This window comes from Lytechinus pictus, chromosome 10 (genome assembly GCF_037042905.1).
Source record: "Lytechinus pictus isolate F3 Inbred chromosome 10, Lp3.0, whole genome shotgun sequence".
In the NCBI taxonomy this organism is placed as follows: Eukaryota; Metazoa; Echinodermata; class Echinoidea; order Temnopleuroida; family Toxopneustidae; genus Lytechinus; species Lytechinus pictus.
The window spans coordinates 5,027,646-5,157,380 of NC_087254.1; the positions used below are offsets into that span (position 1 = coordinate 5,027,646).

At 36.7% G+C, this 129,735-nt stretch overlaps 5 protein-coding genes and 1 long non-coding RNA gene across 8 annotated transcripts; 3 read left to right on the forward strand and 3 right to left on the reverse strand.

Moving 5' to 3' along the window:
• Nucleotides 1-2,131: 2,131 nt before the first annotated feature.
• On the reverse strand, nt 2,132-29,430 carry LOC135155614 (transmembrane protein 178A-like). The gene is made up of 3 exons (XM_064105169.1): nt 29,352-29,430; nt 28,166-28,303; nt 2,132-5,451 (listed from the first exon to the last, which is right to left on the reverse strand). Exons 2-3 carry the CDS (start codon nt 28,266-28,268, stop codon nt 5,159-5,161), a joined length of 396 nt encoding a protein of 131 aa, XP_063961239.1. The 5' UTR covers nt 28,269-28,303; nt 29,352-29,430; the 3' UTR covers nt 2,132-5,158.
• LOC129269763 (thiosulfate sulfurtransferase-like) lies at nt 22,737-28,620 on the forward strand. Of its 2 annotated transcripts, none has more exons than XM_054907260.2 (3): nt 22,737-22,957; nt 24,837-25,435; nt 25,678-28,620. In XM_054907260.2, exons 2-3 carry the CDS (start codon nt 24,853-24,855, stop codon nt 25,974-25,976), a joined length of 882 nt encoding a protein of 293 aa, XP_054763235.2. In that variant the 5' UTR covers nt 22,737-22,957; nt 24,837-24,852; the 3' UTR covers nt 25,977-28,620. The 2 variants fall into 2 exon arrangements, with proteins under 2 accessions (XP_054763235.2, XP_063961238.1); XM_064105168.1 differs by having other exon boundaries at nt 22,845-23,239; nt 25,678-28,608.
• A 10,335-nt stretch (nt 29,431-39,765) lies between the features above and the next one.
• LOC135155615 (uncharacterized) lies at nt 39,766-55,194 on the forward strand. Its single transcript, XM_064105170.1, has 8 exons — nt 39,766-41,044; nt 41,238-41,407; nt 43,004-43,575; nt 43,965-44,052; nt 45,972-46,075; nt 46,685-47,905; nt 53,042-53,251; nt 55,036-55,194. Exons 2-6 carry the CDS (start codon nt 41,291-41,293, stop codon nt 46,845-46,847), a joined length of 1,044 nt encoding a protein of 347 aa, XP_063961240.1. The 5' UTR covers nt 39,766-41,044; nt 41,238-41,290; the 3' UTR covers nt 46,848-47,905; nt 53,042-53,251; nt 55,036-55,194.
• Nucleotides 55,195-60,566: 5,372 nt separating this feature from the next.
• LOC129284186 (uncharacterized) lies at nt 60,567-72,537 on the reverse strand. Its single transcript, XR_010294965.1, has 4 exons — nt 72,408-72,537; nt 66,606-66,811; nt 64,633-64,838; nt 60,567-60,940 (listed from the first exon to the last, which is right to left on the reverse strand). It is a non-coding gene; the product is annotated as an uncharacterized LOC129284186 (long non-coding RNA).
• Nucleotides 72,538-73,640: 1,103 nt separating this feature from the next.
• LOC129268989 (DNA excision repair protein ERCC-1-like) lies at nt 73,641-80,726 on the forward strand. The gene is made up of 6 exons (XM_064105874.1): nt 73,641-73,766; nt 74,880-74,956; nt 75,974-76,073; nt 76,408-76,479; nt 77,784-77,852; nt 78,453-80,726. Exons 1-6 carry the CDS (start codon nt 73,641-73,643, stop codon nt 78,543-78,545), a joined length of 537 nt encoding a protein of 178 aa, XP_063961944.1. The 3' UTR covers nt 78,546-80,726.
• Nucleotides 80,727-81,773: 1,047 nt separating this feature from the next.
• Nucleotides 81,774-91,258, reverse strand: LOC129268990 (18S rRNA aminocarboxypropyltransferase-like). 2 transcript variants are annotated; one of them, XR_010294746.1, is made up of 6 exons: nt 91,070-91,258; nt 88,677-88,905; nt 87,481-87,674; nt 86,793-86,972; nt 83,908-85,186; nt 81,774-82,805 (listed from the first exon to the last, which is right to left on the reverse strand). XR_010294746.1 is itself a non-coding variant. In XM_054906440.2 (5 exons), exons 1-5 carry the CDS (start codon nt 91,176-91,178, stop codon nt 84,702-84,704), a joined length of 1,197 nt encoding a protein of 398 aa, XP_054762415.2. In that variant the 5' UTR covers nt 91,179-91,258; the 3' UTR covers nt 81,774-84,701. The 2 variants fall into 2 exon arrangements, 1 of the variants encoding a protein (XP_054762415.2); XM_054906440.2 differs by having other exon boundaries at nt 81,774-85,186.
• Between the last annotated feature and the right edge of the window lie 38,477 nt (nt 91,259-129,735).

The following is a 129,735-nucleotide window of genomic DNA, read 5'->3' on the forward strand; positions in this document are numbered from 1 at the left end:
TTCTGAAATGTTTCTAGTAATGGTAAATAGTATATGTGATAAATATCCTAGTTGCTAAATGCTTTAGCAGAAAACATCGTACACAATATTGGTTGCAATAATGCAATTTATATTTATAATACCTCCAAATAAGCTTTAGTTGAAAAGAATGATATATTCATGTATACATGCAAACCCTTCCATAAAACACATCAAAATTAAACATTATTAGTATACTTGTCACATCATTTAGACATATTACACACACACACAAAAACAAATATATCATAAATATTTCTATAATAAATATAAGTGCATGTTGTCACACTTTTCCACAATGGAATGACTACCATCATTTATCCCATATATCAACAAAAACAAATATTTCAAAAACAATGACAATATTTCAAAAAACAAAGGTATTAGAAAAAGCTTCATACTAAACACCCTGAAAAGAAACCCAAACAACTGCACATCGAGCAAATCATCACCCACATGCAAAATTTTAGGAAAAAATATTTGAATTTTTATATGATCATAAGGTACAGGCATTCCTATAAATTATGTTTAGTTAATCCCTGTCTGCTTCCCAGTACATTTTTAGCAATCATTGTTCCCGCTATGAATCGGTTAATGACTATATAAGAACATTTATTATTTCTGCTGTAAATTGTCACTAGTGGCCTAATTGTCACCAAAGTAATGTATACATCCATACCTGGTGGGTGTTTCATAAAGCTGTTCGTAAGATAAGAGCAACTTTAAGAATGACTGGTGATCCTTTCTTTTGGTAAATGGTATAGAAGTCTACACAATTGGCGATGGTTTAGCACGTAGGAAAGGTTCACCAGTCGTTCTTAAAGTCGCTCTTAACTTACGAACAGCTTTATGAAACGGCCCCCTGGTAGAAAGGAATTTAGATATTGGTACGTTTCCACAAGTCACCACCAAAACACAAAATTCCCAAATTAAACGTTTGTTCAGTTTACAATCCTTCCACCAAAGAAGTTGCCCCTTTAAAGGACAAGTCAACCCCAATAAAAAGTTGATTTGAATAAAAGAGGAAAAATCCAACAAGCATATCAATGAAAGTTTCATCAAATTAGGATGTAAAATAAGAAAGTTTTGACATTTCAAAGTGTGCTTAATTTCACAAAACGGTTATATGCACATCCTGGTTGGTATGCAAATGAGCAGACTAATGATGTCATCCACTCACTATTTCTTTTGTACTTTATTACATGTATATGAAATGTGAAAATTCAAAGTTTTTCCTCATCGGCATGTGAAACAAATGTTATTCCTCCCTGAACATGTGGAAAGACCATTATTTCAACAGTTTATGATTAAGTCAAGTTGGTCCTTGTTGTCAAATCTGTAGAAATTTAAATATTGCACACTTCAAACAATAAAAAACAAAAGAATTAGTGAGTGAGGGACATCATCGACTCTCTCGTTTGCATATCACTGAGTTGTGCATATAAATAAGAGAAACTTAAAAATGTCATAACTTTCTTATTTAACATCCAATTTTTACAAAATTTTCAGCATTATCCTTGTTTGATTTTTCTTTATCATTTCCATTCATCAATTTTCTGGGATGGACTTGACCTTTAATGTTACATACCCCTTTGTATTAATCCAGAGAGATTGGCCAAAAACAGTGCTCAAGACTTTTCATCCATAACCATAGGCGGTGCTGCACCATCCCAAGTTTGCTCAATCTCGAGATTTTAGCCCGATCGGCCCTCTTCACGATTAATCTCGAGATTCAAGAAACCCTGTCTCCACCATCGCAAGAAGAGCGATTCCTGCTCAAGCGAGGCATCGATGCATTATGGTCTGACGCCGTGAATAAAAAATCCTGAGTGCGTCTGCACCTGCGAATTAGCGCGATAATTCGTAAAATAGCGCGCTATTTTGCGAATAATCCCAAGTTGACTTGGGATTGCAATCTCGAGATTAATCATACGAACTAGCGCGATAATTGCGTCTCCATTGCAAATAATCTCGAGATTGTTCAGATCGGGATAATTTGTCGGATCAGAAATAGCGCACTAATTTGAAAACTTGGGATGGTGCAGACGGCCCTTATGTTTCTCTCTCATTCTATATGAGATTAAAAACCTCAGTTAAACATCAGATTTCTGTGGGGGGATCAGATTGTAAGTTCAACTGATTAATCCTCCTTCTTTCCTGCACTTGCAATCTATCATTTGGTAAATATATATTTTTTTCAATCTGCAATAGCAAAGGTGTGCACACTATATGGGAAAAAGTTGTCAACCAATACCAGAATAATAGGCCTCTCATGATATTGAATGTGGGTTCTGAATGAATATACTGTGAAATGCACAGATTCTTTTACTTTACCCAAGTGTTGGATGTTTTAAGTAATTAACAAACATTAATTCACAAAGTTGCCTTCTTTCACACATCAATTACACATTATTATTATCATTATCGTTATTATCGTTAAAATAAAGATACCCCTCCCAGAACCTTTGCATTATCTTACATGTCAAGCATTATCAACATTAGTCGAGAGTCGATACAGTAGTATAGTATCAATGTGCTTACAATGAAGCATTTTTTGTCAAGTCGTCAAACAGGCATCATTTATTAACTCTCTTAGAAAAAAAAAGAATCTGCACTAAATGACATTTTGTCTTTTAAAATCGTTTAAACAGCTGCAAAATCTTATTTAGTATTAACCTCTTTCGCACGATACACGAGTCATCAGGATATTAACCTAATGTGTAAAATGTACATCATTGAACACCATTCCATAGAAAAACATGTCTATATTGCCTTCACTACTTCAGCCTGCTATGGTATTGCTGTTAAGTACCCCTAACTACATGTAGGTCAAAACAAGTTTATACAACACAAAATAGCAATCACACAACTTTCAATATGACAACATTGGTTACAATCTTGTCAAAAATTCAGCGTAAGAGAAAGACATTGGTTATGTGGAATATCTAATACTAACATCTGATTGACGTTTGAATACTTGGTCAATATGACATTGTTCAAAGCTTAATGCAATGACTAACGGGGCTGGTTTCACAAACAAACTCACGATTGTTGTAACTACGCCAGAATGGTTATCAAACTACCATGGTAACAGGGCCTTGCAGCCACTCAAACTTTGGGTTTCTGTTTGTAGCTACGATTTTGGTAGAGTTACCATAATTGTCATGAAACCGACCCTTGGGGACTGTTTCATAAAGAGTTATGTAACTTTGCAATTACAGCAACTACCATGGTAACAGGGCTCAACAGCCAATCACAATCAAGGTTTCCATTGTGGTTATAATTTGGGTAAAGTTGACATAATTGCCATGAAACATCTCCTTCATCTGGCTGGTTCCCATTGAATTAACACACGAATCATCCAGTAAAAACAGTCAATGCATTGAGGCCACCGAACACCTTACGACTGGTCTACGATCCCATTTTGGAACAAATCGCATTTTGCTCATTTTCTGAAAATGTGATTAAGAATATCTGTTTATTTGAGGTTCAAATTAACTAAAAGAATACTAATATAACAATTTTGGTTAATTGCAAGCCTTTGATTTGGAGTAAAGGCCGAATTAGTTTCAATCTTAGCCAATCGTATGACTGTTATGATGTCATCACGACTAGATATTGAATTCGATTTGATTCTAATAGGGATGATGGTATAGTCACAGGTTTGAACATAGGTATTCGTACGAGGATTTTAGAATGTCACACAGTAAGAAATTCTTTGTTTCAATATTAGCATCGAATTCTACTATGTTTTATTCCAAAATCGGGTCGCAGATCAATCGTAAGGTGTGCCATGGCCGTGCTTTACCACATCACACCTGAGGTGGGATAGAGCTAACATTCAAATACCTACTTTCTGTTGTTTTAAGTATTCATCAAAGCGCAAGTATCATTCTTGTTTTGGAACATACTTCCATCCTGATTAGGATGTTATAATTCAGAAATCACAAAGTTACACAATATCTTTGCATAATAATGCTGGTTGCAAGTCATGGAAATGTTTGTGTGGATACAAAAATGAAAAAAAAAAGTGAAAACTATTCTTCAAAATAGTATTTCAAGCAAAATATCTTTAAAGGAGAATTATCATTCAGTTTTCAAAGGATGTTTAAAGGGGTAATTAAACTTTTAAACCACAAGATGAGAAATCAATGAAAGTTTGTTGTCAAAATAAAAGATTCAGGGAAATTCATTGCACTTGGTCTCTAACTTTTGTTCCTTTTTTCATTTTGTTCTTATTGGCTATATCAACACTTGTTGGTCATGAAAAGAGCCTGATTTAAAACTCGATGATATTTGCATATTTTGTGAATATCTATGAGAAATATTTGAATGTCCTTAATATCATAAGTGAAATTTCCTTAAAGAAGAAAGGTCTTGGAAAGCTGGTTGTGGTTAAGTTTTTTAAGTAAAAGAGACAAAACCTCAATACCTCAAAGTATCACCAAAAGTCATGGAAATATCAATTTTTCCTTTTCCCTAAAAACCCCAGAGTACCAAAATGTGGCATCATAAAAAACAACAGATTTTGCACTTCATAGTTTTGATATCAGATTTCATAGGAGTGTGATGAAAAACACCCGGACTAAATTTGGTAGGAATTGGTTAAACAGGCCTGAGATACGACCACATGGATACATACTAAACCCCTGAATACATAATGTAATTAACCTGATTGAAGTCAATGTATTGATGGCCTGGATCTCCGCTATGAAAAAAAAAATGAAATGCAAAAATAAACTTTGACATCACCACTTTGGTACTCTATAAACTCCATATTCAATATTTTAAAGCCAAAATACATCAAAAGATATGTAACTGCATTTCTTCAAAGTGCATTACTACTTTTGCAATAATCGATAGCAACAAAGGGAAAGTTTTATTTTTTTTACTTTATTTTTAAACTTCATCCAATAGATTTATCAAAAAAAAACTTGAATTCCATGCATCTTTTGAATTGCATTATCTGAAGTAGATTAGGTAGGAAGTACTACATCACGTAAAAAGCATAAGTACATCATTATACAGCTTTCTTTGGGATCATGGATATGAAAGAGATAGGGACTATTAAACGGTTCCTGGATCTTAAACGAGTACAAACCCTGCTTTACCAAACACAGCTGATAGTGGCGGGTCTTCATTAGAACGACGGTATCAGCTTCGATCGGGAATACCTTTGCTGCGGCAACCGTTTCTTCTCCTCCTCCAGTGACTTCTTAAACCAGACTTCCTCCAGATGCCATTGCCGCGCTACCATCAGGAACATGATGCCGCTTGCAATGCAGAGTCCTAAAGAAGCCCAGCTTAGGTAGAAGGACCAAGAATAGTCTAGGGCATAGTCTTCGGGGAACGGTGGCAGGACACTTGGTCTCTCGTTGATTTCATATTGGTGGCTGGCAATGACTAGGAGTAGTGATGTCAGGCCCATCAAGGCTGAATGGTGTGAAAAGAACAAAAATTGGTTTAGAGAAAGGAACGAGTACCCAAAGAGAAAAAGATAATGAAATCTTCAAAGACTGTCCAGGGCCCTGTCTTACAAAGAGTTACGATTGATCCCGTCAATCGTAACTATGGAAAGCCAGCATAGTCAACATATAAAATACATGTTTGTTCAAAAAAAATTCTAGATATAAAAGTATATCCATAAATTCATTGATTTCTTGACAATTTGGTGTGTTCTCCTCTGTTTACAAAGAAATTCTGCAAATTTTCTGTAGAAAAAATTATGACACGGATGGATATCCATAGAGTTACGATTGATTGGATCAATCATAACTCCTTGTAAGACGGGGCCCAGTGCTGACAATCACTGGACAGTCATTCTTTCTTGAGCAGGAATGGTACGTTTGAATCAAATGTTTGAGCAAAGATTACCAGGAGGGCTCTTCATGAAATGACTTGTGGGCTGTGTTATCCAACGGTTACCATAGTAACAGTCAGACAACTGTGCTTTTCAGTCAATTACAACCAAGAATAGGTCTCTGGTCTAACACCTTGTCAGATGATACACGTTAATGAAATACTCTCGTTATGTTTGTATTGTAGAAAAGGAAGGAAAAATTCAAGTCACATATATCACACACACATACACACACATTACAATCTATAGAAGATATGGACACACTGATGTACAAAAAAATGAATTTAAATTCATAAACATATATGAGCACGAATCATCGTGACGTCTCAGAACTACTATTGTTCTGTGTGTGTGAGGGTGGGGGTGGGTGTGTATGTGGCGGTGTGTGAGGGGACATTTCATACCTTTCTCATTGGAGATTTGGGAGCACATGATTACCATCATACCTGCAAAATACCTCAATCAAAGGTGGTTATATCAATTTTTTGTTGTGTGTGTGAGTGTGGGTGGAGGATTAGTGTGTGTGTGTGTAGATGTAGATGTGTTCAATTTCATACAGTAGTATGCTTTTCACACTGCACATATTTTCCTTAACCCCGGGAAATTGGTGGGGCTAAGGGGGAGGGGGGGGCCTTAGCCCCACCAATTTCCCAAGGCTAAGCTTAGCCCACTTCGGTTTCACACTACGTTTTAGCAAAGTGGTCTTAGTCATGAACTAGTAGTTGTAACTCTCGCCGTTCAATCAAAGGGTCGTGGGTTCGAATCCTAACCATGGCGTGTTTTCCTTCAGCAAGAATTTTATCCGCACTGTGCTGCACTTGACCCAGGTGAGGTGAATGGGTATCCGGCAGCATTCATTCCTTGCATGAACCGAGCGCTGGTGATGGTAGACTGAGCTTAGGCCGGGGTAATAATAGCAGCGCTTTGTTTCCCCAGGCAAAAAAACGCTTTATAAATCCAGCTATTATTATTATCAAAGTGGGCATGATAAATAATACAGTACTATCTGGCCCTGCAAAAAAGCAAAGTTAGCCGGCTTGTTGCGGTACTAGAAAATTGCGGTGCTAAGAGATGCAGTGTGAAACAAAACCAGGTTAAGGAAAAGTGGGGCTAAGTATTAGCCAATCACAAAAGTCAAAATTGCACGTTACCAGTAATCACGCTCTGTGTGGCAAAATCATCAATATTCATGAGCAAAGCAAATAGTACGGGGTAAAGAAAGAGAAGGTGAACCACGGCCCCCCCCCAAAAAAAAAAAGAATAATAATGTAGTATGGGGTTAAGGATAGTCCGGGGTTAAGGATAGTATGGGATTAAGGAAATGCAGTGTGAAAAGCATAAAGGAAGAATGCACAATCACCAAAATATCTCCCAGAGGATAGAAACAGACATATTTTGAATTTTTTGTGGTCTCTATAACACATCAGTATCATGCACACAAGTTCAGGTTTATTTTCTAATTCAAAACAAAGTGCAAAGATAAACACTGCCTGAGCAGTGAGCACCTGACCCAGTTTAACCGATCATGGCCTGGCACACAATTATAGATGTGTTCATTCTCATAGAAAGTACGTGCAATCATCATTTATCTCTCATTAGATGGAAATTGGCACATTCCTTGATTTTAAGTTTTTCATTTCCTAAATTCCTGTAAGACCTTAATTTATTCCACACAATTTCTTATCTATTTCTTTGATTCAAAACAAGGTGCATAGATAAACTCTGCCTGAGTCATCTGACCCAATTTACCTGGTCATGACGGGTGCACATGTGTAAAAGATTTCTCCAATCTGACAAAAACTGACATATTCCTCAATTCTAAATTTTAGATTCTTAAAATCTCTGTAACACATTCATATCTTGCACACAATATGATATCATTTTCTGATTAAAAACAAAGAGCCTGTTCAGACCGGCAGAGATAGCGCGATCTAGCTCGCGCTAGATCGCGCTATCTCTGCGGTGTGGAAGGTACAACGTCGTTTCGGTCCGCCCAACAGCGAGCCACGGCGAGCCAAAATGGCGTGCCACTGGAGCACCTCTTGGGGGTGGTCCACGAGAGATAGCGCGGTCTAGCGCGCGCTAGATCGCGCTATCTCTGCCGGTGTGAACCCGAGCTACGATAGCACGCCGGAAGTCATCTACACGCGGGGAATTTTATACTCATTCTATTTTGGTGCGATCTGAATCTGAATCGGTACAACTCAACACTCCTAATTTTATGGAGTAAAACGCGTCGGAACATTGTGAAAATAGAAATATAGTAAGTAATGCGTCATGGCAACAGGACCTCTCAAAAAAAGGGGGTGCTACGATAGACCGCACTATCTCACTGCGGTGTGAATCCGGCGAATGCCAATGGGCGGACCGTGGATCGCGCTACGATAGCGCGATCCACGGTCCGCCCACGGTCCCCCCTTAATGCCAATGGGCGGACCGTGGATCGCGCTACGATAGCGCGATCCACGGTCCGCCCACGGTCCCCCCTTGCGGAGCCTCAAAGAGCACATGTAGATCAACAATGCTTATGTCACCCGACCCACTAAAATCACCCGGTCATGGCCCGGTAATTCTGTTCAGATGATAACCTTCACCCTCCTGTGGGAGAGATTACACGGGATTATAATTGAGTGGAACGTTAAGCTTGTATAGGCTGACCAAACAAATCACAGTCCAAACAAGTTATGCTGTCATTGACAGATGTATGTCACACATGCCTCAGCCTAATGACAGGGATTTGAAGATGCAGAATGGGTCCACTCTCTGCGATGCAAATACAGCGGCGGATCCAGTGGGGGAGGGGGGGCACGAGGGACACGTACTCCCCCTGTATTGTAAGAATCATCCACAGGGGGCGCGGAAGCGGGGCGGGGGGGGGGGGTCTCCAGTCCTCATTTTTTCCAAAACCATGTATAAAAACATTAAAAGAATTACCATCTGATTGTGTCAGCCCCCCCCCCCCTCGCCACTTTCAAAACCGTTCTGCGGCCCCTGATCCAATTAACACATATCAATATCTATAGGTAAATCTAAAGATCTTGTCATCTGCTCCACCTCTATTTTCAAACTTTGCTCTTTGCATCCCCTTTATTTCAAAATACTATATCTGCCATTGAAACACATCATACACTCATTCAGAGTATGACATATCTGTTAGTACAACAAAGTATCACCAGAAACATTTTATTTTCAATTTCATTTTTTTTGGCAATCTTGTTTTTTAGCATGTGTTGGAATTTTTTTTAAAGATGTTTTTGATAACCATAAAATTTTCACGAAGAAGCACAAATGTCAGAGTAGTCCATCATCACTTATTTGAGTAGAACCAAGATTATTGCCTACTTCTGATACTGAAACTGCAAAGTACCTGAAACATGACAATTTATTTTTCTTGTTAGTAGGGTTTAAAATAAATTAGTTGAAAAAATGACTCTATGAATGAGTTAGCTGGGTGTAACTGTTATGTTAGTCACATTTAACTTCTCTCTCTCATCACATTTAAATAGAACAATGACTGGAATAAAGTAAGAAATGTGACTAAACATTCACATCCAGTTTAACACTTATCAAGTCTTTAAAAAAATTTTTTTTAGTGTACCGGTTATATGTTGGATACCTTCTTATGTGGGATTAAATCTTACGATACTTGCTCCATTGCAGACTTCTGAAATTTTTCTTAAATTAAAACATGGTTTCCAGTAGTATCAATGGTTTGAATTACAAGACTGTGAGTTTAATGTGACATTTCATTTCATTTCCTTGACAAGTCTAAATAAGGGCAATTCCATAGAATATGTACGTCCGACCCCCATGTTTGTGGGACCTTCATGAAATTTTCTGTCTCTGATTTCTGGTTCTTTTGACAGTCTGTAATGCTCTCAAATGATCATGACTTGGTTAGTTTATGAAGTAAAGAAAAACGTGAGAAAAATGGGGGTCGGATGTACAAAAAGGTCGATTATTTTACGGAATTGCCCATAAACTTTGTATATCATACCCCACACCCTGTCTCCAGCCGCTACCCCCCTCCCTTTTCCTCTTCTGTTCTTCCGAGTGATCCTGCATCAATATCTGGTTTGGCTTTAACTTGTAAAGGCTATCTATAACAAGACAACCCATCAGAATGTCATTAACCTTGGGGGCCAATCAACGATAACTACATGTCATGAGTAGAGTAGCTCATCTTGTCAAAGTTTAACCTACAAGATAGGGTCATTATATCATGTACATAACAAAAATGCACTGGTGTTATTAATTTATCAAAGGCACATGTAAAATATTAGAATACTGTGATCTAGGATAGATTACTTGTGGATAGATGGCATGTAAATACCATTATTATACTACTTCTACTACTACTACTACTACTACTACTACTTCACTACTACTACTACTACTACTACTACTACTACTACTACTTCTACTACTACTACTACTACTACTACTACTACTACTTCTACTACTACTACTACTACTACTACTACTACTACTACTACTACTACTACTACTACTACTACTACTTCTACTACTACTACTACTACTACTACTACTACTGCTGCTGCAGTTGCTGCTACTACTACATGTACTAGTACTACTACTAATTATAATAATAATAACGTAAAGTGCCGCTTTTATACGGAATATATTCAGCTTCTCTGGCTAACGAGACCAGTTTGTTTTGAGACCCTTTTGTTTTTTACGTAATTTTACAAAGCAGTAATTTTACAGTAGATACGGTATATGTATTCAATCTCAGTCTGAAGATAATATAGCAATGAAGAGATTCCTACATCATTTGGCAGCTATTCCACCATAGTTTGGAAACGGCAAGGACCAGGGTTGTAGTTGAGGCCCTGCCTCAAGATTTATCTTGATTTATCTGTATTATTTTGTATGCTGTGATACACATGACAGGTCTTACAAATGGTTTTGATTGATCCAATCACCATAAACTATATGGAAATCCAACAATGTCACATTTTTTTCTCCAGGAAATTTGCATGATGCCCTTTGTAAGTACAGAGAAGCACACTGAATTTTCAAGAAAACAGTGTATGCATGAATTATACATCATATTTAAAAGATACTTTGAACAAACATGCAGTTTAGATGTAGACATTGCTGGCTTTCCATAGTTGAGGTTGATTGGATCAAGCACAACTCTTCGTAAGACGGGGCCCAGATCAAATGGAAATGCAGCTGGTGGATTAAGATATTTCAGTGAAATCAACTTAACGAACAACATCGCAGAATCTTTCCAACACCCTAATATAAAATGAACTACAGGACATCATCTTCTAAATTTTCTCCACATTTCACACACTCGTCCCTATATATCATCCACTAGGCGGACTCTTCTGTACAAGTATTCATTTGACATATGAGTGACAAGAGAGGAATAGGTCTCACTTGACAAGTGCTCTACTTATGTCTGTGTCTTGTAAAGGTGCCAATATGACTGCAACCAGTGTAAATTTGGCCTGGGTTTTAAAGGTAAAAGAAAGTAGTTGCAGCAAACAATTATTTCATGAGAAAGTCTTTTAAATCCAGGTTAATTGTCACCATATATCTAGATCTGGTACATTAGTGTAAACTTATCTTTGTGAAATCATGAAATCTAAGCTGAAAACCGATAACTCTGATGATCACTAACACAGAAAAGCATATATGGGACAGTGTATTAATATTGCGTGAAAAATACCAGACATATTGATGGAATTCCGTGCTTATTTTGCTAATTTCTCAGCAATTACATATTTTCTTCCAGAGCCATTTGGAACGTAAATTCAATTCAATTTTTCATTTACATTCTCAATAAAAAAACATGAAAAACATACATAAGATACATAAGTAAAACATTGTCACAACATAAAAAAACATATTTATGAGAATGAGGGGCCAACAAAAAAGAGGAGATACACCTGTAGCCTTATTAAATGTTGACCCAAAATCTAAGACAAGAATGATAAATATTCCAAAAACAGATAACATAAATACATTAACACTTGGGTGGCAATTTCATTGGATTTTTTAAAACTCAATTTGAGGTCTAGATATAACTGGTATTTATCTTTAAGGTATTAGATTATGTACGTTATTCTTAAATGCGCTCAGTGGTGTAAATTTGATACAATTAGAAAGTACTTAAACAATTGAACCAATAAATGGATGAATGAGAGATTGCATGTAAATGTATTAATGAATGAATGAATGAATAGCCTATATAAATGAGTATACAGGTTTACATCTGTACAATATATTTGGATATCTATTTTCCTTAAACAAAGGAAGTGCTGTTTACATTCCAGCTAGGGTCTAGAACAGTATTTATCTATCCTAAATTCCACATTTCAAATGAAATTATCAATTAAGTTTACAAGCTATTTGAGTTAGTGTGAGGAGAACTTCATTTTTCAATTGATGCTGAATGTTAAGAATTTTGCTGAAAATTGTATATTTTTTGTCTTAAAAAGACAATAATACTAGATTGTGTTTTGTCTGCCCAAATCCTGTCAGCAAGGTGATATTTACAAGGAATGTTGAATCTATTATCAACACATGTGCATAATTATGTCATGTACACATCGTGTGCATTCATCATACATTGTCTGCGCTATCAATTGAGTGGCGGTGGCTGACGAGGCCTGCACTGCCAGCATGCATGCAGCGATGACCAAGCAAGCAAGCAAGGTTCCCCCAAATCACCTGCCTGCTCCCTACTGCTAGTGGTAATACACCCACAGCGGGAAGAAACAATGCTCTCCTACACAGACACACATGCAGAAGCACACACACACACACTCGCTGGCACCCACACTGTCAAAAGCACACACTCATTTCAGCTAGATGCATCAGTCTAGCTGGTGCACATCCAAGCACTCGATTTACTTTTATCACTGTGAATTCCTGTAGCTATGGTGATGGGCTGTCCATGGGTTATGAGACCATTCCACAGTTGGTAATCCTTCAATTTGGAATGTGAACAAAAAGTGCCTGCCCTTTCTCTGTTTTACTTTCACTGATCTTACTTACATATTCCAAACAATACAAATTGCTAAGTACGTTGATATGAAATTTTTCAATATCATGGGCAATTATCAAGTATTCTGAATAAAAAAATAATTTCCTAAACAACATGAAGTTGGAGGTAACATACACAAAATTTCCTAGTTTTAACTCAGAACTATCATTTATAAATGTGTCTTCTCATTTCAAGCATTTAATGATGATTAATAAAACTGTCACCCATTATTAACAGTATTTTCGTTTAGAGAAATTTATTCATCTACTATATAAACACATGAAGAATTATGATTAAAGTACTGTATGATAATCTCTTTAAAGAATCAAGTCCTCGATCTTGACTAATAAATTGAAAATGCAGTCATTTTGATGAGAAACAGAATATTGCCTCCCTTCATAATAATAATAATAACATATTATTATTCCACTTTCACACAAACTAGTACATCACAATGTCTCCAATAACTTTATAGACATATTATTACCCAGGTCATCGGATCCTGGCTTGCCCTCATACCATGTATGTACTTTCTCCACTCCCTGGTGAACAGTCCAATGAGAGTTTTCCAAACCCAATTGCTAGGCATACTACATGGGCTTTCGCATCTTATCAGGTACCCATTTCATACCTCGGTGGAAAGCGGTAAATGTGGATTGATGCCTTTATTGCTTCACAAAACCGTTGATATCTTATAAGTAAATGACTATGACTTTGAATCTATTCTTTTCTATTCTAAAAGTAACCAAAGGTAGAATTTAGTCAGCCTACCATTTGTTTCACCCTCACAGAACCCTGTACATTTCTAAGCTCTCCACTTAGACATTTTATCCTTTTTATTTAACATTCAAAAGAAATATCAACATGACTTAACACCCCTGTAGGTATTTAAGACCAGGAGATACAAGCTGGAGAAATCTCGGAGAAGGCTAACCTGTTACGACAGGAGAATACATGTAGAAGTCCACGCCGTCATGCACACGTATGCATACATGTACCGTGCATGTCAGGCTCACTTAATGAACCCGACTAGCACAGCCGTGGATTTACAAAGAGGATTGCAAACATGAATATCAGAGCCAAGGCTATACTCAGTCCATTTCTAGAATATTTGAAGTTGAAATGCATGATTGGTATGACTTGTACATTTCAGAATGAGATGCCCCCATGACAAGTGTTCTGATTATAACATCTCTCGAGGCATAGGGTGGGGTTATGGTTAGGATCAGGGTTGCATTATGGTTGCATTATGATTGGAGTCAACATAATATAGGGATGGGGTGATAACAAATGAAATATAGTATTTATGTTTGGATAACGTAGACTTAATATTTGATTTTATGTACAGATGAAGGCGATCTTTGCCACATCCATGGACCTATGAAGAGATGATCCATTAAGCCCCCATCACACTTATTCCGAATCAAGCAGAATTGGCCTGAATGAAAGGACTATTGTTTGACCACCAGTTGGTCATTTAAATCTACTTCGAACACCGTTCAAAAATATCCCTCGAATGTTTTGAACATGACCAATACCTTTGGGACGGCCAAAAGAAATGACAAAAATATTTCGAATGCAGTCAGAATGCAGTCAGGATATTTAAAATGCCCCTAGAATGTCCAAGAACGTAGCACGAATTATCAATCTGACTCCATTGCGGTTCATTTTGACTAGTGTATGATGATACACCTGGTCAATTTACTGAATTTCAACTCCAGTTTGGTGAATTCATAAGTTCCTCCCAAATTTTTTTAGATTTTTTGAATATTTTTTTCTTTCCAGCTTCTGCTTGATTCCTGCTGATTCCGAATAAGTGTGATGGGGGCTTTAATGTGAGCTTTTCTCTGATCCGATGACAGTCACTGTCACCTGGTTATGTGCATCTTAATAAAAATGTACAGATGTTGTTACAATAGCCATGACTATAACAAGGTGTATCTGATCACCTAAAGACAAAACAGTTTCCCTGGTCTAGATTTTTGTTGGCTGATACCCCGTTTCAGCATACGTGTGCCTTTCAATCAACATGCTTCATTTCTGGAGCAGCAAACTTGAGAAGAAGACGATTTTTGTGATATAACATTTGATAGTATTTGATCCGCTCACACATAAGAACCTCAATAACATTGAGAGATACACGATCGATACATGTTATGTGCCACGTATATCTGGAATACTATAGAGAAACTTGGGAAAATTGAATTTCAAATGGCAAACAATCACAAAATTGCCTCTATATTAAAATATACTGACATTTTCCCAAATAAAACAGATGGAACTAAGATTACCAAAGGTAACCAAGAACTGCACATCAATTTTCCATGACTTCAGTGATTCATTATCAACTGCACATACAACCTGTGAAACATAAATGACCAATCATGAACAGCTTTAGGCCCTTCTCACTGTGACTATCATAGGACCAAAGTAGACTAGTATGAAGTTATTCAGATTACAATAACAGTCACCTGTTAGTGAATTAATTGTCTAAGCGATGAATGTCCATCTCTTCAAAGGTCCGTGCCACATCCAACCTAATAAAATCAGAACAGTCTTGTTATTTATGAATAGATAAGTTTTAACAAAACTGAAAGACTCTGACTCTGAGAAATTCACAAACAAGCAAAATGATTTTGATTTTCTCATTAGGCACTCTTTCCATTCATAGAAATATGTTTTAAGTATCAGAGTAGGCCTTCTATAGGGAATATTTTCCTGGTATCGAATTGCAATTTGCTCCACATTTTTGAAAGACTGCTATGCATAAAGTCTTTTGTATAGTATAGTTTTACATGGGACTGTACATATACCTTAGTTGAGAGCTTTTCTCCTATGACCAAAATGCTATTCTAATTTGTAAAGCAAAATTATTCCCCGTTATATATGTTTGTCTTAAATCCAGTGATGATGTATTATGTTACATTTGGTTCAAGAACTACATGAAAACAGGATAGTTAACACTGAAAATGAAAAGGTGTAAATATATTTCCTAAATACTGTGATGTTATATGTTATTTCAGGATAACAGATATTAGTCACAGACACCATCGGAAAGTCGTGTATTTATAATTTAGTTTGTCATAATCCCAATTTCCAGCTTAATTTCTATTTGAACACAAATTTATGTAATTTAGTATTTTTATCATAAAAAACCCTGAGATATTTCTAGAATGATCAGCACTGACTACCGCATAGTTTTATACAAACGAACACCAATATCACATTCATACTGAAGTTGAACTCCCGATTCAACCCTCTCAACAGATAGAAACGAAAGCTATGCAATGAATCTATGCATTCCGCAATCTTCCCACACAAGAGTGGAATACATGCCACTCTTTCTGGGAATTACCAATGCACACCACATAAACTGCACATAGTTCCGTGCAGAGGATTTTCCCCTTCTCTTTCTCGATGTGACATAGCACATGACTGTGTACATGCATATGTCTGCGCTCTATGGTTGTATGCGAAACATGAATCAGATTGCATTGAATAAATAAACAGAGCAATCTCAAAATTAGCATCGTTCTGAGGCGGTGCTTAGCCAGTAGGAGAGGCCTTAGGGAGCAAATGAAGCATGACAGACACACAATATTGCTGCTTTAGTCTATTTTCCTTTGAAAGCCATTGATTAGATCATTTAGGCCTATATACACGTTGGTACAATACATGATCATTTTAATATTTTATGTAGATCTAATTTCTCAATCCTACATTGTATGATGAATGATGCTGATGATAATGGGTTCTTGTATAGGGCTGGTATCTGCCTCTGCTGGGCGCTCATGGCGCTTGCTCAAAAATAGGTAATGTCTCACAAATTTCAATGTATGACAGCAAATTTTAAAAAATTCTTCTAAAAATTCAAAGGTGAAATGTTCTGAATAAAAAAAGAATATCAAGATAACTTGTCTGTGATGTTGGAATTGCCCACTTAAAATTCTAAAATTTCATTTAAATTGCAGTGATCTAGAGTTCCACCTCGAGATTATCCAGTTAGAGTATTAAAGTCTGGGAGGGATTGGGAGCAGTCTATGTGATTTCAGGGCCCTGTCGTACAAAGAGTTACGATTGATCTGATCAACCTCAACTATATGAAAATCCATCAATGTCATGATTTTTTCTACAGGAATCAAGCACTTTGTCCTTTGTAAACAAAGAGAAGCACTCTGCATTTTCAAGAAAACAATGGATGTGATGTATATTCCTAATATACATCACATCCATAAAATTATTTGAACAAACATACACTTTAGATGTTGACGTTGCTGGTATTTCCTTAGTTGTGGTGATTGGATCAATCGCAACTTTTTGTAAGATGGGGCAAAGTTTTCATGTACTACCAAGCTTCACATTGGGTTTCTTGACACATCAATCAACTTGTGGTGCTGTTTGGTGTAAATAAAGCACCAAACCAGTCATTTTACTCCAGTGTTAGTTCAACACCTACTTTATGGGTGTTAATTACAACACCTTTGGTTGTTACCTTTACACTCTCTGGCATTAAATCTCCAGGGTGTAGGTTTAACACCTCAGGTTGTGGTCCTCTCAGAAATATGCCTTTTGAGACAACTACACATATTCATAACGCAGAGAATAAGTTAGCCAATGATTTCATTCGTATAGAGAAAATAAAATGTCTTTGAGAGGAAAGTATACATGTTTTGTTACTTGGTAAACATAACTACTGAAGTATGAACTGATGTATTGAGTAGTAAATTAGCATGCTCTCATTCAGGTGGGCCTACAAGAAACATCACAATACTGCTCAGAATGTTTATGGGTTAGGAACCTGCCAGGGGCCTGTTGCATAAAACTTTTTACCTGAGAAAACTCTGGTAAAAACTGAAAACTAAGGTTAGTCTGATTTCTGCCATTGACTTTAACACAGGGCAAAAACTACGGTAAAAACAACCTGATGTGAGTACATGGAGTCGAGCATTTGAGATGGCTTCTGGTTCATATCTCCTTTAAGATTGTCTTTTTGTTTAATATCTTACCAAAACCAAAAGATACAAAGACGTTAATACTGGTGTACCTCAAGGTTCAATTTTAGGTCCCCTTTTTTCCTTAATTTATGTTAATGATCTGTACAAAGCCTCGACATTCTTTAGATTTGTCCTATTTGCGGATGACACTAATTTAATTGCTTCTCACTAGAACTAAAACACACTTATTGATACTACAAACCATGAGTTATTGAAAGTGGTTGAGTAGTTTAATGCAAACAAAATGATTATCAACTACTCGAAAACAAAAGTTTAAGAACCAACCTGAGTTACATAATGTGACAGCAGTTAATATAAATATATACATATTTTCATGCTTATAATACCCGATCCTCTCAGAAATTCCACCATTTTGAAGCAAAAAACCAACTTAGCTTGAATTCTATTCGTCACAGTGGCCCCTGTGTTTGGAATGTGATTAATTCTGATATTCTGCATAGATCTACCCGTAAATTATCAACATTTAAGTACAAATCTACTTTGCTAGCAGTATATATGTACGGTAAATTGTACTTTTCTACAACTTGTTCATTGAACTGTACGTGTTTGTGTGTTTTGTGTATATGTCTCTCTGCCTTGCCTTTAATATTCTATGTAGTTTTTAATGTATATTTTAATTTCTCATGTTTATTATTACCTTTCTTAGTAGTGTGTGTTTTTGTGAATTTAGGTACATGCCGTACATGTGTAAGTTATTTCATTCTCCCCTTCCTCACTCTTCACTCTTTCTTCTCTAGGCTCTCCTCTCCTGTCTGCACTTTCATCTTTTCGATATACCTTAAATAGCTCTGCCGTTTTTCTTGATTCTATTCCTTAAACTTCCGCCCTCTACACTTTCTTCTCTCCTATTCTGTTTGCTTACATGATGTATACGTATGTATTCTTATGTATCTTTGCATTGTATATATGTCTCACAGGTGATCTATGTCTTACAAGCTGTGCTTTTTAATAGATCACCGCAGTTCTACATTTTAAGTATTGTTAATACATTGTTACTTCATTGATGACATGTATAATGTTTTGTAGAATTGAAATAAAAACACACGCATGTCAGATTTCATGTCGGCTACAACAGTAACTATCGGCTCATTGTTGATCGTCTTATCATTCTGATTTCAGCTCCTACAGGATTTTCTGTGGTATGGTATGGTGTCCTCAAGGGGGAAAGAGGAAGTTAATAATAGAGGGCCAATGAGAAGGTCAGACAGAATGCCAAACACCTCTTGGCAGAGCCCTATGACATTGAATGATTGGTTCATCATAGACAAAGGTACTACAGGGAACTCTATTACATTAAATAATAATTCAGCCATATCATCAGGTTCGCCTTGAATGATGTGGGCCAAGTACGACGTCGTTGAATCAATCTTTAAGTTTTGAGATACGGTACGAATGAAGTCCTTTAATACTTGAATGATGTGGGCCAAGTACAATGTCAAGTCAATCTCTAAGTTTCAGGTTTGATATCTACTCTTACTTGAATGATGGAGGCCAACATTATAGTGAAGTAAATCTTTAAGTTTGGGGTGAGGTAATTTATACCTGAATGATGTGGGTCAAGTATGATGTTGAATCAAGCTTTAAGTTTTGAGAAAAGGTAAAATTGAAAAGTCCTTTTACTTGAGTGATGTGGGCCAAGTACAATGCCAAATTTTTGAAGTTTGAGATATGGTAAAACTGAAGTTGATTGAATGAAATGGGTCAAGTACGATGTCAAATCAGTCTTCAAGTTTTGAGATAAGGACAAAGGTAAAACTCAGAAGTCCTTATAATCAGATTACTTCATAGTGTGTCGAGTGAGATCACCAGAAAGGAGATCTACCAAAAAAGGGAGGTGTTTAAATTGAAGTTCCTCATCATCATTTCCATCATCATCATCATCTCCATCATCATCTTCATTTTCACCATCATATTCGTTTTTCTTCATAATTATTATAGCAAGACTTTGTTTGTTTTTCTTCCTTTAAAAGTTGAAATTTAAATAAATCATAGTCGTCCATTCTGCTCAAAATATGAATATTATTAATATACGTTCCGGTTTCTCATATTTTCAAGCATTTTTCCTTACAATGGCAATCCATCTTCTGCAAATGATTTTATGTTCAATGATATATGTATGTCTGATTTATTGTCAAAATGTCTTAAATATTATATTCACATGTATGTTATCATATTACATTGTTATGTAGAAGTAAAATAGATTAATAAAATAAAATCAAATCAAATCAAGTTCCTGTCAAGCTACATGTTTTGTTGCATCTACTACAGTTTTAATCATTAAAAGTTGATTAAGGATAATGAGAAGTGAACGATTATCATTTTTTACGATCTGTAGTAGATGTGGAACCATTAGCTGGCCCGATGCAGTGGCAGATCAAGGGGGGGGGGCATTTCAGGTCCATGCTCCCCCCCCCCCCCCTTTGAGAGTCATAGTCAATATTTTAAATGTAAGTACGTCATTCATACACAAGTGTGCCCCCCCCCCTCCCTTGAGAGTTGCAGCAGATATTTCTAATGGGAATATGTCTTTCATACACAACCGAGGACTTTTTTTTTGCTTGTCAAATTTTCCTGGGGATCCCCCTTGGTCCAATGATATACTGGAGATAATTCCTTATCAATAACAGAAAACATGAATCAATCAACATATGATAGCTCAGTGGCAAATCCCCCCCCCCTCCCCCCTTGGGAAATCCTGGATTCGCTCCTGTGATAGCTCCTTATTGAGAACAAAAACATGCACAGATACATGTACATTTACAACTTTGTATCATTCACTGGGGGAGGGATGGGTGGTGGGACATTTCAAAAACTGGTCTCGGGTCTTATCCCATAACAATGATCTAAAAAGGAGTTCAGTCTCTGTAATCAACAATTCTATTTACACTAATCTACACCAAATATTAACTGATTATATAGTAGATTTTAATTACATGTAGCATCCCCATTTAATTTGCATGATCAAAATTTTTACATAAGCCTGTGCAACAGTTTACATGCATGTGCAATAGCATATATGGATATTGTTGTGATTATCAGTATCGTTCATGCAGCCCAGTAAAAAATGCATGCATAGCTCTCAACCAATCAGATTGCAACGATTTTCTCATCCATTCTCTTATATTGTCTGAATTAATATTCCTCTTTATATGTTTGTCATTTTGCCTCCGACGAAGATTCTGCTAGGATCGAAAGCTTAGGCCCCTTTTTGACTTTCGAATTAATATTTTGATAGAATGATGGTAATGGATCTAGAGTATTTGTGCAGAACATACTCTTCAAACCAAATGGCTCAATAATAATGATAAATATCAATCATTCCATATCAAAATAGGCACTTGACTCCAATTGCCTTGTTCATTGTAATGTATTTTAGAATACTGTTAACATATCAACTTGATGCTGATCAACGACTAGGTCCATTGACCTACCGTCATTGACCAACTCCATTGCCTTCAACAAAAATTTCAAGTTCTAAGTATGAAATCTTTCTACCAAGATATATCATGTAAAAATGGAATCTCATTCTGTTGAGTTATTTTCAATGAGGGGCAATATTTATGAGATGGTTCCAGACAATTCATACAGCACATAAAATTATCGAGAATCCTTTAAAACCATCAAAGACAGTTCTGCAATGCAACTAGATGTACATTGTCCCATTTAATACACAGATTGTTGATTTTCAGTAAAATGAACATTCTTTGTTGTTGCAGTATTTGGTTCTGAATCATTCAAATGTGGTAACAATTTTGTTATGATAAAAACTTATACTTGACATGTTAATAATAATAAAATGTATCTGATGAAACGATCTCAATTCATGTACCATAAAGTCAATAAAAACTCACTTCTTTACATGTCATTTTGAAATCATGGAATTCATAATGTAAATGGGACAATAATATGTATATGGAAAATGAGTGTATAAACAAATAGACTCTATCTTGTTCAAGGTGAGAATGACATCGTTCATTAAGGCCTCGTTCATCCAAAATGCTCTAGAAACCAACCGAGCATCACGCACCAAGGACGCGCTCTTAAGAACGCACCGATCCGCAACTCCACTTTGGCTCACGGTGAGAAAAGGTTAACGCTAATTAAGGAGGTACTTTCTGTGCTGGCATAGACACAATACTGCCGGTGCTAATGACAGAGGCAAACACACGGCCTGCTTAATTGATGCAAGACGCACTTGTCAATGGCACTTCTTGTTTGTTCAAATTATTGGCGATTTCTTGCCAACATGCAGGTGAACAATGCTGAGGATGATGAGTGTGCGTTTATTATTAATCGGCCCGTAAGGTCGGAAGTCATCAGGTTCTAACTTTCACCCTGCATCGGGAACATTGCATGTGTGTATAATGGCCTTCCTTTATATAGTGAATCAGATCTGCTGGAGGCATTTTTTAGTTGGATGGGCAATTTACATCAATTCATACTCAAAAGAGTCATAACTAAAAAGGATCTCAATTCAAAGCTATGTATTGTACTTTAAAACATCTCAAGTATTTGAACATCTTTTTGCATATATATTGAGAATAGAATAATTCAGCCAGGAAAACTTCAGAGTTATCAGAGGGCAAATTAGGAAATTTGATTGAGACTAAGAGAAACAAAACAAAAAACAAAGAAAGACAGAAAATAAAAAGATAAAAAGACAAGAGGGATGAGATAGATAGAGAGAGAGATAGAATAGGGGAAGTGGCTTGATAACAAACACCTTTCCAATCAGGGTAGCAAAATATAATTCTGAACTTCTAATTGGTGGTTATTTTACTCTTCTAAACCTTCCCTTTGAATTTTCAGGTACAAAGTCTACACTGTCAAATAAATGGTACAAGCTGCACTGGGATCAGTGCTCAGTTGGAATATATTTCTCATCAAATAAATATTGACCTACCTCCCATTTACAACTGGTAAACTTGCCAATCTGAGCAAGGAATTTTGGAGCAGGGCACCATTAACAAGGCGATTGAACAGACTAGAACAAGAAAGAGACGAGCATATTTCGATTGTTTTTCAGCTCGGGAAAGCAGTCAGGTAAACGTGAATCTTAATACACGCTGCCCATTAGCTTTGATCCATCCCAATTTATGGCATGCATACTGAGGCCTGTGCAACAGCATACCTGCGTCATGAATTCTTGGATATTTCTTCGGAGAGATCCCCGGCATCATTGCTCGAGTCGGACTTGCCCTGTCATTTGTGAAAGGGCATGCAGGCTTTCGTCATATTGAAATGAATATAACTATACAACTTTGGTTATTGCTGTGGGTTTCGCATAGTCTCTCAATACCCAACATGCATTTTTCAAAATATCAAGTATGTACACATAGAGTTTGAATGTGGCCAAATGGTGATTTTCTGAGAAAAATCTTTGGAATTTATTAAAATATTGTGTACAATTCAAAGATTGATTTTTGAGAAGGGATAACTAAAGGAAAGCCAGTACATGCATACTGCAGCACTGCATTACTGAAGGTCTCATACTGTATGCTATCTTTAATATATGTCAGAGAGCAAACATTACATACGAAGGCTTGCATAACTTTTGATCTTAATAATGTCTCATCTAACTCAGAAGAGTATGTCAGGTGTGTGCCTATGGCTCGATTTTTGTTAAACAACATGCCGTCATGCATATTCTGCAGATGTTGTACAGAGGTACTATGAGGAATATGCATTAGTGTAGGTATTTGCTTACTGGGCTAATAAACCAGCCATCCATTACCTCTAATTCCTCTGCTTTGAATAGGAAGGTTCACAAGGTCGATGGACTCTGCGCCTATTTTTGATTAGCAACATACAGTATATAGGCCAAATGTATACAATATAAATGTATAGCCCTAGAGAAGGTAATAGGGATCAAAGGCAGTATTGATGTGTAGGACAGCGTGCACAGAGGCATGATTTGTACAAACAAACAGATAAAACTAAATACTATAAAAAACTAAGTTTTGAAAAATCTTGCACATTATGCATGCTGTGTGTTCATAAAATATTATAATTTCTTTGATATTTTGTACGTTTTTATTAATACTTTTTCATACTTAACAATTACAGGTGCCGCTATGATAATCAATGTCACAAAAATGGTCAGATCAATGAATATTTATTGATCCGACCATTTTTGTGAAATTGATTATCATGATGTAAAAGTACATATGAGCAGCAAGAAATTCATGCCATAATTTATCAATGTCCAATAGCCTCAGTATGAGGTGTCAGCAAAGTAAATTACACAAGTTTACAGTTCATTACATCTATACAGTCACTAGTTGATCAGACATTGCAATAGGGACTTTACATAATTGATAGGCTTTGGAAATGGTGCTACATACATATAGGGCAATTAACTAATTAGTAGTAGAGAAATGCCCTACTGTAATGTTAACTACATACAAAGAATCTACAATTAAACACAGTATATACTCTATAGGGCTGTGAATGCTTTTAAAATTTGGGGCCAATTATATCTAGATGTATCAGAGCACATATTGTAAAGAACAGCATACAAACATTTTACTATCATAAAAAAAATATTGTACTGTATATTGCTGTAGATGAAGATTTGAATTGTAAGTGATGCCAAAAACATAATTCATAAAGAACATTTTGTGTTAAGTATTCTAGTTCAGATTCAGATTCACTGATGTCCATAGTGAGTATTTCATTATCTAGGAATTCATATTGTCCACACATTTTTTAACAAAACCACGAATGTGACAAAAAATTAATCTGGTAGTCATCACAAAAAATGACATTATTTGGGATTAGGAAGAAAGGGGACCAAAAGCTTTAAATTTGTGAAAACCACGTTTGTACTGGTGGCATGATGCAAAAGACAACATGAAAAGTGTTTGATCTTGCTTCTCAAATCTTAATTTATTCTCATTGTTGTCCCTATGTATACATGTAGGCAATCTACTCCAATCATGGCTGATCAAGACCCTCCCCTTGTAACCACATCCTGGTTGTCTCAGCACCTGGACACCAAGAAGAAACCCTTGATTGTCCTTGATGTTACCTGGAACCCACGTGGCAAATCAGGCAACAACTTTCACCAAGAACAGCATATTCCTGGAAGCCTCTACTTCAATCTTGAGGAATGCAAAGACCATGAATCACCCTTCAAGTTCACCCTTCCAAGTCCAAATGACTTTGATAAGTATGTCTCCAATTTAGGAATTTCAAATCAAACACATGTCGTGATCTATGAGAATGATCCTCGCTACAAGGCAAAGACTTCTGAAAGAGTGTGGTGGATGTTCAGGTATTTTGGACATGACAAGGTATCGGTTTTGGATGGCGGTCTTGAACAATGGGTCAAGGATGGCTTTTCTGTGACTGCGGACAGAACAGAGGATCCTGTCAAAGCCACGTTCAAGTCTACAGTACAGAGGCATCTGCTAAAGACTTATGATGAAGTTCTTGAAGATCTGAAGGAAGGGTCGGCTCAGCTTGTGGACACTCGACCATCACACTGGTTTGATGGTTCTAAGCCTAGCTTGTGGCCAGGTAAGAAATTAAGAATGTGTTTTAGAAATTATATATTCTACAATAATGTTATTCTTTTGCAATTTCTTACTCACTACATCACTAGAAAAGTGGCAAAGTATATTGTTTTGTGCTTTTATAGCAATATAGTGAGTTAAAGAATGCTGAAGGGTACTGTACAAGGAAGTCCATGAATTCTTCACCAGACACAAGCATGTATTAGCAACATGAAGTAATCATTTCTCCTGATTTTTTTTCATTAGATCTCAGGCTCGGAACCATCCACAGGGCAAAACACCTTACTTTTGAAGACTGCATGGCAAAAGATTCCACCAGATTCAGAACTGCTGCTGAACTGCGAGAAGTCTTTGCATCAGCTGACATCGACCTCTCCAAGCCTGTGACTACGACCTGTAATGTGGGAGTAACTGCTTGTATCGTAGCAATGGCTGCTTTCCTCCAAGGGAAGGAGGATGTGGCAATTTTCGATGGGTCTTGGGACGAGTTCTCCCAGAGAGCACCCGATGATCTTCTCGGTATTAACACTTACAATAAACAGTAACTGATATGAGGCTTCATGGTTATTAGCCATTCGAGACCTACAATGTATGCCTGATATCAAATTCAGCCTAATGTCTATAAAAACTGAGCAGTATTAATACTGAAATAGCATTGTGTTCCAAGGGTTAATCCATACAAGATAATCTTCTTGATCTTGGGATTATTAGCCCATAAACCCTAACGCTGCAGACACTCCCAACAAATCCAACTCTAAACCGACCAATGATAATCCATTCAAAATAACAAAAAAAGCTTTGATTGGTCCGGAGTGGGCTTCTTAGGCGTGCCTGTGGCATATAAGACCGGGCAACTGATTCAGCCTCTGAGACATTTCGGTGATTAACTCATTACGCAAGAAGCTCTCGCCATGATGGTTCACGACTTTTTCGTTAGAATCAAGCACTTCTTTCGAGACTACATTTGTGGTGCCCTTGGATGTGTTGTCAAAGTCACGCATGAAGTTCATTATTTTGAAGATGGTACAATAATATGACATACCTCTCAAATAAAGATAGATCGCAACATCTCTGTGAAAAAGCAATTATGTTGTCTTTTTTTTCTGTGAAATATTTCATCGCAAGGTTGTTTTTTTAATAGTTGGGTAAATACCCACGTGGTTCTTATAAATTCAAGTACACTTTGATCTAGACCATGCTGAACAACATGAGCAGGCATCCCGTTGAATGTGTGCCTGACACTGTAAATTGCATATCTGAGGGATTTATGTGCATGCATTGGTACCAATTTACTACAGTGCCATGTTAAAGAATTAAATGTTCAGAAACATATATTCATTTCCCTGTGCACAGCCATACCATGCTCTGTCTATCAGACCTAGGTCCGTGTACACGTGGAGAGCATTTCATGAAACAAATAAGTTAGTGATTTTCACTAGGAGGTGTACGAGCTACAGTAAACCCTCGGATCTGATTGGCTCGGGACAAAAGAGTCAGTGAAAACCACACTTTGTTTCAAGACATACTTTCCTCAGCATCATACCAAGCTATGTGCATCCAAGGTTCAGTCATGCACAATACAGACGAAAGGCAGTGCTGCACCAGCCCGAGTTGGCTCAATCTCGAGATTTGAGCCCGATCAGCCCTCTTCGCGATTAATCTTGAGATTCAAGAAACCCCATCTCCACCATCGCAAGAAGAGCGATTGCTGCTCGAGTAAGGCATCGATGCGATATGGTCTGGCGCCGTGCATAAATAATCCCGAGTGCGTTTGCGCCTGCGAATTAGCGGGATTATTCTTAAAATAGCACGCCATTTTGCAAATAATCCCAATTTAATATGGGATTGCAATCTCGAGATTAATCTAGCGAACTAGCGCGATAATTGCGTCTCCATTACAAATAATCTCAAGAGGTAGTGCCAGATTTGGGCCAGGTGCATGGGCCTACCAGAGGTCATGATAAGAAATTGTACATTCCGAGGTCAGTAACTGAGAAACGTAAGAATTCTTTTTACATAAGAATGAGGAAACCTTGGAATAGCCTAAGTAATGAATTAGTAAATGCACCCAGTGTCCACAGCTTCGAGAATGGACTGGATAAGTATTGGAAATGTGAACCTGTGAAGTACAAGTTTGACGCTGACCCACCAGGACATGATCCGGCCAACCTAAAGAGGAGACAGAATTTGGAACTGAATATAGAGTCTTAGACTGCGTTCAGAAGCATCCATAAGTATCCATAAGTAAGATTGTTCAGATCGTGATAATTTGCCGGATCAGAAATAGCGCGCTAATTTGTAAACTCAGGCTGGTGCAGAAGGCCCTGAAGATACTTTTATTGAGTTTTTCACTTTGCAACTAAGTCAAGACCACTTGACAAATCGTTTTATCATATATCACAGGTTATGATAAACATAAGTATTGATCTAGTGCCTTTGAATGATGACTCAATCATCGAATGTTGACTTGCCATCAGACACTTTCCAAAGAAATTTTGTTTTCAATTGGCTGTTGAGACCCGCCCTAATGTTACTGATAGAAACGCCTACCATTAATGGCAACACGATTCAAGCACGAGAGCCCTAGACAAATTCTCCATCAGCATTGTCCAACTGCCAGCAAACCAGACATCAATGGAACTTAAATCTTCCTGCCTACTTGTCATCATTCATTACGATTTACATCGTTTAGTTACAACGTTACAAGACATCCACCCAGACCACAACTACTTACATCCAAACATGAACATGGTGCCGCAATCTGTGAATAGGACGGTGATGACTGTCCACGCTGCTTGCCAGCTCGTTAACACACCACATAGCTGAAGACCCAGCATTACACATCCTAGACCAGCTGCTGATCGGTCCAAATCTTTAAAAAAAAATAATAATAATTATCATACAACAAAACATGACAGACATGTTTGCACTTATCATAAACTTAAGAAAGTAATTTCTTCTGTTTCATCAAGTGCAAAATCAAAGTGTTTAAAGATGCAATGGATTTTGACAAATTTAATCTCATAATGTTTAGTTATTTAATAGACAAATTATGAAATACATGTAAAAGCATTCAATGAAACATGAATTTGAAAAGTGATAAAGTAGATGAGTGAGAAAACCTGTTTTGTATTCAATAAAAAAACAAATTAATAATAAAATAAGCTCTCAACTGTCGAGAAGATCTCGTAATCTGTGTGTACCTGGGGAGTGTTTCATTGAGAGTTTTATCAGTGCTTTTAACTGACTAATTTTGCTGTCAGCCAATCAGATGCAAGTATTCCAGTAGCTTATAGTAAGTGAAATCACTGATTATTTGTTTCATGAAATGCTCATCTGATCATGTAAGATATCATTGCCCAATACTTACATTGTGTAGCCCCTTATTACCACTTGATCCATACGCTTTATTTTATACTGCTTTTCTTTAAAATGTCAATCCTTAAATTTGCATCTGATATTACTTTGTATTACGTTTGATTGAGAGTAAAATAAAAAATTAATAATAATAATTATACATTTACATGTATATTGCGCAATTTCTATATATATATACTCAACTGCGCATTACAATAATATTATTATTATTAGAATTTAATTGAATTGAAATGCAAGGTGTCAATACAATTAACAACCTCAGCTGAATTTCATAAAATGTGTAATAAAAAATCACAATACCTATTAACTACTGAAATAGAGGGATATGATTTGCTGACACCAACTGTGATATACATGTACAAACATGCATTTCATATCTATAATTGACAAACTTTTAATGAAATAGAACTGTAAGACGCGGTTTACACAATTTTCAGCTTTATTACATTAGAAATAAAACTACCCCACACCCTGATATATATTCTATCCTTCTTTCTCAATTAAAACATGTAATTCTGATTATAAATTACAGATATACTTACAGTATAATGTTCTGTGATAGCCCAAGCCAGGAAGATCAGGATTTGGTTTTTGTGTAAAATTATATGTTACACATTCGACTACAACTGCAAAAAAGACAGTTGGAGAAAGAAAAGCACCTATTATTATTCAATTCATGATGTGTGTGAATAGGCACATGTAATTGTGTCAGAAAGTGGAGAAAAAAATACATGCTCCATACTTGTACAAAGTTTGTAGTTCTTTCAAAGAAATGATTACAAGATCTGCATTTTATTTCAATTGAACACAAACTACATGTAATATCTACATGTACATCTGATCTCAAGTTTAAAGGTAAAAATTGCTTATCAAGCGAAGTTCCCCATATAACACCAGAGACACCAGTGGCAATATGTAGAATAAAGCTCTTTATGTATGTAAAGGACAGTACAGCAATGGGACTGCACAGTGGCGGATCTAGCTTTTTGCTAAGACTCAAGAGGGGAGTTTTGACAAGTTGGTTTGACCTAAAAACAATGAACTGCGGCGTAATGCATCCTGAAGTTTTCAGCGTTATTCATTTTTGATTTTTCTCTATTTATTTAAATCAACTTTCTTCTGGGGTGGACTTGACCTTTACATAAATATGTTTTCAATGCAGTAGATAGTAGATCATTGGAGACTTCAAAAGTTGATTAAAGGTCACGTCCACCCCAGAAAAATGTTGATTTGAATAAATAGATAATAAATAAAAAAAGCATTATGCTTAAAATTTCATCAAAATCGGATGTAAAATAAGAAAGTTATGACATTCTAAAGTTTCGCTTATTTTCCACGAAACAGTCATATGCACAACTCAGTGACATGCAAATGACATAGTCGATGATGTCCCTCACTCACTATTTTTTTTTTTTTACAGATTTGACTTAAGGACCAACTTGAATGAACCATATAGTATTAAACAATGCTAATTCCACATGTTCAGGGAGGAATTAATTTTTGTTTCACAGGACAACAGGTGGAAAATTGGAATATTTCACATTTCATATAATAAAATACAAAATAAATAATGAGTGAGTGATGTCATCAGTCTCCTCATGTACATACCGACAAGGATGTGAATATAACTGTTTTGTGAAATTAAGCAAATCTGTAGAAATTTAAATATTGCACACTTCAAACAATAAAAAACAAAAGAATTAGTGAGTGAGGGACATCATCGACTCTCTCGTTTGCATATCACTGAGTTGTGCACATAAATAAGAGACACTTTAAAATGTCATAACTTTCTTATTTTACATCCGATTTTGATGAAATTTTCAGTGTTATGTTTGTTGGATTTTTCTCTTTTTATTCAAATCAACTATTTGTTGGGGTGGACTTGTCCTTTAAACACATGCATGCATCCACTAGACCACAACACCTCTGTAGTCTGCTGTGCATTTGCTTTATAATACATACATACATACATGTATCTACTCCAGGTGCACAGAATCTATTCATGGTAAAGAAATACAATTATTCGTGGTAACTCAATGTTATAAACACACATAACAGCTTGGTGGGAATAATCAATGCTCGACATCTGTCTTCTACTCAGATCTATTCATCTTTATCAGCTAAAGAGTTCAATGAATCCAGCTGAGCTTGTTCATATTTTTCTCTGATATTTCTATTGCTTTAACTTAAAAAGACCTTTTACTAAAGCAAAAAACAAGGTTTTTAATTAATATACATATGGATTTGATATTTACAATAAACCTTTTCTTTTTCTGCCTCTCTGTCTTCCTCGTGGGAGTGTCGTGGTCTAGTGGTTATGAATTTCATCTTTCAATGAGAGGTACATGAGTTCAGATCTCAGCCACAGTGTGTTTTCCTTCAGCAAGAAATTTATCCACATTGTGCTGCACTCAACCCAGGTGAGGTGAATGGGTACCCGGTAGGATTAATTCCTTGAAAGCACCAAGCACCTTTGGCAGCTGGAGCTACAGCCAGGGTAATATATAGTGTGCCATTGAATAGGAAACTAGATAAATCGGCGCCTCATAAATGCTTTACATGTATATTATTATCTTATTATTCTTAAAGCTAGAGTATTTTCACTTAAGTGGAATTGAAATTATATGATTTATTTTATAACAATAATAATCATAATAATAATAATAATGGCAAATAGAATCATTATCATTAATATCATTATTATTGCTATGTACTATCAATAATTTTTTTTTTTTTAAATTCATGTAAATATCAAAGTAACCAAGGTTTTTTTTTCTTTACATTAGTTTTGATGCATGTGATTCATTTTTTCCTTGAAATTCCATACATTTTGAAATTGCTTTTGACATGTTTAATTTGGTATGTACAGTATGGGATTGAATTCACACATTAATACTGTTGGAATACAAGATTTATTTATGTTTCAATCCTTTGAGTCCATATTCCACAAGTAATTATCCCACATATGAAATATGAAAATAAACAGCAAATATGCATTTCTTGATCTTTGGTTTAATGTGAGATATTGAAAGTACACTGTATACAGCAACTAGACAATATATAGTCTGCATTTGACGTACACACAGGCAGTCATCCAGTGGACGGTTGGTTACCTGTTAATACAAACACTGTACTAGCAGTATACCGCCACGTCCTGTACGTGGGTTATTAATGGGGGAAAATGTGATGGTACAGGGAGCGTGTCACCGGACAAGCTCCTGCCACTTAGATTCATTCTCTCCTAATCTGAATCGGCATACATGTAGGCTAGCGGAGATGTATGTACCGGCCGTTGCATAACCTCATTCTCCTCCCTTTGAAAAATACATTGTAGGGGCTAGCTACCTCCTGAACACTTGGTATTCATAAATCTACAGAAAAAAAAATACATGCATGCTTGCCAGTGCAGATGTACAATGAAAGATGCAGTGTATTATTACATGTACATATTACCTACATGATTCGAAAAGGAACTGAGTATATGAATTAACAAAACATGGAATTCCTTGTAAATTATCATAATTGATGCTTTGAATATGGAAAAAATACATTGTTAAATTGACATTTTAAAAAATCCGAACAAAATCTGTAAGATTTTCCCCTGAATTGTTAACAAGTGGAAGGCCTCTGGCAGTCTCGCCTGCATTATGCGATTCGATATAGCAGCAGTGCTAACTTTGAAAACAGCTTTTGAATAATTATTCACAAAAGAAAACACTCAAATAATAATAAAAATACTACGTCCATTGACCCAATGTGACCTTTGACCATGATCATGTGATATACGACATGTGCAAAACAACCATTCATACTAGAATTTAAGAAATACCCTCAACATGGTCAAAGTTCATTGACCTTAAATGACCTTTGATTTTGGTCATGTGACCTGAAACACGCACAAGATATTCAGGGATACATGGTTACTCTTATAAGCCAAGTTCCATGAACTAGATCTATAACTTTTAAAGTTATGACAATTCCACAAATACCCCCAACATTATCAAAGTTCATTGACCCTAAATGACCTTGGTCAGGCAGGATCTTCAGTGATACACTATCACCCTTATGTCCAAGTTTCATGAAGTAGGTCCATATACTGTACTTTCGAAGTTATGATGACATTTCAAAAACATAACCTTGGTTAAGATTTCAATATTGATTCCCCCAACATGGTCTAAGTTCATTGACCCTAAATGACCTTTGACCTTAGTCATGTGACCTGAAACTCAGGCAGGATGTTCAGTAATACTTGATTACCCTTATGTCCAAGTTTCATATCTAGGTCCATATACTTTCTACATGTAAGTTATGACATTAAAAAAACTTAACCTTGGTTAAAATTTCAATGATGATGAAGCCGCCGCCGCCTTCGGAAAAGCGGCGCCTGTAGTCTCGCTCTGCTATGCAGGCGAGACAAAAATATACTGTTACCAAGGTGATAAGTATTTTCAACAGGAGGTAAATTGCGAAAGACAAATTATACAGGTCAAATTTCTCCTTGAGAAGATAACATGCTTTTAACTGACAAGAAAATGCAAGAGTCTGAGCCATTATTTCTAAAATGAAGTGAAATTGAGATTTTGTTTGTACAATAAAAATATCATACCTTAGCATGTACATGTACATGTAAAGTTGGCCTAAATGAGAAGAGACCAAAGAAAATACAGTTTACGGGTACAAACTGATCTAAAAGATTATAAGACAATATCTCTTACAAACAATTCAATAACAAACAAATGTAAATCAAGGGACAGCGATAAAAAAATAAAATAAAATAAAGGGCAAGCATTGTGATACACATGCTCTCTTTTGCTCCATATTTAAACTTTTATGATAAATAATAAGAGTGTGAAAAATATTTCATCTTATTAATAAGCACTAAAATATGCAGGGCAAAATTCATAGTTTCATTCCACAAATGCATTTTTTATTTAATGCTTAAATGGGTTTGCAAATTGCTACATTTCCAGTCACTGAATTTCAACAAAGAATCTAATTTGCAAACTGTCATTTTTAAATACACAATATATCATCCCATATCATAAATATGGCATCAGATCAGGATATGCCAAGAATTTTTGTATGCCACTGATATGATGGTCAAATATTACTTGTACATCAACAAATATAATTTAGCATTAAATGTAGGTCTTAATCCAGAGTTTCTTCATTCTAAAAGATTCAATTTAACACGTCTGGAGGATAAACAAAATTCATGAACAAAACAATGATATAATTTGTCTGGTAACCAGAAATATCAAAATACATTTAAGGATGACATTAAAAAAATGAATGGGAGTGATCTCTTTGACCATAATATACAGGTGTATGTAGCACAGACAGTAGACTAAGAGGTAGTAGGTAGACATGTATGCTTCATCAAGAACATGACCCAATAAGCATTTAATTTCATAGTTCTGTATTTAGAGGCCTTTCTCATTACGCTTTCTAAAACTAGTTTACTGGAAACCGATTCAGGAAACCAGTTTGGAAGATCTTTTGCTGGCGTTCCCACTTGATCACACAAAAAAGGTTTTCAAAATCACTTCACGTAAAGCGATCTTGTTGCTATGGAAACGCTCTCAGCAGGGTGACATGTTTCGCGCGAAATTCGAAATCGCAGCGTGCGATGATTGCTTCCCGAAGAACGGTTGTGTCCTCACTTACGCTAAAACCAATTTAACGCGGCAAAGCGATCTTGAAAACTACATTGTGAGGTGGTTTTCTGAATTTGTTTGGAAGATCGCTTCCAAGATCGCTTCGACCGTTCTCACTACTACTAAATGTTATGTATTATTATTATTACACGTTAAACTAGTTTCCACTAAACTAGTTTTAGGAAGGTAGTGAGAACAGTGTCTTAGAGAGGAAACTGAGCAAAGGCTGAGTATAAACAGATCTTTAGAAAGATGACTGCAATGCTGGTACTGTCTTAAATACAACTAAGTGCGCTATCACCAGGGAATTGCTTGTAAATACATAAGATAGATATATCTATCTTAACTACCTGTTTTTTAAAGGAAACTACATTGCGAGGTGGTTTTCTGAATTTGTTTGGAAGATCGCTTCCAAGATCGCTTCGACCGTTCTCACTACTACTAAATGTTATGTACTATTATTATTATTACACGTTAAACTAGTTTCCACTAAACTAGTTTTAGGAAGGTAGTGAGAACAGTGTCTTAGAGAGGAAACTGAGCAAGGCTGAGTATCAACAGATCTTTAGAAAGATGACTGCAATGCTGGTACTGTCTTAAATACAACTAAGTGCGCTATCACCAGGGAATTGCTTGTAAATACATAAGATAGATATCTTAACTACCTGTTTTTTAAAGGAAACTACATTGCAAGGTGGTTTTCTGAATTTGTTTGGAAGATCGCTTCCAAGATCGCTTCGACCGTTCTCACTACTACTAAATGTTATGTATCATTATTACACGTTTAACTAGTTTCCACTAAACTAGTTTTAGGAAGGTAGTGAGAACAGTGTCTTAGAGAGGAAACTGAGCAAAGACTGAGTATAAACAGATCTTTAGAAAGATGACTGCAATACTGGTACTGTCTTAAATACAACTAAGTGCGCTATCACCAGGGAATTGCTTGTAAATACATAAGATAGATATATATCTATCTTAACTACCTGTTTTTTAAAGGAAACTACATGTACACCCCAAACAATGTATCTTCTCCGCCCCCATGAAACATAACCCTAATCTGAAGTACAATGTTGCTCATCCCCCCCCCCCCCCACACTCTTGGGCCATCAATCAACGACAAGTGCCACTGATGATCAGTACCTCCCTGATGATCATCTTTATCATCAATCATCAGATACGGTAAACATTGGGGTTCAATTTACCACATCTTTCTCCACCCCCTCCCTCCCATGATGTTCTCACTGGACATGGTGATCATGATTTCACAGCAAGACGTGTGACAGGAGACACTCCAGCTCGGGAAATCGAGTGTATACCGGTAATTACAATAAAGATGATGATGATGATTATGTTGAAGATGATGATGTAGATGATGATAATGATGATGGTGTCATGGTGATGATGATGATGATGTAGACAATGATGATGTTGAAGTTGATGATGATGTAGATGATGATAATGATGGTGTCATGGTGATGATGATGATGTAGACAATGATGATGTTGAAGTTGATGATGATGTAGATGATGATAATGATGATGATGGTGATGATGATGGAGATGATCATGACGATGGTGATGATAATATAAAGATGATGATGATGATGACAATGATAATAACAATAATATTAATAATAATGAATATAATAATAATAATAATAAATATGATATTCTTATTTACCTAGCTATATTTGCTGTTATTTCTCCATTTAAAAAATTGAACACTACACACTGTACACAAAGGATTAGTTATACATAAATAATACAAAACAAGAATGAAAAGTATTTATTTTGTCATTCATTTATATATTCAATTGCAAATATTTTTTTAACAGAACTGGTTATCTACATGTACATGTACATTACTCCTTTCCATTTGGGAAAATACATGTGTAGAGGCCTAGATCTGTATTTTTATGCACATTAATCTTTGATGAGTTATTTTGCCAAGGTTTTAAGATATTCAAAGTCCTGTTTCAAATAAAAACTGGGTTCTAAAAGAGACTTATCAAACTTCACATGCAAACTACACAAATTCAAAACAGTCATAATGAACAAAATTTTGACACAGGCTACATATAGTGCTCTTCAATAATCTTTCCTAAGGCAGCACATGTCAATAATTAAGCGATTGGTTTAATTACAAAGAAGCTGTACATGTAGCCCCTAAAATCAATTGGTTCCGGAATCCAAAGTCACAAAATGGCAAAAGAAAAACCTTGGAATGAAAATCAGATGTGATTAAACAAACTTGGCAGTTTATCAAAGTTCATAGTATAACTATCAGCATGTTTAATTGATTGCCTCAATAACTAAGAAGTTACAGGAAGTAATTAACATTTTAAACACAACATGTATTGAGGTCAAAGAAGCATAATGCTTGAATGGACTCAATAGCAGTAAAAAAAGAATGACCATTTGGTTTAATCCCATCTCATTTCATTGGTCTTTCTTTTGCTATTTTGTGACTTTGGATTCCAAAACCAATTGATTTGAGGGGCTACAGCCTCTTTGTTATCAAACCATTCTCTTAATTGTTGACATGTGCTTAGTAAAGATTAATGAAGCTACATGTAGTCTATGTCAAAATTTTGTTCACTTTGACAGAGTGGAATTTGTGTTGTTTGCTTGTGAAGTTTGATAAGTTTCTTTTGGAACCCAGTTTTTATGTTTTTTTAGATGTGTATTTGAACTTTGAAGAAAAAAATAATAATATCACCAAAATATGTATGGGACATTTAATTGGATGATACCAGCAGATATATTGCACATAAACAGAATGTAATACTTCTTAAGAACCACCAACATGATATTGAGATCATTGTCTAATTGTTTTGTTTTTATTACCGGTACTATAGATAATTTATCATAAGATGTGGTTATGAACTTCATGAAAAAATTATGTCACATCTTGTATGGTACATTTGATTTGAAATGTAAAAATAAGTACTACATGAAGCACAATAGATCAAAATCATCAGTCTCTGTCCCATCGCTTGTTCTGCTGCTAGACTTACCTAGTCCTGTCTACCAGCACAAGTGTTACAGGTAAAATGCAAAATTAAATTCATGACTTGTAAGTAACACTTCTAAAAATAGTCATAAGCACGTATTGAGATCATGAGTTTTTTTATATTATATCACATGTTCTTTTGAACTTGAAAATATTATGTCACCATTAAAGTATAGTATGGTATACATGTACCAGTAGAAGTATTGTAGAAAAACAATAAAAAAAATATTCTTAAAATTGTGAAGCATCAGCATTGAGATGATTAGCCTATAGTCTAACAATTGATGAAGTACAACAATTGATGTGAATTGTTAAGGCTCTTTTAGACTCTGCCTCAATATTCACAAATTATAGTCCTGTTATAGCCGGGGTGATAATACCAGGGCCCACTGAAAGAACAGTTTTCAGAACTGAAGTCACTTCCCTGGGTAAATATACCTATATTATTATTATTATCATTTAGGCCTACCACTCACAGTATTCGTGCATTCATTCCCTTTCAATTACGAATCATCTAGGAAATGCAGAAGGCTTTGAAAAATCAAACATATTCATTTTGCACCTACAACTACAATACAAATATTTGTGGCTATAATTATGGAATAGCCAGTGAATTGATATTTATAAGAAGCTCTCCAACATAGTGAAATATCTCTTGGTTCATACCTCACTATTGACATTTTGCTTGTTTACTTTATGTTCATTACAATTCATGATCTCATTTTTTATTCCATTGTGTTTTCCACATAGCAGCATCAGGTTCATTGCAAATCCATCCCACAGCTGCCACCACTTGTTAAACTTAACAAAATCATCAATTCTGTCTCCTGATCAACCTTAAAGGGGAAGTTCACCTTGACAAAACTTTTATTGTAAAAATAGCAGGAAAAATAATGTAGAAATATTTGTGAAGGTTCGAGGAACATCCATCAAAGAAGGATGTTCCACAGGCACACATTATTTTAATAGTTAGATGGAGATAGCAACAGTGATAGACCTGGAAACACGACTGCATATATGTAATTGCATTTTTCCAGTAGATCCGGTAATAATAGGTAATAATAAATTAAAAGAGTTATTCGAATTCTATTTCCTTTCATTTGTGACATTTTTTTTTCAATTCAATTAAAATTTATTTTCTTCAATTTCACAAATTTCTACATTTTTGTAAACATAAATTCATACAAATACCAGACATCAGACATAACAGAAATCATGTACATGTATGTGAGCAGCTTTCCCATGTAGGGTTTTTAATGTACCTTTCATATCAACAAACAAATAATTTCGCATTTCTGAAAGATTTTTTTTAGTCATCAATCATGAACCATTAAAGAATTAAAAATTCATGCATTTTTATTACACAACATAAATGGGGTAGCTGATGTACAGTAAATAAAAACCTGTAATTCATTTATATGCTTTTCACACTGCATTTCCTTTACCCCATACTATCCTTAACCCCAGACTATCCTTAACCCCATACTCTCTTTTTTTCGATTCACACTGTCTTTCTTAACCCCATACTATTTGCTTAGTCGGGGTTAACGCCTTAACTCCGGACTATCACACAACTCATGAATATTGATGATTTTACCATACAGAGCGCGATTAACGTGCAATTTCGACTTCTGTGATTGGCTAATGCTTAGCCCCACTTTCCTTAGACCTGTTTTGTTTTCACACTGCATCTCTTAGCACCACAATTGTGGTGCTAGCACCACAATAAGCCGGCTAACCCTGCTTTTTTGCAGGGCCAGATAGTACCGTACTATTTACCGTGCTAGCCCACTTTGCTAAAACGTAGTGTGAAAACGAAGTGGGCTAAGGCTAAGCTTAACGTTAACCCCAGAAAATTGGTGGGGCTAAGACCCCCCCTTAGCCCCAACAATTTCCCGGGGTTAAGGAAAACAAGTGCAGTGTGAAAAGCATATTAGTTAATAACTTTCTTCATCTTTGTTGGATATTCCTCAAACATTCAGACACTTATTATTTTTCTGGTATTTTTTTAAATAAACCTTTTATCAGGGTGAACTTTTCCTTTAGATTTTCACCTTAAAGGTCAAGTCCACCCCAGGAAATGTTGATTTGAATAAATAGAGAAAAATCAAACTAGCATAATGCTGAAAATTTCATCAAAATCGGATTTAAAACAAGAAAGTTATGGCATTTTAAAGTTTCGCTTATTTTTCACATAACAGAGATATGCACAATAGTGACATACAAATGAGTCAGTCGATGATGTCCATCACTCACTATTTCTTTTGTTTTTTTATTTTTTGAATTATACAATATTTCATTTTTTTTCTCCAAATCTGACAATGGGACCAACTTGCCTGAACCATAAAGTATTATACACAATGTAAACAATGCCGATTCTACATGTGCAGGGAGGAATTAATCGTTGTTTCACTCTACAATGAGGAGAAAATTAGAATATTTCATTATTCATATAATAAAATACAAAAGAAATAGTGAGTGGATGATGTCATCAGTCTCCTCATTTGCATACTGACCAGGATGTGCATATAACTGTTTTGTGAAATTAAGTGAAACTTTAAGATGTAACTTTCTTATTTTACATCCGATTTTGATGAAATTTTCAGTGTTATGCTTGTTGGATTTTTCTCTTTTTATTCTAATCATCTTTTTGTTGGGGTGGACTTGTCCTTTAAATAATATTTATAAAATTTCGAAGAAGGGTAAACAATGGGGGTATTGCTATGGCAGTGAAATGTGGAGTTGGAATGAAGGATGAGATAATGACTTAATTGGAATGTAAATGAATGAGGAAAATGCAAAGAGTGTACGCCTATATGGTAAAATTTATTTCAATCTAATAATATGTATTTTATGGACTTTAATATTAATTAGTCTACAGCCTAGATCTAGTCCATTGGGGAGCTGTTCACACCGAGGCCTCATAAGCTTAATCTTGAATAGATTTTCAGCAAACGTTCACCAATATTCTCTAACTGCCAGTTAACACAAATTCAGGATAAATAATAATGGTTAATGCAGAATCAATAAATACAATCTCATGAAACAAACAAAAATATTTTAATTCACAAAGCTTATTATCAATCTGTAATTTCTGTATATATGTTTTCGGCTTAGTTATCGATAGACTTACCATCGGAAGGGTTGAATCCTTCCTGGAAGTTTTCACTGGATGGAGAAGGCACTTGTGTGGAAGAAACATTATGTTCGTAATGATAACCACAATAACTAAACAATCCTCTTTTCTGTGGTAAAACTGGAATCTCGTGTAGTTCTAAAACCGTGACATTGTAATAGTCTTTCACTAAATGTAGGCTAGTATTCCTCACTCTTCCCTCAAACCAATATTCAGTTCCAAGAGAGATTGCTTGTAGTGTCAGAGAAACTAATCCCGTAAAAAGTCCCAAAAGTAGAACCGCCGTTTTCCCCATTTTTGCTGTCTGCGAAGTCGGTACTCGGACGACAGGTGCATGGAGCTTGGTAAAGGGTATTCCACTGGTACCACACAACAAATTTTCAGCTGAGTTCCAGTACGTACCGCCAGGCGAAGGTCTCGCTGTGTAATGGTATGTTGCTTTTCACGCTCTGTGTGGCATGTTAGATTGCAACCAAAATCGATACGTTCATTGATTACGAGTCTCACTGCAGAGAGAAGAGTCAAAGCACAGCCATTCCACGTTGATTTCGCATTTGTCGTACAGTGAGATGCGACTTTGTCCACGGCCCGTGTATGAAAGTGTGTCATTTACTTCTTTTCAGAATCGGGATTAAGCTGTGAGCGGGTGTATGTTGTGCAGAAGGAGGCGCCACCGATGAAGCAGACGAATACGATTAAAATGGCAGATTCCTCTTCTTCGGGGGCATCTAAAAAAAGATTCACTATACCTTCAGCTGATGAAATAGAACTTTTTGAAAATGCCAAGCCAAAGGTAATATCTAATATTTTTATAGTCATGAACGGACGTTTAATTGTGACTGCAAATATTGTACGTAGTCCCATGCCTTCGGTTTCATTGAGGCCAGTTACAACTTACATACTGAGTCTGAGTTGTCTGTGATTGATTTTTTTTAATGATTGTCTTGTCTTTCTCTAACCCAAAAAGTAAGCATATGTGGAATTTTTCATATTAAGGGAAATAATAGATAGATGACTTCTAAGCCTAGCTCTGACTTATTAACCCTGCCCTGCCAAGACCAAGTCAACAAACATGACAAATCTGAATAAAAAAAAGACGAAATCAAAGTCAAATGGCAAAGTCAAACTGAGACAACACAGCTCAGCATGGAGGACATACATGTAGCTCAGCCTCAGCTAACATTTGGACGTGTTATGAATGTTCTTAGAACAATCCACATTCGTTATGTGAATGGTTTGTCGAAACATTTTCAGAACATATAAATTTGTGAATTATGGAATGTTTTCAATACTTTTCATTCTATTTGAAACATTAAAAAAAAAACCTTATGAACATTGTATTTGTACTTGTAGACGTTAGAAACTTTTTTTAAATAATCAAAACATTCTGTGGATATTCCATGGACTTCCAGAAAACCTTTCAAACCTGTCTACAATTGTTTGTAAAATGTCAAGAAAGGTTCATGATCATTTTAAGAACCTTTCTACCTTTCAAAATGTTTAAGAAAACTTCAATTTACTGTTTAGATTGTCCAATTTATGAAAAATAAAAGGAAGTAGAATGAGAATCATTGCCTATTTCTGGAAAATCTGTGAGGTGACCTGTGGTAAATACATCCAAAAATAGTTGAATTTGTAGATAATGAATGAAAATGGTTGATACAGCTTTAGAAAGGTTCTAATTGAGATCTACTGCCAATGACAGCTAAGTTGAATAGAACAGACGCACTTGTCCCAATGGACAGAAAGGAGTCCGAGACAGAAACCAGTACGACAATACACCAGACGGTGGACTGTACTGTTTCCAGAAGAAGAAGAAGAAGAAGAGTCTAACAATGACTTGTAATCGATACTGTATTTCGAATCTAGGCCTAGATTCTTTTGATACCCTTCCCATGTGTTCCCACATTGAGAAGAGTGCTTTGTATTGTTTACAAATTATATGCATGCTGGTTCAATGTTGGGGACATTTTTTTCCTAATGCCAGTCAGCCTCTAGACTATCTGCATTCATGCATTCAGTCCACCTGTTTAATGTAAATTTCATTCCTTTGTCATGCTGCATCCAATGATTAGGTTCGATTAGGAGAGACTTGATTAGAGAATTTCATGCTTCATGATATGTAGCTCTCAGGAGCGGATCCAGGGGCACACTTTTCCGAGGAAAAATTTGACAAGCAAAGAAAACAAAAAAGGGAGGGGGGCACACTTCTGTTTTAATGGCAGTTTTACATTACAAATTTTAATTTTGCTTCTCAAAAAGGGGGCACGGGCAGGCTGTGCCTCCCCCCCCCCCCTGGATCCACCAGTGGTAGTTCTATATGTTGATACATACTTTTGATAAATTATTAATGGTGTGATCATAACATTTTTTGCATTCCTACGTGTAGGTACAATCACACTTCAGGTCAAAGAATGCAGCCACTCATGGTGGATCTTCCTTACAACATGGGGCCTCTACAACTAGCTCAGGTTCAGGTTTGTCAGATCATGAACCAATCTCCAAGAAGATGGACACCAAACATGCACCATCCACTGCAAGACTTACAGTCACAGAACAGGATGAGACGGGTAGAACGGCTCAAGATAAGCCTGCATCTGTAATCGGTCAGAGAACAATATCCAGTGAAAGTGCAGATGCAATGAGGACGAGTCTAGAGCTGCGACGCCAAAGAGCCGATGAGGCCCTGAGAGAAAGATTGGAAGCAGGGGCACAAGCTCCCGCTCCTCAAAGACCAAGGTATGCGGAAGCACCAAAGAGGAGATTAGATGAAAGATCAAATGCCACTTCCTCAAATGCTACATCTGCAGGAGACAGAAACAATGTGCAATCCAACCCGTATAGACTACCACAAGCGTCTGAAATAGCCAGAAGGGGGAAGATTGGCTCTTCCTTTGCAAGCAAGTTCCACATGCTTGGGACTGCAGAAGAGTATAAGATTCCACAGGCAGCTGTAAAGCAGTAAGTTGGTATTTGCATACACATCCATGTCTGATGACCAGCCTGAGATGAAACAATGCCAATGGAGCAATTATATTGATATGATAGTAAAACAATAATAACAATGATGATTATGATAATGTTGATTATATTAATGATGATAACAAAAATATGATACTAGTAGTACAAATAATAACAACAGCAACCATAACAATAATACAAGTGATAATAATAGTAATAATAATGATGATGATAATAATAATAATGATAATAATAATAGTAATAATAATAATAATTAAGTAGTGCATGATGATGATCACAATGATAATAACAGCTATAATGATCATGACAATGATAATGATAATAGATGATATTTCTCAAAAATTTGTTTATTGATTTGAATTTTTCAGATCAACCGATTCTTCTCTACCTGGTACATCAGCTGGTGCTTCAAGTAAAGCTCCATCTGGAAACAGCGTGATTGTTAATCCAAGGCAGGTCAGTAGGCCTTTGAAATATTCATTTTCTTTAAAATTGGTGTATATGGGCAAATTACTTATGGGGCTGATCATTCTGGGCCCTGTCTTACAAAGAGTTACAATTGATCCAATCAATCGTAACTCTATGGAAATCCATCAGTGACATAATTTTTTCTACAGAAAATTTGCAAAATGTCCTTTGTAAACAGAGGAGAACACACCAGATTGTAAAGAAATCAATGAATTTTACGCATATAAATTCATATCTAGATTTTATTTTAACAAACATGCATTTTATATGTTCACTTTCCATAGTTTCCATAGTTGCGATTGAACGGATCGATCGTAACTCGTTGTAAAACAGGGCTCTGATGTGTTTAATTATTGTTTTAGTGGCCTAAACATGGAGTAGTGTTTGTGCATCACTTTGTAACTGAAAGGAAAATGCACTATAAATCAAATGTCTATTGGATTGGATGGGATGGGGCATTTTAGAAAATTGCAAGCAATTAAAAGTCAACTAAGGGTCCCCAAAGTCAATCATAAGTTTTGCAATTAATTGGAAAATTGCAATAAATTACAAATATTTCTGGCAACAGCCAGTTATATTATGATTTCCATGTTCTTTTATGTAAAGAAAAACATTCATACAATAAAGGGATCGTTTCACTTTGTGATGCTCAGCTAATTTAAACAATTCTCAAACAAACATGGAAAGTGTGTGAGTGCTTGTTTTGTCCTTGTAAAAATAAAACCCTGAAACAGGCCACAATATAGGATGAAAAACTCTAATTTAGACAGAAGTAGCTATTTATTAGCCTGATTTTTAGAACCGTCTGTAAGTCGAATTCAGCTTATGCCAAGTTTCTCAAATTCAAAAAGTCTGTTGGCTGTGTTGACTGCCTTCTGCTGTGTGTATCTCCTGTGCACACACTATTATTAGCTCCACTGTACATTCATTGTACCTTGTACACTGTATGTAGGCCATGCTGGGTTCATCTAGAGTTTATATATTGTAGTGTACAGATTCGCTGTATACACATAGTCATAGAAACCAACCCCCAATTATTTTCTAAATTTGGTTTACATCTCTAAAGTTTTAGAATGGTTCCTGTAGTGTAGTTATGATACTTTGAAACTTTTGGGATGGTGTTTTTACACCATAAGCCTAATGTTTAGCCCATGTTCAAGAACCAAAATGAGATTTTTTTTTAAATCAGGACAAAGTGTAATGATCGCTTTAATTTGTTTTATCTCACTTGGATATTGGTTATGCTCTTATTTTTATATTACCACAGCTCACACTAACGTTACAAACTTCAATATGCTCAGAATTGCAGCTGCCATGGTTATATCACCTGGGGATGTCTAAATGTTAATACATTTCCCCTGTTCCTACAGTAATCTGCGGCATTGGATGCCAATTTGTAAGAGCATAGAATCAAAATCTTCACAATCACCTGCACAATGATCAATGGCTGCCAGTTAACCTGACAAGAATGTGTTTCGCTGATGTGGTTTACTGTACACCATGTAGCGTATTATAGAAACAGTGGATAGAAGAAAAAAGGAAAAGAAAAAAAAAGAAAGAAGAAAAAGAAAATGGATTGGCGAGAAATTGGTAATTTGAGAGTGGAGTAATTTTTCTTGAATGTGGTCCTGAAAAGGACTTTAAACCAGAAGAGATTGATGAGTTGAAACAGCTTGAGTAGTAGGATAGATGAGGAGATGCTGGCTTGAGTCGGCGAGTAGAGATGATGAGCAGAAGCAGTAGAATGTGTTTCTGCCAAAAGAACTCCTAATCTTTCCAATTTATATTGTGTAGATGAGGCAACCAATGTGCCTCTTTTACAGCCGATGAATGAAAATCATAAATCAAAATGTACATGTATTTGCTATTTTTGTAATTTTATTTTTTCATATTTCCTTTTCTTTCAGAGAGGTAATCCGATCCTGAAGCACATTCGTAATGTTCCTTGGGAGTTTGGTGATATAGTCCCAGACTATGTCATGGGAAGAACTACATGTGCCTTCTATCTCAGGTAAGTACCCCTTGGGGATTTCTGGGGGCAGTTTCATAAAGCTATTCGTAAGTTAAGAGCGACTTTAAGAAAGACTGGTGAACCTTTTCTACGTGCTAAATCATCACCAATGAACATTTGGTGTATACCATTTACCACAGTAAAATAGGGTGACCCATGGTTCTTAAAGTCGCTCGTAAATGATAAGTGGTATCATATTATTACCCCGGCCGTAGCTTAGCCGCCATGTCGGCGCTAAAAGCGTCAAGGAATAAATCCTACCAGGTACCCATTCACCTCACCTGGGTCAAACCCACATCCCTCTGATTGAAAGACAAGAGTAGTAACCACTAGACCAAGATGCCCCCAACAGAGAGACAAATTTGAATGTTTTGTAGCAAACTATCACATAAATTTCTTAGGTGTGAGATCACACTTCCCCTGCTCTTACACAGAATTACATTAAGTAGTAAAATTAATGGAATTCCTTGAATGCTGGAGCACCCAATAAGGGTACCTGTGCTGTTTATAAAAGCAGGGGTAATAGTATGCAGTACTTTGAAACATAAGCACTAAATGTTGCATATTATGATTAATTCATAATTAGTTTAATACTTTATCTCTCTGTAGTTTACGTTATCACAATCTCAACCCAAACTACATCAGCGAACGCCTGACAGAACTAGGTCACAAGTTTGACCTCAGGGTCCTTCTAGTGCAAGTGGATGTGGTAAGTTTAGAATTTGCTACAATTGTTAAGAAAATTGAAAACATTTTCGTTTGTGAAACATAAATGGGTAGATCAGTCATTTTACTAATTTTAGATGCTTTTATTTTTCCATTGGAAATCAGTAATTCAGTTTTACAGAGATTCCAATTTCTGAAAGCCCAAGTATACCATGTCGATATCTCATCAAATAGAATATAATAATAATACCCAATATAAAAAAGCATGCTTTTCCCTATGGGGCGCCAAGTGTCCGCCAGTGATTTCCGTCCAAATCACGGCATTCCGTACACAAAATGTGTTTTTATTCAGACGAAAATCATTTCGTCATGACGCTTTTTTATTTCGTACACAAAATTTATTTTTTGTCACACAAAATCAATTTCGTCTCGACGAAATGCACGAAATCAATTTCGTCTAGACGAAATGTAATTGCGTCCACAAAGTTTATTTGGCGTGCCATACGAAATGAATTTTTATCAAACGAAATGGCGCACCAAATGTCCGATGGTAAATTCCGTCCAATTCACGCAATTCCGTACACAAAATGTGTTTTTGTTCATATGAAAATCATTTCGTCATGACGCAGTTTTATTTCGTATACGAAATTATTTTTTGTCACACAAAATCAATTTTCGTCGAGACTAAATGTAATTGCGTCCACAAAATTTATTTCGTTGCGATGAGAAAATCTATTCCGTCGACGAAATCATTTTGTGTCAAAACACAAAAAAATTCCGTCAACGAAATGATTTTGTGTCAAAACACAAAAAAATTTCGTCGACGAAATGATTTTGTGTCAAAAGACAAAAAAATTTCGTCGACGAAATGATTTTGTGTCAAAAGACAAAAAAATTTCGTCGACGAAATGATTTTGTGTTTTGAGTCTTTTTGACATAAAATCATTTCGTCTCCTCTGTCTCGAAGGGGACATAAGAAGGTCGCTGATTGGCTGCACCTTGGTCAAGCTGTTTTCGCTCCGGGATCGGGACGGACGATCACACTTTTTCACAGCTCAGATTGGCACGTTGGTGAACTTATTAGCTTAGATTTCACGTTATTCATGCCTACATGAGCTGCATACAACTGCTCTAATCGGTAGGATGTGGACGGACATTGCATTCGTAAGTTCAGCTATGTTTTCGACTTCAAAATTACGTTGAAAAAAAAAATGGGAATTCGTTAGTCGTTACCAAACTTGCATTTGCAAAAAGCTGTGTAACAATACTAGTCCCGTGTATGTCTATGTACTGTAATCAGCAGACCATTGGGGGGGGGGGGGTCTTTTCTGCACACCTAAAAAGTAAAATGGTTATGAATTATACAGGTTGAAGATATTTAGGCCTTGATCTTAATAAATAATGTAAAATTCATTCCGAGCAAAATGCTGAAAATTTCATTGAAATTGGATGACAACAAAAGTTATTGACAGATTGATGCCTGGCCGTACATGACGTACATGCCGTATGAAACTCTAACGTTAGGCTACTCCACTCAGTGACTCACGCGTATTGCGAGGTTATAGTATTAGTATACTAACCTCGCACCATTAACCACGTTTGGCAATGGATTTCTAACTAGTGGGTCACGTCACGCGTGCTGTGATCCCACTTCTGGTGTCCACAACACACAACTTCTATTGCTTGATTTTTCTGTGCGCGGCGGCATGTAATGAACCCTTGAGTGACTAGGCCTAAAAAACTCAGGCAATGGTTCGTATAGCCAGCCATTAAACACTCCACTATAGCCTATAGGTGAAGCGGAGGTTAGCAGTAGTGAAGTGTAGTGGAGCTTACACGAACCATCGCCTGCTGTACTAGTATAGTTACTTGTGGTAGCCTTGGCCCTGGCTCCACTCATTACTAGTTCGAGGTTAGTTGCTACATATAGTTGCTACAGTACATGTATAGATCTATACTAACCTCGTACACCGAACTGCATTTGGCCCTGGATTTCTGTGAAGTTGGCAAACATCGCTTCATTACAATACAGAATTAATATTTGCCGAAACTCCTCGCTACTCACCAGGGCGCTTTGCGGTGATTAGCCATAATACAAAAAGTCAATAGTATATTTTTAATTAAATCAAAATCATATTTTAAAAAAAGCAAATTTGATTACTTTGGAGTTTGGACTAGAAAGTGACTTCGCGTGTCTCTTCTTTTTACGCAAATAAAAGGAAGCCTGATGGTGGCGCTAATAAATTTCACAGCCTTGATTCAGGCTCGCTTCAAATGCAGCTCCTTGGTAATTATGCCCCTGCAGACAAAGTCCGGAGGGGGCATTAAGCGTTGCCCCTGTCCGTTGATTCGCACGCCCCCCCCCCCCACTTGGTTTCCGCGCAATAAATCGAAATATATTTCGGTGTGTAGGTACATGACACCATAGTAATAATAATAATAATAATAATAATAGTTGGATTTATAAAGCGCTTTTTGCCAGAGGATACAAAGCGCTGCTATTATTACCCCGGCTTTAGCTCGAGCTACCATCACCGGCGCTCAGTGCATGCAAGGAATTACTCCTGCCGGGTACCCATTCACCTCACCTGGGTCGAGTGCAGCACAGTGTGGATAAATTTCTTGCTGAAGGAAAATACGCCATGGCTACGATTCGAACACACGACCCTCTGTCTCAAAGGCGAGAGTCAGAACCTCTAGACCACGACAGTACAGGCTTACTTTGAATTCGGAGTCTGCAGGTCCAAGGTCACAGCTCATAGAAATATCCGAGTTGGTTTCCGCATGATGACTTATTAAATATTCAACAGATTTATAAAAATTAGGGTGTGTAGGTAGATGACACCATATACAGGCTAAGTTCGGAGTCGGCAGGTCAAAGGTCACGGCTCATTAAATATGCAATTTAGTTTCCGCATGATTACTTATGAAATATTCTACATATTTAAACGAATTTGAGTGTGTAGGTAGACGACACCAAACTACAGGTCAAGTTCGAATTCGTAGTCGGCAGGTCAAAGGTCACGGCTCATTAAATATGCAATTTAGTTTCCGCATGATTACTTATAAAATATTCTACATATTTAAACAAATTTGAGTGTGTAGGTAGATGATACCAATACAGGCTAAGTTCGAATTCGGAGTATGCAGGTCAAAGATCACAGCTCCTTAAAGATATCTTATGAAATATTCAACAGATTTTTAAAAAATTTGGGTGTGTAGGTAGATGATGATGATGATGATGCACAGCATTTTTACAGCGGCGTAACAGGGTTCGGTGGCCAGGGGGGGGGGGCAAGAGCCAAAAATTTCCCGGTCATATCATGGTATGAATAGGCGTAATGGTGTAATAAGGCGACTATTTTGAGAAGGCCAGAATTTATCTTTAAAAAAAAAGTTTCGAGCGAGCGAAGCGAGCGAGCAATTTTTTTATAACCTTTTTAATACAAAAATCCAATTTTGTGATAGATTTTGACACGATATCCAGATAATAAATTTATTTAATTCTTCTCTCTTTAGATTCCTTTTTTGTCACGGTGGTCTGTACGCCACTGTGAAGAGGATTCTTTGCGGCAGTAGCGTGAAGAGTAAAAAACAAAACAAAAAAACAACGAGGAGCGCAGTATAGAACATGTGCCAAAAGGCTGCTTTATATATATAAGTCCTGAGCGAGCGAGAAAAAAAAAATCATCTTTTCATGAGAATCTAACTTTGAGCTATTTTTTAACATATTCAGTCATTAAAATCATATCCTACAATACTTTTCCAACAAAAAAGGAGGTAATTCCTCCTTTTTTTGTTCTTGGCTGTAGAACTTTTTGGGGCCATGGCCCAACCCTTCCATACGCAGTGCTGTGCGTTTGGGGTCCAGGGCAGAGCCCCAGGAACTTCTTGATATCAAAGCCATTTAAACCTTGCAGATTTCCCCAATTTTAATCAAATCGCGGGCATAATATAGCTTTTACACAACACATTTATTCAACCCAGTTGCGTAATGAACCAAATATTTTGAGGGGGCAAAACATAGAAATGTGGGAAAAATTTGTAAAAAGTCGCCAGTGTGCAAAGCGAGCTGGAAAAAATTGCCTATTGAAATTAAAATCTAATTATGTGATAGATTTTTCCATTATATTCAGCAAATAACACATTTCATTGTTTCCATTCATTTCATTATACGTCATGTACGTTGTCTCCTATAAAATTTCTTTTATATCCTCTTGGGTGTGGAACCACGACCCCCCCCCTGTATGGCAGTGATTGAACGGGGGCGTTATAGAGCCATTTGAAGATTATAAATGAAGAGCCCCTACTTTGTGGGGTCTGGGGCAAAGCCCCGGTAGCTTATTTGCATAAAATTTAGAAAACTTATAGCACAATGTTGTATGCAGTCCATCTTTCTTCCCGCTCTTTAATTTCAATCATCAGCAGCCCGGTCGTGTTATTTTTTTTCTTGTTCCTTTTCTTTGTTTTCTAATTTAGCTCTTGACTAATTACATTCTACCTTCGTTTCCCGCTATTGTTTGCCATTTTGTCATCTTTTAATTTATTTCCCACCGTGCTATTGCATTACATAGGCCCTTTTCTCAATGATTTGTTCTTTTTCAAATGTTAATTCTATCGTACATTTTCCCGCTTTCCTCCCTTTTCTACTAAAAACAGTTTTTTCTTCGTTGTCTTTTACCTTTTCTCTTTCCATTTCCCTTTCCCCTTTCCTTTTCCCCTTTCCTTCACCTTTCCCTTTCTTTCTCCCTCCTTTTTTTCTTTTTCCCGTTTTTTTTTATTTTCCCGGTGAAATCCGCCAGGGGGGGGGGGCAACTTGCCCCCCCCGCCTGTTACGCCACTGCAATTTTATAGCACCATATATCTGTCAAAGACATTCAAAGGCATATTGGAGGAGCCAGCCAATCTGGGTCGCCTACAAGGGCGCGCACACAGAACTGTGACCCGCAGGTCTCTCCTCCCGATAACTGGTTGGGGGAATGCAGGTGGACCACTACACAGGGTCATTAAATATGCGAGTTGGTATCCTCATAATAACTTATAAAATTTCAACAGATTTTTTAAAAATTGGGTGTTTAGATAGATGACACCATAATACATGCAAATGAGCCTCGAAATTCGAAAATTATAATATTACATAATAATTTATAGAAAATTAATTATATTGTACACAAGTGGGATAAATCATTCAATAGTAATTGTAATGCACAGAATTATAACAAGTGTTGGTAAAACATCACAAAACCATTCATTTTAAAGTAGTAAAATAATTGAATTGACAAAGATTATACCACTTCAGGCCATCCATAATTGGGCTCGTACTCGTCGCTTTCAGACCCTTATCAAGATTTTGTTAAATTCTCTCTCTAATATATGCATAGAATTTATAAAATCGTGTGTTTCGGTATCTAAAGAGTTTATTCATGATGATAATATTTTGATGGTGTTTGGAATCCTAAAAACCTGTATAATTATCATCATTTTAGGAAGAAAGCCTGTACGGTTTACTTAAACTATTCAAATTTTATATCTGGGGATACCCACCTCAATGTCCACATACATGTGATTTTTTTTTGTCATGAAATCAATTACTGATAATTTCATTTCCTCAGCAATTTAATGCCCATGTCTGCATGTTTGAGTATGTTTTATGCATATTTCGCCTCTGCTATTATTTTGATAGGATGTATTTCCAAATTCATCACAATAATTGTAAGTTTTATCATAATTTTACTTTTTGAAAATTATGCTATTTTTGTTCCACCAATAGTATCAATATGACGATATCAATGGATTCTAGTTAATCCTTTTGGGTAAGATTGGAACTAACTCTGTGTTTAATAGATAAAGATATACGACTAACTTGTCCAGGTAATGAGAAATGGGCCCCTGCTGAGTAGGCCTAGAGTTTTTATGCCCCCGCAGACGAAGCCCGGAAGGGGCATTAAGCGTTGCCCCTGTCCGTCCCCCCACTTGGTTTCTGCGCAATAACTCGAAAAATATTTAATGGATTTAAAAAAATTTTGGTGTGTAGGTAGATTACCACAAAATACAGGCTAAGTTCGAATTCGGTGTACGCAGGTCAAAGGTCACATCTCATTATATATGCAAGTCGGTTCAAAGGTCTAAATTTGTTAATTAATTATATATATGCATATTTGTTTCTGCATGATATTAAGTTCAATCATATTGAATGGATTTCTGATCGCGTTAAGCGGGGGCATCTGTGTCCTTTGGACACGTCAAATTTTCTTAATTATGTGTAATTGATTTTATGACATGTGTTTACATTTGCTGCAGATTCCCATTCAGCCGTTGGACTGAACCTGTACTGTCTGTAACACAGTATGGATGGTCAATATGAAGCGAGCTTCATTGAATTCCTCCAAGAGCTCTGTACTCCGTTCTGATAATTTTGAAGATGGTTGCTTTGACAGGACTGGGCAAGTGACTCGTCTTAGACAGGATGCTGTCCCAACCATGTTTGATTTCCTGCCTCGTCTTCAGAAGGTAGAGTAGATCTATATCATACATGTGTTCTAAAGAAATATTTTCTCTGTATTATCTACCTTTGGTTTGATAGAACATTGCTTTAAATATTCCATTTTCAGTAGCCAAATAGAGATGAAAATTATCCTATTTGGGAGGGTAACCATGGACCTGGGCCTATACTGTGTATTTACAGTAAACTCTTACTAAATGAACAAATATATTAAAAATTTGGTTTACCCTACATAATAATCCTAGGCTACTTTGAGATTGCATAGCCCGGGGGGGGGGGCCTTCTTGGTCCCCCTCTTCAGATCTCCATGCACTGTCGATCGCAACGAAAACCGATGCACACGTCACCATCAATGTAATCTGCAAGCATGGAGCTCGACATTTTTCGCCATAAATCCGTCGCGCGAATTTTTTTGACCGCGTCACTCGTTGACTTTTTACTTTCAAGTCTTGCGCAACCTTTGAGACCAAAATTGTGACCCCCAGGTACAGGGTTCCGAAATTACGCAACATTTCGTAACTGCATGCAGAACCAAAATTGCTCAAAAACGTGTATTTGTGTACAAATCCAATGCAAGTAGTGTTTTTAGCCAAAATTTATAAAATGTATCATATTTTTCCTTTTACTGCTCAAAATCAATTAATTTTATCTTGTTTATGGTAAAAAAAAACGTCTCCGACAATTTCCATTGAAAAAACAATAAAAAACAAAAAGTCGAAAAACACAGAAATACGTAAGAAATTTAGAAAACAATAAAATACATAAAAAATGAATGTGATGTTGACAACTTTTTTAAAAATTAATTTAATCAGATGCCTATAAAGAGTAAGTGAAACAAAAATGAGCATTTTAGGGGCATTATTTTGTTAATTAGAGCAAACTTGTGATTTTACGCATTAATTAACATAATGAGCAATGAGATTTTTCGCAGATTTTGATATTATGGTATTGTAGATAATGCCATGGGTAACGCGCGTGCCAATTTTCGTCGCGATTGGGAGATCAACGGCCGAGATCATAAGGGGGGCTGAATCAGCCCCCCCCCCCCCCGTCTTCTTAGGCGTCGAAATAGCCCAGTCTATTTAGGGTTAAAGATAAATCCCTAAATAATTCCCCAAATTCTATGATTTCTAAACAAATGTGCTCCTGAAGAAATGGTAAATCAAATTTCGACTTTTATGTATTTTATTGGTTCTATAATTCCATACGTATTTCTTTGTTTTGGGGCCTTATGTATTTTATAATTTTTTCAATTGGATCACTTCGTGGCACTATTCCAATTATAAAAAGCAAGATTTGATTATTTTCAACCAATTAGTGCAAGAATAATGATGCATTTGTCAATTATGACTGAAAATAGAATTTCCATTGGATTAAATATGTATACAAAATAATATTTTTGAGCAATTTTCGGTCCAACATGAACTCATAAAATGTTGCGTAACTGCGTATCTGGGCGTCTCAAAATTTGTCTAAAAGCTCTGCGAGAATTGAACGAAAAAAAAAATTGTGGTACCTCGTTTCTCATTGTGTACTTATCGTGAAAAATGAGGATGGGGGGGCTTATTCAGCCCCCCCCCCCCCCAGGGGCTAGATAGGGTTAATATATCATCATGAATATTAAAAAAAACATTTATTTTGTTGCAAGTCACTGGAAAAGGTTTGATTTCTAAATAAATATTATTCTTCATGCATTATCGAATATTTAATTGAAAAATTTAAAGTTATCTTTTCATTCTTGTTTCGTTTTTGTTCAATATTTCTTTTTTTTTAATTCATTCGTCTCGTACAGAATTCACCAAACCAAGGAATTCCCCGAAAGAAAGATGTTTTGATTCAGCAAACAACCTCCCAGATACTGCAAAGACACCTGTACCAAAGTCTTCAGCACCTTTATTTCTCAAGGACCACTCCTACTCAATATCAGAAAGTCCAAGAGGGGTAAAGTGGAAGTTAAAGGAGAATGAAACTCTTGGAGCAAGTTAGCTTTTGTGAAAGCAGAAAAATCAAAGAATAAGATCAACAAAAGTTTGAGTAAAATAGGACTAGCAATAGAAGAGTTATGATCATTTGAATGTCGAGATCACTAATGCTATGGAGATCCTCCCATTGGCAATGCGACCAAGATCTATGATGTCACAGATGAACAACTCTCCCCTTTTGGACACTGAAAATATACCCCAAAACATCTCTTTTTGCTCATTCTAATTATATAACAAACGATTCATCAATGATATAATGTTGTGAAACCTCTGTACTTGTCCTCTCATAAAGAGAACACCTCACCTTGTGATAGACTCTATAAAAGTGAGAATATAAGTGAAATAAGTACTAAAGTAATGAGGGAGTTGTACGTGTGTGACATCACAGATCTTGGTCGCATTGCCAATGGGAGGATCTACATGGCATTAGTGATCTCAATATTCAAATGCTCATAACTTTCTTATTATTCATTCAATCTTCCTCAAACTTTCAACAATATGTTTCTTTGATTTTTCTCTTTGATATGGATTCAGCTGGTTTCAAGGGTTTCATTCACCTTTAACAGCAATAATGGACTGTATTAAGAACTTGGAGAAGAGGCTGAAAACCACACACGAGAAGTCCCGCCGTGTACATTACTTGCTCTTAAGTTTGGAAAAACATAACTTGCAAAACTTTACAACAAATAATTACCCCAATGTGCATTCTGATTATTTAAAATAGCTCAATGAAATAGTTTATCAGTGGGCATGTAACAAAAGTGAATTCATTAAATTTGAACGTGTTGCAAAAATGATGTCTTACAGTATATTCATCCTGACTTAGAATGTCAGAAGAGAAAAAAGTTTGTGAATAGTAGGAATGACAGCAAGCTGACAGAAGAATAGAACAGGATAGAACAAGGCGATAGTTATGAATGAGCTGTTGGATAGAGACAAAAAGATGAATTAAGAATGGGGGTGATAGAGAAAGAGAGACGGGTGTTGGGGGAGCCTGTGATCAATGCCTGAGAAAGCGAAGATTACCATAATTTTTTAAAGGATTTGAACAGTCAGGAAGAATCTGGTTTTTTTTCTGTTGGTATTTGACGCTAGTTTGATTTTTCTCAATTTAACTGAACCAACAATTTTCTTGGGTAGACTTGACCTTTACTAATGAGCTGTTGGATAGAGACAAAAAGATGAATTGAGATTGAGGGTGATAGAGAAAGAGAGACAGGTGTGGGGGAGCCTTTGATGAATGCCTGAGAAAGCGAACATTACCATAATTTTTTTTTGAGGATTTGGACAGTAATGAATAGTACATGTTTTTTGGTATTTCTCAAAATATGTGTATGTTGTATGTAATGAAATGGGTATAATCCTTTTGTAAGATACACTCATTCAGAAAATATTAACTAAACAAAAAAAAAGCCAAATTATATTTTACTTATTTTCAATTGTTCAGACACTCTCATATCAAAAGTACCCCCCCCCTCATTTCAAGGTATTGGGGAGAGAGAGAGAGGTTGGATGAGAAATGGATTGGCTGTCTGCAGAAAAAAATGCAGGGGGAGCAAAATATTTTTAGGATATGTTCAAGGGAGCGAAGCGACCGAGCAGAAAAATTATTCTGGGGATATATGTGAGAGAGCAAAGTGACGAGAAGAACAAATGCAGGGGCCAAAATATTTCGAGAATATGTGAGAGGGAGCAAAGTGACCAAGCAGAAGTAAAAGGAAAGAGGGACAAAAATTGTGGTATGTGTGAGGGAGCAAAGCATCCGATAAAAAAAACCAGAAAGCAGGTCAATCAAAATATTTTTCGAATTTGTGCTGGTGCGCGACACGTTCACTCCCGAGCGATAGGGACTTGTTTAAAAATGGCATAGGAAATATGCGTTTTCTATAATCATGGTAAACTGATAATATGGTAGAATTTAGGTGTTGTAAGAGTTAAATTCTGAATGAACTGTATTGGCTGGTTAGACATGCGCAGAGGATTATTTGTCTTTATCCATTTTTATTTTCACATTTTTCTTTTGTTTGATTTTATTTTCCAGGGGGTAAGCCCCCCCTCCCCCCGTTCCTGTGGATACCAATGGGGCGGGGGCTTGGAATAGTGCAAGTTAGAGAGGGTGAATCTGAACTTTATAGATATCAAAAGAGAAAGAAAGAATTGTAAAATGAAAATGAATAAAAACAAAGATAGAGAGGGGGAGAGTGAGAAAGCAGGTGAACTTTCGAGGGGCATTAAATAGTCTCAGATTAAAAACAACATTTTTGTTTTTGTAATTGTTTATTTTATTTACCCAGGGTCAGTCAAAATATTTTGGAATATGTGCGAGGGAGCGACACATTCACTCCCGAGCGGTAGGGACTTGTTTTAGGAAACATGCGTTTTCTAAGAATGGTAAACGCATATTTTAAGGTAAATTGCCAATTCGTCTACTGCCATACAGTCCACTCACCACATGGTCTACCTTCATTTTGTCTATAAATGCCATTTCGTCCAATAGCAATTTCGTTTACCACCCATTTAGTCTAATTCTATTAAGGCTAATGCCATCTCCATTAATCAGTTCGTCCAATGTTCATTTAGTCCAAGCCATGTTGGCTAATATCAGTTGGTCCAATATCCAAATTATCTACCGGATAATTGTCATTTCGTCTATCATTTCGTCCACCACCCATTAGGTCCAATAATCAGTTTGTCTAACAACCAAATCGCCCAGTTCGTCCAATTCTCAAATCGTCCAATAGTCATTTAGTCTAATAGCCAATTGGTCCAATAGCCATGTTGTCTAATACAAATATAATGCATCATCCGGGGGGGGGGGGACGAAATGACTTCTTAAATATACCTTGAAATTCCTGAAGATAAAAAAATATATAACTATAGGCCTGCTATCAGGAATGGAATGATGCGGTACAGCATGCAGCCTCCTACCCCCCCCCCCCCCCCCCCCCCCCGCTCTCTCTACCACATCACGCACACAAAAGGGGGAATTGGAGTGGTTAAAAATGATAACATTGAAATAGGGTCCTTTGATTTGGAATTTACCCTCATTTCTTTTTTTTAACAAATGCACACCTAAAAATGATAATCATCACTCATCATATAACAATGATAATAATTGTAATAATAGTAATTAATGATAGTACTAATAGACGGTACAAAAAAAATAAAAAAGAGAGAAAAGTGGGAAAGGATGGGGAGAACATTACATAAAAACATAAAATGTATTACAATGGAGCTTAAAAAAACACTAATAAAAGATTAATCAAACGACAGGTGTAAATTAATAACAAATCACAAGAGCAACAGGAGTTGAGGTAGCAATACACAGGCACCAAACTAGAAGGACTGCTAGTAGTAGACTATTCCTATTTGATTGTAGACGAAACGAATATTGACCAGGATGGCAATTGGACCCATTGATGATTAGACCAAATGATTGTTAGATGAAATGGGTTTAGACTAAGTGACAGTGGATCAACTGCAGTTGGACAAAATGGAACATAGACAAAATGTAAGTGGACTAAGTGGTCAGTGGCCATTTGCCCTTAGACCAATTGGCTATTGGACTAAATGGTAATAGACATAATGAAAATGGACAAAGTGGCTATTGGACAAATTGGCCAAAAATGCAATTAGACCAAATGAAAGTAGACAAATTGGTTATTAGACGAACTAGCTATTGGACAAAATGGTAATTGGAAGATGTGGAAAAGGAACAACTGATGGTAGATGAAATGACATACCATTTGGTGAGTGGACAAAATGGCAGTAGACGAAATGGCAATAAACCTATTATAGGCCTACGGTAGAATTTAGGTGTTTTACGAGTCAAATTCTGAATGAACTGTATTGGCTGGTAAGACATGCGGCAAGGATCTGTGTCTCTTATCCATTTTTATTTTTCACATTTCTTTTGTTTGATTTCAGTTTTCAGGGGAAGCCCCCCCCCCCCCCCCCCCCTCCTGTGGAAGCCAGTGGGGCTGGGGCTTAGAATAGTGCGCGATAGAAAGGGAAAAACCGGAACTTTAGATATCAAAAGAGAAACAAAGAATTGTAATAATGAAAACAAAGATAAAGAGAGAGCGGGTGAGCTTTCGAGGGGCATAAGAAAGTCTGAGATTAGAAACATCATTTTTATTTATTTCTTTATTCATTTATTCTGTTTTATTTACCCAGGGTAGCCTCTTCAGTACAAAACTGCTTTACAAGAGAGCACTGCACATCTAAATGTATTTATCAGCATTAATAGTTTATACATAATTTTTAAAATGAGCGCGAAGCTCAGGATAATGTTTGATATTCCAACCAGAAAAATTGGCATTTTAAGCATATAATCCCCTGCCCCATTGGCATCCACAGGAGGGTGGGCCTTTCTGCCTGGAAACTGAAATCAAAAGAAAAGTGTGGAAAATGGATGAAAGACAAAGATCCTCTGCGCATGTCTTACCAGCAAATGCAGCTCATTCAGAATCTAACTCTTACAGCACCTAAATTCTACCGTAGGCCTACAATATGTGTTTACCATGCTTAGAAAACGCATATTTCTTAAGCTATTTTTAAACAAGTCCCTACTGCTCAAGAGTGAACGAGTCGCTTCCTCACACATATTCGAAAATATTTTAACCTGCTTTTTTTTATCGGTTGCTTTGCTACCTCACATACCCCAACAATTTTATGTCCTCTACATTTCTTCTGCTTGGTCACATCGCTCCCTCTCACATATTCCCCAAATCTCTTGTCCCTTGCATTTTTCTTCTCTGTCATTTCGCTCTCTCGCATATATTGCAAAATAATTTTCTGCTGTCGCTTCGCTCCCTTGCACATATCCCAAAAATGTTTTGCCCCCCCCCCGTATTTTCTTCTCTCTCCAATACATTGAAATGATGGGGGGGGGCACTTTGGATATGAGAGTTACTGAACAATTGAAAATCAGTGAATTATTTGGCTTTTTTTTCTTTTGTTTAGTTAATATTTTCTGTGTGAGTGAAACTTCCGAAGGATTATACCCGTTTCGTTACATAAAACATACAAGTATTTTGAGAAATACCAACAGAAAAAAAAACCCAGATTCTTCCTGACTGTTCAAATCCTTTAAAAAATTATGGTAATCTTCGCTTTCTCAGGCATTGATCACAGGCTCCCCCAACACCCGTCTCTCTTTCTCTATCACCCCCATTCTTAATTCATCTTTTTGTCTCTATCCAACAGCTCATTCATAACTATCGCCTTGTTCTATCCTGTTCTATTCTTCTGTCAGCTTGCTGTCATTCCTACTATTCACAAACTTTTTTCTCTTCTGACATTCTAAGTCAGAATGAATATACTATAAGACATCATTTTTGCAACACGTTCAAATTTAATGAATGCACTTTTGTTACATGCCCAGTGGTAAACTTTTTCATTGAGCTATTTTAAATAATCAGAATGCACATATCGTAAATTATTTGTTGTAAAGTTTTGCGAGTCATGTTTGTCCAAACTTAGGAGCAAGTAATGTACACGGCGGGACTTCTGCTGTGTGGTTTCAGCCTCTTCTCCAAGTTTTTAATAGTCCATTATTGCTGTTATCTTCCACTTTACCCCTCTTGGACTTTCTGATATTGAGTAGGAGTGGTCCTCGAGAAATGAAGGTGCTGAAGACTTTGCAGTATCTGGGAGGTTGTTTGCTGAATCAAAACGTCTTTCTTTCGGGGAATTCCTTGGCTTGGGTGAATTCTGTACGAGATGAATGAATTAGAAAAAAGAAACATATAAGAAATATTGAACAAAAACAGATAGAAGAATGAAAAGATAGCTTTAAATTTTTCAATTAAATATTCGATAATACATGAAGAATAATATTTATTTAGGAATCAAACCTTTTCCAGTGACTTGCAACAAAAAAAATGTTTTTTTTTAAAATATTCATGATGATATATTAACCCTATCTAGCCCCCCCCAGGGGGGGGGTTTAATAAGCCCCCCCCCCCCATCCACATATTTCACGATAAGTCCACAATGAGAAACGAGGTACCTTTTTTTTTTTTCGTTCAATTCTCGCAGAGCTTTTGAGACCAAATTCGAGACGCCTAGATACGCAGTTACGCAACATTTTATGAGTTTATGTTGGACCAAAAATTGCTAAAAAATATTATTTTGTATACATATGTAATCCAATGGAAATTCTATTTTCAGTCATAATTGACAAAGGCATCATTATTATTGCACTGATTGGTTGAAAATAATCAAATCTTTGCTTTTTATAATTGGAATAGTACCACGAAGTGATCTCATTGAAAAACAAGTGGAACGCCTCTGGCAGTCTCGCCTGCATTACGCAATTTAATATAGCAGCAGTGCTAACTTTGAAAACTACTATAAAATAATCATTCACAAAAACATCATTCATATAATGACATAATACCACGTTCATTGACCATAAATGACATTTGAACGGAGACTTAACCCTAATTCTCCCGGGGGGGGGGGGCCATAATGGCCCCCCCCTCGACAATTTTCGCGATATATCTGCTGCGCGAAATTTTTTGACCTTGCCGCTCACTGACTTTTTACTTTCAAGTCTCGCGCAAATTTTGAGACCAAATTTGTGACGCCCGGGTACGCGGTTACGACATTACGCAACATTATGTAAGTGCATGTCAGACCCAAAATTGCTCATAAACGTGATTTCATGTACAAATCCAAAGAAAATTGTGTATTTAGCCAAAATTCATAAATGTATCATTATTTCTACTTTTACTGATTAAACTTAATTAATTTTGCCTTGTTTATGATCAGAATTAAGTATGGAACGAGTTCCATTGAAAAAACAATAAAAAAACAAAAAGTAAAAAAACAAAGAAATACATAAGAAATTCATAAAACAATAAAATACATAAGAAATTTATTTCCAAACCTAAGTTTTTTTTAATTGCCATTGTTCAGAATGCTACAAAGAATATTTTTACCAAAAATTAGCATTCTAGGAGCTTTATTTAGTGAATTAGAGCAAAAAGTATGATTTATGCATAAATTAGCATAATTAATTCATATAAAATAAAATCTCATTATTTTGGAAAATTTTACCATACAGCCTTGTAGATTACATCGCACACTACCAGCGTGCAAATTTTTGCGTCGCTCGCGCGATCGGTGGCCGAGATCTTAAGGGGGGGGCCATAATGGCCCCCCCCCCCCCCCCCGGGAATGACAAGAATCAAAATACCCCGGGAGATTTAGGGTTAAAGGGGAATCCAGCCTTGGCCATAAAATATTGTGGTGGGAAGGAGAAAAATAATTTAAACAGAATGGTGAAAGTTTGAAAGAAATCGGACAAGCAATAAGAAAGTTACAGCTGCTTTAAAATTGAGATCACTAATATTATGTAGATTTCAAATTGGCAACTAGGTAAGTAAATTATGACAAAGGGCAAGGACAACTTTCCCAAAGGCCATGTACTTTATTATCAGGGATTTGTGGTTTTCTCCTAAGTACCCATTCCCCTGGGGCAGTAATCTAAATATAACCCAGGTAGTATATTGTTTTATGTCCTCATGAAAGAAAAATATAATTTGAAATAAAACTTTTGGGAAAAATAACATTTTAGCCATAATATGTATTGGAGTACATGGAAGAGTAGTCCTTGCCTTACATCACTATGACATCCCATATGCGGCCAATTTGAAGTCTCCATGAGTATAGTGATTACCAATATTTACAACTTTTAAAAATTCATAACTTTCTTGTTGTTTGTCCAATATTGTTCAAACTTTCACCTATCAACTTGTCTGATTTTTCTTTTTCTTATAAAAACAAGTTTTTACTTGGGTTGGATTCCCCTCAGCTACACCCATGTCCACATTTCATTCACTCTATCCATAAACTTTCAAAGTTATGATGGCACTTCAACAATTACCCCAACATGGCCTAAGTTTATTGACCTTAACTGACCTTTGACTTGGTTTTGTGACCTGAAACTCACAGGGGATGTTCAGTGATGCTTGATTACTCTTATATCCCAAGTTTTATGAACTAGAGCCATAAACTTTCATAGTTAGGATGGTAATTCAACAAATACCCCCAACACAGCCAAAGTTCATTGACCTTTAATGACCTTTGACCATGGTCATGTGACCTGAAACTCGTACAGGATGTTCAGTGATACTTGATTACTCTTATGTCCAAGTTTTATGAACTAGATCCATAAACTTTCAGAGCTAGGATGGTAATTTAACATATACCCCCAACACGGCCAAAGTTCATTGACCTTAAATGACCATTCACCATGGTCATGTGACCTGAAACTCGCACAGGATATTCAGTGGTACTTGATTAACCTAATGTCCAAGTTTCATGAACTAAATCCATAAATTGTCAAAGTTATGATGGTAATTCAACAAATACCTCCAACTTGACCAAAGTTCATTGACCCTAAATGACCTTTGACCTTGGTCATGTGACCTGAAACTCAGGCAGGATGTTCACTAATACTTGATTAACCTTATGTCCAAGTTTCATGGACTATATCCATAAATTTTCAAAGTTATGATAGTAATTCAACAAATACCCCCAACTTGACCAAAGTTCATTGACCCTAAATGACCTTTGACCTTGGTCACGTGACCTGAAACTTGAGCAGGATGTTCACTAATACTTGATTAACCTTATTCCCAAGTTTCATGAACTAGGTCCATATACTTTCTATGTTATGATGTCATTTCAAAAACTTAACCTTAGGTTAAGATTTGATGTTGACGCCGCCGCCGCTGTCGGAAAAGCGGCGCCTATAGTCTCGCTCTGCTATGCAGGCGAGACAAAAACCAATAAAATACATAAGGCCCCAAAACTAAGAAATACGTATGGAATTATAGAACCAATAAAATCCATAAGATTAGAAATTTGATTTACCATTTTTTTCAGGAGCACATTTGTTTAGAAATCATAGAATTTGGGGAATTATTTAGAGATTTACCTTTAAAGCAGAGAATTCTATATTTAGGCATAAATTAGCATTATTAATTTATTAAAAATAAATTTAAATTCTGTAAAATCAGCGATACACCCTTAGCTCCATGCTTGCAGATTACATTGATGGTGACGTGTGTATTGGTTTTCGTTGCGATCGACGGAGATCTGAAGAGGGGGACCAAAAAGCCTCCCCCCCCCCCCGGGCTATGCAATCTAAAAGTAGCCCAGGATTATTATGTAGGGTAAACCAAATTTTTAATATATTTGTTCATTTAGTAAGAGTTTACTGTAAATACACAGTAAAGGCCCAGGTCCATGGTTAGCCCCCCAAATAGGATAATTTTCATCTCTATTTGGCTACTGAAAATGGAATATTTAAAGCAATGTTCTATCAAACCAAAGGTAGATAATACAGAGAAAATATTTCTTTAGAACACATGTATGATATAGATCTACTCTACCTTCTGAAGACGAGGCAGGAAATCAAATATGGTTGGGACAGCATCCTGTCTAAGACGAGTCACTTGCCCAGTCCTGTCAAAGCTACCATCTTCAAAATGAGCAAAACGGAGTACAAAGCTCTTGGAGGAATTCAATGAAGCTCGCTTCATATTGACCATCCATACTGTGTTACAGTACCGGTTCAGTCCAACGGCTGAATGGGAATCTGCAGCAAATGTAAACACATGTCATAAAATCAATTACACATAATTAAGAAAATTTGACGTGTCCAAAGGACACAGATGCCCCCGCTTAACGCGATCAGAAATCCATTCAATATGATTGAACTTAATATCATGCAGAAACCAATATGCATATATATATAATTAACAAATTCAGACCTTTGAACCGACTTGCATATATAATGAGATGTGACCTTTGACCTGCGGACTCCGAATTCGAACTTAGCCTGTATTTTGTGGTCATCTACCTACACACCAAAATTTTTTTTTAATCCAGTAAATATTTTTTGAGTTATTGCGCGGAAACCCAAGGGGGGGGGGGACGGACAGGGGCAACGCTTAATGCCCCCTCTGGGCTTCGTCTGTGGGGGCATAAAAACTCTAGGCCTACATGTACTCAGCAGGGGCCCGTTTCTCAACACTTGGACAAGTTAGTCATATAACTTTATCTACCAAACACAGAGTTAGTTCCAATCTTACCCAAAAGGATTAACTAGAATCCATTGATATCGTATACTATTGGTGGAAAGTACATGAGACGTAGCCTTAGTCACAAAATAGCATAATTTTCAAAAAGTAAAATTATGATAAAACCTAATAATAATAATAATCCGCTTTTATATAGCGCTTAATACATCGAATGAAAAGATAGCTTTAAATTTTTCAATTAAATATTCGATAATACATGAAGAATAATATTTATTTAGGAATCAAACCTTTTCCAGTGACTTGCAACAAAATAAATTTTTTTTTTTAAATATTAATGATGATATATTAACCCTATCTAGCCCCGGGGGGGGGGGCTTAATAAGCCCCCCCCCCCCCCATCCACATATTTCACGATAAGTCCACAATGAGAAACGAGGTACCATTATTTTTTTTTCGTTCTATTCTCACAGAGCTTTTGAGACCAAATTCGAGACGCCCGGATACGCAGTTACCCAACATTTTATGAGTTTATGTTGGACCAAAAATTGCTAAAAAATATTATTTTGTATACATATTTAATCCAATGGAAATTCTGTTTTCAGTCATAATTGACAAATGCATCATTATTCTTGCACTGATTGGTTGAAAATAATCAAATCTTTGCTTTTTATAATTGGAATAGTACCACGAAGTGATCCCATTGAAAAAAACCAATAAAATACATAAGGCCCCAAAACTAAGAAATACGTATGGAATTATAAAACCAATAAAATACATAAGATTAGAAATTTGATTTACCATTTTTTTCAGGAGCACATTTGTTTAGAAATCATAGAATTTGGGGAATTATTTAGAGATTTACCTTTAAAGCAGAGAATTCTATATTTAGGCATAAATTAGCATTATTAATTTATTAAAAATAAATTTAAATTCTGTAAAATCAGCGATACACCCTTAGCTCCATGCTTGCAGATTACATTGATGGTGACGTGTGCATTGGTTTTCGTTGCGATCGACGGAGATCTGAAGAGGGGGACCAAAAAGCCCCCCCCCCCCCCCCCCGGGCTATGCAATCTAAAAGTAGCCCAGGATTATTATGTAGGGTAAACCAAATTTTTAATATATTTGTTCATTTAGTAAGAGTTTACTGTAAATACACAGTAAAGGCCCAGGTCCATGGTTACCCTCCCAAATAGGATAATTTTCATCTCTATTTGGCTACTGAAAATGGAATATTTAAAGCAATGTTCTATCAAACCAAAGGTAGATAATACAGAGAAAATATTTCTTTAGAACACATGTATGATATAGATCTACTCTACCTTCTGAAGACGAGGCAGGAAATCAAATATGGTTGGGAAAGCATCCTGTCTAAGACGAGTCACTTGCCCAGTCCTGTCAAAGCTACCATCTTCAAAATGAGCAAAACGGAGTACAAAGCTCTTGGAGGAATTCAATGAAGCTCGCTTCATATTGACCATCCATACTGTGTTACAGTACCGGTTCAGTCCAACGGCTGAATGGGAATCTGCAGCAAATGTAAACACATGTCATAAAATCAATTACACATAATTAAGAAAATTTGACGTGTCCAAAGGACACAGATGCCCCCGCTTAACGCGATCAGAAATCCATTCAATATGATTGAACTTATAATATCATGCAGAAACCAATATGCATATATATATAATTAACAAATTTAGACCTTTGAACCGACTTACATATATAATGAGATGTGACCTTTGACCTGCGGACTCCGAATTCGAACTTAGCCTGTATTTTGTGGTCATCTACCTACACACGAATTTTTTTTAAAATCCATTAAATATTTTTCGAGTTATTGCGCGGAAACCAAGTGGGGGGGGGGGGACGGACAGGGGCAACGCTTAATGCCCCCTCTGGGCTTCGTCTGTGGGGGCATAAAACCTCTAGGCCTACATGTACTCAGCAGGGGCCCGTTTCTCAACACTTGGACAAGTTAGTCATATAACTTTATCTACCAAACACAGAGTTAGTTCCAATCTTACCCAAAAGGATTAACTAGAATCCATTGATATCGTATACTATTGGTGGAAAGTACATGAGACGTAGCCTTAGTCACAAAATAGCATAATTTTCAAAAAGTAAAATTATGATAAAACCTAATAATAATAATAATAATCCGCTTTTATATAGCGCTTAATACATCGGAATGACGTGTCTAAGCGCTTTACAGATATATTATTACCCCGGTGATCGGACTCAATCAGTCATTCCCGCACACAACGTGTGCACATCCTCCACTCTTTCGGGAGTATTCCAGTCAGTCGCCGGTGAGGCGCACACTGTACTGGACAAGCTACAATGACTTTCACATCCTACCGGGTACCAATTTAGCACCTGGGTCGAGAGTGGCAAAGTGTGGATTTACGCCTTGCCAAAGGACGCCAGACCGCGGTGGGATTCGAACACACGTCCCTCTGATTACAAGGCGAGAGTGAGAACCACTACATCACAGCTCCTCCAGACTTACGATTATTGTGATGAATTTGGAAATAGATCCTATCAAAATAATAGCAGAGGCAAAATATGCATTAAAAATACTCAAACATGCAGACATGGGCATTAAATTGCCGAGGAAATGAAATTATCACTAATTCATTTCATGACCAAATAAAAATCACATGTGGACGTTGAGATGGGTACCCCCAGATATAAAATTTGAATAGTTTACGTAAGTGCAGGCTTTCTTCCTAAAATGATGATAATTATACAGGTTTTTAGGATTCCAAACACCATCAAAATATTATCATCATGAATTGTTCAACTCTTTAGATACCAAAACACACAATTTTATAAATTCTATGCATATATTAGAAAGAGAATTTATCAAAATCTTGATAAGGGTCTGAAAGCAACGAGTACAAGTCCAATTATGGATGGCCTGAAGTGGTAGAATCTTTGTCAATTCAATTATTTTACTGCTTTAAAATTAATGGTTTTGTGATTTTTTACCAACACTTGTTATAATTTCTGTGCATTACAATTACTATTGAATGATTTATCCCACTTGTTTGCAATAAAATTCATTTTCTATGAATTATTACGTAATATTATAATTTTCGAATTTCGAGGCTCATTTGAATGTCATAGTCTACCCACATGATATCACTACGTCATTAATTAGAAAGAAGTTATGACAGGTTCGGAGATGTCATAAGTATTTCGTCAAGTTGTCCCCGATCTTGGCAAAGGGGGATTCGTGAAACAGTTAGTAGACAAGTAGCTCACTATCTCCAATTTAGTTAAGAAATTAGAAGACTTATGACGGTGTTGAGAAACGGGCCCCAGTCTACACAAGCAGAACCAAACAGAATCAGTTTGCCACACTCAAATTCCCAATTTGCGCTTGCATCAATTGTTTAGTTACATACCTTCCCATTTATAATTACAAAAAGTGCTTAGAATGACAATTTTTTAGGTCAGAATTTTTAGCTCGCGCTTCGTGTTCCCATTATTGAAATATGTACCGTCTTCATGGGTAAACAGTCCTTAATAGGTCCCTTTTCGATCATGCTAGAACACTTGTTAAATATTCTGTTCATGCTTGGCATTCTCAGTAATTATCTCGTTACATACGCATCTTGTTCAGGATCACAAACAGTGCCCAGAATGTTAAATTTTCAGGACAAAATAAATACATGAAAGTTCAAAAAAAGAAAGAAAAAAATCTTCGCCTGCGCTTCGCGCTCGCACTTTTTATATAAGGCCTATGAGATTATTTCATATTGATGTTGTTTTATAAGAATAAGGCTAAGAAATGACTGATCGGGGAAAATATAGGTGAAGATAATTTTGGGCCCCATCCCCTATTGGCGAAAGTCTGATACACCCTTGTGACACATACACACACAGAGAAAAAGATAGTGCCCCCCCCCTGAAAAAGCAAGGACCCCCCGTTGCCCCCCTCCCCAGAGAAATAATCCTAGCTACGCCACTGGACTGATTCCTTTATCCCCAAACCACTTATACAAGACAAGCTTATTTCTATCCAGGATGTAAATCAATTCTAGAAAGAGCAATCTGGAAGTCTTGCCTCTGGCAGGGCCTAGTAGGACACTATAGGTGTTGGATTTGATTTGATTTTATTTCAGCATTTTTTATATATATATAAAGCAGCCTTTTGGCACATGTTCTATACTGCGCCCCTCGTTGTTTTTTTGTTTTGTTTTTTACTCTTCACGCTACTGCCGCAAAGAATCCTCTTCGCAGTGGCGCGTACAGACCACCGTGACAAAAAAGGAATCTAAAGAGAGAAGAATTAAATAAATTTATTATCTGGATATCATGTCAAAATCTATCACAAAATTGGATTTTTGTATTAAAAAGGTTAAAAAAAAATTGCTCGCTCACTTCGCTCGCTCGCAACTTTTTTTAAAGATAAGTTCTGGCTTTCTCAAAATAGTCGCCTTACTACACCATTACGCCTATTCATACCATGATATGACCGGGAAATTTTTGGCTCTTGCCCCCCCCCCCCCTGGCCATCGAACCCTGTTACGCCGCTGTAAAAATGCTGTGCATCATCATCATCTACCTACACACCCACATTTTTTAAAAATCTGTTGAATATTTCATAAGATATCTTTAAGGAGCTGTGATCTTTGACCTGCATACTCCGAATTCGAACTTAGCCTGTATTGGTATCATCTACATGTACCTACACACTCAAATTTGTTTAAATATGTAGAATATTTTATAAGTAATCATGCGGAAACTAAATTGCATATTTAATGAGCCGTGACCTTTGACCTATCGACTATGAATTCGAACTTAACCTGTATTTTGGTGTCATCTACCTACACACTCAAATTCGTTTAAATATATGTAGAATATTTCATAAGTAATCATGCGGAAACTAAATTGCATATTTAATGAGCCGTGACCTTTGACCTGCAGACTCCGAACTTAGCCTGTATTTGGTGTCAGCTACCTACACACCATAATTTTTATAAATCTGTTGAATATTTCATAAGTCATCATGCGAAAACCAACTCGGATATTTCATGAGCTGTGACCTTGGACCTGCAGACTCCGAATTCAAAGTTAGCCTGTACTATGGTGTCATGTATACCTACACACCAAAAATTTTTTTAATCAATATATATAAATCGAAATATATTTCGATTTATTGCGTGGAAACCAAGTGGGGGGGGGGGGCGGGCGAATCAACGGACAGGGGCAACGCTTAATGCCCCCTCCGGACTTTGTCTGCGGGGGCATAATTACCAAGGAGCTGCATTTCTCAAAATAGTCGCCTTATTACACCATTACGCCTATTCATACCATGATATGACCGGGAAATTTTTGGCTCTTGCCCCCCCCCCCCCTGGCCAACGAACCCTGTTACGCCGCTGTAAAAATGCTGTGCATCATCATCATCATCTACCTACACACCCACATTTTTTAAAAATCTGTTGAATATTTCATAAGATATCTTTAAGGAGCTGTGATCTTTGACCTGCATACTCCGAATTCGAACTTAGCCTGTATTGGTATCATCTACCTACACACTCAAATTTGTTTAAATATGTAGAATATTTTTAAAGTAATCATGCGGAAACTAAATTGCATATTTAATGAGCCGTGACCTTTGACCTGCCGACTACGAATTCGAACTTAACCTGTATTTTGGTGTCATCTACCTACACACTCAAATTCGTTTAAATATGTAGAATATTTCATAAGTCATCATGTGGAAACCAACTCGGATATTTCATGAGCTGTGACCTTGGACCTGCAGACTCCGAATTCAAAGTTAGCCTGTTATGGTGTCATGTACCTACACACCAAAAAAAATTTTAATCAATATATATAAATCGAAATATATTTTGATTTATTGCGCGGAAACCAAGTGGGGGGGGGGCGGGCGAATCAACGGACAGGGGCAACGCTTAATGCCCCCTCCGGACTTTGTCTGCGGGGGCATAATTACCAAGGAGCTGCATTTTAAGCGAGCCTGAATCAAGGCTGTGAAATTTATTAGCGCCACCATCTGGCTTCCTTTTATTTGCGTAAAAACAAGAGACACGCGAAGTCACTTTCTAGTCCAAACTCCAAAGTAATCAAATTTGCTTTTTTTTAAATATGATTTTGATTTAATTAAAAATATACTATTGACTTTTTGTATTATGGCTACTCACCGCAAAGCGCCCCGGTGAGTAGCGAGGAGTTTCGGCAAATATTAATTCTGTATTGTAATGAAGCGATGTTTGCCAACTTCACAGAAAATTTGAAATCCAGGGCCAAATGCAGTTCGGTGTACGAGGTTAGTACTATAGATCTATACATGTACTGTAGCAACTATATGTAGCAACTAACCTCGAACTAGTAATGAGTGGGGCCAGGGCCAGGCAGTACCACAACTATATTACTAGTACAGCAGGCGATGGTTCGTGTAAGCTCCACTACACTTCACTACTGCTAACCTCCGCTTCACCTATAGGCTATAGTGGAGTGTTTAATGGCTGGCTATACGAACCATCGCCTGAGTTTTTTAGGCCTAGTCACTCAAGGGTTCATTACATGCCGCCGCGCACAGAAAAATCAAGCAATAGAAGTTGTGTGTTGTGGACACCAGAAGTGGGATCACAGCACGCGTGACCCACTAGTTAGAAATCCATTGCCAAACGTGGTTAATGCTGCGAGGTTAGTATACTAATACTAACCTCGAAATACGCGTGAGTCACTGAGTGGAGTAGCCTAACGTTAAGTTAGAACTTAGAGTTTCATACGGCATGTACGGCCAGGCATCAATAAATTTTGTTGTCATCCAATTTCAATGAAATTTTCAGCATTTTGCTCGAAATGAATTTTACATTATTTATTAAGATCAAGGCCTAACTATCTTCAACCTGTATAATTCATAACCATTTTACCTTTTAGGTGTGCAGAAAAGACCAACCCCCCCCCCCCCCCAATGGTCTGCTGAGTGCTGACTACAGTACATAAACTTCAATACACGGGACTAAAGTTAGTATTGTTACACAGCTTTTTGCAAATGCAATTGCAAGTTTGGTAACGACTAACGAATTCCCATTTTTTTTTCAACGTAATTTTGAAGTCGAAAACATAGCTGAACTTACGAATGCAATGTCCGTCCACATCCTACCGATTAGAGCAGTTGTATGCAGCTCATGTAGGCATGAATAACGTGAAATCTAATTCTAAGCTAATAAGTTCACCAACATGCCAATCTGAGCTGTGAAAAAGTGTGATCGTCCCGATATCCCGGAGCGAAAACAGCTTGAGCAAGGTGCAGCCAATCAGCGACCTTCTTATGTCCCCTTCGAGACAGAGGACACGAAATGATTTTATGTCAAAAAGACTCAAAACACAAAATCATTTCGTCGACGAAATTTTTTTGTCTTTTGACACAAAATCATTTCGTCGACGAAATTTTTTTGTGTTATGACACAAAATCATTTCGTCGACGAAATTTTTTTGTGTTTTGACACAAAATCATTTCGTTGACGGAATTTTTTTGTGGTTTTGACACAAAATGATTTCGTCGACGGAATAGATTTTCGCATCGCAACGAAATAAATTTTGTGGACGCAATTACATTTAATTGATTTTGTGTGACAAAAAATAATTTCGTATACGAAATAAAACTGCGTCATGACGAAATGATTTTTATATGAACAAAAACACATTTTGTGTACGGAATGGCGTGAATTGGACGGAATTTACCATCGGACATTTGGTGCGCCATTTCGTTTGATAAAAATTCATTTCGTATGGCACGCCAAATAAACTTTGTGGACGCAATTACATTTCGTCTAGACGAAATTGATTTCGTGCATTTCGTCGAGACGAAATTGATTTTGTGTGACAAAAAATAAATTTTGTGTACGAAATAAAAAAGCGTCATGACGAAATGATTTTCGTCTGAATAAAAACACATTTTGTGTACGGAATGACTGGCGGACACTTGGCGCCCCATATTTCCCAAGTGGCCCAAAGCACTTACAATTTCAAATTCATACAAAAGACAAACAAACAAAACAAATACAGAATGACATACATATAAAAATGAAGGCAGTTGCCTAGAACAAAAAAATTTTTAGGGACTACTTAAAAGATTCAACTGTTCGGACTTTCTTAATGTGAGAGGGAGTGTGTTCCATTCCATTGAGGATGCAACAGTGAAGGTTCTATCTACGGTCTTACTTCGTTTAGTTGGATAATATATTAATTAAAGTGGGTCTTGAGAGGATCTAGTTCCTCTACCTGGGACATAAATTTCTAAACAATCAGACAAATATTTTGGGGCTAGGTTATTGAGTGATATGTATACCAATAGAAGTAGCTTAAAAATGATGCATTGTCTAATAGGGAGCCATTGTAAATTATGTAACGGGGTCAGGAGGTGTGTCACAGCGGACTTCCAAGACGGGCAGTCCAATTCTGGAGGCGCTGGAGATGATTTAAGTGGGTCGCTGGTACTGAAGAAAGAAGACCATTAAAGAATAGATAGGAAATGCAACATATAATCAATATCAATGCTGGGTATATATGCCTATTGAACTGTAACGAAAAACAAGAAATAAAGGTCCACCGCATCAAGCTCAAAAATAGAGATGGGTACAAATGTCAGAAATGCCAGATAAATTTGTTGCAGAGGCTCACCAGCCCAGTTCAAGTTGGTAACAGTATGATTGCTACATGTATGTCGGGCAAGCTCACAGCCAAAGTATATACAATCAGGTTTGCCGCACTGTAATTTATGGTGCCATGTCATGCCATCTTGTACATCTTATTACATGTACATAACAGGTAACTCTACCATGGAGCTGTACCAATAGTTTTAATTTTTTTCATTGAGCTTGTTGTAATATAGGAACCTCTTGAATTATCTAGCCTAGGCCCGTCTCTCTGTCTGGTTAAACAGAGAATCCAAATTCAAGCTCCTTTGAGATGTTTCTATATAATAACATGATTGTCAGCTAAAGGTAGATTACAGAAAAGCCCTCATATACTTTGTCTGTAGATTAAAAAAAAAAATTAAGATGTCCTCGAGAATATTCCAGTATCTGCTGGAAATGGTTTATTTCCAATTTGTCTAATGCCAATTCGTCCGATTGCCAGCTCATCTACTATCATTTGGTCTATCATCAGTTCGTCCACTCACCATATGGTCTACTTTCATTTAGTCTAATGCCATTCCATCTAATAACCAGTTGGTCCAATATTCATTTGGTCCAAATACCGTGTGATCTAAACTAAAGTGTTCATTGTGCAAAATGAATGAAAAGAAAGAAAATTGGTATTAGACCAACTGGTTATTAGATGGAATGGTAATAGACGAACTGGTGATTAGAGGAAGTGATGATTGGACCAAATGGTTATTGGACCAAATGGTTGTAAGACGAAATGTTGGACGGAATGGCATTAGAATAAATGAAGGTAGACCATGTGGTGAGTGAACGAGTTGGCAGTGGACAAATTGGTAACGCCGGAAATTTGGATTCTCTGTATAAACACAAAGGTGGAGACCATGAATTTATGTTACTCTAATTGGTATTTTTTTTTTTTTTTTTCTTTTTTTCCAATAGAAAGACCCTCATCATTCAGTGAAGGAACTGGCCCGGCTAGCAATACTTACTGACTGTACACTCATGCTAGCTTGGAAGTAAGTATTTCAAGGAACTCTGAAAAAATATTTCTCCCAACTTCATTTACTCTTCCTGAAATGCTGCGTTACTTAATATGATCTTAGTGTGTAATTGTGTATTAATGGTTTCAAACACCTCATTGATGTAGATTTATAATGAGGAATCATATTCTTTTTTTGTTTTTAAATGTTCACCATATGGAAATTAGATGAGCTCATATACTAAAGTATATATTTATATAGCAAAAAATATGCACGCGCATAGAGCCGGATGTAAACTACAAGACTGTATAGTTAAATTTTCAAGAACTTAATTGTTAATATTTTTGATTGATTAATCATGCAAATGAGAGTATGAAATTCAATCCATTTAAACCAACAAAAGTATAAACAAAAATAATCATACATCTATCATGTTTGGTTGAGAAACCACGATTTGCATTGACTCTGTGCACGGATTCAAGTCTGTTGCGTAATTACATAGGAACCACGTACCCAGGTGTCACAAAATTGGTCTCAAAAGACGCGCAAGACTTGAAAGTAAAAACTCAGCGAGCAGTGCGGTCAAAAAATCTGCGCGGTGGCGTAGTGACGAAATTTGTCAAGGGGGGTAAAATCAAACCCCCCTCCCCCGTTAAGTAATGGTTAAGCTTTATGTTACAGGGCTGTGGTCAGTCTGGATCAAGATTGTGTGGATGCGTCGTGGTCTAGTGGTTCTGACTCTCGCCTTTCAAACAGAGGGTCATGGGTTCGAATCCTAGCCATGGCATGTTTTTCTTCAGCAAGAAATTTATCCACACTGTGCTGCACTCGACCCAGGTGAGGTAAATGGGTACCGGCAGGAAGTAATTCCTCAAAAAAGCTGTGCGCACCAGAATGGGTAGACTAGCTTTAATAGCCGGGGTAATATAGGAATGCCTTGAGCACCTAGCAAGGTGGATACGTGCGCTATACAAATCCTATATTAATAGCTTGTACCCTTTCCCTTGCCTTTGTAATATTTCTTCACATTGTGTCATCTCTATTACATCTCAGTGCTGAGGAAGCAGGGAGGTACCTGGAGACATACAAAGCTTACGAGAACAAACCAGCCGATGCCCTAAAGGAGAAAGTGGAACAGAACCATATCTCCAAAGTGAGTAAAGACTTTTACAGTCGAGTTGAATGATCTCTGTATGATTTCTGATGGTTTCAGTGGTGCAGGAAAACAAATGGTCTATATATCCACTTGGTCCACCAAGCAGCATTATACATATAACTTCATGGAAAATTAGTCTTTATGGCCCCAAATTTCCAGTAAAATGTATGGTCCTAATACAAATGTAAAGCCTTCAAACAATACATGTATAGTGTAATTAGTATTGAGTTACACTGAAATGTCACAATTTGTGCCCCAACTTCATGGAAAGACCCACATACATTTAGAGTTTCTTCATATTATATTTCTATATTCTTTTTTTTATTTTCAGATGACAGATTGTCTAACAACAGTGAAGTCGGTGAATAAGACAGATGTTACCACACTGCTAGCCAATTGCAGGGTAAGTACCTTGTACGTGAACTGACATTACACAGGCATTTATTGAAGAAGATCATCTGCTAATACCTCAGTCACATTTGCTCTACGGTGGCCATACGGCTAGTCGAAAATAGCCGTTTTAACATCTTTGTAATAGCTACGTATAGGTAGTTTGAATAAAAATAATAAAACGGTTGTTTTCGACTCACCGTACGGCCACCATAGCGCAAATGTGACTGTTGTATAAATCATCAAATAGCCATTTGCATACCTGTAGTTATCAAGTTGGTATAGTTGTTGCAGTTTGGTCTTTAAGTTGTAAAATCGGGGTGATGATGATAACGTCATTTTTACCCAGGGTAGCCACTTCCATACAAAAAACTGTTCTCTCGGTTGGCCCTGCTTAAGATGATGTTGTTATGATTGTCCTCAATGGTAAAACACTGTAGTTGCAGCAAACAATTATTTCATGAGAAAGTCTTTTAAATCGAGGTTAATTGTCAAAATATTATCACACATCTAGATCTGGTACATTAATGTAATCTTATCTTTGTAAAATCATGAAATCTTAGCTCAAAATCGATAATTCTGATAATCTCTAAAACAGAAAAGCATATGTGGGACAGTGTATTGATATTGCTTCGAAAAATACCCGACATTTGATGGAATTCTGTGCTTATTTTGCTCATTTCTCAGTAGTTATTTATGTTCTTCCAGAGTTATTTGGCACATAGTTTTTATTTATCCGTACTAACACTTTGGTGGTAGTTTCATTGGATTCTTCTTTTAACTGAGATCATTACCACAACTGGTATTAATCTTTAATATGTTATTTCTTACATGTAGGGGGATGGAGATTTCTGTATTGATACTAACTTTTCTCCTGACGATGCCATATTAGTCGTCTATTCAATTTTCTTGTGGGTACCTATTCTAATATGTACAGTATATCTGTAAGATAGGTGGAGCATTGTGGCCCAGTGGATTAGTCATCTGACTTTGAAACAGAGGGTCTTGGGTTCGAATCCCAACCATGGCGTAATTTCTTTTAGCAAGAAATTTATCCACATTGTGCTGAACTCAACCCAGGTGAGATGAATGGGTACCCGGCAGGATTAATTCCTTGAATGCACAGAGCACTGAAAGGCAGCTCAAGCTAAAGCCCGGGTAATAATAATTATAATAACAAACACTGCGCCTCGGAATAGATTATTTCTAGATAGATGGCGCTATATAAATGCCTATTATTATTATTAGGTGTTTTGATCTATCTTGGAGAAATCTTGAACCCTCTAAAACTATGATCCTCCTTTGTTTTTTTAACAGACATTTGAGAAGATTGTTGAATCAAGCAAAGAAGAATTGGCTTTACTACCAGGATTTGGACCTCAAAAGGTGAGAAAAGTTATTTTACCCGATATTGTTGAAAATATGAAAATATCGCAAGTAAACTATAGAAAAGTCAGTTTTGTGGGGCATCTAGACTCTGTATTGCTTGCCATCACATTCAAATGCTGGAATTCTATGGTAAAATTTCCAGCTTACTCAGCTAACAGCAAAATGACCAATTTATAAGTATTATGAAAGAGAGCCCACAATATGTAATGGACTGATAAATTTGGAAGTGCATGCTGGGGCGGATCCAGGATTTTCCAAAAGGGGGGGGCACATTTTCCCCGAGGAAAATTTGACAAGCAAAAAAAAAAAAAGTCTTCACTTTCAAAAGGGGAGGGGGCACACTACTGTTTTAATGGCGTTTTTACATTTTTTGTTTTGTGCCTCTCAAAGGGGGGGGGGGCACGGGCTAGGCTGTACCAACCCCCCCCCCCCCCCCCCTGTATCCGGCAGTGAGTGCATGGGATGGTTATTGCACTTATTTTTAGTGCAAGCACCTCATTAAAAACCAATCAGCTTTGAATACTTGATCTATATTTTTGGTTAAAGTATACGTAATGAAATTCTATTTTATTTATTTATTTTTTTGTTTATTAACAGGCACAGAGACTGAGTAGTATCTTTACTGAGCCATTCTTGCGGAGGAACAAGAGGAGAAAGGTTCAAAATGAAGAAGAAAATGGGGACGGCTAAGAAAGAAAATCTTCTAGGTACCGTACCCCTGAGATGAGCAGATGCATGTATTGATCTTCACTGAGCCCTTCTTACAGAGGAAAAACGTAAAGAAACTCCTGATTGGAGAAGAAAATGGAGAGTGCTAAGGAAGCAAATCTTCTCAGTGTGTTGATATGATTGACAGGTGCATATACAGAGCCACTAGCGGATCCAGGGGGGGACACAGCCGGCCTGTGCCCCCCCCCCCCCCCTTGAGAAGCAAAATTAAAATTTGTAATGTAAAAATGCCATTAAAACAGAAGTGTGACCCCCCTTTTGAAAGTGAAGACCTTTTTTCTTTTCTTTTTTTTTTGCTTGTCAAATTTTTTCTTAATTTTTGGTTAAAAAACCTTTTTTTTTTTTTTGGGGGGGGGGGTTCTTTTTAAATCCTGGATCCGCCCCTGTACAGCATTTTCACTTTGCACTTCTTATTATAGAGAAGACTGGCAAAGCAAATATTCTAATTGTGTTCTGAAGATGGATAGGTGCATATACAGAGCAGTATCTTCACTTTGAACTTCTTATGGAGTAACCAGCCCTTACAAAGGAACAAGACAAGGAAAGTCCATAATGAAGAATATAGAGAAGACTGGCAGAGCAAATATTCTAAGTGTGTCCTTAAGATGGATAGGTGCATATACAGAGTAGTATCATCACTTTGCACTTATTATGGAGTAACCAGCCCTTACAAAGGAACAATTTAAGAAAAGTTCATAATGAAAAAAATAGAGAACATTGACAGAGCAAATCTTCCAAGTGTGCCCTTAAGATGGATAGGTGCAAGAACAGAGTTAGTATCTTCATTTTGCGCTTCCTGTGGGGGAATAAGCCCTTCTTAAGAAGGAACAGAAGGAAAGTCCATAATGAAGACTGAGGAAGCAATTCTTGCAGATGTTCTGAAATTGATGATATGTGTATATTGAGTATTATATTCACTGAGCCTTTTTTTTTCTATGGAAGAACACCAGAAGAAGTTCAAATTAAAGAAGAAAATGGGGAGAGCTAAATGAATTTGCTTGTACTGTGAACATGGAAAGGCCTGCACTTAAAGGGATGGTCCAGGCTGGAGATATTTATATCTCAATAGAGGAAAATTCACAAAGCAAAATGCTGAAAATTTGATCAAAATAGGATAACAAATAACAAAGTTATTGAATTTAAAAAATTTGCATTATTTCGGTGAAACAGTTCTAGGCATGTCTTTATGAATATTCATTAGGTGGGCTGATGATGTCATATCCCCACTTGATCTTTTGTATTTTATTATATGAAATTAGGTTTATTCAAAAAATTTCTACCAACAACTAAAACGATTGGATTGACAACTGATTAAGTGCATTAGTTATTCATTGCTGCAACTTATTTCATCATAATGGAGACACATCATTTACACATGTATGAAGAAATTAAACATTTATTATTTCATGTAATAACATAAGAAAAAGGAAAGTGGGGATGTGTCATCAACAGCCCACCTAATGAATATTCATGACGATGTGTATATAAATGTTTTCACAAAATATTGATGAACTTTAAAATTCAATAACTGATTTTGATTTTCAGCATTTTTCTCTGTGAATTTTACTCTTTATTTAGATATAAATATTTTCAGCCTGGACCATCCCTTTAAAATGATCCAATATAATTTGGTGTACAGTTGCCCATCTGTTCTCTAATTGTATGAAGCAGATATTGGAACCATGTCACAACCAAGCAATCAAAACTATTGACGTCTGAAGAAAATGACCCTATTAGAATGAAAACTTGTTCTCACATAACTAGTGAAAGATGAATATTGATTCAATCTAGCAAAGAAAGCAAGTTTCATGGCTCAGATGAAAGGGCTTCTTGACTATCTGCTCTAGTTATGAGCTCCCGTTACAACAAACTATAAAAATATTTTCCTCCAAAGTTGATATGTAACCTAATTCTTTGTCCTCTTGAGAAAAAGACAATCCATAATATCAAGCTTTGCTTGGTCAACTATGTGGAATGCATATACCTCCAATTTCTTTAATTATAAGAAATGAGATTTCTCTTAGCCAAATGCAACCCAAAATTGTCATGGATGTGTCATTGAAAATTGAATGATTCATTTATCTCTTGAGAACTATATTTGTAAATGATTTGATATCAAAGATTAAATAGTTTTATATAGTTGTATCATGGGTTTAATGTGCTTGTGTACGTAGTGTGTATTACATGTAGTCTATGGATTGGCTTGCAAAGTATGAGATTGTAAGGAAAGTATCAGGAAAGGTAATGTTGGGATCAGTGTCAACCACACCCACTAAAAATTAATTACAAATACAGTGATTGACTTTCACCCTTCTCTCACACTCATCTATGCACTGCTCAAATAACTATTTTGGAATGCCCCTCAGATCTGTGGTTTTGGCACTCTGTATTCTTGTTGGCCTTTACCACTTTATTAATGATATTTGATGACTTTCATGATTTGGGGAAAGTAAAATAAAAACAGAAAGTCCCAATGAATAGGGATGTTGTTCCAGCATGGCATTTTTTTACTCTGATGGAAACTGTCTGATGGGTCATTATTGTGGTGAAGAAACACTCTTCCCTTCTTGCGCACTTGAATAAAGCAAAGACTGCAAGATCTTCTGTAGGTAAATGATCAACAGGTCCTGCAATAAGAAGTTACTGCAGACAACTTCTGTCACATCAAAGAATACGATCACAACACGACTCTGAGAGTTTGCTGACTAGAGTTGTGGCAGGACAACTTGGTGACTACTTCTTCATGACAAAGTATCTGTTCACAATGGCTATAAAAGCATATCACCAAGAAGAAAATTATCATGTTGGAACTGAAATTTTCATCAGGCACTTCTCCACATGTACCCAAATCAAGCAAGTCTTCAATGGGACCCATTTGTAGGCCAGCAAGGGACAATTTAGTGAAAGGGATGGTCCAGGCTGGAGATATATATTTATCTCAATAAATATAGTAAAATTCACAGAGCAAAATGCTAAAAATTTGATCAAAATCGGATAACAAATTATAAATTTATTGAAGTTTAAATATTTGCATTATTCCAGTGAAACAGTTCTAGGATGTCTTTATGAATATTCATTAGGTGGGCTGATGATGTCATATCCCCACTTGTTCTTTTGTATTTTATCATATGAGATAAGGTTTATTAAATTTTGTTCTACCAAGAACAATAACTGGATTGACAACTGATTAAGTGCATTAGTTATTTATTGCCGCAACTTATTTCATTATAATGGAGACACATAATTTACACGTGTATGAAAAAAATAAAACAATTATGATTTCATGTAATAACAAGAAAAAGGAAAGTGGGGATGTGACATCATCAGCCCACCTAATGAATATTCATAATGACGTGCATATAACTATTTTCACAAAATATTGCTAAACTTTAAATTTCAATAACTTTATTTGTCATCCGATTTTGATTAAATTTTCAGCATTTTGCTCTGTGAACTTTACTCTATTTATTTAGATAGAAATATTTTCAGCCCGGAGTATCTCTTTAAGGGGCATTATTTAAATCATACTAAAGAAACAAGCTAGAAAAATTGGCCCATATAACTCTCATTCTCCCTCTCCAGCCTGGTATTAGAGGTACATTTGTTTTAATAAAAGCAGAAATTAAAAGAACAATTCAGTGAAAGTTTTAAGTTTCCAATAATTGAAAATGAGGAAAATAAATTTTTGAATGCAATCAAGCTTACAAAATTTACTAAATTCCCACAATTTTTGTTAGAAACTTTATTTCTTCGTTTGTAATTTACACATCCTTAAAGAGAAGGAACAGCTGTAAAGTTAAGGTGTAAGCATTCCTTTTATCTGCTTTCATTAAAGACTCAGACCGGACCCAAAAGTGAAATTGACAAATCATATACCAATCGAAAGTTTTTCAACTACTAAACACAGCAGTGCAGTTTTTGTGCATTTCACCGCTTACCAGCCGGGTATTTTTCTTAAGAATAGCTCCATTTATTGGGCTTTAAAAATAGACTTTCCTGTGCTTTTCACCAGCACCAAGACCATGACATCATGTTGTATTAGAAGTGTTGTGATTCCATAGGTTCATACACAGAAAAACTGAATGATTTCTCTGCTTTAGGATTACACATTATATTTCTTCACCTATATCACAAAGAGATATCAAAAATATATTTTGATTCAAGCTTGAATGGATGAAATCTACAGCTTTGGACTAGTTTTAACAGTCAGACCGCAGGTCCCTATGCTAATGAGCAAAAAGGCCAGATTCATCCAAATCATCTCGTGGCTGAATCCTCCTCCTTGCAAAATCTCGTGATTCGTGAGATTTTCTTTCTCTAAGAATTTACCTGTTTTAACCTCAAGTTAAATGAAATATTATTGCACCATCAGATAGAGTAAAAGTTACTCTTTCATATTGGTCATTTATTTTGTATACAATATTTTGTTAAATAAGTAAATTTCTGGCCTGAAAATGTGCCTCAAAACTGAATTTTCTTCCTCTGTTTTCTTTTGCAAATTGTGCAAAACTTTTTATTTTGAGCCTCAATGATATTTATATCAACATAAAGCTGAACTTCTGTACTTTCTCACAATGCCACTCTTGATATGCAGCACCTTTTAATCGGGTCAAGATCACACTTTTCCCACCAAGGTACAAGGCGAGATTTCTGAAATTTTGTACTTGCATGAAATCCAGAGTTCTGATTGGCTGGATAAGATTCACAGAACAACAGGCGCGGGGTATTTGAGGAGATTACCACATGGGAAGTGTGACCTTCCCACGAACCCAGGCACTGGAACCGTTGGAATTTGCCAGTGTGCGGTCTCTTTGACCAATCAGAGTGCAGTATTCTTGTTTTCAAGCTGCTTTATGTACTTGGCAAATGAAAAGTGTGATCTTGACCCGATTAAACCAATTCTTATTTTGAAACCTATATCATTTCAAAGCATACATATTCAGCTTTATCATGATATACAAATCATTTGGGCTCAAACAAAAATAAAGTGTGAAAATAGCAGCTTTTGTCAGGTGAAAATATTTATTTTGTAGCATATTTTAGATCAAAATTTTAACCTATATTACAAAATCTTTGAATAAATCCAAACACATGACCTGAAAGAATGATTCTTCTTCTTTACAATGGTACCAAATTCATGAAATTCGATGCACAATTAGAGCAGCAATGACCGAATGAAAAGAGGTGTTTTGGTCCGCATCAAGCTCATTAAATATGCAAAACATCTCAAGTCATGAATATCACTTGGATGAAAGAAGCCACTTTCTTGGGACCTGCAGTCTGACTGTTAACCATAATTTATTTCTTGTTTATTTGATGCAGCTTTCCAATTATATGTGCATTTGAATTATGTGTAAGAGCTATACAAAGAAATCACCAAAAAACAGTGTATAGAGTTGTAGAGTTTCATCCACTTGAGCAGTAAATTGCTGTCAGTGCCATTTTCTTCTGTAAATTGAAAAAAAATTCAAATTTCTCATCCGAAAAGCAGAAAAATCACCCAGTTTTTCGGTAAACAAATCTATGGAATCACAACGCATTTAACACATGAAATCATGGTCAACACCCATTGATAAATAAAATACTTCAGTGAATATGCATAAAACTTACATTGTTGTACTATTATCTTATATATTTACTATTTGTCAATTTCACTTTTAGCTCTGGTCTGGGTCTTTAGAACCAAACATCCAACTATTCTCCCAGACTTGCAGTATGTTCATCTCTCATTTTCACTCTACGACGTCTACTGTATAATGAGAAAGGAACAATCTGTTCTTTAATTCTAAAATTGATATGAATTTTATTTGCATCCATCATTGATAGATTCAATAGCGAAAATAATTAAATGTAAGATAAACAGTAAAATATTGGAAGATATAGAAATGTATAATGGGGAAAGACAGATACACCAACAGAAAGTAAATGGGAGATACAGAGACATAGAAAGGAGAGAGAGAGAGAGACAGGAAGAAAGAGAGGGGTGAGGGAGAGGGAGAAAAAAAAGAAGCAATTGAGGAGCGGAGAGGTGAGATCATTGCAATAAAACTTTAAATGATAAAGGCACCTGTTAGTGTAACTATATAAATAAGTCCTTTTTAAATATTGGATTGAACATCAACTCTCTACATCCAGTTTCTGGAGTCCAGCGCTGACCTCGTCGCATTCTACAGGAACATCATCTCCATTACATATGAGATCATCATCCTCTGCACAAGTCCTTTGATCCATCTCATTAACATCTCTGACATTCTTAGGTAATCCTGTTTCCCCTAAAGCTACATCGAGACCGTCCTTGTGGTCACTGGAACCTTGGCCAAACGAGATATTTGTTTCTGACGTAGCTTCTCCATTCGTCAAGTTCGTTTCTAAAGCGTCTTCACAGTCACTTTCACTTGATGATTCCAAATCTGGCATGTCGTAATTACGCTGCTGAAGTACTTCCTCGGACTCTTCTTCCTCTTCGCTTTCAACCTTGCCACCTTCTCCCTCCGCCCCATCATCGGATTCATCAGAATCTTCCTCTTCAGAGGAAGGCATGTCATACTCTGGCTGGCGGTTCATGTTGTACGTTGTCTTGTTCATATCAATATCCATGGGATCTGTGAATGAGGAAGATAAAGTCGAAGATGATAATGACATAAAAATATATAATGGTATTCTATTTCGAGATAATGATACAAAAATACCTGTTATCTCTGCCAACATCGAATCTTCAGGTAAAAAACGGAAATCAGTTCGACATTATAGAAGGAATTTGACTTATAACAGGTACATGACACATTATTCCATTTATGGAAGCTCAAATAGTCAGAGTTACTTATACATACAATGCATGGAGAAATGTGATACCAATGACCCCACTATATTTTCAAAGTAAAAGAGATTCATTGCATTCACTCATGAACAGAATATTTCAAATGATCATCATTAATTCTGACAGTTTCTGTATAGGTTTGAGAAATGGAAGAGGTGGAAGGGGAAAAAGATGACAGGAGCAAAATGAATGATTACGAATGTTAGTCTATCGTGATCTTGACAATCATTCTACGATTGATATTTTACTCTATCCCAACACAATGATGCATATGAAGAAACATTACATAGTTCTGGATAATGATAACCTAACTCAACCTAGATGTTGTTTGAAGGTTTGCATGGTGGTATGTACAATCGCTGATGTGGTTTACGGTACACCATGTGAAGTGTTATAGAAACAGTGGATAGAAGAAGAGAAGAAATGGATAGGCGAGAAAGTGGAGATTTGAGAGTAGAGTATTCTTTCTTGAAGACGGACGCACTCCTGAAGACGGACAGTCAACCTGCCCGAAACGTCGAGTCTCTCTACTACTCATCATCTCTACTCGCCGACTCAAGCCAGCATCTCCTCATTAGCTCTACTACTCAAGCTGTTCTCAACTCATCAATCTTTCCTGGTTTACAGTCCTTTTCAGGACTTCTATCCACTGTATTTCTTATTTACTTCCGAATCATAATCAAATTATGTAATTACTACATGTGAAATTATAAAATAAGCGGAGAGAAATATAAACCCAACTTTCAAGTGGTGTTTTTCTGAGGTGGACTTGACCTTTAATAAATTACATGACATATTAAAGGTCTAGTCCACCTCAGAATTTTTTTTATTTGAATCAATAGAGAAAAATCAGACAAGCATAATGCTAAAAATTTCATTGAAATTGGATGTAAATTAAGAAAGTAATAACATTTTAAAGTTCCGCTTATTTTTCACAAAATAGTTATATGCACAATTTAGCCACATGCAAATGAGAAAATCGACGATGCCCCTCAATCACTATTTCTTTTGTTTTTTATTGTTTGAATTATACAAATATTTCAATTTTTACAGATTTGACAACAAGGTCCAACTTGAATGAACCATAAAATGTTCTGTTCGGGGAGAAACAAAACAGGACAATGAGGAGAAATAAGAATATTTCGTATAATAAAATACAAAAGAAATAGTGAGTGAGTGACGTCATCAGTTCCCGCATTTGCATACAGACCAGCATGTGTATGTATCTGTATTGTGAAATTAAGCAAAATTTTAAAAATGTCATAACTTTCTTATTTTACATCCGCTTTTTGATGAAATTTTCAGTGTTACCCTTGTTGGATTTTTCTCTTCAAATCAACTTTTTGTTGGGGTGGACTTGTCCTTTAATGTCACCTTAACCCTGAACTCACCAACAAGATTTCTTCTCTCTTTTTCCTGCTTGAGTTGGGTCATCCATTTTTGCTGGGCCTTGACCACGTCAGCACCCGTCTTGCAAGCAGCATAGATGTCCAGGAGTTCATGGTTGATGTCAAGGAAGACCGGACCCCACTTGAAACGCTTGAGAAGACGAAGCGAATATTCCTGGAAACCTGACAATTGCAAGACAGATATTGGTTGGCTAATTTCTGTTTAATCAACATAGCAAAAATGAGTCAGAGATCATAACTGAAACCAAAATAGATGTACAAGACAGAATTTCAAGAAATACGATTGTTGACAGGGGTCTACCTATGAGGCTAAGTGTGCACAAGGCCTAGCGTTATGTTTGTCTACATCAAAGTTATTTTCTCCTTAGCCTTATCTTATCTTAATAAACCTTGCTTTCAGTTTCAAAACATGCCCTGATCTTACATAGTTGACTTCTACATTAAAAAAAACAACTATGGTGTTTTCTTGAGTGTATATTTCAGTTACATTGAAGATCCGGCTCAGCGGAAAAGGTTTGATGTAAACAAATGTACTTAACCCTTGGCCTCATTGGCCTTGTGGATCCTCCCCTACATGTATTGCGATGTTCTAATGCTCGAAGAGTCAATGGTAGTTGAGAGCAACATCAAATTACTACATGAACAATGGTTGAATTCGTACTGATCTCACCTGTGATATAGAGGGCGGCAGCCAGTGCTTCAACACAGCTCAGCTGACAAGGTTTGCCATAGTTGACAGGGTTTGCAGCCACAAGGTAAGGCAGGAGACGTGGATAACTCCCCCTCATCCGGGCGAAAGGTGTCTCGTCCAGCCGGGCCCATGAACAGTCTATCACAGCCACACCGTTATTCTCAACTATTGACCTATAACATCAAAGTAAGACAAATGTTCAAATTCAGCAAGACATACAATCACTTCATCAAAGACATTTTGGAAAAAAAATAATTTTGGAAAAAAATTAATTTAATAGTAATTTGAATTACTTCACTTAAGTACTATCATGAACTTCATCTAGAGCAAGCACCATGTTTGAAACCCAACTACATCTGCAATCAAAACCTCTAAAGCACTGAACTTTAAAAACATCCCCTTCCCTATGCATCAGTAAATAATATTGTAATTGGATGCTGGATGAAAAAGGAGATTACATGTACTATTTCTAGTTAAAAATGTTAATATATTAAACTTACACAAACTTTTAAAATCTACTGAAAATTATTGGCTGACAGCAATTTATCATTATCATTATTTTTTTTTATTGATAATAAGTTTTATGAATTTGAACCGCCTATGACAGAATAACAAGTTTTGGAAGAGATGGAGCAAACTGAACCTCTGAAATGTGGAAATTTTAAAGTGATTGCTCCTGTTTGGACTTCGTTTTCCAGACTTACAGAACTGTTCCCTTTGTTGTAAAAGTTGTCGGAACTTTTGCTTTTTACGTTTTGGATGGAGGTTCATACAGCTGTTCATAAGTCTCACATGACTTTACACATGTTGGTAAACCTTTGTTGGGTGCTAAATCAGATTCTCAATCAGTTTCTCAATCAATTTGATTCCCAATAGCTATGGTTGAAATACGATCTTTGTAGATTAACATTTAATTTTCAACAGGCATCTGAAGGGAAAAGTTTGTATTTATCAATGTTTAATCGATTTAAGGTTATACGGAATGCACTCCTTTTTATAATAGGACTTTGAAAATTTGGGATCAAATTTAGTACAAGAAAGGGACGCCAGTTGTGCGCACAGTCTCATGTAACTTACAGTGTAATTCAAACACCTTTATGAAAATGACTCCCAGGCCATCTATAGTGATCTATGTAATAACAGGACCTAGGTTCAACTTTTGTTTCACTCTTTACCTATCTTGTGGCGAGACACAGTTGGTACCCATTGGAGATAGGATGATCCCATCGAAACGCTGGGAGAGCTTCAGAGTACGAAGAAGACGTTTCCTTGCCAGCTTGCGACCCGTACACTTCTTGGGGTCGCAGTGCATTAGGTCCCACATTGCCAGAGGGATGGGGATCTTCAGATGATCTGGCTCTTCCTCAACATCATCTCCTCCGTTCAACGCCCTTGGTAGAGATGCTGAAAATCAACAATTCAGGGGTTTGTATGCAAATTAGTTACTTCAACAGATTGTGGTAGTTAACCCGGTGTAGAATCCAGGCTGTATAGTGCGGGCTGGAGTCTATGGAAATCATTCAGCCTCGAACAGGTCAAAGAGAAGAAAGCCTAATGTACAAAATTGTAATTTCTTCCAATTTGTGTACAGAATATTTTCAGACTTCCTTGATATATTAATCCATTTTCTAAAATAAAACTTGATAGATTATTGACTTTACTTTATGCCTCTGCAATTACCTGGGGCCCGTTGCAGAAAGAGTTGCAATCAATCGCAACTCTAAAAATCATGCGCAACTTGATTTTCAACCAATCAACAGCGCGCATTTTGGACTTGCGATTGATTTTTTGACTTGCGTTTAAACGCAACTCTTTCTGCAACGGGCCCCAGATCAGTTACTTCTAAACTTGTCAGATAATACCCTCTGTGACCTTTGACCTCAAGGCCTAAAGTCTAATCAGATCTGTCTATTTCCAATCGGTCTAATGCCATTTTGTCCAAATGCCAACTCATCTACTATCATTTGGTCTACCATCAGTTCATCCACTATCCACATGTTTTAAGTGCCATTTCATCCACTCTCCATTTCATCTAATAGCCAGTTGGTCCAATGGCCACTTAGTCCATACAAAATTTGGTCTCATTGGACTTAAGTGTTAATTTGGCGAAATGAATGAAAAGAAAATTGGTATTTGACCAACTGGTTATGAGACGAAATGGTCATAAACGAACACTGGTGATTAAAAGAAGTGATGATTGGACCAAATGGCTGTTAGAAAAATGTTGATGGACGGAATAGCATTAGACTAAATGAAGGTAGACCATATGATAATTGAACGAGTTGGCAATAGTCGAATCGGCAGTTTACCATCAGATCATCAACCTTCCCATGTGCATACATAACCCAAGTTTGAAGATGAATACTCAAACAGTTAGTTATCATGAAAACAAGAAATTATCAGGTACATAATGACCACGTGACCACCCCACAGCGACAAATTTTGTACAACGGATCGCGGAGCGTTCAACGCTAGCGGGCGTGTACATTTTGCTTATTACATGACGTCATCCAGCCACTGCCGAGAGCCAATTTATGAATGAAAATATAGTAAGCATGCGCAGTGCAAGCCTTCCATTTCCCCACACAGTATTCCATCAAAACAAGAGTGCAATTCTCTATCACCTTGTACCAAAATCGACCTAGAATTTCACTTTCCTATAACCTATATTTTATATGAATTATGAAAGGTATTCTCGGAAGATCTATTTTCTCACTGATACCGCACAGGTAAGCGAATTTCGATTACTTCTTGCTTTTCCGTCAAAATCTTACGAATAAGCGTTGATATTGCATCGTGTTCGTTGGAATTTGTAGTCTATTGCAACATGCACAAAGTCAACGTCAATTGGCTTCAGGGTTTCGGAGCGTCGCGTGAATATGCATGAAATTGCAGTTTCGATAATTTTCGATCGATACCAGAGCGATCCGATCACGAACCAAGACTATTTCCCGCGTACACAACGTGACCGGATATCGTTGTCGCTATCGATACTTCCGCACGCAGTCCGAAGGAATTATTTTGGTGACCACGTAGTCATGACGTGATCTGCGCGATTGACCAATCAGCGGTCTCCGAATCGCTGTGCGGAGACGATCTATCCGTTGTACACAGTCTATGGACGATTTGTCGCTGTGCACCCACGGGTTCATTTCATCTCACGTGCGAAGGAATATCAAATGTATGCACGAGACACATGCAAATCTTTCATTGGCTTTTGCTCAAATAAAAGATTATTATATTGAAATTTGAAGTTAGAATGATAAATTTCATTGGTCCTAGAAGAAGAACATTAAAAAAGATTAATGCAATCAATCCACGCTAGGCATGCTCATTTATTTCCCAGTCCAGACGTCAGACACAGCCAGAGTGAAAGTTGTCTTGGTACTAATTTTCCACCTGCATATAACATTATGAAATTTCATTCATGTGCTATTCAAATACATGAAACAAGGGAACGTGCGATTACCCTTTAAATTGCGTGGATAAAACTGTGCACACAGCACTATATAAAAAAGGACTCAACTGAGCTGAGCTCGATGAGACTTGGATATTATCGGTACTTTACCTCCTTCATCTGTACCGCCGCCGATTTTAAAGAATTTGTGTTGTTTGCCGTGTTTCTGCTTTCCACCTTTTCCATGATCCTTCTTTCCTTGTCCTTTTTTCTTTCCCATAACAGCAAAGACTAACTAACTATCCCACGATTTCGAAGCTAGCTCCGCGCATTACCATTTCAGTTCGGCATGCAATATCCGAGCCGATCGATCCGGCTTATCATTTCCGGTTATCTGTGACCCTATACGAAGTTCGATAGCAGACATGATGGGGGATTATAAATGGGGTATTTTGGTTTATATAGGGGTTTATACTCGGCCTAGTTTGTACAATTCGCGGGCCTCTATAAAAAAAAAATACGAGCACCCCCTCCTGTACAAATCTTCCAAAAAATTTATAATGAGCCTGCCGCCCAGACAATGAGATAGGCCTACTGATGATGTGAATTAGTTGCATGATCAAATCAAAGTATGATCAAACAACGCCCAGTTGGGGTGGGGGTATTATAAATGGGGTATTCTCCAGGATGAAAATTATATGGTTTGTACAAGTCCTCGTTTGTAAAATGTAGGCCTAGGCCAGTCGCGAGTCTCTATGAAATCAATCAAAAATACAAGCACCGGCCCGTCCTGCATGGATCCGCGCCTGAACAAATCTATACCCAAAAAATGTATAATGAGCCCGCAGCCCGGACGGACAATGAGATACTGCATGATGTGAAGTTGATCAAAATAATCAAAGTATCAACTCCCAGTTGGGAGGGGGGTATTATAAATGGGGTAGGCTATTCTCCAGGATGAAAATTATATGGTTTGTACAAGTCCTGTTTGTACAATATAGGCCAGTCGCGGGTCTCTATAAAAAAAAATAAAAAAATATAACCACCCATACCTCCTGGATCCGCGCCTGTACATATAGTCTACCCCCATGTTAAAGTGAAATTTATAATGAGCCCGCATGCAGCTAGCCTGGACAATGAGATACTGATGATGTGAACCCAGGGATGTGAAGTTGATCATATCAAAGTATCAAACACAGCTCAGGATGGTAATCCCGTATGGTAATATGTTTCCTGAATCTTTACAACTGTATCCACCTTACTATTTCGAATGTAAGTGACTTTTTTTTAATCTGTAAAAAGAATTTTGAATGAGGATTCGTCTCTGAAAATGATTAAGGATTATATTTGCCTTTCAGCACTCAGCAGGGCAGTAATATCCCTTTTCATTTCCATCAATGTGTCTTATAATTCATTTCACAAAGTTCCCTTTCAGATAATATGTCTATTATGATACATTCATCTTAACCATTGATGAAATTATTGTTAATTGAACAAAATTATTTGACTGTTCTATCTTCACTTACTCGGGTTTTTTTTACAACTCTTTTTCTATTTTTTTTTTCTTCTTCTTCTGATGTCATTTTGCAATCCCTTTCAATCAGAGGGACATACCCCCTTTAGCAACGGCCCTGGCTGCACTCAACCCAGGTAAGATGGATGGGTACGGGCAGGATTAATTCCTTGAATGCACCAAGTGCCTTTAGCAGCTGGAGCATTGGCGGCGGAAGCCAAAAAATATAAGGGGGGTCCACCTGAAATTTTGGGATGGACACAGGTAAACTGGACCACACGGGTCGTGTGGTCCAGTGGTTAGAGCAATGGACTCATAATCGCAAGGTTGTGAGTTCGAATCCCTACTCTGCCATTGTCTCTACTTTGATAAAAAGGCCCGAGAGTAATATCTGTCGTCTATAAGGTCAGCCACTATGACTGATTAACCTAGACGTAAAATGTTTCCTAGGTAATTGGTTATATACTAGCTTGGCGTTTACCAGCAAAAATGCTGTCCTGCCGAGTTCCTACGGGAGTTACCATAAACAGAAACAGAAAAATTGGACAAGCCAAAAAAAAAGTTATCAATCAACATTTTAGGGGGTCCACCTGAATTAAGGGGGGGGGCGCAGGAAACAAAATTGACAAGCAAAAAAGAAGAAAAAAAAGGTTATCAACAGAAATGTTATCCGCCCCCACCACCTCAAATTTAGGGGGACAGGACCCCCGCCCCCCCCCCCCCCGCTTCCGCCGCCTATGAGCTGGAGCCTCTCAGCCAATTAGAATCAAGGAAAGTTGTCAGATCTGACTATGGATCTGACAGTCGGACCAACATGTTGATGAAACATCCCCCCAGGAAGGGTCTAGGGAGAAGTTTTCGATATCTCATCTAATTCAAATCAAAAGAAGGCGTCTCTTGCCTCTCTAGTTACCTTATCAACTCGAATATTGACTTGCTATGATTAAAACAAATTTGTTTCGAGAAAAATTATGAGCGCCCCCAAAATGGGAAAAGATTTAAGAATTTGAAATAATTCATCTTACCGCGCGAAGCGTAAAAACTTAAAACTTTTTATAAAAATGGAGAACAGAAATCATTATGCCTACCTTGGTCACATCAGATTTGATTGTAAAAAATGTATCCACATTAAACTTCGTTAACTCAAGTCGCAAAACAGAGTAGAAGACGGGTATATACAGGAAGGAAATTGGCGCTATTCCTTCCCGCGAATGGCGTTGAAGCTCTAAATATTAAAAAAAAATCTCTTAAACTTTAACCTGTTCTAATTTTGATTTTTTTTTATTATATAACTCGATTGAGAAGAAAAACGAGCTCAAAATTTGAAAAGGATGAAGCAAGCTATATAGAAGAGAGAAGTTTCCTTTCCCATATGCTTGCGAAGCACGGAAACCTCTGTGATTTATTTTGGAAAAAGGTGTAATTTCGCTCATATAGCGCTTCCTTTTGATTAAGAAACTTCAGTGATATTCAAAATTTCAAATCAATGGCGCAAAACAAGACATGGATGAGCAGCGATATAGAATATAGTTTAATATCGTTCATACTTTTGCATATATAATAGCACGGCACAAATTTAATGCCTCCCCCTTTGAGCAGATACTTTGCCAAAAATTATTTGCTGAAAAGCGGAAGAAATAGCATTTGGGGACTCAGGGAGTGACGATAATGTTTACCCGCTCCGAACAGAAGAGCCAAATTTTGTGTCAATGCAGTATTAAAGAAAAATACTTGTCATACTCTTTACTCCCATGTATACTTTATAATATCTGGCAAGAATACATGATTCCCACGGCCGGTAAGGGGAAAAACAGAGTAGAAAAAAGGAGTGGGAAACGAAGGGAATGGCAATTTTGATATTTTCTCGCGCGGAGCGCGGAAGCAAAATTTTGTATGAAGAGAGAAGAACGTCTCGTTAAGGTTTTTATTCTTTTATTTTATGCAAAAAAGAAGGGAAAAGACAACAAAGCTATACCTTTCTTCCCTTTTCTCCTCCTTTTTTCTTTTTGGGAGCGTTTTTGGGGGGCGACCGCCCCCACCGCCCCCCTGGCTACGCGCCTGGAAAGGGATAGGTATGTAAACAATTTATTGATGCCAGCGTGAAGCGCGAGCGGAAGACAATTTAGATTTTAGATCTAAAAAGGGAAACTCTATTCATGTTTTGTAAATCATGAAAGGATGGGTAATTGGGTATCTTCCTACATTATTAATGCGAGCGTGAAGCGCGAGCGGCAAATTATTGATATTCTGATCTGATGAAACTGGATAATATAAGCACGTTTTAAATAAAGAACAAGCTGCCTATATCAATAAACATGCGTGCACCTGTTTTAGATTTAGACCAGAATCTGGACATTCTGTATACATTTTTTACTCATGAAGATCAATAATGCCAGCTCGAAGCGCGTTTTAAGCACTATTTCAAGCACTGCGTAGGAATGTGGATCACACTTGATAAATGATTTTTTTTTAAATTATTATTTTAACCTAGGACCGGTACATTCTAAGGAGTTGTCATCATATATGAAAATCTTCCTATTATTTCTAAGTGCGAGAAGAAACTTGTCGATCGATATTCCATTCTAAAGAATGGCCAATTTAGTTATTAGGAATTCACGAAAATGTTATTTGCTTATTTATTAATCTAATATACTTAGTGAGAGCGTGGAATTTGTTGATTATTAAGGCTTGAAAACTGGACATTTTAAGCATTTCGTATAGTTATGAATAGGACGCATGGGTTAATGCGAGCGCAAATTGCGAGCCGATTTTTTTAAAATAAACTGTAATGAAAATGGAATTTTAAGTAGCTTGTTATACAATTGATATAGAGGTAGGCCTATACATAATTCACCAATAAAAAAGCGAGCGCGCATCGCTAGCTGATAGGCATACGTTTTGACTATCACATCTGAAAAGGGATATTTTAAAGAGCACTTAAAAAAAATCAATTTGTAAAAAAATAATAATGAAAGCCCGATATCCGAGCTGAAATGTATTTTGCATATTGACTTAAAAACTTGATATTTCAAGCTCATATCAGCCTATATTGAGCAAGATATGAATCTCATTTTTGTTAAAGTCTTTCCCCCACCTTATTTCATTCACTTTCTTCCTCCTCTTCTTTTTTCTTCTATCTTTCCCCTCTTTTTTTTCTCCGCCAATCATCAGTGGGGGGGGGGGGGGGGACGTGCCCCCTGCCCCCCCGTAGCTACACCACTGAATAAAACACCCCCAGATCGTCTACATTTGAAAAATTACTGGCCCTACTATAAAATCTTCACAGGCATCGTTTATATTGTTTATGATAATGATCTAGCCCGCACTTCACTCTAGAATTAGATAACCATGATTAGGCATTGTGAAAATGTTGTTTGTAAAAATAAAGGTAGAATTTATTGAACTTCAGTCTATATGGCATTTCCCAAAAGGGGAATCCGGGAGGGGAATATGCCTATATAATTGGCCTATTGGATTTTTCCCCCCGGGACCTCTTAGTTCGACTAGTTGGCCCTGCCCCATGAAGGGCCTGTTAGTTTTAATTAAACAGAATTTTCAGATTTAAGTTTGTTCGGATTTATCTCTCACCATTCAAATGAACTCATCGATGCCACAGGGTTGCACCGGTTGCACATTGCCTCATGCATGGCCTTTAATTTATGGTTTCACAAACTTTCAGACTGATATATAGGCCTAATACCCTGAGACAGGGTCCTCAAACCCGAGTGAGACAGCGCATCTCTTTTGAGCGATGTATACATTTGCGGTCAATGAACTCAAAATACCCTCAAAATCTCGTGATTGTGAAACCAATTTGAGCTGTCACAGAGAGGAGAATATTTGTCAAAATATTAAATTAAATGTCATTTATAGGGAAGAAAGTAAATATAAAAGATAACAAAGGAAAATATATAATAAAAAAGTATTTTTTCTCACTATAAAACGGAGAAAAATTTCCATTAATTTCCATTCCAATTTATGTTATCAAATTGGCAATAGTCAAACTTTGTCAAGATGGCACCAGCACCACCGCCTCCTTCGCCTCCTCCTCCTCTGCCAGATGAGATTGGATTTGATGCAATTCTTGATGGACTGTCTAATGGAGCCTCTGATGGAAATCAGGTTTGTGAAAAAAAAATATTCGTGCCATTGAAGTTTTTAATGTGTAGCTCGCCAGATGTGGAGCAGCTGGAGCCAGTCGCATCGCAGTGCCCTGGTGGTTGGGAGGCGTACCGGTATCTGCGGTGAACTATCGCCCTGCGCGCTGCGCTGCCTGGTCGGTCGCACCATGGACCCCTCAGGTCGCACTCAGCTCAGCTTTGGGCCTGGGGTCCGTCGCGGCGATTATGCAGTTTCGCACCCGCCGTTTACCAGCATACCTCTTCTTCTTCTTCTTCAAGCTACACTGCCTCCTTCAATCCTGAAGATTCTTGCAGTATTGTAGTACCGTACCGGGGACCGGCAGGTGCAATGCAGGTGCAGCTGCAAACCTCACCATCAATACTTGTTAAAAAATGCCATGAAAAGTCTCTCAGTCATCTCTTCATTTCCCATGCCATGCCATGAGCTGATGATTATGAGTATGACTATGACTGGGCATTGCAAATTTCGGCCTGTCTGCGACTGCGTCCGTGGCGTTGCAAGTGACACTGATGATGGATGATGAGCAAAGTTCGTGCAGGCTCCACTCCACTTCACTACCGCTACACTACGCTCTAATGTTGTAAATCGGATCAAAAATCAGATCGAAAATCGGATCGGCAGTTAAGCTTCTAAAATCGAAATCGAATCGAAAATCGAATCGGCGATGTTTAAAAACAAAGGAATACATCAAAATGTTGTTCGCGGTCGCGCGCATCTTCCTGACAAAGTCACAAAGACGAATGCATTGGAATGGAAGTCGCCAACATGCGCGATCGTTTGGAACATGTTTTAAAGCCAGGGGTTTTGAGGTGTTATTGCTTTAAAATAAACCGAGTGATTTTTATTAGAAAGATAAACGAAAGACGCATCTTCCGAGCAAAGGCGCAAAGGAAAATAAAATGAAAATATTTCTCATAGATCACAGGTTAATGAACGATCGGCGGGACATCTTTTAGAAGTATTTTTAGGTGCTAGCGATTTAGAATTATTGGAATGATCTCTTACGACGCATCATCTTAAAGTCGCAAGTGCAATTAAAATGAAGTAGACGACGCAAGCACGCACGATGATTTGAAATATGTTATTAAAATGTTTTGGGTAGCTAGCGTTTTCAAATCAATTTGAAGTTCACGGCGGGGTCCGCTATCACCACGAGGTTGAAGAGAAGATGTCTATCATCATAAAGGGGGTAAGAGAGAAGCGCAGTGAGCTCCGTCGGTAATACGACCTTTCAAAGTTCACGGCGGCATCCGCTATCACCACGAGATTGAAAATAAAATGTATATCATCATAAACGATGTAAGAGAGTAACGCAGTGAGCTCCGTCGGTAATACGACCTTTCAAAGTTCACGGCGGCATCCGCTATCACCACGAGATTGAAAATAAAATGTATATCATCATAAACGATGTAAGAGAGTAACGCAATAAGCTCCGTCAGTAGCACGATCTTCAAAAGTTCACGGCGGGGTCCGCTATTACCACGAGGATGAAAATAAAATGTAAATCATCATAAACGATGTAAGAGAGTAACGCAATAAGCTCCGTCAGTAGCACGATATTTAAAAGTTCACGGCGGGGTCCGCTATCACCACGAGGTTGAAAATAAAATGTAAATCATCATAAACGATGTAAGAGAGTAACGCAATGAGCTCCGTCAATAGTACGACCTTTCAAAGTTCACGGCGGCTTCCGCTATCACCACGAGGTTGAAAATAAAATGAATATCATCATAAACGATGTAAGAGAGTAACGCAATAAGCTCCGTCAGTAGCACGATCTTTAAAAGTTCACGGCGGGGTCCGCTATCACCACGAGGTTGAAAATAAAATGTAAATCATCATAAACGATGTAAGAGAGTAACGCAATGAGCTCCGTCAATAGTACGACCTTTCAAAGTTCACGGCGGCATCCGCTATCACCACGAGGTTGAAAATAAAATGTAAATCATCATAAACGATGTAAGAGAGTAGCGCAGTGAGCTCCGTCGGTAATACGACCTTTCAAAGTTCACGGCGGCTTCCGCTATCACCACGAGGTTGAAAATAAAATGAATATCATCATAAATGATGTAAGAGAGTAACGCAATAAGCTCCGTCAATAGTACAGTCTTTAAAGGAGAATGAAACCCTTGAAACCAGCTGAATCCATATCAAAGAGAAAAATCAAAGAAACATATTGTTGAAAGTTTGAGGAAGATTGAATGAATAATAAGAAAGTTATGAGCATTCGAATATTGAGATCACTAGTGCCATGTAGATCCTCCCAACGGCAATGCGACCAAGATCTGTGATATCACACACGTACAACTCCCTCATCATTACTTTAGTACTATTTCACTTATATTCTCACTTTTATAGAGTCTATCACAAGGTGAGGTGTTCTCTTTATGAGATGACAAGTACAGAGGTTTCACAACATTATATCATTGATGAATCGTTTGTCATATGATTAGAATGAGCAAAAAGAGATGTTTTGGGGTATATTTTCAGTGTCCAAATGGGAGAGTTGTACGTGTGTGACATCACAGATCTTGGTCGCATTGCCAATGGGAGGATCTCCATAGCATTAGTGATCTCGACATTCAAATGCTCATAACTCTTTTATTGCTAGTCCTATTTTACTCAAAGTTTTGTTGATCTTATTCTTTGATTTTTCTGCTTTCACAAAAGCTAACTTGCTCCAAGAGTTTCATTCTCCTTTAAAAGTTTCTGGCGGGGTCCGCTATCACCACGAGGTTGAAGAGAAGATTTATATCATTATAAACGATGTAAGAGAGTAGCGCAGTGAGCTCCGTCGGTAATACGACCTTTCAAAGTTCACGGCGGCTTCCGCTATCACCACGAGGTTGAAAATAAAATGAATATCATCATAAACGATGTAAGAGAGCAACGCAATAAGCTCCGTCAATAGTACAGTCTTTAAAAGTTAATGGCGGGATCCGCTATCACCACGAGGTTGAAGAGAAGATTTATATAATTATAAAGGGGGTAAGAGAGTAGCGCAGTGAGCTCCGTCGGTAATACGACCTTTCAAAGTTCACGGCGGCATCCGCTATCACCACGAGGTTGAAAATAAAATGTATATAATCATAAACGATGTAAGAGAGTAACGCAGTGAGCTCCGTCGGTAATACGACCTTTCAAAGTTCACGGCGGCATCCGCTATCACCATGAGTTGGAAGAGAAGATATCTATCCCCTTAAACATTGCCATAGATAATACCGCGACTTTCTCCCTGAATAATGCGACCTCTAAATAGCTAGCACCTCAAAAACAATCTTGAAATATGTTCTGAGCGATCACGCACTGTAACCAGATCTACGCCGATTTTTTATTTTCGATTTTTTCCTTCAAGGGGCATGATCGAAGATCGGCAAGTGATTGCCGATTGTGGTGAAATCGAATGGAATCGGTTGCCGATTGCAAAATCGGTTACAAGCTTACTACGCTCCACCTACCCGAACTTCGAGACAGTGAACTCTATCTGATATTCCGAGTGACAAAGGTGGGATTTTATGGGGGGAAAATATAAAATTCATGCAACATCACGATCTTTAAAAACAAAACTAATGATATTCTTACTTTACACAAAGTTTCACTTCTTTTCCTAGACCAAAAGCTTCGGTCTCTGTTATGTTGGTTGTTCAGCTGAACTCCGTTGGCTTCACTCACCAAATACAGAGACCGAAGTTCTAGCGCGATCTGTACAGGGGACTCAATGGCCATATGTTTATGTACTTAAGATCGGATAAAAAGGGGAAGTGAATTTGCGCGACAGCCGAGGTAAGTCACTGTTTTTGTTCCTTTTAACTTGATTTTTCTCCGTTTTTTGGCAATTGATGCCAAGAGGGAATATTAATTTGCATTTTGGTCGCGTGAATTTTCAAAATTTTTACTCATTAAAGACAAAAATTGAAGAGCCCCGACGGGGGGATTTTGCATTGCAAGTCCCCTAATGGTGGCTGCACGCTAGCGAGCCGTCTGTGTATGAGGAGAAATTAAAAAAAAATAAAATGTTAAAAAACTCCTCGAAACAGACGGCTGCCAGCTGTCTATTCTTTTCCATGCTTGTATCAGTCTCAAAATTGGTGATTTAGAGCCAACATGAAGTTCCTCACACGTATAAATAATAAGGGTCTTAGCTCGGACCTTCGCGTGCATGCGATGTTTTGAAATCGGTGGCGAATTATTTATACGTGTGAGGAACTTCATATTGGCTCTAGTCTAAATCACCAATTTTGAGACTGATACAACTACAACTTCATACAAGCATGGAAAAGAAGGGAAACTTTGTGTAAAGTAAGAATATTATTAGTTTTGTTTTTAAAGATCGTGATGTTGCATGAATTTTATATTTTCCCCCCATAAAATCCCACCTTTGCCACTCGGAATATCAGATAGAGTTCACGGTCTCGAAGTTCGGGTAGGTGGAGCGTAGTGTAGCGGTAGTGAAGTGGAGTGGAGCCTACACGAACTTCGCTCGAGGTAGTGCACATAATGCATATTGACTTCACCGTATTTTTATTTCTTTGTGTTCAACTTTCAAGCGAAGATTTTTTTTTAAAAGGTGGTATTCTGGTTGATGCATGAAATTCATATTATTAGTAATTTCTCTTTATCATGTTTGTCCATCTTGTTAATTTTGTATTATTTAGAGCTGCCAATGATTTTGGCCGGTGGCGTGGGTGACCAGGGTGAGTTAGCCTACCCTAGATCTAGGTTTCATTTTTTTCTTTCTTTTTTTTTTGTTTGGCATAGATCTAGTCTTGACTGAATAAAGTGAGATTCATAAATTGTGGTCCATGTCATGAGACATTATTTTTTGGTGTCATACTCTCTATTTCCAGAATGAAGTTTGTTTTCTGAAAACAAATCTTCCCATTACTTTATCAATTATGTCTACTGACATTATTTACCCCCCCCCCCCCCCCATTTTGCGTAATGGACGATAATGTAAAATGTCTCTAAAATACATGTAATAATTCCCCCAAATAGGCATTAATTATTTACGGCCATGTTATTTTGATGCCAGAGAAATATTGAATGAGGCCCAAACCCTGCACTAATAACCAAGCAATCTGATGTAGTAGTAGTTTGCTTGAAGACAGTTTACTGCACATTTGTCAGCAGATATATTGAGTCAAGAGATGCTTGTCACAGAACTGGACTGTAAGTGACTGTTTGGATTTATAATGCTCTACCAGAATCTTGGGTAGAAAATTAGTTATGGACCTTCTATATTGAAACTAATGATACCAATGTTATGTTTTATATAAGTAGACATGGAATAAAAAAATTGTCGATAAGATTACTAAGACTATGCAATATTAAATTTGCACCTTGGCAGTTTCATTTTGGGAAATGATGGGGACCGTTATTTTCCCCACAGGGTGATTCCATACGTGTCGTACGGGACATTTAGAGAACATTTGATAGTTTTTTGACAAGAAAAACAAAAAATATTTCAGTAACTAAAGGTGATCATCAAGTACTACCAGAGTGTTAGAAAAACCAAGACTTAACATGACTTGAATTCACATCCTGTATAATACAGATTTAAAATAGTAATGTGTCGTACGGACGCAGAAAAGTGGCTTTTTTCGAAACCTCAAGTTTGTACTCTAAAGTCTGTGAGTTGGACAGATAATTTTCATAGAAACTGAACTCAAATTGATATTCAATTACCCAAGAATAAACACATCTATGAAAGAAAGCAAAATAAACATTCATGAATAAATAAAGCAAATTACAATTTTCGAGAGCATTGTGGCGTACGGGACACTCAAAATGTGTCGTACGGGACATCTCTAAATTGAAGCCAAACTTTCTTACTTTATGTCTCTTTGATTTCTTCAATCACTTTATTTGGCTGATGATAATGATAGTCCTATCAAACTAAAGACATTCATTATGTTAGATACCGCAAAAGGCTGAATATTTCTGTCAATATATCATAAACAAAATAATGTGTCGTACGGGACACTTGTGTGTCGTACAGGACACTTGTGTGTCGTACGGGACACTTTTGTGTCGTATGGGACACTGTGTGTTGTACAGGCACTTGCGTGTTGTACTGGGCAGTCTGAATAAAACAATGAACTTTTATCAATCAGAAGGGGAGCATTGCCCTTAAATTCTTCCTTTTTGATAAAAAATATTTTAATAAGTGGTCATTCAGGACAATATAATTAAGCAACCTCAATATATACAATCGGGAGCAATATGTTACCATTTTTTTTTCATGATGGGAAATTTACAAGATTTCGCAGCATTTTACGAGCTGAAAAACTTGAGGTTTTCTGTGAAGTTATATTTTAGTGAATTAATTGATGATTTCCAATACACTATTTAAACAATGAATGAATGAAACTGTTTGTGTAAATTATTGGGCTAAAATGTTATAATTTTTCATACAAAATGTATATATACACGATATATGTCACAAATGTCACTTGTAATTCCACAAAATATTTTTTTCTAAAGAAATACGGTTCTACTTTTCAAACCTTTCTGCATTTCATGAAACCATATGGTTTGTCTTATTTTACAGATTTTTTTAACAACTTGAAAAAAGTAAGGAGTTTCAATACTGTATATTAGTGATCATCAAGGGAAGTCCAAATAGTTGATTGAATGATATGTATGTTTTTACATCTTATAATAATTCCACATTAGCATGCAAGAGGAAGTCATCTTCCAGGCTAGGGTGAATCAATTATATAAAGGTTTTCTTTTCATGCTCAGTGGCAAAGAAGTTAACCTGCTCTGACAAGTGAAAATCACCAGTTTAGCTAAAGGGATTCACAAAAGAATACACCTACATGAAATCAATTAAAATGGTTAGAATCACCTATTTCGTGTTCTATGGAGATAAAAAAGTATTTTATCAGTTCACTTTATGTCAAATCAATTACTTGAATTAAAATAGGCCTACTCTTTATAGTTTCTGAATCCAAATCCTGCAATTAAATGCATTATATATTGTGTGTCGTACGGGACAACTTTTAATAGGACAATTATTGAAAAATTAAGGGCAGTGATTAGATCCTTATGGGATAAATCGATCGCCCATGGGTCAAAGAAAGAGAAAATGATATTGTGAAACTGCATCATCAAAAATAAAATTGTAGGATAAACTTTTGCAGTTTTATGTGTCGTACGGGACATTGCCAAAAATAGGTTCGGAAAAATCAGGGCTGCCCCTATTATGGATCATGAAAATGTTGTAGATATTATTTGGAACCATCAATGATACATTATTCCATTGACCTGCAATATTTTCAATCTTCTCGTGCTTTGCCAATAATTGTTTCAGGCAGTGTTTGTACTTGACTATTTAATTAGCAAAATTATTGAAAATTGAAAATTCCATTGTTCCCCTCCAAAAAACTATATCTGATTTCACTCTTGGTTAAAACTCATTATTTTCATAAAATTTAGGTATCATAGTAAAATATTACACTACTTATGACTTATTGAAAGCATGTTGAAATTTATGATATTTTTGAAGTTCTAGTGTGGAATCGCCCCACAAAGAATAACAAGATTTTCTGCCCCTCATTTTTTGACATACTGGTACTACAGTGCTCACTGGAATATTTCAGTATTTGATTCACTTGGGTGGGAAATATAGCTCCCCCTTCCCTCCCAAATTAAGATTGTGACAATTTGGTGAGAATTTGTAATTTTAATGATTCTGATGGCCATCTGTATGATTCATTTATTCGCCAAGGCTATAAAACATACTGATGTGTCCCTCTCACCAATATATTGCTCATTTGTAAAAATTCTGTAGCTCTTCTGATCCAGTTATTAAACTAATTTTGATACAGGGGTCACTGTCAGGGTGATAATTCAGTTTGGGTTGAAATAGTGAATGTTGAATACAGAAGACAGGTTTAAGTGTGATAATTCTTGCACACTATGGGATGCCCTTATGCTGATGTTAGTCTGATGGTGTAGAACATAAAACATGAACACTGCCCTCACCCATTGTCACTCATACATTGTTCATTTAACTTTCAAGTTTCAACACTAGAGTCAGTGATTGCCTTCGGGAATTGATCATGTAGAATTCTAATCTTCTATTTGATTTGATACATTAATAATTTTTGCATAACAATATAATATGGTCACACAAATATAACAAAGATAGTTTGACAATAAATCAGAAATATACATCTTTGAACATAAAATCATTTGCAGAAGACAGATTGTCATTGTAAGCAAATATGCTTGAGAATATGACAAACCAAAACAAATGTTGCCTAATATAATTAACTTGAATAAGCAAGATGGATGACAAAAAATGATTATAGTAATAACTTTAAAAAATAGAAAATGAAATCAGTTGCAAGGATATTGATAATCATGATGTAAAACAACTACGACAATGACAAGGGTGACGATGATGATGCATAATGATGATAGTGATGATGATGATGATGATGATAAAAATGATGATGAAATCTTGGAAATGCATGTAGATACAAGGTCTTAATGCTTAATTGCCTATAAATGGAGCAATGATCAATAGTAAACATTTGTGCTTCATTTTTGTTTATCTTTAATGCTACAAGTATTCCTGATAATGATACAAATTTGCTTCTAGTCTGATTCATGAATCTGAATCAAGCAGACATTTGTTGTTTATGGCATCATTACTGGAATTAGCTGCATGCGTTACCATGACATAAACTGAAGACAACCTTGTGCTATTACAAATTTGCTTCTAGTCTGATTCATGAATCTGAATCAAGCAGACATTTGTTGTTTACGGCATCATTACTGGAATTAGCGGTATTACCATGAGATAAACTGAAGACAACCTTGTGCTATTTCAAGGGACTTCCTTGCGACAGTTATTTGGTTCCTGGGATCTTGAAGGGCTCCTTGAGGGACTTCCCATTAGTACAGAGCCCCGTCTGCCGTGGAGTGCTCACTGATTCACCCAGTCTGTTGGTCTAAGGGTCTTATGAAGCATTTTCCATAAGACACCTACAATGTAGATAGATCCTTGTCATTTGATTGGTTGTTCAATATCAATCATTCAGCCCATTTTACATTGGCGTCCTCAACGGTGCAATTTTGGATCCATACGATTTTTTCCATCGCACGCGCGCACTGAGACTGCAGGCACCTCAAGTAAAACCACTCGTGTTTGCAGCATGCATGTTGTATGTACGCGATAATCAACAGACCGAGCTCGCACTGCATGAGCATATTTTGCATAAAAATTCCTAAATTTCAAATGAAAAAAGAATGTATTTTTCGATATCATTTAAACCAATTAGTGAATGTTCTTTTTGTTCGTGCAATGGACAGAATACTTCATTCGTTGAAAGATGAAATGATCCATTCAACTCGGCTACATGTATGCCTTGTTGAATGGATCATTTCACCTTTCCCCTCATGAAGTTTTCTGTCCATTGCACTCATAAACATTCATTATTTGTATACTGTATATTGTATGTAGAAGGAATTGCCACATTGCTCAGTACAATCACTATATTCATTTTATCGAACTCTTCTGACATAGATTTCAAAATCACAATTTGTGAATTAGAAAAAATCACTAATTCCAGATTGACACTGATTTGACCTATCAACTGTAAATGAAAAAAAATGTTTAGATTTGATTACAATAAATACACTTGGGTATAGATTAATGTAGTTTTAAGTGTGAATTTAAAATATTTTGTAAAAATACAGTAAGTTTTGCCTTCTGCATTTTGAAATATTCTCAAAATTCTGTTATCTGAATGACTTTAAACTTAAAAAAAAAAACATTTCAAAGGATTGCAATCTATTAGTATATTAGACAAAATTATATTTAATTACAGCATCAAGATTTGAAAATTTCAAGTAATTATTTGTGAAATACAGTTAATGGTTTAGACTTTAGAGATTTGGCCACAGCCTTTTTTTATCCCTATAACAATTTTAATTCAATAAACAAACTTCCTCATAAGTATTGTGAAATGTTGTGATTTAGGATTGATTTCCTGGGTGGTGCCCTTTAAATCCTGGGACCTTGCCTCGCCATGTTGAGATCAACTTTCTTATACTCAGCTGGAGAAACAGGTGGCAGGTACTATTGCCTTCTACTCCGGGTTAAAGGTAAAAGAAAGTAGTTGCAACAAACAATTATTTCATGAGAAAGTCTTTAAAGTCACGGTTAAATGCCACCATATCAAAGATCAAGTTCTGGTACGTTAATGTAAATTTGTCTTTGTGAAATCTTGAAATCTTAGCTGAGAACTGATAATTCTGATGATCACTAACACAAAGAGGCATATGTGGGACAGTATATCAATATTAAAAAAATACCCGACATTTGATGGAATTCCATGCTTATTTTGCTCGTTTCTCAGCAATTATGCATTTTCTTCCAGAGCTATTTGGCACATATTTTCTATTTATGTATACATACAAACCCTTTGGTGGTAATTTCATTGGATTCTGTTCGAACTCATTTTGAGATGGTTACCACAACTGGGGGCCGTTTCATAAAGCTGTTCGTAAGTTAAGAGCAACTTTAAGAGGGACTGGTGAACCTTTCTTATGCGCTTAACCATCGCCAATGAATATACCCTTTACCACAAGAAAGGATCACCAGTCGTTCTTAAAGTCGCTCTTAACTTACGAACAGCTTTATGAAACACCCACCTGGTATTTATCTTTAAATGGAACAGAGATAGTTAGATAGTGGTGTAAATATGGCTTTCTTGATGGAACAATATAAAATGACAATTGAAGTAGGAACCAAATAGAAATCATTTGTGTTGGGCTCATTTAGAGTTACATGTAAGCTTCAAAGGCTCATTTTTAGTAGCAGCATATAATAATGAATACCCTCTGCAACCAAAATTTTCATGAATATAGCAATAATAAGGATGTTGATGATGATGATGATGATTATAATGATAATGAAAATAATGATATTAATAATAACGATAATAATAATTATAATAATAATAAATTGGAAAATTAAAAACAAGATCAACTTATTGTGCTTACACTTGTCTGCAATTTATATGTTTTTATTTGATTGAAATTCCCCTTCATTTCTCCTTTTTATTTAAATGCCCTTTTAAACAGTTTGATTGTGATTTATCAGAATTTTCTGCAAGATGGATTTTCACAAAACACATTTCTCAGTAATATTTGCATTGCGATAGGACCCCTATTTGTAATTTTCAGTGCTGTTACTTCTAAAATTGAATGAGTAATATTAGACAAAGTTTTATACTTTTATTTGGTTAGACTGACAGTGACCAAGTTTTAATATACTCATTTCAGATTATCTGTCTTCAAAAGGATTTATGTAAAGAATATTTAAATCCAATTAACCATTGAATATAAACCTCGGGAGGACTTGGCTTATGGCTTTGTCATGATGTGGATGTAGCCAATGTTATGTTTTGCAGTCTTTGACTTGCAAGTCATGCATCACATTAAATTCCTGTGGACGTGGGAACATTGAAGTGAACTCTCGGGAATCCTTCTTTCCCTCTAAGACTCAGACTGTCCATAGAGGTAGAAAAGAATCTGTCCAAAGGATATCTATTTTCAAGAGGAAAGGGATGGAGTAACAAGAGGAAGTTGTTCATTGAGCATTCCAACAAGGTCAAATGAATGGGATCCCCCTGTTCAGATGACATGGTGCAGTCCGAACCACTACATTATAAGTTGTCCAATTCTCAGTGGTCTTTTATCCACATTCCATTTTGAAAAGGTTGCATCAAGAGTGATTTTGATAGAATGAGTGATTATTGCTGATCTTTCGAATGGACTAGTTGATCAGTAGTGTCATGAATACATTACAATTCAAAGTTTTTTTTTGCAGCTCATAGGAAATACACGATGGCATTTTTGCCCTCATGACAGCCAAAATTGACGCTAAAATTTGCAAAGTTGAATGCTTTGGGGCGACCATCTTTTTTAACGTTGCCCCAATATCTGCCATGAACCATATATTCAAGGACATTAAAGGAGAATGAAACTCTTGGAGCAAGTTAGCTTTTTTGAAAGCAGAAAAATCAAAGAATAAGATCAACAAAAGTTTGGGTAAAATAGGACTAGCAATAGAAGAGTTATGAGCATTTGAATGTCGAGATCACTAATGCTATGGAGATCCTCCTATTGGCAATGCGACCAAGATCTAAGGATGTCACAGATGAACAACTCTCCCCTATTGGACACTGAAAATATACCCCAAAACATCTCTTTTTGCTCATTCTAATCATATGACAAACGATTCATCAATGATATAATGTTGTGAAACCTCTGTACTTGTCCTCTCTTATAAAGAGAATACCTCACCTTGTGATAGACTCTATAAAAGGGAGAATATAACTGAAATAAGTACTAAAGTAATGAGGGAGTTGTACGTGTGTGACATCACAGATCTTGGTCGCATTGCCAATGGGAATACCGTAAGTAACGGTGTATTAACCGCACCTTTGTCTCGGCGGGATATAAGCAAAAGTCGGGGGTGCGGTTTATCCACGGTGACGGGTCTGAGCCCGCCCGCGTAACCCCTCCCGAACATGTAAGAAGTCTGCCAGTTCACAACACATCGAGTGGCCGGGCGTAGCCGCCCAGGGCAATGTCGTTTAGAGGGGTATGAGCCGCGGGTAATGGGAAGCGATTATTACGATCTTAATCAAATAGTGTCCATAACAAATGCACCTACCTTCATGACACTAATTTCGACTTTATTCTCGATTCAAAGCAGCGAAGTTCCCTGGCTAAGTTCAAAGAGACGCCAAGCATTCTCGGTAATAATTTGTCACAGCTGAGCAAGAGCCGAGAGCTAGCTTGCGTTGTATTGTGGTTTTAGTGCGACTTAAGCTGGCGCTATTCATTTTAACCCCTCAAAGTCCCGTTTCGCGCCAGCTTATTTTTTTCTTTCCTATTTGCTTTTCATAAGATACCATGTACACCGTGCACCACGTATGAAAGAGACGGCACAAAGCCGTAAAACAAGTGGAAAAAATGCCTATTTCTTTGTTTCTTGAACCTTCCTGTAATCCCGTATCCAAAATTCATGCTAAGCCATCGAATGCTAGACAAATTCTGAAAGTGATTGTGAGGTTGTGATGCAAGAAATGTGAAAGACACAGTTCACAATTTGATAAGATGTACTGGTAGTGGTACCATATCGAAGTTTGCAATGTACATGTACAAGAACGGCAGTGCTGTGTGTGTGTACACTGTGACTGTGAGGTGAGTGAGTGTGTAAGTGGCCAATATTGTCGGGACCTTTCTTTCTCGCTAACATTTGTAGATGAATTGATCAAGAACAGCAGATTTCCTCATACCGATAATATCTTTGAATACTTTGAAATCTTTAACTTAGTTTTTGTTTCTTCGTACCTCAAATATGCATGTAAATGTGAGAAGGATTTTTTTTTTTTAGTCCAAAGTTGGGGGTGCGGTTAATACACGGGTGCGGTTAATACACCGTTACTTACGGTATTCAAATGCTCATAACTTTCTTATTATTTATTCAATCTTCCTCAAACTTTCAACAATATGTTTCTTTGATTTTTCTCTTTGATATGGATTGAGTTGGTTTTCAAGGGTTTCATTCTCCTTTAAGAAAACCAATTTTCTATATGAATACATCCAAATAACAAGATACGCTTATACAGCATAATTGCTAGTTGGGCAAAAAAGTAGCCCTTGAAATGAAAGAAATAGCCCCCAAATTTCAGCAATAGCCCCTTAAAATTTGTTTGCGCGAGACCAGTCTTCATAGACAGGTTCAAGATAGATTTAAGAGGGGTCTTCTTGGAGTGTTGTCGTTTATTTGAGTGTTGTTCCATTCAAATATGAATAAACATGCACAGTCAAGTCTGCATAAATTCACCTTCAACTGCAATGATGTGTTATGAGGTTTTATAAAATGTTGCCCAAGTCGGACATATTTCTATGGTGTTAGAGATTGACTTTTGAAAGATTCACCTTTAATAGGATTCTGCTGGCTCTTGCCTTTTAAAGGGGAAGTTCACCCTGACAAAAAAAGTTTATTGTAAAAATAGCAGAAAAAAAGGAAGTAAAATATTGGCAGAGTATGAGGAAAATCCATCAAAGAATATTAAAAAAAAAAGTTATTAGAATTAATAATATGATTTGTGACATCATATGCAAGCAGCTTTCCTTATGTATGCATTTTATATTCCATGACATGTGGGGTGGCTGTTTGTTTATGACGTCACAAATCCAAAACTTAAAATTCAAATAACTTCCTTAATCTGTAATGGATTTTCCTCAAACCTTCACAAATATTTTCTATTATTTTTTCTGCTATTTTACAATGAACTTTTCTTCAGGGTGAACTTCCCCTTTAATAGTTAGAGGGTCAGGAGTTCAAATCCCACTCTGCAAAATTGATTTTCAGTTGTATACATATAAAGAAGCAAAACAAACATATTACACTCAGCTGCTGTATGATATTTCTAAGAGATATAATTCATTTTTATCTTTATTTCGATTATCGTTTATCAGTTAATTCCAAGTTCTTGAAGTAGGCTATTCAGGGGTTTGAATCAGCCAACTACGCGGCTCTCTGCTACAGTGCTTCTTATCATTGAATCATTTCCGTATCTGACAAAAAGCCTCATTTACAATAGACCAGTTCGTAGTTACTTCATGGACAATTTTGGTCAAATGACCTTTCATTTCTTTCATTGAGATAGGCAGATTTCAAAGCAAGATATTATGTAAGGATGCCTTACATAGCAGGTTGAAGAAATTGAATAGACCAGGTGACTAGAATAGCACACCATTGAACACTCTATGAAGGTATTGTTGCATTTCTACTTTGAATGCATATTAGAGCATGTTGTACAATGTACTTGGCAAACTGTGAAATACCAGTCGTTCGCGGACGCATTGTTTTTTTGTGGATGTAAATGAAAAACACAATTCAAAAGAATATATGAATAATCAAGACATCAAAGATGGTGCTTATCTCATTAAATTTTAAACCACATGTCACTTTAGTACAAATGACCTTCCTCTGATCATGCTCAGAGTGGAACTACGAACTGGCTTATTACATGTATTTCCTCATATGTTTGATATCTTCGTGTATTTCCACACGTGAGAGGCTTGTTTTCTTCAGGTCTTAACCATGTACATCAATCAATATTATCCTAAGTTCCTCATTTAGTTTTTCTTTGTTTAGACAAGTAGTAATTAAATATAGGTATAAACTCGCCATGAAAGAATATTGAAGCAACAATCTCAAACTCTTGATCCAAACTCACAATGGATAAAGTACTATAAATAACCATAATGCTAGTTTGTATATTTTAGGTTCATATAAATGTATTCCTTTAAAAAGTGGTGCTAGATAATCAAAACTGCTCAATTTTGAAGACATTTTTGACATATTTGTCCAATCTCTACGATGTCTCAAAGAGACTCCTACATCAGTTGAAGAGACGTTACAGAGACTATTAAAGGAGAATGAAACCCTTGAAACCAGCTGAATCCATATAAAAGAGAAAGATCAAAAAAACATATTGTTGAAAGTTTGAGGAAGATTGAATGAATAATAAGAAAGTTATGAGCATTTGAATATTGAGATCACTAATGCCATGTAGATCCTCTCATTGGCAATGCGACCAAGATCTGTGATGTCACGCACGTACAACTCCCTCATTACTTTAGTACTTATTTCACTTATATTCTCACTTTTATAGAGTCTATCACAAGGTGAGGTGTTCTCTTTATGAGAGGACAAGTACAGAGATTTCACAACATTATATCATTGATGAATCATTTGTCATATGATTAGAAAGAGCAAAAAGATATGTTTTGGGGTATATTTTCAGTGTCCAAAAGGGGAGAGTTCTTCATCTGTGACATAGATCTTGGTCGCATTGCCAATGGGAGGATCTCCATAGCATTAGTGATCTCGACATTCAAATGCTCATAACTCTTCTATTGCTAGTCCTATTTTACTCAAACTTTTGTTGATCTTATTCTTTGATTTTTCTGCTTTCACAAAAGCTAACTTGCTCCAAGAGTTTCATTCTCCTTTAAACCTCCACACTGCTGAGACCTCTCTGCAAAGTCTCTGCAAGTGTGAGAGACCTCTCAGAGATCTCACACAGACCTCCAGGATACCAGAAAAGGCCCTTTCTCACCACACAAGAGACATCTCTATTACTTAGAGACATCTCAGAGACTATAGTCACGGGATGCCTTGAACAAAAAAGTTTCTTTGGTCTGATTTATTTATTCATTCATTTATTAAAATATCTTTATACAGGATAATATAAGCTCAGATTGACTGTTTTTCAGCATGGTCCTGTTAACATAAAATTACAATATATACAGAAATGATAGAGTAACTAAGGTTCTATACAAATATTTTTTGTAATGACTTCAATACATTAAAATCAGAAAAATCATTGAAAATTACTACGACAAAAATTGTTCACCAATCAAGGAGACGTCTCTGCGACATCCCAGTGACGTTTCCAGACAAGGTGATAGGCACGTTGCCTGACAGTCGGGGGATGTTGCTGCAAAGTCTCCAATTAGGGACACAACTTACATGTATGCTCTTTCGACATTTGCTCTGGTCTTATTATACATGTATATCATAGGGCATATATGGTTAGAGTTAATAATAGTTTTTTGGGTTTGGAATAATGTAGAAATAATTGGGGTTTTAGTTTTAGAGGTTGGGTTTTAAGTTTAGCTTAATATGCAGATTTTGTAGCAGAGCAATTGTTGCGGGAGCAAATATCATGGAACGCTCCAAGTACAACGTAGTTGCAGGGACATCTCAAAGAGATATTTCCGGGCAGTTGCTGCAACTAAGACAAGTCTCTGAGACGTTGCAACGACACCCCTGTGACTGTAGGGCACAGTGCTTGCCATCTTGTCTTGAGAAGTTGCAGAGATGTCTCCTTTTAGACCGTAGAACTGTTATTAAAGAGACGTCGAGCTGCGACTGTATAGTCTCTGATACTGTAGGCCTTAACATTTAGTTTGTATTTCCAAGCATAGAGTCTTGCTTGTGAACTTGACCAGGGGGCATAGTCATTTCCTCATTTTGGATAGGGATGAGTTATCTTTTCACTCTTCATTTTGCACCCCTTACTGACATAAACACATAAATCATATTCATCATATCCCCTCTCTAAACACATTGATCATACTCATACTCGTTATATATCCCTCTCTTAAAACAGGTGATTGAGATAGAAATGAATAGATCAATTGAAGTATAGATGGATGGATGGAGAGAGTAGAAAATACAGTCAACAAAATATATCTTGAGTAGAAGAAATAACCAGTTGTCTCACGATGTATCAAACGTAGTAGGAAAGCGACGTTTCATCTGCAAGCTGCTAGACTGTCAGGCAATGAGCAAAGATGCTGCTGCGCACAGGTAATATAGCGTCGGTTATTTCTTCTACTCAATCCTTCACCACGGTGAACCTCTTCCACATCAAAATATATCTTTTCACTTTTTTTGTTATTAAAGTTGCTTTATTATTAAAGTGAATCATCTCCAATTGGGTTATCAAATTTTATAAAAGTAAAACTATATTCTAGATCAAATAAAGAGAGAGATGTACAATAACGTTTGGAGTAGTAACAAAAAGAGCAGAAAATAATCATGAAAAATTTTGAATTGGACTATTTCATATTGAAAGAAGAAGTTTTAGATAAGGATAGAGAGAGATGTACATAACATCAATTTTTGGAGTGAGAGAAATAGGAAAAGAAAGAGGGATGGTAAAATTATTTACTAATAAGAATTAGGGATAGGCTGTAGACGCTGTGTAAGGAAGTGAGCTTAATGGGTGATTAGCATGTGAAACAGGATGTGCCCCCTTGGCAAGCAGGGAGCTGTCCCCCGTCCACTATTCATCAATGACTCACTTGGACCGTCTCCCTAGCCCCCCTCCCCGTACCCCCGCCACAGTCCCCCCATCGCAGCTCTCACGCACAAGCTAGTGTACAGCACCCAGCTTAACGCACATCCTCCTATAGAGACTCTGCATGCAACTACGAAAGTCGGCCGTTGAGCCCTGCATTGTTAGGCCAAAGCGTATCGGCTTTCATAGCTTGTCATGTGTAGACGCACATGCCCGTGTTGTTCCTACTCGGCAAGTGATGTTGAGGAATCCCTTTAGGTGCTGTTTAAACTGTTTTCTTTACGTGGGGAGTGTATGTTCCTTTGATTCTCGTGCTATTTGCCCGTCAGATAGAGTACCCGGATGAGAGGAAAGGATGATAAGTGAATGATATGTACATGTTTGCGGGTTAATCAGATTTGGATCTAGGCCTGAGTAGTTAAAGTGTCATTTTGTGGAAGCAGTAGGACCAAGGGAATTAGCAGGAAAATGAGTCTTGATTTTTTGGTAAGTCGACCTGTATTGAATTTTACATTATGCTAAACCTCAAATAAAAGTTGGGTGTACCACATAATGTAGTCCATTATTAACACACACAAAAAAAAACAGGGAAAAGTTATACAAGTCGAATTGGCCTCAAAATACCCCCCAAAGCACTGAAAAACTTTAAAAAGCGAAATTTTCACAGTCCATTGTCAACTGCAATGCAATGTAGCAAATTTCAGCTGGTGAGCTGAAAAAAAGGAGCCATAGAATTACAAAAAAAATATCAATTTTTCCCCTGCAAAGCAAGTCTACTGTCATGTACAGGTATGTCTCTCTTTTCATTTGTATGACTACCAGTTGTCTGTCCCAACATCAGACCTGTACTTAGTGGACAAGAATGTCGTACAACTTAGTACATTTTACATACAATGTCGCGATTTGACTTCAAGCAGTTTTATAGTTTGTAGTGTCAAAACTAAAGATTCTTCGATTTCTGCTTGATCATGATCTTCAATGGCCATGCAAATTATCAATGTTGATTCTGAGAAATAGCATTGAAGATGAAATTGTGACAAAAGCGATCAGGGCCCTGTCGCATTAAGATTAGCGATGATTGTGGGGCTGGTTTCACAATTGGTCATACACAAAGACCAATGGAATCCCTGTGATCAATTACTAAGATTTATTTTACAAGGTCCAGGGACCTGTTTCATACGCGCGATCTTATTGATTGATAGGCAGCAGAGCGCGTCCTCTTTGCATGATCTGACCAATGCGGTCATGTCTTTTATACTGCACATAACTTTGCCATTTGATTATGATTGGCTGCTGAGCCCTGTTACCATGGTAGTTGCCATAATGGCAAAGTTTCAACAGTTTGCAAGTCCTTTATGAAATGGGCCCCAGGTCCCTTATTGATTTCATGGATGGACTAGAGCAGGGGGGGGGGTGTTTCACAAAGATTTAAGTATTACTTAAAGTCACATTTAAATGCTGATGCGTACATGATATGCAACGCGCGATCTTATTGATTGATAGGCAGCAGAGCGCGTCCTCTTTGCATGATCTGACCAATGCGGTCATGTCTTTTATACTCCACATCATTAGGCATTTAAGTGCGACTTTAAGCCATACTTAAATCTTTGTGACCTTCAGGTCCCTGATTAAATTCATGGATGTACTAGAGCAGGTTCGTGTTTCATAAAGCTGTTCGTAAGATAAGAGCGACTTTAAGAACGACTGGTGATCCTTTCTTTTGGTAAATGGTACACACCATCTAGGCGATAGTATAGCACGTAAGAAAGGATCACCAATCGTTCTTAGAGTCGCTCTCAACTTACGAACAGCTTTATGAAACGGCCCCCGGGTCCGTGTTAAAACTTAGCATGCTATAACTACTGAGGTAACTTTGCTCAATGATCAGGAATAAAAGTCTGGGGAACCGTTGGTAATGAATTTGTGGCAATGAACAGGTCTCATAGAATTGGGGGTAATGAGAGAAATGTGCACGAGTGAGAACATACATGTAAGTTCACTGTAATAATGTTGATAACATGCTGAGTGACTTTGCCTATATTGAGCAACTACCCAACAGTTGTTCTGAATCATGGTAAACATACTTGTAGTTCAAAAGGTTAAAAGTATGTTTAACATCACCCCCCCCCAAAAAAAAAAAAACCCCAAACAAACCCTCTGCAAGTATTTTTTAGCATATGTACAATGTCACAGTGATGTTGCGTAAAATGCTACAATGAATAAGATCTCACTATTTTTAGGGCAAGGCCACTTCCCTGGTGGCACATTTTAAAATTTCTTCACCTCATCAAAGTATAAAATGGGTGCTTTTCTCAGATAAAAACCAAATCCTTTTAGGCTGGGGATGGGGGCTATAATGCAAAATATTTTTTATATGCAAAAGGTAGCAACTGTAGTGTGTCCAGACATGTTTTTTCCAAGTCTTCAAGTATAAATGGATCTTCTGAGACCAACTTTGCAAAGTCCAGGTACATGGTTAAAAAATTGGGCAACATTTCCTACAACTTACATGTTAAAAAGCAATTTTTACGGTCAGTATCCATTTATGTCGTTATTTTTTAATTTTTTATTAAAGCCAATGAATAATATGCTTTAAAATTCATCCAATGTGTAAATAAGGGTTATGGGATTTTCAGTTGTCTCTGTACCTTTAAGAAACTATTAATCTACTTAGTAATGGGTGTGGTTGCACTATTTAAATCATTAATCCATGTACATGCACACCTGTGCATGTTGATAAGAAGCAAAAGGGCGCAAGTTCCACTCGCCGTGGTGCAAGTTTTAACCGTGGTTCAAATTAAGGCCTTTCTGGAACTCGTCTTGTGAGCGGCTCACAAAGACCCACCTGCTCTTTAGTCTTAATAACATTTGTGCTTTATCATGGCACATGACTGCGTATGTTCCCTTTTAGATTCAGCATTTGAAGATGCCTATAAACGGTCCAGGGTTTGCAAAGTTCTGGAAAGGTTGTTGTGACAGAAGTACACTCCTGTGTGAATGGAGGTGTCGTGGTATAGAGGTTCAGTCACTTGACTCTTATACCATTGGTCGAGGGTTCAACTTCCGTCCAGTGCTCATTTTCTTTGGCAAGGCACCCATCCATGTTTGTCGCTCTCCACCCAGGTGTGGACTTATTTACTTCAAAATGATAGACTCATGAATAAAGTTGCATGCACAATCATGGCAACAGGCGTGAATTTGGCGCACTGTGACAAAAGCGCTTCAGTATTGGACATTACAGGTATTTAGAAATTAAGCATAATTTGTACATGGAATCTGCATAAATGATGGGTTCAACTGATTGTTTTCAAAGCCACCTTTGTGAATCAGGGCCAATATGCCCCAACTTATCTATTCCTTTTCTGACTTTCAGTTGGTGAAACGTGTTTGGTTGCCTCTTTTTCAGCTGGGAGTTTTCCTCTAACTGTATTTCTCTTTGGTAATTCATGTGTTGCAGAAGCAACTATTTTTTTACTAAGGCTTGTAATGTCAAGTGTTTTAATTCATAATGATTACTAAAAAATATAATGCAATGTTTACAGTAAAATAAAAGCTGTGAAACTGAGATGTAATGATAACTTGGCATACAAATATAAAGACCTACGGAAATGTTAAAAAAGAGAATCCAAATAAGGAGAAAATTGATGCCAATAAACAAACTCCATTACCAATTTCCTTTAAAGACTGTGATTGTACAGACACTTTAGCAAATCATGTCTAAATTTAGTTGAACTTCTGGCCAGTAGCCATAGTCCAAATGATTTCCAGCTATATGCTTCAGTCTATTTTAGCCTGTCCTTTTTAAATGATACAGCATGTTGGAGTCACATTGCTAAAATCCAAACATCCAAATGTACATATTAAGAGGTTGCCATCCCCATGCCAAACATATTGGGGGAAAAAGTCTTTGCAAGCCAGCAATAAGGCATTGGGGCCAAGTGACTGGCGTGATTATGTTACATATTTGCAACTGAAAATGATTGAATTGTAATTTTAATCAACAAAATGATTTCAATATCATGGGAGCAAAATTCCTTCTATATTTGCAAAGCATATTAAAAAAGTGTGAAAAAGTACACATTGCCCAAGGATGCTTAAAGAACTTCAAAACGTAAAAAACCCCTGAGGCCTGTATTCTGAACTCGGGTTTAAATTAAACCCTGATTAAAGTTGTGGTTTAAGTATGGAGAGCCAATTGGAGCACAATTACTTAACAGTACACGTTCAATATATTAACTCATATGACACTCAAATTGTTCATAATTGTCTGGGAATGATAACTGAAGTATTTTTTTCTTCATGATGAAAGCAAAAGGAAACAAAATAGTAAACATAAGAAATATACAATATAAACAGAATATTTAAACTTTTGGCTCCCCATAATTTGAGCACAGAGTTAGACCGTGGTCTAAGTTAAACCTGACTTCAGAATATGGGCCAGAGGGTTTAAAGTTCTTTTGTAAGTTTGGGTCAGCATATGAGCACAGCTACTTGTGCCAAGTGATTTCTCATATTGTTATATTCATGGTGATTGAGAAGACATTTGCTATTAAAAAAGTATCATGAAGTTCTACATGTAATTTGGTCACATATTACATGTACATTGCTTAACATGTTCACAAAAATCACTACAGAATAAAAATAAAAATAAAATTATAAATGCTGTTGCATTTTAAAAAGCTTGATAAACTCTATTTTATTGGCAGAAAAAATATCATTATGATGCTATTAAAAATGTCACTCAAAGTTTCGCGAACAAATTAATTCTTTCTCGGAAACAATGAAAGAGTAGACATGTGGCTTGCCATTTTAAATGTTTTAGTTGTAACAAGGATATTTGTCGTAAGACGGTCACTTTAACTGACTTCAATTTGATATACAATGTCGAGCCTATTTTTATTTACATGGGTGACCAGATGAAGGATACACTGAGAGAACTTGAGAGGAACTGGTCATTACCTAGCGCTAGAAGGCTAGCAATGGTAATTGGTGTCCATTAGGATATCAATTGATCTCTCCAGACTGAGGATATCACATTCTAGGGAGTCCAAGCAGGTGTTCAAAGGTCTATTGTTTTAATGTATTCATTAGTTCAAAGATAGGAGACTTTCCATTAATGACAATATTGATATGGTCACCACCATCATCATCATCATCATCATCACTGTAGTCTTTGCCTTTTACTGATTTTCGCTCAGCAACTGTTTCTTCCTTACCTTGGAACAGCCATCATTGAATACATCTATCTAATGCACACAGAATCATATTCTTTGGGGTGGGTATCCTTGGCTTAATCTTGACGTGTTGTTTTGCGGCGAATGCAACCCTTCAAGAAAAGCCCCCCCCCCCTTCTCTACTTGTTTCAAATGGTTGTGCTCATTCTAACGTGCCACTCTCTTCCCAACATAACCTTTCAAGACCAAGGGGCGGGGGAATGGATTTTCTCTAAAAACGGTGCGATAACTTGTCTTCCACATCAGTCATGCATAACGCATTTTATTGTCTTTGAGAAGATAATACGGTGACACGATATTTGCTCCTGCGACAATTGCTCTTGGCTTAATCTGTCTAAGATGTAAGGTTACGGCTACGGTTGCAATAGGGTTCTTTGTTAGGGCTAGGTTTAGGGTAGGGTATAGTGTTAAACCCAGGGCTGAAGTTGATCATTGATTAGTGTGTGGAATTAAGAGCAGAACAATTGTTGCTGTCCAGAGCAAATGTCACGGAACCTCTAATACAACCCCTTATGAAACAACAGCAAAACATCCATTCATAGAAAAACACTGCCAATAGATTTGTATGGGATAAACAGATTCAGAGAATAAATGATAACACAGATGACAAACCAGCTGGCCCCTGGTACATAACTTTGCCAACCAGCGGTAAATACTATGATAACGATGCTCCGCAGCCAATCAAAATCAAGGATTTCAGTCAAGTTACCATTTGATGGCAATCTTACTATAACAATAACTTCAATGCAGAGGAGCCATTTTTTGTATTATCAATTTCAATTACTTTTCCTGATTTAAAAAAAAAATATCTACATGTATTTCAATTACTTTTACTGATCATTTTCACTTTTAAAATGGAGAAAATCTTATATTGCTTACAAAGTAGAGTCATTATTTGAAGCTTTTTTTTTACCTTTCAATATTTATTGCATATAAATAAAATCAACAGTTCCGGGAAATTAAAATACAAATAATTGAATAAAAATGGGGGAAAAATACACCACGCAATGGTAGGGGAAGGAATAAAGGCAAATTAGCTACTCAAATTGAACCTCCACTTTTGAAAATGAAGAAACAGTTTGTCTCTTTTCTTTGTAATCTTGACACGTTTGTAGTTTGTACTCATTTGTATATACATGTAGTACTGGCATATGAAACAAATTACAAACTATGGGAGTAGTAATGTATGCTTGGATATGAAAGTATTTGCACACTACAGCTTGTTTACAATCAATGATCTATAAATATGTCACAGATTTAGAAACTAGTCACCGTACATTAAGCTCAATTGTTTTCACCCTCTCGTTAATTCCCTCAATCGCCTGTTACTAAAGAAGTGAGCAATAATAAAGTCAGATTCATTTGAAGGATTTGCTTGTTTGGTTTGTCAGCTGTTAGCCTTGGCCTCTGATTAAATACATGCCAATCCATTGCCTCAGCAATTAATATATTGCCCAATATCCTTTTAGTAATGCACATCCCTTTCCCATTTGTTTATTTTTATTTTCATTTTTTCTTCTCATCGAAGTTCCTGAAACTGAACTTTTGTGATTAGCATTGCATTTGCCTAATGTAGGTTACATGTATGTTTTTGATGGGTAAAATGCTGAATGTGTTTGTCGACTTATTATTTTCTTACTGATTATAATAATTCAAACATGAAAACATGTTTGGAAAATTAATTTGGTATTAACAAATTCTTATTCATTATTATGATTATTATCATTATTGTTGTCTGTCATCATCATCATCATCATCTTAATCATCACCACCATCATCATCATGACCATCACCATCCTCCTCGTCGTCGTCATCACCAAGACACCACTTTTTTAATTAAAAATTTAGAAGCACTTTACAGAGCTGCCAACCATTATTTTTTTGGCGTATTTAGTACGTTTTTTGCAACCAATATACGACATTACGTTTTTTCTTTAAAAATACGATTTTGTAAATAAATAAAAATTCCAAAATGGTTATTGAGAAAAATCATCTCTATATTTCTCTATTTCATAAAACTTAAACAAATATGGTTATTGGATCAATGTCATTTCAGGTAACTTGTTTTTTTCAATCATTTTGTTAAAACCAGGGTGAGATATACATATGTTTCAATGTTTTTTTTTAATCTGCAAGAGCAGTGCGCATTTTAGCTTGTATGCAGTTTGAGTGCCGCGATGAGCGTACGCGCCACACATTTTATTATGAAATACACTTTTGGGGGGGAAAATACAGTTTTTTTATCGCAGAATACAATTTTTCATTCCAAGAGGTTTGCAGGTCTGACTTTAGATTTGAGATGTATTAAAGAGAAATGGAAATGTTTATTACATGTATGTATTATGTACATTGTACATGTACATTTACCTAAATTAATTTTTTACTCGACTTTAGTCAAATTCTCATAAAAAAAATTCTCTCTCTTGAACACAAGCTATATACTCATTGAACTCTGTCTAAATATCAGCGATTAGATTCATGTGATGTGTATCAAGGAAAGGGAAAACAAGTCTAGTGGTTACATATCTCTTAAAAGACATTTCTGCATGATCTTGCCGCAAAACCCCACGAAAACTATGATAATAAAAAATGAAAAGCCACTGTTGTAAATCCCGGATCATTGTGAAGGATGGTCATGAGGTCTATACGAGCAGACAAAGCAGTCCATCGCCATACAACTATTTTTAAACTGTGAAATGATGTCACATGAAAATTGTCTTATTTTGGGAGTTGTCTTGAAAGGTTTCTAAGAACTGTGACCATGCAAGACTTGTGTGGATGACGAGGCTTTCTTATTTGCAATCCCTGCCACCTACATGTATGGCATTTGTGTTGGGGTACCCGGTAGGATGTGAACGTCATTGTAGCTTGTCCAGTACTGTGTGCGCCTCACCAGCGACTGACTGGAATACTCCCCAGGGTGTGGAGGATGTGCATACATTGTGACCGGGGTAATAATATATGTAAAGCCCTAATAGACATGTCGTTCTGATGAACATGTATTAAGCGCTATATTAAAAGAGGGTTATTGTTTTAGAAGTTAGAATTCATTATTTGGTGAGGATTATTCAAACCTGCGTACAAAGCACATTCCTAGAAAGGCCTTGAATACTCATCAAATTTGAATTTAAACTTATCTGTGTGTACATCTTAAAGGTATGTTGTCTCTATGTTTTTTCTTTGCTTTGTATATCATTGTTTGTAACTTTCATATATACATGTCGTCTTGTGGACAAAGTGCTGTCTTTATGGTAATTTTTAATGGAAAGGCTTCAAGTACATGTATGCCTAACAAAAGATCTGACATATCATACACCTAGCTCATTGATAAATCATAGAAACTGATCGTGTTCTTCTGTGGAAGCCCCCCAGTTTTGGCCATCATAGCTTACAGTGCTCAAAAGTCGAATTCATCTATGATCAGAAGTAGAGATTTTGACATGATATATGTTTTAAATATCATGTTAAGATATGTCATATAAAATTGATTTTTATGTATTTAAAAGGTCATTTATGGCTCGCTCACTTCGCTCGCTCACAGCATTTTAAAATTGATTTTGCCCTTTACGTCATGTCTTGCCCCTAAAACTTTTAGACTCATGCCACTGACCTCCGCCCAAAAAAAAAAAAAAATCCCTCACAAGAGAACAAAACAGCCCCCTTCCAATCATGAATACCGATCGACCCCCATGGCTTGCCAGTGTATACATGTACATGTATATGCTATAACGATGGTTTACTTTGAATTCTATCAAGATAATGAAATATGGCGCTTGAACATTTTGTTGACGTAGATGTCGCTACTAAATATTGTTGAACGAAAACCAAATCAGACAGTCAACGTCAAGTTTGATGTTTGCGATGCGAAAACAAAATCACAGAGCGGCAAGTGTGTTGCGATTTGCTTTTTGCGTTTTTAAAAACAGAACCACAGAGCTGAATTTTGTTTTTCCTTTTTTCATGGCTGAAACAGAAAAACAACTTGTCCATATGTACCTTGATGTTTCATGTCGAATTTGCATTGAGTACTTTCCTTGGACATCATAATCTATCATGACTGTAGACCATGAGGTAGCTTGTCAGGGGCGAGTCTAGGTCCCCCGTTTGAAGGGAAGTTGTGGATCAACGTAAGAGAAGATTAAAGGGATAGATAGATGATATAGATCAGGGGGGGGGGGTGTTTCTTTAAGGCATCTTGTCAGTGACTTTCGCTGACAAATATTCTCTGAGCCAATCACATGCTTGGGATTTCAGTAGCTTATAACAGTTGTCAATGAAAATCACTGGTTGTTTATATCATGAAATGCTACCAGGCTGGGGAGTGTTTCACAAAGCATTTTGTCGATGATTTTCGCAGACTAATTTGTTCTGAACCCATCAGATGCAAGGATTTCAGTAGCTTGTAACGATTGTCATTGAAAAGCACTGGCTATTTGTTTCGTGAAATGCTACCCTGGGTTACTTTGTTCCAGGAGGAACATGTAAAGCTGTTAATAGATTTACACTATGTAGTTTGTGTCTGTATGTGACCTTGTTCAGGCTCTTGTCGAGGCAAGGAACTCCAATGTACTTTCTTCATTAGATGTTAAGTGATTTCTCTCGGTGTTGTGAAGTTTTTATACATTTCAAACACAATATCACGTAAAGCACTGCTGAATAGATACTACGTATGTACTTCAAAATCATCTTAAAGATCCTCTTGTAAATGGAAAGGTTGGATTCTGAGACTAGTTATTGTTTCTATGGGCACCATGTACTTGTACTTCAGACTGTGTTATTCACTATAAAAGGGACAAAATCAATAAATCTAACCGAGTGTCTGTGCCTGTAGACTATACTATCACCACCACCACCATTATGATCATCATTCGTCATCCTCATCCTCCTCCCCCTCATCATCATGGTCAGCATCATCAACGTCATTCATTGTCGTCGTCATCTTGTACATGTATTCTATATTCATGCCTCCTATTCTGTGTACGGTAGTCCCTCTGTATATGGCCTTCCAATCTTAGGCTATAGAATGGATGATACCGGATGCTTGAGACATGTATTTTAGGACCGATGGCAGATCAAAATTCTGTTACATTATACTGCTGGTGTGCAGGAAAAAGAAGCATATATGATAGCAGAGAGAAACTGAACCTGTTACACAAAGAGGGTTGATATTGGAGAGATGATGAAAAGTGATACAGATGCAGAAACTGATACAGATGAGTTTCGGATGTAGCAATCCCTGTATTATGAATTCTTTAACGTATTCAGTTCTAAAACTTCCAAAAACCAATACTTTGAAATCATATTTCATTGATTCCACAATGCAATGCTTCAGACGATTTCCATGTTCTTTAATTCATTGATCTAATTCTCTCTAGTTTGCAAGTACCCCAACCCTCCCCAACATATTCAATTTTGTGTGCAATAATGTGCTCTTATAATTTATGCTCTTGTTTTATATTTTCTCTTTGATACACTGTCCATCGTACATATAACAGTCTGACATTGTTTGAATTATTGTTTAGAATTTGATTGAACATAATACTAGGATCAAAGGATGAATATACTGAAGTTGTAACATATCATGTTATTTGATACTTGACCTTGTAATTATAAAATTGAATTCATATGGGGGCCTATTCTACACTTACATGTAGTTCTATACAGTGCATGACGTTTGATAAAATGCTCAGAGATACAGTTAGCTTCGGCCTTTGAGATATAAGCCACAGCTATAAAGTGAATCATTTCTCACCATTCACTCATCAGTCATCTACTCATGCATGTGGTCAGATGCCTCAGACCACCTGATCCAGAATTAGAAATTATTCTGATTTGGGGGGCAAAGCTATTTCTGACCATGTGATACCTAGGTTAAAAACGGTCAACAGTGGTTGAAATGATATACAGTTAGGGACAGTGATTTTCCGTTTAAAAAAATTGCCTTTTCCGTTTCAGAAAATCGTAAATTCCGTTTCAGCATGCCAGAAAACGGAAATTCCGTTTCCCCATAGACTTTGTGTACACGGAAAATTGGCAATTCCGTTTACCATTCAGTAGCAATATATCACTCGCGCTGCGCTGGTCAAAATTTGTATCTGCCACTGTACCAACAACGCAGTAGAATCCGCTCTAATCGGATCTATGCGGGTACACAAAATATTTTCACAAACATATCTGACATAAATACATCCTTACCTTTCACATTATTAGCATTATTTTTTTGTTAAATTAAATTTTATCGATAATTTTGGGGGTTTTTGGACATGGTTTCGACCAGTCAACGACTGTAGCCTATCCGCCATTTTGGATTTCAAGACCGGAATATCGTGCTGTTACATCTTCAAACGTAGAGGGCAGCAACACACGACCGTGTTGTTTGCATGTGAATGTTTTCGATACAACCGACCCCGCCGCCAGCCAAGACGCGGCCGAGGCCTGCGGGGTACGATCGAGAGTGATGGAGTCAAGAGCAGTCACGATGTGTGAATTGTCATACTTTGTAGTGAAGTGAGATCGTGTTTTGTGAGGTTTTGTGGCCAGTTAATATTTGTATTTTGTTGAGATTTTGGAGTAATTACTGTTGCTGTTCTGTGTATTCTGAGGAAAAAATATGTTTTCCGTGATTTTCCGTTTGAAATGGCACTTTCCGTTTCAAAAGGCAATTTCCGTGAATTCCGTCCGTTTTCCGCGATCGCGGAAAATCACTGTCCCTATACAGTGTGTTTCATATAAAAGGTAATCCATTTTTAGAGGGCCATGTTCGTGCTCATTTGTTTCTGTTGATCCTCTCCTTTTAATACAATGATACCTTTCTTAAATCATAAATGTAAAACTTATATATATCGGAATAAATTACAAATGAAGTTGTCAGGTACAAAATCCATATTTTCCAAGTTTTGTCAGCGGATGAAAGACTGAGTTGATGCTTTCAAAGGAGTTGATGCTCTTGGACAGCATTCACTCAGTCTAAACAGTCTTCTTTCATTTTCTTAAAACTTGGAAGTATGGAGTCTGTAGGTCTGCCATCTTTAATGCTTGACATTTTATGATTCAAGAAAGGTACAATTGGAAAGATGGAGGGTTCATCTTTAATTATATGTTACGTATGAACAGCAAAAAGAAATGAGCATGGAACATCTGCCCTCTAAAACTAAATTACCTTTTATTTGAAACACATTGTATATACTGGGTCAGAAAATTGATTGCACCAAATATTGAATAGAATTCATATGTACTACATGTATCAATATTAAAGTGTCTGTGGTGTGTCCCTGCAGGTCCTACTTTAATATGAAGCTATTTAATTTGAGGGGGGGGGGGCTCCACACTCAACTTAACATAAGATTTCTATAACAATGCTCATTGTTATATCATTGTGGCTTTATATGTTTTCATGAGCAACAACATGAACATTCATGATTCTTTTTGTATGATTAAAAAGAAAATAATGCCAAATTTATTTCCTTCCTAATTCACATATGAGGCCATATGATTGACTTGTAAAGCTTAGATCAGCTATGACCTACATAAGATTGAACTTTAGATAAGAGCCTGGAAATATCTTGAAACATGATTAATACAGCGAGGGTTAAGAGTTACTTGTCACATGTAATTTGTCATTTTATCGATGAAATTATGAGACATTATTACATTAGATGGCAGTGTTCATGCCTTAATGTATTAATGCTTTGCCAAGAGTGATAAATGCCAAATTTTATGGTCACTGTTCAGAACCTTAGCTCTAATTTTTCGTTTTTTATTACCTTTGGTGAATGTTGATAAGAAAATTGTGTAGTAATACAGTCATAGCAGTTGGCATGTATACGATTCTCACCTAGATTGTTAATAGCAGGATTTATATTGGATTGACTAGTATTATCTTTCGAAGAGCCTTAGTCCATTTTGGCAGATGCTTTGTTTTGGACACGAGCAAACCTTTGGGAAATGCATCGATTCAGTTCCTGCATGTAATTGATTAGAGTTGTAATGAATTGCCGGACATACCAAAGTGCATATTATTATCAAAATGAAAAATTACATGCATACATGTATATGTTTAAAGGTAAAAGAAAGTAGTTGCAGCAAACAATTATTTCATGAGAAAGTCTTTAAAATCAAGATGAATTGCCACCATATTATTATAAAGTAGGTGTATTATTTCAAGCATCGCGATTGGCCAATACGCGTCACATGACATTCAACTTTTTTTGTGCGTTGCACGGCAGTGCAAAAGGTGCGCAACGAAAATTGACATTGCACGCTCAAGCAGACCAGTGTGGTAGAAGTCCCCGGAGAAATCCAACAAAACTGTAGGCTACTATAACTCTTTAAGAATTTGTTTCTGTGTTGCTATTTTATAAAACAAATATTGCACTTGCTCTGTCGTGCGTAAAAGTAAATGCAGAGAAAGCTCGGTTTCTTCAGATGGAGCACACTGGGCACTCGCCGCAAGCGGCTCGTGCACAGTGCGGCACCTATCTAAAGAAACCTCACGTGCTCTGCATCTCCACTAATGCACTAGGCTGCATGCATTATTTGTATTATGTAGTTCTAGTTCTGGTACATTCTTTGTGAAAATCATGAAATCTTAGCTGAAAACCGTAATTCTGATGATCACTTACACAAAAAGGCATATGTGGGACAGTATATTGATATTGTTTGGAAAAGTACCAGACATTTTATGGAACTTTGCTTATATTGCTCATTTCTCAGCAATTGCACATTTTTTTTTCCAGAGCCAAGTGGCACATATGTATGTTTTTTTATACGAACGCTTGGGTGGTCATTTTATTGGATTCTGTTGAACTCATTTTGAGATTGTTACCACAACTGGTATTTATCTTTAAATATAAACATATGTTGTGGTGAAGATGGAAATAGACAAATCATTGTGACCTATTAGATTTCTTTCATAACATTGAAATGAAGAATACATCTTTCTGTGCCTTCACATTCAAAATATTAACAGCTGAAACATTTTGCAGATCTATGATTTGAGTGTGGTCCCATACATTGACATACGTGTGCAGTAGTGCATACGACCTTCAGATGAATAAAGAAAATTTGTCATCATTTTGATGATTTCATTGCTATTCAGCAAACACTAGTTCTCGGGTGTATTTTTAACAGCATAGAAAACGCATGAGGGCGATTCCCCCCCCCCCCTCATCACAGCACAAATTGCCCCTAAAATTTCCCAAATGGAATGATTTGGGGTGACCATTTTTTCTAGAGTCACCCCAAGATCTGCCCCAAACAATATTTGAGAATATTCAGAAAATCAGTATAATGCATATGACAGAATAATGATTTTGCATTTGATGCATAATTGTTCTTTGCCCCAAAATAGCCTCTGACCAGCTCCATGCTCTGACATAAAAAAAATATCCTCCAAATTAAGTAATTGCCCCAACGTGAGAAAAAAAAATAACCCCTAACGATTTAAATTATGTCTGACCAACATCACAGACATCTTTTTAAAATCAATTTGAGACAGTTTCCTCTATTAATATTCCAGTACACACTTATGAAGGAAGGTGAGTGCAAAAAAGTGCAGTACCTCAACAAGGAAGGGTGAATGTCAATGTCAGAGGCTGACCTGGGAGTATCACTGCCCTGGGAAAAGAGAAATCTACAAGGATCTTAGGATAGGAGATTGAAAGTCCTCCCATCCACTGAAGTCTGGGGAGAGTGTTTCATGGAGCGAATAGTTAGTGATTTTTCACTGACGAATTCGTTCCGAGCCAATCAGATTCAAGGATTTTCATAGCTTTTAACATTTGTCAGTGAAATGCTCCCTTGATGTGTGTCTTATGATGGAGGTTTAAGGAGGTAGATCATGGGATTGAACATGTTTATCTTGGATTCTGGGTGTTTGGAGAGAGGGTGAATCATCATCTAGGGGTGGGAAGGTGAGGGGGAAAGAAAGAGGGGGAGAGAGGGAAAGGAGAGAAAGGGAGGGAGAGTGTGGTAGATGAAAGCGAGAGAAGAGGATGGAGTGATGAATGGAGAGTGAGTGAAATAATGAGTCATCAA

Excerpts from the sequence above, each read along its gene's own strand:
- LOC129269763 (XM_054907260.2), top strand. The coding sequence starts at position 24,853 with ATGGCTGATCAAGACCCTCCCCTTGTAACCACATCCTGGTTGTCTCAG. Across the intron at positions 25,436-25,677 it reads TAAGCCTAGCTTGTGGCCAG|ATCTCAGGCTCGGAACCATC; the intron begins GTAAGAAATTAA and ends TTTTTTCATTAG.
- LOC135155614 (XM_064105169.1), bottom strand. The coding sequence starts at position 28,268 with ATGCTGGGTCTTCAGCTATGTGGTGTGTTAACGAGCTGGCAAGCAGCG. Across the intron at positions 5,452-28,165 it reads CACCATGTTCATGTTTGGAT|CCTTGATGGGCCTGACATCA; the intron begins GTAAGTAGTTGT and ends CACACCATTCAG.
- LOC135155615 (XM_064105170.1), top strand. The coding sequence starts at position 41,291 with ATGAAGCAGACGAATACGATTAAAATGGCAGATTCCTCTTCTTCGGGG. Across the intron at positions 41,408-43,003 it reads TTGAAAATGCCAAGCCAAAG|GTACAATCACACTTCAGGTC; the intron begins GTAATATCTAAT and ends TCCTACGTGTAG. Across the intron at positions 46,076-46,684 it reads ACATGTGCCTTCTATCTCAG|TTTACGTTATCACAATCTCA; the intron begins GTAAGTACCCCT and ends ATCTCTCTGTAG.
- LOC129268989 (XM_064105874.1), top strand. The coding sequence starts at position 73,641 with ATGATGCATTGTCTAATAGGGAGCCATTGTAAATTATGTAACGGGGTC. Across the intron at positions 73,767-74,879 it reads ATGATTTAAGTGGGTCGCTG|AAAGACCCTCATCATTCAGT; the intron begins GTACTGAAGAAA and ends TTTTTCCAATAG. Across the intron at positions 74,957-75,973 it reads ACACTCATGCTAGCTTGGAA|TGCTGAGGAAGCAGGGAGGT; the intron begins GTAAGTATTTCA and ends ATTACATCTCAG.
- LOC129268990 (XM_054906440.2), bottom strand. The coding sequence starts at position 91,178 with ATGGGAAAGAAAAAAGGACAAGGAAAGAAGGATCATGGAAAAGGTGGA. Across the intron at positions 87,675-88,676 it reads TGTGTCTCGCCACAAGATAG|GTCAATAGTTGAGAATAACG; the intron begins GTAAAGAGTGAA and ends TTGATGTTATAG. Across the intron at positions 85,187-86,792 it reads AGAGAGAAGAAATCTTGTTG|ATCCCATGGATATTGATATG; the intron begins GTGAGTTCAGGG and ends CCTCATTCACAG.